This window comes from Bubalus bubalis, chromosome 5, assembly GCF_019923935.1.
Source record: "Bubalus bubalis isolate 160015118507 breed Murrah chromosome 5, NDDB_SH_1, whole genome shotgun sequence".
Taxonomy (NCBI): domain Eukaryota; kingdom Metazoa; phylum Chordata; class Mammalia; order Artiodactyla; family Bovidae; genus Bubalus; species Bubalus bubalis.
The window spans coordinates 98542317-98664212 of NC_059161.1; the positions used below are offsets into that span (position 1 = coordinate 98542317).

Consider the following 121896-nt stretch of genomic DNA (forward strand, 5'->3'; position numbering starts at 1 on the left):
TGTCTTACAGGTTTGTGGTATACGCCTCATGTCAACAACTAAAATATGTACTGTTTCTTCCACGTTAGAATACATGATTCCAGAGCTGAGAGGTAGGAGCGGTTCTTGTCACTTTTACATGTAATAACTCATTTATGAATTCTTATGTTCAGGGGATTTGGAGTACTTAGTCCCCAAAGGAGAAGTAGTTTCACTAAAGGAACAGAATCACTGTTCCATTACATTCAAACATGTAATGACACTGCCCTGGTCATTTTGGGCTCTTCTTGCTGAGCCAACAGGCAGAGAAAGGATTACTATACTAGTCTGAGTGATCGACTCCAATTTTCAAGGGGAAATTGGGTTGACGTTATACAATAGGAGCAAGGAAGACCGTATTTGAAGCCCAAGGGATTCACCTGGATGCCTCATGGTATTTTCATGTACAGTAATGAAGGTCAAAGGAAAATGTCATCAGTTCAATACAGTTTTTCATTTCAAAATGAAAGCAGACTATTCTTGTTTTCTATACCAGTCTGGCCTAGGCTTCTCAGCTTTATTTCCATCATTCCTTTCTGTTTCCTTTATGCAGTTTACTCTCAATATGAACTGAACTCCCTTTGTTTTTCTAAGTGCACCAAACTCCTTCCTGCAGGCTTGTTTCTAATAATAACAATGATAATCCTTTGTATCAATGATGCATAAATGTGCATTTCCTGTCTCTGAAATTGGGACGTATCTTAAGATTGTTGTTGGCCAATTGTTCACGTGTAGACTGGGTCATGAGGGCTCAGTGGTAAAGAATCCATCTGCCAATGGAGGAGATGTGGTTCGATTCCTGGGTCAAGAAGATCCTGTGAGAAAGAAATGTTAAACCACTCCAGTATTCTTGCCTAGGAAATCCCATGGACAGAGAAGGCTGGTGAGCTACAGTCCGTGGGGCTGCAAAGAGTCGGACACAACTAAGCAACTAAACAACAGCAACAACAGCAAGACTGGGTCATAGCAATTCATGTTGTCATCACTTCAACTGAATTGTGTGAGTGTTGTTTTTAATTGTCATTTATGGTATCTTTAAAAACACAGCAGGATGACATAGGATACAAATCTTTGTCTAAAGAAGTTTAAGTCAGCTATTTTCAGTAAGAGTACCTAAATCTAAGCAATATGAAACCACTGTTTTTAATTTCAGCATTTTTTGTTAGTGTTTTACAATTGCTGGCAGCTTCAGTTCAGTTCAGTCCAGTTGCTCAGTCATGTCTGACTCTTTGCGACCCCATGAATCGTAGCACACCAGGCCTCCCTCTCCATCACCAACTCCCAGAGTTCACTCAAACTCATGTCCATCCAGTCGGTGATACCATCCAGTCATCTCATCCTCTGTCATCCCCTTCTCCTCCTGCAGCTTATTTTTGATCAAATATGGTAACAATAACAATAATAGCTGGGACTTCCCTGGTAGTCCAGTGGCTAAGACTCCATGCTTAGGCAAAGTAGGGGACTAGGGTTTGATCCCTGGTCAGGGAACTAGATCCCACATGCCACAACTAAGAGATCCCATGCCATGATCAGTAAAAAGTGAAAGTTACTCAGTCATGTCTGCCTCTTTGCAACCCCATGGACTACACAGTCCATGGAATTCTCCAGGCCAGAACACTGGAGTGGGTAGCCTCTCCCTTCTCTAGGAGATCTTCGCAACCCAGGGATTGGGAAGGCCTCCCACATTGCAGATGGATTCTTTACCAGCTGAGCCACAAGAGAAGCCCAAGAATACTGGAGTGTGTAGCCTATTCCTTCTCCAGGAGATCTTCCCAATCCAGGAAATGAACTGGGGTCTCCTGCATTGCAAGCAGATTCTTTACCAACTGAGGTATCAGGGAAGCCCAATGACCATAGATCCCGCATGCCACACAAAAAATCCCACATGCTGCAACAAAGATGGAAAGTCCTTCATGCTACGACTAAGAACCAGCACAGCCAAATAAATGAATATTTTAAAAAATAATAGCCACTAACATTAATTAAAAGCACTGGTTGCTAAGTGCCTTTCATTTCACTGGACATATTTGTATTTGTGGTAGTCTCTTCAGTCTGAGATGCCTTTATTTCTTTCTGGAAAATTCACTATTTTAAAGCCAGATTAAAAATCATTTCCTCTGTAAAACTTCCCTGAGGCATCCTGAAGTTAGGTCTGTTTGAAGCACTTGGCTCTGTTATCCAGCACATTTTGCCCACTAATGATCAGTTTGGGTGTCTCCCTTTCCAGTTAGATTGCAGAACCTTGAGGGTAAAAACCATCTTTTCAGCCTTTTGGACTCTTCTCTGCCTACCATAGTCTTCTTTTTATAAGCACTCTACATTAATTCATTTCAAAGAATGAAACCATAAACATCTGTCAAGTAAAAACTGGCACTTGCCAAGAGCATTTGCCAGTGACTGAACAGCAACAATGAGGGCATTTGCCATCTGCCTGTGTTGTTGCAGTTGCTGACCTTTGACACTCCCTGAAGGGGGTTTAGGGTGGAGAGTCAGGCCCTCTGTGCTCCAGTGAAACTGGTGGGACAGCTTTTTAGATAGTTGGGTATGTTCAGGAACTGATTTCATGATCACAATTCTTGCGTCTGATGAACTACTTATTGCAAAATTCAGATTTAAATGGAAGAAGGTAGAGAAAACCAATAGACCATTCATGTATGAACTAAATCAAATCCCTTATGATTATATAGTGAAAGTGACAAATAGATGCAAGGGATTATATCTGATATACAGAGTGCCTGAAGAACTATGGATGGAGGTTCATGACATTGTACAGGAGGCAGTGATCAAGACCATCCCCAATAAAAAGAAATTCAAAAGGCAACATGGTTGTCGGAGGAGGCCTTACAAATAGCTGAGAAAAGAAGAGAAGCAAAAGGCAAAGGAGAAAAGGAAAGATATATCCATTTGAACACAGAGTTCCAAAGAATAGCAAGGAGAGATAAGAAAGCCTTCCTCAGGGATCAGTGCAAAGAAATAGAGGATTTGGCTTCACTTGAGCCAAAGAATGCTCAAGTGAAGTCGCTCAGTCGTGTCTGACTCTTTGGGACCCCATGGACTGTAGCCCACCAGGTTCCTCCGTCCGTGGGATTCTCCAGGCAAGAATACTGGAGTGGGTTGCCATTTCCTTCTCCAGGGGATCTTCCCGACCCAGGGACCGAACCCAGGTCTCCCGCATTGCAGGCAGATGCTTTAACCCAAGAATGGTCAAACGACCGCACAATTGCACTCACTTCAGATGCTAGTAAAGTAATGCTCAAAATTCTCCAAGCCAGGCTTCAACAGTACGTGAATTGTGAACTTCCAGACGATCAAGCTGGATTTAGAAAAGGCAGAGGAATCAGAGATCAAATTGCCAACATCCGCTGGATCACATAAAAAGCAAGAGAGTTCCAGAGAAGTGTGTACTTCTGGTTTATTGACTATGCCAAAACTTTTGACTGTGTGGATAACAACAAACTGCGGAAAATTCTTAAAGAGATGGGAATACCAGACCACCTGACCTGCTTCCTGAGAAATCTGTATGCAGGTCAAGAAGCAACAGTTAGAACTGGACATGGAACAACAGACTAGTTCCAAATCGCGAAAGGAGTACGTCAAGGCTGTATATTGTCACCCTGCTTATTTAACTTATATGCAAAGTACATCATGAGAAATGCTGGGCTGGATAAAGCACAAGCTGGAATCAAGATTGCCAGGAGAAATATCAGTAACCTCAGATATGCAGATGACACTGCCCTTATGGCAGAAAGTGAAGAACTAAAGAACCTCTTAATGAAAGAGAAAGAAGAGAGTGAAAAAGTTGGCTTAAAACTCAACATTTAGAAAACTAAGATCATGGCATCTGGTCCCATCACTTCATGGCAAATAGATAGGGAAACTGGAAACAGTGAGAAACTTTATTTCCTTGGGCTCCAAAATCACCACAGATGGTGACTGCCACCATGAAATTAAAAGATGCTTGCTCCTTGGAAGAAAAACTATGACCAACCTATATAGCATATTAAAAAGGTGAGACATTATTTGCCAACAAAAGTCCATCTAGTAAAAGCTGTGGTTTTCCAGTAGTTGTGTATGGATGTGGGAGTTGGACTATAAAGAAAGCTCTGTGCCAAAGAATTGATGCTTTTGAACTGTGGTGTTGGAGAAGACCCTTGAGAGTCCGTTGGACTTCAAGGAGAGCCAACCAGTCCATCCTAAAGGAATCAGTCCTGAATATTTATGTGGAAAGACTGATGCTGAAGCTGAAACTCTAATAATTTGGCCACCTGATGTGAAGAACTGACTCACTGGAAAAGACCCTGATGCTGGGAAAGATTGAAGGTGGGAGGAGAAGGGGATGACAGGGATGAGATGGTTGGATGGTATCACCGACTTGATGGACATGAGTTTAAATAAGCTCCGGAAGTTGGTGATGGACAGGGAAGCCTGGTGTGCTGCAGTTCATGGGGTGCAAAGAGACACGACTGAATGACTGAACTGAATGACTGAATCCTTGCATATCCTCACATCTCAGTTCAGTTCAGTTGCTCAGTCGTGTTCAACTCTCTGCGACCCCATGAATTGCAGCACACCAGGCCTCCCTGTCCATCACCAACTCCCAGAGTTCACCCAAACCCACATCCATTGAGTCCCTCCATGGTGATATCAGCTCCTTGTGACTAGCAGAAAAACTAGTCACTTGATTTGTGACTTTATTGATTGCAGTGAATTCCCCCTTCACTAAAATTTTATATATTGACCTTCCCCCCACTGCCTATTTGGAGTAGTCTCTCAGAGCTATCTGAGATGCTGTCTCTTGTCTTCCCTGGTGGCTCAACTGGTAAAGAATCTGCCTGCCAATGAAGGAGATGCAAGAGACATGGGTTTGATCCCCACATCAGGAAGATTCCCTGGAGAAGGAAATGGCAACCCATTCCAGTATTCTTGCCTGGAAAATTCCATGGATAGAGGAGCCTGGCTGGCTACAGTCCATGTGGTCACAAAGTGTTGGCCACAACTGAACACACATGCCTTTTTCTCTTGGGCTGTAGTCCTCATTTTGCCCCAAATAAAACTTAGCTCACAGCTCTCACATTGTGCATCTTTTTAGTTGACACAGCTAAAGTGTAATGCAGGATGTAAACCTTGACCTTGGATTTATTAACACCAGCATGTGAACTACACTGTATAGTGCGAAGTATTTCTGCATTATTTCATTCCACTGTCACTACATCTTTGTTGGGTTAGGTGTTACTGCCATTGTAGTTGAGGCTACTTGTTCATTAAGTGCCAGCTGTAGTGCAGCAGGAGGGAAGGGCGCAGGGCACAACCTTTAAAAGAATGACAATAGCTAAGAGTTCCCTGGTGGCCCAGAGGTTAGGATTCCAAGCTTTCACTGCTGTGGCCTGGGTTCAATCCCTGGTCAGAGTAATGAGATGCTGCAAGCCACATGTCACAGCCAAAAAACAAACAAACAATTAAAAAGAATGACATAACCATTGAGGATAAGACATAAACTGGTTAGAACCAAGTAGGTCCAAGATGGCAGAAGATTCACCTTCCAGTAGACCTGGAGCTTCATTATATGTTCATTGTAGTACATTAGCATATGCTAGATGACACCCCTACAGGCACCATGACAGTTCTGAGCCCAACCATAAAAGGCCAGAAAGCGGGTGGTGGCCCAGTTCCTGGAAATTCCATCCCTTCCCCGAAATAGTTGGAATAATCCTCCTACTCATTAGTCTATGAGATTACTCAGCCCATAAAAACTAATCACCTCATATTTCAGGGCCTCTCATCTTATGAGTTGACACACACTCTGTCTTTGGAGGCTGTTCCTCCCAGGTTTGCACTTGCCTTTTGAGACAAACCACATTCTGTTTATGGGATGTGTATTTCTCTAAATAAATCCACTGCTTACCTATCACTTTGCTTCTTGCTGAAATCTTTCTGTGCTGAGACATAAAGAACCTGAGCTTCAGTAAGTCCTGACACGAGGTGAGCAATTTTAACTGAAAGACAGTGGGTTCAAGTCCCACCTCATGGGTTCAAGTCCCAGTCAGAGTTTTGGCTGGGTTCAAATCCCATCTGAGTTACGTGATCTGAAGCTTTGTTGCTTGATCCTTGGCCTCAGAATTCTTTCCACTCTCCCCTAGCTATCAGATGATGGCTTGATTCATTAAAGGATAGGTAGCTTTTCAACAACTGGAATGAGAGAGCAGGAAAAAGTACCCTAGGCCAGGAGAGGTTTGGAGGGGTGGCATACAGCTTTGTAAGCAGATAGGGTGGGGGGGTCCCTAGAAAAAGATGTAAGAAAAGCCATTTTTGGCTTAAGCCATTGTTTGATCTAAGCCTGACCACAATGCTTGTCCTTGAACAGGTCTCAGTAATTAATTATCTTGAGAGAAGTGAGGGAATGAAGGAACAAAAGAAATACGTTTTCTTGTTCCTTGCAGTCAAAAACCAGTTTTTCCTTAAAAATATATATGTAACAATCTGATATATGTCTTTGAGTTCTGCAAGAACTAATGTTCTCCACTGACGTGGAAGATGGAATGATGATGTAGACCCTCCTAACTTCAATCAACTAAAGCTTGAGCCCTGTAGACCTCTGCCCCAATCCAATGTTGAATTCTCCTCTGCGCAAGCGCCTTCATGAATGAATATGCATACACCCTTAGGCTTCTGTGGTAGGTCAGAATCTGTCTACAGTGCATGACACCTGAGCTTGATCCCCTGGAGAAGGGGACAGCAATTCACTTCGGTATTCTTGCCTGGAGAATCCCATGGATGGAGTGGCCTGGTGGGCTAAGATCAATGCGGTCTCAAAGAGCTGGACACCATCGAGCGACTAATACTTAGCTTAAAGCGTCCCCAGTTTTGCTGTTTGGAGACACTGCTTTGGGGAAGATTGCTTGTGCTCTCCTTACTTGCTGCAAGTAATATGTCCTTACTTCTTTGGAACTTTGGTTAGTTGGATCTTCAGGCTTGACACCAACCAGAAGGCAAACTCAGTTTTTGAGCAACACCTCGATCAAAAGGCGAGCACAGGATACAGACAGATAGCAAATACTGAGAACAGCAATGGATGATGGAGCTGTCAGTTTGACCTCTTTATGTTATCTTCTGAGTCAGAATCCTCACACAGCTCCAGGTTTTATCTCTAACTCTGGATAGCTCCACCTCTGCCCTTTACACTGTAGCACTTCCCCCGACCCTCCGTTTCCCTCCGTCACTCAAACCCAACAGAAAGCTCCCCAAAGCTCCCATTGGCTCCTCCAGCCTTTCCGACCCGCCTTCTCCTGCCAGAAGCCCCGCCCCCTGTGCTACGCTCCGGCTCCGGTTTCCGTTCCTCCCGCTCAGCAGGCGTAGGTCGCTAAATCCGGACGCACAGCGACAAGGCAGTCGAGCAGCCGGAAGCGGCTTCTCTTTCCCGGAACCCACTGCCTTGTGGGACAGCGGCTGGTTCCTCCTTCCTGGGCAAGTTTTTTCGTATTCCTCTGCTTCCCTCAGCTCTGTCGGGTACGGAAGCTGAGAAGGTGTACGGGTAACCATGGCGGCCCATCTGAAGAAGCGGGTTTATGAGGAGTTCACTAAGGTGGTTCAGGTAAGCTCTGGAAGGAAAGGTCTCAGGACTGGTCTGGGAAAGGGGAAGGTTATCCACGCCCAGACACTTTGCCAGAACTGGCGCCACAAAGCTGGGTAGGGTGCCGGTGCTGCCAGTGCTTTGGTAGGCTGCCTCTCTGACTACACTTTAGTGGGCGTGTTCATTGGCCGCTGCTGTTGTCAGTATTAACATGTGCAGTCTGACAGTAAAAAAACTATTAGAAGAAGCAAACAGCACCTTACAATTTACGAAAGTATCTTATCTGTTATCTCATTTTATTCATGTTACATTCAGTTCAGCAGCTCAGTCGTGTCCGACTCTTTGCGACCCCATGGACTGCAGCACCCCAGGCCTCCCTGTCCATCACCAACTCCCGGAGTTTACTCAAACTCATGTCCATCGAATGGGTGATGCCATCCAACCATCTCATCCTCTGTCGTCCCCTTCTCCTCCCGCCTTTAATCTTTCCCAGCATCAGGGTTTTTTCCCGATGAGTCAGTTCTTCGCATCAGGTGGCCAAAGTATTGGAGTTTCAGCTTCAGCATCAGTCCTTCCAATGAATATTCGGGACTGATTTCCTTTAGGTTTGACTGGTTTAATCTCCTTGCTGTCCAAGGGACTTCCAAGAGGCTTCCCCAAACACCACAGTTCATTAGCATCCTCGTTTTACAAATGAGGAGTTTGAGACTTCTGGTGGGGTATTGACAAATTTCCTCCCAACTCCCATTACCAAAAAAGTGCCCAAAGCCAAGTTGGCTGTATGTAGAGCTCTAAGGGTTTGGAAGAGGAATCTATAGGAATCCTCAAGACCCAGTCACAGCAGGCGAGGGTCACAGGCTTCATAGGGGTTGAAGCTTTCGTTCGTAGAACAGCTCACTTATAAAGGAGGGCAGTACCATGCTTCCTCCTTTGCAGTTGTTTCAGGACTGAGGGGCCCAAACCGTGTCAACAGTCGGTGATTCTCTATGTATTTCCTCAGAGAGATCGCTAAAGTAGAGGTTGATCCCAAGTCATACGTTGTGTCCTGCTTCTCTGACTTTGTGTATCCAAATCTCCTGGGCTTGTTAAAATGTAGATTCTACTTAGTAAGTGAATTTTCTGGGGGAGGCAGGGCAATAATCTGCATTTCTGAAAAGCCCCTGGTTAATGCCAGCCAATAGCAGGTTTCCATCCATAGACTTGTGGCCTAGCAAGATTTAGACCATGCAGCAGGAGGCTGATCCTTAAGTATGTCATTTATTCCTTCAACAAGAGTTTATTGAATAAAGTAGTGGTTATTATGCATCAATATTGGGTATGGTGAAAGGTGCTGAGCTATAAAATCCAATACACATTAGGGTTCCTGTCCTTTCGGAACTCACAGGTGAGCGGGAGATGTGGAGCACCATATCTGAGATTATAGTATGGAGAGGTAATTGCATCGACAAACCAAGTCTTCTTTACTCTTTTACAACTACTTCTTTTTCTGAAAACTAGCCAAACTCTCTTGCCCTTTGTGATTTAACAGTATTCCTTCACTGCCTTTTTCATTTTTTTGTGTGTGTGGCATATTTCTGTTGTGTGTAGGGAAGTTAGTTGGCTTCTATTCTTGTTTTTTTTTCTGAAAATAACTTTGATACCTTGTCAGTCTTGTTGCTCCTTTTTATGTGAAATTTGTTTTCTTGAACTTTTAGAATGAGTCAAGATTCAGGAAAGCTTTACAGAGCTCCCTCTTCCGTGGCTGGCTTTTTGGCATTTCCTAGCTCTGGATTCCTTTGCCCCCATTTAAAAAACAAATTGTGCCAAAATAAACATAACAGGATTTATCATTTTAACCATTTTTTAAGTGTGGAGTTCAGTGACATTAAGTCCATTCACTTTGTTGGGCAGTATCACTTCCTTTCTTTATTCTGCTGTTTCCTCTTATCAAGACTACTCACCGCTCCTCCAGCATGCCGTGTGTTTGGACCTTTCCAAACTTTTGTATCTGCTGTCTCTTTTACGTAGAATGGATGTCATTCTTCCCTTTCTTTTTGTTCTCCACCCAGTGGACTTAAATTTTTGCTTTAGTCTCTCCTCCCCAACTTCTGTAACACTCATCTATTTGTACTTATCACTCGGTGCTACTGTTCAGGTCAGTTCAGTCGCTCAGTCGTGTCCAACTCCTTGTGACCCCATGAATCGCAGCACGCCAGGCCTCCCTGTCCATCACCAACTCCCAGAATCCACTCAGACTCACGTCCATGGAGTTGGTGATGCCATCCAGCCACCTCATCCTCTGTCGTCCCCTTCTCCTCCTGCCCCCAATCCCTCCCAGCATCAGAGTCTTTTCCAATGAGTCAACTCTTTGCATGAGGTGGTCAAAGTACTGGAGCTTCAGCTTTAGCATCATTCCTTCCAAAGAAATCCCAGGGCTGATCTTCAGAATGGACTGGTTGGATCTCCTTGCAATCCAAGGGACTCTCAAGAGTCTTCTCCAACACCACAGTTCAAAAGCATCAATTCTTCGGCGCTCAGCCCTCTTCACAGTCCAACTCTCACATCCATACATGATCACTGGAAAAACCATAGCCTTGACTAGACGGACCTTTTTTGGCAAAGTAATGTCTTTGCTTTTGAATATGCTATCTAGGTTGGTCATAACTTTCCTTCCAAGGAGTAAGCGTCTTTTAATTTCATGGCTGCAGTCACCATCTGCAGTGATTTTGGAGCTACTGTAATTACTAGTATTTGTTTCTGCCTACCAGTTTCGGCTCCTTGAGGGCAGAGGTAACGCTTGGTTCATCTGTGTTCCCTGGATAGACCATAGGGCCTGGCACACTAAAATATTGATGGTTGAATGATAGCAGATATTGGTTTGTCCTTCTCCTTATGTGCTCCTTAGGGAAAAAAAAATCGTCCCAGTTTTTTTACCTAACTGCTGATAACACTGAAGAATGAATTTGTGTGGGATAGGATGGAAATGGGTAAAGATTTTAAGAGCTCATTTCTTTGCTTCATTGTTCGTAAATGGTTACCACACAGTAATCACCTGAGATCTTAGTGCTTCTGTTATTTTTCCTCTGCCATGAAGATGAGAGAGAGAGAATGGATATGTGGTGCATATGATGTGTTTGTACGATAAAGACATTGTAGTTTTTACTTCTCAGGTATCCCTGTGATGTAAGTATTGTATTCCTTTTTATAGAAGGAGGAGACCTGTAGCTACCAAGTGATAATTTAACTCAAATTCCTTTGATTTCAAAGCCCTTAGTCTTATTATCATGCCATGCCATGTTCCCGTCTAGACTAATCCGACTCTCTAGTCTGCAGAGGTGTAATTTTATAAAGAGATGATTCTTCAAGGTATCATTATGATGCATCAAGTGTTAAGGAAAATTATTGATTACAGCTTTATTCTTATGTTGTGATCCTCTCTATATCTACCCCAGGGCCTTACTTAAGCCCTGGAGTGAAGGTTCCCTTTTACATGAACTTTTTGACACTCCTTATATGTAACAGATGTGTCTGAAACAGTTCTAGTTATGTACTATCCTTGAGAGAATCGAGAAGACAGTTGCTCAGCTAATTTTGTGTGTTCTGTGGTTCAGATGAGGATTCCTGATTGAGAAAGACTAGCAGTAGGTCATCATTCCTATTTTATAGATGGTGAAACTGAGAATTATGACATCCTTAGAAGAGAGCAGCAGAGTTGGATCTCAGAGAGAACTCCTAATTCCACATCAGTTGTTTAGTAAACATTTATTAAGTAGCTGAAGTTTGCTAGGTGTGTGGCAATGCATTTTTCCCCTACACTGTCTATTCTTCTAATAAAGGTAGAATGATTTGGGTGAAAATAGTCATCTGTTGTGAGAGGAAGATTTTTTTCCTCAGTGTAAGCTGTAGACTGTTCCTGTTGGTTCTGGGTTTCTCAGGAGGGAAGGTGAGCCTAGTAAGTGCTTTAGCACAGCCTGAATGTATTTGCTGAATTGAGATTTCTGTTCTAATAAAGAGTGGAACAGATCCTTTGTGTGTCCTCTTAACCCCGAAGCTACAGCAATCCTAAGAGATAGGCAGAACAAAATATTATGGACCTACTCTACAGAGAAAGAAACTGAGATTTGAAGAAATGAAATGACTTGCCCAAAGCCATTGGAGCTAGTGAAAAGCAAAATTGGGACTCATAACTTTGTCTCCAGTTGGGTCTTTTCCCAGTTCATAATGCTGCTTTTTTGTTTAGGCTAGGTCTGTTACCCAAATACATTATTTGGTGTAAGAAAAGTTAATTTTCATCAAATGAGGCAAAGTTAGCTTTGCAGACTCTTTGTTTTCAGCCAGGTTTTCATGTTTTATCTTCCTTACCCTCTTGCAGCAACAACAGGAAGAAGTTGCTACTAAGAAACTCCGAATGACAAAACCAAGTAAATCTGCAGCACTCCACATAGATCTGTGTAAGGCTACCTCCCCAGCAGATGCTTTGCAGTACCTACTTCAGTTTGCCAGGAAGCCTGTTGAGGCAGAAAGTGTGGAGGGAGTCGTCAGGATTCTCTTGGAACATTATTACAAGGTAAGAAGGTCTTGGGACCTGATGGCAGTAGGTATGAGAGTTGTATTATGTCTGCAGAATGGGTTAAAATGGCAAAATAAATAAGGTGTTCATTCAGCAGTCTTTCCTGAGTATCTTCTATATGCTAGGCGCTGTGGATACCGAGATGAAAAAGGTCCAAAAGATCCAAAAAGATCCTCTCCTTAGAAGCTTGGAGTAGCTAGATGGAGACAGATGTGAATGATAAAATGCATCAAATTGCTGAGGGTACTCGAGTGCAGTGGAGCACAGAGGAGGAGTTAACTTCAACCAGGACCAACTGTAACCAGATTTGCATCTGGTGTATAGTCTTTTCTCTGCTGTTACTGCTTTACTTCAGGGCCCCAGTATCTTAACTGCAGTAGCCCCTCTTTTTTTATAAGTTATGTAGCATTTTATTTCTCTGTTTTCATAGGCTAGAAAAAAGCGTCGTCATGCGTGATTAAATACAGAAAACAGTTTAAAGAGAGAAAATGAAATTCACAAAATACATTTCTTTTTCAGTTTTTGTTTGTGAGATCTGAGGTAAAGAAGAAATGATTTGTAAATATTTGAATCACAGATTACTTAGAATTTGAAACTTTAGTATGAAAATTATTAAGCTTATAGTAAAGTAGAGACAGTACTATAATGAAGTCCCAAATAACCCATCTTTGGGGTTAAATAGTTAATGTTTTGTCAAATTTGCTTTATTTGCTTTCCTGAAGTTTTTGTTAAAGTATCATAATATTTTCCCCTAAATAGTTGATTAAATATCTCTTAAAAGGGTACATTGAAAAAAGATATAACCATCTAACCACCTCAGTATAATTCAGTTATTCCTTAATGTCATCTAACAAATAGTTTGTATTCAAATTTCTCTGGTGGGGATGGTTTAGTTGCTAAGTTATGTGGAACTCTTGTGACCCTGTGGGCTGTAACCCTCCTGGCTCCTCTGTCCATGGAATTTCCCTTTGACAGAGGATAGGGGAGTGGGTTGTCCTTTCCTTCACCAGGGGATCTTCCCAGGGATAATCCCGTGTCTCCTGCATTGGCAGGCAAATTCTATACTACTGAGCCATGAAGGAAGCCCCAAATTTCTCTAGTTGTTCCCGGAATATCTTGTTATAGTTGATATGTTCAAATCAGAATGCAAACTGTGTCCACGCATGGCATTTGCTTTTTGTAAAATCTGGAACAATTTTTATTATTTTGGTAATATGACCTGTTAAAGAAATTTGGTCAGTTGTTTTACAAACTGTCTTGTTTTCTGAATTTGTTTACTTCCTTGGTTAACTTGTTCCTCTATCTCCTATATTTACTATGAACTGGAAGTTAGATCAATAGACTTTGTTAGATCCCAGATAAGCATATTTTTGAAAAATTTAAGAATACCTTATAAATGATTTCTACTTCATATTTACATCAATCAGGATGTTTATGTATTGAAGTCCCTCCTTGCTTCTTATCTTTTTCCCTTTAGTCTCTTTTATTTTTATAAACTATCTGTATTTAAATATTTTATGTATGATCTAAAAAGTCCTTTTCTTCATATATAATGTTGTAGCTTAATCAGAATGGTTGCAGTTTTCCAAAGACCTTGTGTGTTTTCAGAAGTCAGTGTCTTTTCCCATGTTGTTACCTCAGCCTAGAACCCCTCTCCTTGACACGAACCTGGTCTGCTCTGTCATTTTCTCTGTCAAGTATATTGCTTTCTCAGTCTTTCCACTTATCTTTCCTTCTGCTTGAAACACTTCCCTCAGGTGTTCATATGTCTGTTTCCCACACTGCATTAAAGCCTTTGCTTAAATGTTACTTTTTCATTAAGGTCTTCTTTCATCCCTCTATTTGAAATTGAAACTGCCTATCCCACTTCCAGCACTTTTTAGCCCCTTCCTTTATTTTGTTTTCTCCAGAGCACTTAACATCTTCTAATATTGTATATAATTTTCTCATTTATTTTGTTCCTTGTCCATTTCCTTGTACAAGGATGTAAGATTCTCTTGAGCAATATGGGACCTTTTTTTTCTTCCAGTTTTATTGAGATATAATGACATACAGCACTATTTACATTTAAGGATACAGCATAATGATTTGGCTTGCGTAAGTCATAAAGAAATACAGTTCAGTTCAGTTCAGTCGCTCAGTTGTGTCCGACTCTTTGCGACCCTATGAACTGCAGCACGCCAGGCCTCCCTGTCCATCACAACTCCTGGAGTATACCCAAACTCATGTCCATCAAGTTGGCAGTGCCATCCAACCATCTCATCCTCTGTTGTGCCCTTTTCCTCCTGCCCTCAATCTTTCCCAGCATCAGGGTCTTTTCAAATGAGTCAGCTCTTATTTTCAGGTGGCCAAAATATTGGAGTTTCAGCTTCAACATCAGTCCTTCCAATGAACACCCAGGACTGATTTCCTTTAGGATGGACTGGTTGGATCTCCTTGCAGTCCAAGGGACTCCCAAGAGTCTTCTCCAACACCACAGTTCAAAAGCATCAATTCTTCGGCGCTCAGCTTTCTTTATATATAGTCCAACTCTCACATCCTTATATGACTGCTGGAAAAACCATAACCTTGACTAGATGGACCTTTGTTGACAAAAGTAATGTCTCTGCTTTTGAATATGCTGTCTAGGTTGGTCATAACTTTCCTTCCAAGGAGTAAGCATCTTTTAATTTCATGGCTGCAGTCACCATCTGCAGTGATTTTGGAGCCCCCAAAAATAAAGTCAGCCACTGTTTCCACTGTTTCTCCATCTATTTCCCATGAAGTGATGGGACCGGATGCCATGATTTTAGTTTTCTGAATGTTGAGCTTTAAGCCAACTATTTCATTCTCCTCTTTCACTTTCATCAAGAGGCTCTTTAATTCTTCTTCACTTTCTGCCATAAGGGTGGTGTCATCTGCATATCTGAGGTTATTGACATTTCTCCCGGCAATCTGGATTCCAGCTTATGCTTCTTCCAGCCCAGTGTTTCTCATGATGTACTCTGCATATAAGTTAAATAAGCAGGGTGACAATATACAGCCTTGATGTCCTTCTTTTCCTGTTTGGAACCAGTCTGTTCCAGACTGGTTCCGTGTCCAGTTCTAAGTGTTGCTTCCTCACCTGCATACAGGTTTCTCAAGAGGTAGGTCAGGTGGTCTGGTATTCCCATCTCCTTAGAATTTTCCACAGTTTATTGTGATCCACACAGTCAAAGGCTTTGGCATAGTCAATAAAGCAGAAATAGATGTTTTTCTGGAACTCTCTTGCTTTTTCCATGATCCAGCGGATGTTGGCAATTTGATCTCTGGTTCCTCTGCCTTTTCTAAAACCAGCTTGAACATCTGGAAGTTCACGGTTCACGTACTGCTGAAGCCTGGCCTGGAGAATTTTGAGCATTACTTTACTAGCGTGTGAGATGAGTGCAATTGTGCAGTAGTTTGAGCATTCTTTGGCATTGCCTTTGTTTGGGATTGGAATGAAAACTGACCTTTTCCAGTCCTGTGGCCACTGCTGAGTTTTCCAAATTTGCTGGCATATTGAGTGCAACACTTTCACAGCATCATCTTTCAGGATTTGAAATAGCTCAACTGGAATTCCATCACCTCTACTAGCTTTGTAGGGATGCTTCCTAAGGCCCACTTCACTTCACATTCCAGGATGTGTGACTCTAGTTGATTGATCACACCATCGTGATTATCTGGGTTGTGAAGATCTTTTTGTATAGTTCTTCTGTTTATTCTTGCCACCTCTTCTTAATATCTTCTGCTTCTGTTAGGTCCATACCATTTCTGTCCTTTATTGTGCCCATCTTTGCATGAAATGTTCCCTTGGTATCTCTAATTTTCTTGAAGAGATCTCTAGTCTTTCCCATTCTGTTGTTTTCCTCTATTTCTTTGCATTGATCACTGAAGAAGGCTTTCTTATCTCTCCTTGCTATTCTTTGGAACTGTGCATTCAAATGGGTATATCTTTCCTTTTCTCCTTTGCCTTTCATTTCTCTTCTTTTGATAGCTATTTGTAAGACCTCCTCAGACAACCATTTTGCATTTCTTTTTCTTGGGGATGGTCGTGATCCCTGTCTCCTGTACATTGTCATGAACCTCCGTCCATAGTTCTTCAGGCACTCTGTCTATCAGATCTAGTCTCTTAAATCTGTTTCTCACTTCCACTGTATAATCATGAGGTATTTGACTTAGGTCATATCTGAATGGTCTAGTGGTTTTCCCCACTTTCTTCAATTTAAGTCTGAATTTGGCAATAAGGAGTTCATGATCTGAGACACAGTCAGCTCCTGGTCTTGTTTTTGCTGACTGTATAGAGCTTCTCCATCTTTGGCTGCAAAGAATATAATCAGTCTGATTTTGGTGTTGACCATCTGGTGATGTCCATGTGTAGAGTCTTCTCTTGTGTTGTTGGAAGAGGGTGTTTGCTGTGACTAGAGCGTTCTGTTTGCAAAACTTTGTTAGCCTTTGCCCTGCATCTTTGTGTAATCCAAGGCCAAATTTGCCTGTTACTCCAGGTATCTCTTGACTTCCTACTTTTGTGTTCCAGTCCCCTGTAATGAAAAGGACATCTTTTTGGGTGTTAGTTCTAGAAAGTCTTTTAGGTCTTCATAGAACCGTTCAACTTCAGCTTCTTCTGCATTACTGGTCGGGGCATAGACTTGGATTACCATGATGTTGAATGGTTTGCCTTGGAAACGAACAGAGATCATTCTGTTGCTTTTGAGATTGCATCCAAGTACTGCATTTCAGACTCTTTTGTTGACCATGATGGCTACTCCATTTCTTCTAAGGGATTCCTGCCCATAGTAGTAGATATAATGGTCATCTGAGTTAAATCCATCCATTTCCAGTCCATCTTAGTTCACTGATTTCTAGAATGTTGACATTCACTCTTGCCATCTCCTGTTTGACCACTTCCAATTTGCCTTAATTTGTGGACTTAACATTCCAGGTTCCTATGCAATATTGCTCTTTACAGCATCGGAGCCTACTTCTATCACCAGTCACATCCACACCTGGGTACTGTTTTTGCTTTGGTTCCATCCATTCATTCTTTCTGGAGTTATTTCTCCACTGATCTCCAGTAGCCTATTGGGCACCTACTGACCTGGGGAGTTGCTCTTTCAGTATCCTATCATTTTGCCTTTTCATACTGTTCATGGGGTTCTCAAGGCAAGAATACTGAAGTGATTTGCCATTCCCTTCTCCAGTGGACCACATTCTGTCAGACCTCTCCACCATGACCTGTCTGTCTTGGGTGGCCCCACGGGCATGGCTTAGTTTTATTGAGTTAGACAAGCTTTGGTCTGTGTGATCAGATTGGCTGGTTGTCTGTGATTGTGGTTTCAGTCTGTCTGCCCTCTGATGCCCTCTCTCAGCTCCTACTGTCTTACTTGGGTTTCTCTTACTTTGTACGTGGGGTATCTGTTCACAGCTCCCCTAGAAAGCACAGCTGCTGCTCCTTACCTTGAACGTGGGGTAGCTCCTCTCAGCTGCCGCTGCTGACCTTGGATGTGGGGTATCTCCTCATGGCCTCTGCTCCTAACCTTGGACGTGGGGTAGCTCCTCAACGGCCGCCACTCCTGACCTTGGATGTGGGGTAGTTCCTCACCGGCTGCCGCTCCTGCACCACCAGAATACATTTAGTGAACATCTGTGATCTCTCATAGATACAAAATTAAAGAAATAGACACAAGTTTTTTTTCTTGTATTGAGAACACTTGGGATTTACTCTCCTATAACAACTTTCGTATGTAACATACAGCAGTGTTAATTGTATTTATCATGTTATTCATTACAACCCTAATACTTAACCTCACAACTAAAAGTTTGTACCTTTTGACTGCCTTCATCCAGTTCCCTTCTGCCCACCTCTGCCTCTGGTAACCACAAATCTGATCCCCTTTTCCATGGATTCATTTGTTTTTAAAGTATAATTAAGGGCTTTCTTGGTAGCTCAGCTGGTAAAAAATCTACCTGCAATGCAGGAGACCCCAGTTCAACTCCTGGGTCAGGAAGATCCCCAGGAGAAGGGATAGGCTACCCTCTCCAGTATTCTTGGGCTTCCCTGGTGGCTCAGCTGGTAAAGAATCCGCCTGCAATGAGGGAGACCTGGGTTTGCTCCCTGGGTTGTTCCCTTCCCCCCACCTCTGCTTCTGGTAACCACAAATCTGATCCCCTTTTCTATGGATTTGTTTGTTTTTAAAGTAGAACTGACCTATAGGTTGTGCTACACAGTGTAGTGATGCAGTATTTCTATGCATTTCAAAATGACCACAATAAATCGAGTTATGATCTGTCACCATACAAAGATATTAGTTATTGACTGTGTTCCCGATGCTGTACATTTCATGCTCATGATGCATTTATTTCACACCTGGAAGTATGTATCTCTTAATCTTCCTCACCTATTTCTCCCTCCTCCCGCTCTGGCAAACACCTATGTATCTCTGTATCTATGACTTTATTTCCATTTGGTTATGTTTATTCATTTGTTTTGTTTTTCAGATTCTACATATAAGTGAAATCATACAGTATGAATTTCTCTGACTTATTTTACTTAGCATAATACCCCCTAGATCTATCCATGTTGCTGCAAATTGCAAGATTTCATTTTTTTTTTATGGCTAAGATTCCATGGTGTATATATATATATCACGTCTTTTTTACCCATTCATCTATCAATGGGCACTTAGGTTGCTTCCGTATCTTGGCTATTGTTATAATGCCACAACATACAGGGGTGCTGATATCTTTTGGAATTAGTATTTTTGTTTTCTTCTGATAAATACCCATGGATAGAATCTCTCGATTGTATGGAATATTTTTTCAACTTTTTATTATGGAACAAATCTATATACAGTTAGAATAGTTTAATTAATTCACATGTAGTTATTATCCAGCTTCAACAATTATCATTTCATGTCCAGATTTGTTTTATTCTCACCCCCCGAGCCCAACTCCTTCTGTCTACCTCCATTTCCTCCACTTTCACCCTCTGCACCAGATTCTTGTGAAAACAAATTCCTAGCATCGTATCATTTTACTCTTAAATTTCAGTTTATATCTCTAACAGTAAAGACTCTTTTTAGGGACTTCCCTGGTGGTCCAGTGGTTAAGATTGTGCTTCTACTGCAGGGGACATGGGTTTGGGCCCTGGTTGGGGAACAGAGATCCTGCATGCCTTGTGGTATGGCCAAAAATTAATAATAAAAAGCTTCTTTTTAAAAACATAATACTGATACCATCTCTAGAAGAAGTGTTATGTCAGACCCTAAGCTGTTTAAACGAGGCCATGCTGCTTGCCTTAGTCTAGCAGATTCTAGCCCCAAAGGTAATGAGCAATAATAAGTTGGTCCAGATGTAGATTGATGACCATAGTGTTTTATTTATCCTTTCTTCTATTTTATCCAGAAATGTGGTATCTTGTATTTTAGTGGGTAATTACTTTGGCTTCTGCTTTTCTACTACAAATTTTTCTGTGGCCAGGTAGCAGTATCTGAACTTATTTCATATGAGGGATTCTTCATTTATTCTACTGTATTAGTTACTGTGGAGGATGTTAAAGAACTGTGAGACATGTTCTTTGTCCTTTAAGGACTAGCAGTATAGTTGCTAGACCAAATAATATATGTGATATATAGATAGTTAAGGGCTTGAGTTATTAATTTACTCATTTTGTTCATTCATTCAAAATGTTCTGGATACTAATTCTGCCAGCCCTTTGCTTCATGTTAGTGATACAGAGATTAATATATGATCCCTGATCTGAGTCTGATTGGGTAGATTAGACAATAAATGGATAATTGCACACTGATTTCCCAGGCAAGAATGCTGGTGTGGATTGCCATTTCCTTCTCCAGGGGATCTTCCCGACCCAGGGATCAAACCCATGTCGCCTGCCTTGGCAGGCGGATTCTTTACCACTCAGCCACCATGGTAACCCAGTACAGTGTTACAGGTATTATGAAATGTGGGACAGGTTATAACGTAACTTTTAAAGAAGAAGGTAATCAGTTTTACGTGGAAGCATAGGTCTAGAAGGGCATCGTAGAGTAGTGATGCTTGGTGGTGGTTTAGTCACTAAGTTGTGTCCGACTCTTGAGACCCCATGGACTATAGCCCGTGAGGCTCCTCTGTCCATGGGGTTCTCCAGGCAAGAATACTGAAGTGGGTTGCCATTTCCTTCTCCTGGGGATCTTCCTGACCCAAGGATTGAACCCGAGTCTCCTGCATTGCAGGCAGATTCTTTACCAACTGAGCTAGGGTGATGCTTGAGGTGAATCTTACAAAGCAGATTTTGACTAGTTGGAAAACAAGAGGAAAGGCGTTTTAGAAAGAAGGAAGAATTGTGAGCAAAGACTTGGAGATGTGAAATAATCTGTCACATTAGAAGAAATACAGGTAGTTGGGCTGGTGTACATTTTAAATTGAGAGCTCTTTAAGAGATAAGACTAGAAATCTTATCTAATAGAAGGTTTTTGAATTCTGCCTTGTGAATTTTTGTTTTAGCTGTCACTCTGTGGGGTGGTATGGCAGATGGAGGAATTGAATGAGGGCCAGGTAAGACAGGACTTAGGGTGACCAGCTAGGAAATTGGAAAGTCTATAGCAAGATGAGAAAAGCCTGAACAAAGAGAATTTTAATGGTGAGAAGAGCAGTTATTAGAGAGGCTTTTGACAGAGGCAGTTGTAAGCTTAGTCATGAAGGGTACCAGGGGATAATTTCAGAAAGTAGAAAAACTTGAGTAAAGTATCCAGATGAAGAAAGAATGTTACTGGATCAGATACTCTCATTATTCTTTGTTCCGTCCTTGCCTTCCTCTTATTTGCTAGACTTAGTATTTCTGCTTTCTTGGCTGTTTCTGTGTGTTTGGAGGTCTGTGACTCCATTCCAGACTGTAGAAAGGCTATGTAGCTTTTCTGTCCTTTCTTACTACAAAATTAGGGTATTTGACGAGTGCATTGTCTCTGAAAGACAATTACTTGATTTGATGATGTTCTTTCAGTCCATAAAGAATTGACGTCTCTTTGTATTCAGAACTGAACTTGGTATCTCCATTCATTCTCCAGTCTGCCTTATAGCAGGAAATGTACCACCATCGATGGAGCCTTACAATATAGAGCCTTACATCAGAAAACCAAGAAAGATAGTTTATACCACCCTCACCCTTTCCTCTCCCCATATTCCCTTCTTCACCAACTCATGTTGATTTTACTTTCTAAGTATCCCTTGAGTCCACCTACCTCCCTGTTTCCACTATTACCCCAGTAATCTAAGTAACTATCGTATTTTTAGAACTTTATTATGAACAGTAACACAAAGAATATGTAGAAAAAACTCATATAGTCTATTGATCAACATGAACACAGGGTGTGACTGCCATCCAGGTTAAGAAATGGACTATAATGAAAGTCCCATAGGCCCCCTCAAAATTCTTTGTAATTATTTCTCCTTACTTTTTCAAAGATAACCATCACTCTCTTGACTTTACAGGTAAAAGCTTCCTTTAAAAAGATTTTTTTTTAATCATTCAAACCTGTACTAAATGCAACCCATGCTTCCTTCCTTCCTCCTTTCCTCCTTTACTTTCTGTGTGTATCTTTTTATGTGTAACTCTCGCTCAAAATTCTATCTTGAGATTTACCTCTGTTGTTAACTTTAGCTATAGTTCATTTATTTTTATCGCAGTATAACATTTCATTGTATGAATATGCCATAATTTATTTATTCATTCTATTATTGATAGACATTTAGATTGTCTCCAGTTTTTAGCTATTATTTATTCTTGTCTTTTAATTTCTTTATAAATTTTTAAATCAACTTGTGAAAATCTGCCTGAAAAGAAAATTTCTTGTTAGAATTTTGATTAGGGTTGCATTAATTCTGTAATTAAGATGCAGTTTGCTGATTGGCATTTTATAACATTGAGTCTTCCATTCAATGGACATGGTATGTCCATTATTTTAATGCTGTTTTCTGCATAGAAGTTTTGTACATCTTTTTGTTAGTTATTCCTATATAGTTAATATTTTGTTACTGTAAATGATATATTTAAAAATTCTATTTTTAGGTAGTACATAGAGGATATTCAGAAATGCAGTTGGTTTTTGTTTATTAAACCCTATATCTAACAACTTTGTTAAGCTCATTTAATAATTTTAATAAATTATGTGTATGTTCTTTTAGATTCTTTACGAGTAATCATGTCACCATATAATGGCTTTGTCTAGTACTAATATAATGATACCAGCTATCTCTTGCATGATATACCTATTTCTACCTTTTATTTTCAACTCTTTTTTTTAATCACTTTTTATTTTGTGATCCAACAGCATATAGTTAGTTTTTTAAGAAATTTTACCTGACAGTGTTTAGTTTTAATTGGAGCATTTAGTTCTTTATATTTAATGTGTTTATTGAAATATATGGGTTTAAATCTACCCTCTTATGAAATACATTCTATTTATCTTACTTGCTAGTGTTCTTTTTTTCCTCTCAGTTGTTACCATCTTGTGCATTGGCTCTTTTTTAAAAAATTCTCTCCTCCACTGCTTTTTTATTAGCTTGGGAATTATACATTTTACTGGTTAACCTAGATATTACGTCAATTCTTTTTAAGAATTAATTAATTTTATTTTTGACTGCTCTAGGTCTTCATTTCTGTGCATGAACTTTCTCTAGTTGTGGTGGGTAGTGGCTACTCCCAAGTTGCAATACGGGGGCTTCTTAGAGTGGTGGTTTCTCTTGTTGCAGAGCACAGGTTCTAGGGCACTTGGGCTTCCATAGTTGTGGCACATGGACTCAGTAGTTGCTCGCAGGCTCTAGAGCACAAGCTCAGCAGGTGGGATTGCATGGGCTTAGTTGCTCCGCACCATGTGGGGTCTTCTGGACAAGGGACTGAACCTGTGTCCCCTGCATTGGCAAGTGGATTCTTAACCACTGAACCACCATTCACTCAGTTACGTCTGACTCTGCGACCCCACAGACTGTAGCCCTCCAGGCTCTTCTGTCCATGGAGTTGTCTAGGCAAGAATCCTGGAGTAGGTTGCCATTTCCTTCTTTTAGGGGATCTTCCTGACCCAGGGATCTAACCTGGGTCTCTTGCATTGCAGGTGGATTCTTTACCATCTGAGCCAACAGGGAAGCCCAATAAATCATTTCTTAGTCTCTTTTGCCTTGGGGCCCGGGTCCAGGCACCGGACCTCCACCCAGACAATTAGATTCACCTGCTCTGAACTTCTGATCAGGACATGGTGACCCAAAAAAACCGAGCGAAAATTTTCTGGCGATAGCAGCAGTAGCTGCAGCACCCAATTTCTGGGGGCTCCAAAAACAGTCGCGCAGATAGCAGTGTTGGGGTGCCTGGTGTTTATGGTACAAGTTGCTGCAGCTCATGTCAAATGTGACTGCGCAGTGGAAGAAAGGTACTTTTAATTCCAGAAGCATACATCTGGTGAGAAATTAATGACATCAGGAAGGTGTGAAAATATTCTCATTCACTTTGCTTTATTTGGATGTAACACACAGACTGAGAAAAACTTTCTCCCCCAAAGCATATACAGCTAATTTTTCAGAAATAAAGCTTGGGAATACTCGGATCATTGAGTCTTTTTTGAGATACTTCCCATGTTTCCTGTTGTTGGTTAGCTGAGAGTAGAGCATTAAGGTAACAATAGCTTCTTTTGTTGCAGGAGAATGATCCGTCTGTGAGACTGAAAATTGCATCATTGTTGGGTTTACTGTCAAAGACTGCAGGCTTTTCACCAGACTGCATTATGGACGATGCTATTAATATCCTGCAGAATGAAAGTAAGTTGAAGTTTAAAAGCTGTAGAGGGAATTCCCAGGTGGTCCAGTGATTAGGACTCTGCACTTCCACTGAAGGGGCAGGAGTTCCATCCCTGGTTGGAAAACTAAGATCCTCTGTGCCTCGCTGTGCAACCAAATAAATAAATAAAAGTTGTATAACTAGAGCAGAAATCTTTAGTTCCTTTTGTATAAAGTGTAGAGCAAAGTTTTGTTGTGTTGGTGGTTATTGAAAAGAAATTTGAGGATGACAGCAGCAGCAGTAAAACCATGTACATATATTTACCTTAGAGTTAAAATACAGGTTTGTCTCTTAATAGCTGTCATTTATTGACCTCTACTAAGACTGCTGCACAATTGCACTCATCTCTCATACTTTGAGCTAGTAAAGTAATGCTCAAAATTCTCCAAGCCAGGCTTCAGCACTACATGAACTGTGAACTTGCAGATGTTCAAGCTGGTTTTAGAAAAGGCAGAGGAACCAGAGATCAAATTGCCAGCATCCGCTGGATCATCGAAAAAACAAGAGAGTTCCAGAAAAACATCTATTTCTGCTTTATTGACTATGCCAAAGTCTTTGGCTGTATGGATCACAATAAACTGTGGAAAATTCTGAAAGAGATGGGAATACCAGACCACCTGACCTGCCTCTTGAGAAATCTGTATGCAGGTCAGGAAGCAACAGTTAGAACTGACATGGAACAACAGACTGGTTCCAAAAGGTCAAGGCTGTATATGGTCACCCTGCTTATTTAACTTATATGCAGAATACATCATGAGAAACACTGGGCTGGAAGAAGCACAAGCTGGAATCAAGATTGCTGGGAGAAATCTCAATAACCTCAGATATGCAGATGACACCACCCTTATGGCAGAAAGTGAAGAAGAATTAAAGAGCCTCTTGATGAAAGTGAAAGAAGAGAGTGAAAAAGTTCACTTAAAGCTCAACATTCAGAAAACGAAGATCATGGCATCCGGTCCCATCACTTCATGGCAAATAGATGGGGAAACAGTGGAAACGGTGACTGACTTTATTTTTTTGGGCTCTAAAATCACTGCAGATGGTGATTGCAGCCATAAAATTAAAAGATGCTTACTCCTTGGAAGGAAAGTTATGACCAACCTAGACAGCATATTAAAAAGCAGAGACATTACTTTGTCAACAAAGTTCCATCTAGTCAAGGCTATGGTTTTTACAGTAGTCACGTATGGATGTGAGAGTTGGACTATAGAGAAAGCTGAGCGCCGAAGAATTGATGCTTTTGAACTGTGGTGTTGGAGAAGACTCTTGAGAGTCCCTTGAACTGCAAGGAGATCCAACCAGTCCATCCTAAAATCAGTCCTGGGTGTTCATTGGAAGGACTGATGCTGAAGCTGAAACTCCAATATTTTGGTCATCTGATGCGAATTTGAAAATTTGACTCATTTGAAAAGACCCTGATGTTGGGAAAGACTGAAGGCAGGAGGAGAAGGGGATGACAGAGGATGAGATGGTTAGATGTCATGTCCATCACCGACTCAATGGATATGAGTTTGAGTAAACACCGGGAGTTGGTGATGGACAGGGAGGCCTGCCTTGCTGTGATTCATGGGGTTGCAAAGAGTTGGACACGACTGAGCGACTGAATTGAACTGAGCTGAAGAGCCATATACCTAAGATAGTTTACATATGACATAAGATAGATAATATTGTCCTTATTTTATAGGTGGGGAAACTGAAGCTCAGAGAAGTTAACTGACCTGCTCAAGGTTACAAGTCTGTAACAGAGTTGATGTTTTATTGACTGTGTCTACCAACCCAGCAGGGGCTTCCCGGGTGACTCAGTGGTAAAGGACCTGCCTTTACCAGCGGAGATGCAGGAGGCATAGATTTGATCTCTGGGTCGGGAAGATCCGCTGGAGAAGGGAATGGCTGCCCGCTTCAGTACTCTTGCCTGGAGAATCCCATGCATGAAGGAGTCTGGTGGACAGTTCATGGGGTTGCAAAGAGTCAGACATGACTGAACAACTAAGTACACACACCCACACCCTCACACACCCCCCTGGTCATGGGGTCCTCCACCATTTAGTTCCTATAAAAGCAGAAACTAAAGCAGACACTAGTTCCCAAGTCTCATATGTTGTTACCTTTTCTATTTGTTCCTTGTTGATGTGTACTAAACGTCTCAGTGTTTAGGTGAAAAGGAAAACTGTTTCACCATAAGAATTTTTTAAAATTATATTTGTCTTGTTTTATTTATGTACAAGATTTTCTAATAGAGTTAGTGCCTTATCACCTTGTTACTTATTCTGAAATTTAAAAAAAAGAAATCTTTTGCTGCTGTTTCTGAAAATATTTTAGTTTTGTTTGAATTGGTAGTAATTTCAAAAAATAGTTTTATTTCACTTTAGGGTATCCATATTTAAACAAATATGATTATTTAAATATTGGACAACAGTTTATTCTATAAACTTAAGAGGTTATAAGAATAATAAAGGGCTAGTGAACTTAAGAGATAATCTAAATTCATTTATTGTACAACTAATGATACAAATATAAGTGGCCCATTGGTTGATATTGAAAATATTTTTTGTAGAAACAACTTTATATTTAAATTTTAGTTGTATTGAATTTTGACCCAAGACTTACATTTCATAGAAAACAATCAAAATACCTTAAAAACTTTTTTTGACATTTATTGAAAGCTAATGTAATGATATTAAGGGAAAAATTAAAAAATATTCCTACTGCTACCATACAACTATTTGTTTTACATATTACCTTTTACTTACATAAGTTTTATATGGTTGTACTTACAGTGAATGTATTATTTTATCTTTTAGTATATTTACTTAACATTATATATAATTTTCCCATTTTTATACATTCAGTTCAGTTCAGTCTCTCAGTCATGTCCAATTCTTTGCGACCCCATGAATTGCAGCACGCCAGGCCTCCCTGTCCATCACCAACTCCCGAAGTTCACCCAAACTCATGTCCATCGAGTCGGTGATGCCATCCAGCCGTCTCATCCTCTGTCGTCCCCTTCTCTTCCTGCCCCCAATCCCTCTCATCATCAGGGTCTTTTCCAATGAGTCAGCTCTTCGCATGAGGTGGCCAGAGTACTGGAGTTTCAGCTTTAGCATCAGTCCTTCCAATGCACACCCGGGACTGATCTCCTTTCGAATGGACTGGTTGGATCTCCTTGCAGTCCAAGGGACTGTCAAGAGTCTTCTCCAACATCACAGTTCAAAAGCATCAATTCTTTGGTGCTCAGCTTTCTTCACAGTCCAACTCTCACGTCCGTACATGACCACAGGAAAAACCATAGCCTTGTCTAGACAGACCTTTGTTGGCAAAGTAATGTCTCTGCTTTTTAATACGGTATGTAGGTTGGTCATAACTTTCCTTCCAAGGAGTAAGTGTCTTTTAATTTCATGGCTGCAGTCACCATCTGCAGTGATTTTGGAGCCCAAGAAAACAAAGTCAGTCACCGTTTCCACTGTTTCCCCATCTATTTCCCATGAAGTGATGGGACCGGATGCTATGATCTTAGTTTTCTGAAAGCTTTAAGCCAATTTTTTCACTATCCTCTTTCACTTTTATCAAGAGTTCCTCTTCGCTTTCTGCTATAAGGGTGGTGTCATCTGCATAACTGAGGTTATTGATATTTCTCCCGGCAATCTTGATTTTATACATTACCTTGATAAAAATTAGGGTGTTGATAATATATTAAATATTTCTTTGCTCTTATAGTTAGTGGCAAAAAAATATTTCTTTTAAAAGCACCAATGCAATTGTATTGCCTCAATATCCCTTTTTTCCCTGGAAAGTTCTTATATGAGCTATATTTGGAAGAATTTCTTACTTATTGATTGGGGATTTCATAGAGTCATAGACTGTTTGAGATATAAATGGCCTTATAGTGATCATCTTGTCTAATTGCTTCATTTTGCAGATGACAAGACTGTTAAGAACCAGAGAGATGAAATGAGTTGAAGTGAGTTGGTCTAGCTAAAAGTAGTAGCAGAATTGCAAACTTAGTGTGGTGCTCTTTCTTATGGGCTACAATTTAACTAAAAACACTTTATCTCTGAAACAGAAACATTAGAAGAGAGACTTAATTTTAAATCATTCTAGCCAAATTATGCAATATTCATGAAAATAGCTGTTTTACTTTTTTTAAGTAGTCTAATGTTTCTTATTTAATTGTTAGAGATCTGGTCTAGGACTCCTGGTTTCCTGTTCCTGGCCCACCTAGATTCATAGAAGATAGAATTGGAAGGGACCATAAGTTTCATCTAGTTCAAACCCTTAGTTTCAAGGCTGAGGAAGATGAACTCCAGGGAATTAAAGTGACTGCTGAAGTCACTTTATATTTGCATCTTAAAATTAAGAGTTTTCCGATTATGAGTCTAAATATTATCAAATCCAAGACTGTGGTCTGCACCTTGGACCAGAAGTCTTTAAGTTCATCAAATGCATGAATTTTATAACTGTTTGGCAAGCATTGCTTCTCTAGTACATGCTACACCACTAATGATAATGTCAAGCTTGTTTTAGAGGAGGTATAATTAGCGTACTGTGGGAGCAGAGGAGAGAATGGGATCAGTGCTGACTGGTGGGCTCTAGAAAGGCTTAGTGAAAAGGTAGGTTTGGAAAGTCCAAATCCTCCAAATTTGGGGAAGGGTGATACCAAGAAGGAACATGATGATAGAAGATAGAAGACTGGCAAAGTATAAGAGATGCTTGAAGAACTGAGTTGTTTGAGAGATCGATAGGAAGGAAGTAAGGGGCTTTTGGAAGAAAAACATTGGTAAAATGTTCTGAAGCCAAAGGGTAGTAGTCTTGAGTGCTGAGGATTTTAAATGTTATTTTGTAGGCAGTGGATACCTAGTTCTCCTTGAACAAGGTATGAAGTGATCAAGTCTAGTTTTATAAGGATAATTTAGTGGTTGTGTGGAATTTGCTCTGATGAACTGGGTGGTTTAGAGAAGAAATGTGCAGGATTCATTTATTCTTGTGGCTATGCTATGCTATGCTAAGTCACTTCAGTTGTGTCCGACTCTGTGTGACCCCATAGACGGCAGCCCACCAGGCTCCCCCGTCCCTGGGATTCTCCAGGCAAGAACACTGGAGTGGGTTGCCATTTCCTTCTCCAATGCATGAAAGTGAAAAGTGAAAAGTGAAAGTGAAGTTACTCAGTCGTGTCTGACTCTTAGCGACTCCATGGACTGCAGCCTACCAGGCTCCTCCATCCATGGGATTTTCCAGGCAAGAGTACTGGAGTGGGGTGCCATTGCCTTCTCCGATTCTTGTGGCGATGTCCATCTAACCCGAACTTACAGTGTAGGCCTGGAACTCAGCGGAGAGACCGGGATTTAAGATTTAGATTAGATTTATGATTTATTAGAGGCAAGAGTTAAGTTCAAAAAGGTCTAGCTGTCTTTTTACGGTTGTCATGCAGAATCATCTTTTTTAAGAAATAAATTTTAGAGCAGTATGGTGGTATTGATTTCTTCACCTCTCTTTTATTACCTTCTTTTCTCTTTGTGACCTCTTTCATATTGGAGACTTACCTTTCCTTTTTTAATCTATTCAACTTAAAAAAAATTATTATATTCTTATTGAAATATAAGATTTACAGTGTTACTTTGCGACCCCATGGACTGCAGCACATCAGGCCTCCCTCTCCATCATCAACTCCCAGAGCTCACACAAACTCATGTCCATTAAGTCAGCGATACCATCCAACCATTTCATCCTCTGTTGTCCCCTTCTCCTTCTGCCTTCAATCTTTCCCAGCATGAGGGTCTTTTCAAATGAGTCAGTTCTTCACATCAGGTGGCAAAGTATTGGAGTTTTAGCTTTAGCATCAGTCCTTCCAATGAATACTCAGGACTGATTTCCTTTAGGATGGACTGGTTGGATCTCCTTGCAGTACAGAGGACTCTCAAGAGTCTTCTCCAATACCACAGTTCAAAAGCATCAATTCTTCCGCACTCAGCTTTCTTTATAATCTCTCATGTCCATACATGACTACTGGAAAAACCATAGCTTTGACCAGACAGACCTTTGTTGGCAAAGTAATGTCTCAGCTTTTGAATATGCTGTCTAGGTTGGTCATAGCTTTTCTTCCAAGGAGCAAGAGTCTTTTAATTTCCTGGCTGCAGTCACCACCTGCAGTAATTTTGGAGCCCAAAAAAATAAAGACTCTCACTGTTTCCATTATTTCCCCATCTATTTCCCATGAAGTAATGGGACCAGATGCCATGATCTTAGTTCTCTGAATGTTAAGTTTTAAGCCAGCTTTTTCACTCTCCTCTTTCACTTTCATCAAGAGGCTCTTTAGTTCTTCTTTACTTTCTGCTATAGCGTGGTATCATCTGCATATCCGAGATGACATTATTGATATTTCTTCCAGGCATCTTGATTCCAGCTTGTGCTTCATCTAGCCTGGCATTTCTCATGATGTACTCTGCATAGAAGTTAAATAAGCAGGGTGACAATATACAACCTTGAGGTACTCCTTTCCTGATTTGGAACCAGTCTGTTGTTCCACATCCAGTTCTAACTGTTGCTTCTTGACCTGCATACAGATTTCTCAGGAGGCAGGTCAGGTGGTCTGATATTCCCATCTCTTTAGAATTTTCCACACAGTTCAAAGGCTTTGGCATAGTCAGTAAAACAGAAGTAGATGTTTTTCTGGAACTCTCTTGCTTTTTACATGATCCAGCGGATGTTGGCAATTTGGTCTCTGGTTCCTCTGCCTTTTCTAAATCCAGCTTGAACATCTGAAGTTCATGGTTCACGTACTGTTGAAGCCTGGCTTGGAGAATTTTGAGTATTACTTTGCTAGTGTATGAGATGAGTGCAGTTGTGTGATAGTTTGAGCATTCTTTGCCATCGTGTTTCTTAGGGATTGGAATGAAAACTGACCTTTTCCAGTCCTGTGGTCACTGTTGGGTTTTCCAAATTTGCTGGCATATTGAGTGCAACACTTTCACAGCATCATCTTTTAGGATTTGAAATAGTTCAACTGGAATTCCATCACCTCCACTAGCTTTGTTTGTAGGGAAGCTTCCTAAGGCCCACTTGACTTCACATTCCAGGATGTCTGCTCTAGATGAGTGATCACACCATCGTGATTATCTGGGTTGTGAAGATCTTTTTGTATAGTTCTTCTGTTTATTCTTGCCACCTCTTCTAATATCTTCTGCTTCTGTTAGGTCCATACCATTTCTGTCCTTTATTGTGCCCATCTTTGCATGAAATGTTCCCTTGGTATCTCTAATTTTCTTGAAGAGATCTCTAGTCTTTCCCATTCTATTGTTTATCTCTATTTCTTTGCACTGATCACTGAAGAAGGCTTTCTTATCTCTCCTTGCTATTCTTTGGAACTGTGCATTCAAATGGGTATATCTTTCCTTTTTTCCTTTGCCTTTCACTTCTCTTCTTTTGATAGCTATTTGTAAGACCTCCTCAGACAACCATTTTGCATTTCTTTTTCTTGGGGATGGTCGTGATCCCTGTCTCCTTTACAATGTCACAAACCTCCATCCATAGTTCTTCTGGCACTCTGTCTATCAGATCTAATCCCTTGAATCTATTTCTCTATTTCCTTACCTGTATAATCGTAAGGAATTAGATTTAGGTCACACCTGAATGGTCTAGTGGCTTTCCTTACTTTCTTCAATTTAAGTCTGAATTTGGCAATAAGGAGCTCATGATCTGAGCCACAGTCAGCTCCTGGTCTTGTTTTTGCTGACTGTATAGAGCTTCTTCATCTTTGGTTGCAAAGAATATAATCAGTCTGACTTTGGTATTGACCATCTGGTGATGTCCATGTGTAGAGTCTTCTCTTGTGTTGTTGGAAGAGAGTGTTTGCTGTGATCAGTGTGTTCTCTTGGCAAAACTCTGTTAGCCTTTGCCCTGCTTCATTCTGGAATCTAAGGCCAAATTTGCCTGTTACTCTGGGTATTTCTTGACTTCCTACTTTTGCATTCTAGTCTCCTATAATGAAAAGGACATCTTTTTGGGGTGTTAGTTTAATAAAGTCTTTTAGGTCTTCATAGAAGTCTTCAACTTCAGCTTTTTCAGCATTACTGGTAGGGGCATAGACTTGGATTACTGTGATATTGAATGATTTGCCTTGGAAATGAACAGAGATCATTCTATCATTTTTGAGATTGCATCCAAGTACTGCATTTCAGACTCTTTTGTTGACTATAATGGGCTACTCCGTTTCTTCTAAGTGATTCTGTCCACAGTAGTAGATAAAATGGTCATCGGAGTTAAATTCACCCGTTCTAGGCCATTTTAGTTCACTGACTCCTAAAAGACCTGTGTTCATTCTTGCCATCTCCTGTTTGACCACTTCCAATTTGCCTTGATTCATGCACCTAACATTCCAGGTTCCTATGCAGTATTGCTGTTTATAGCATCGGATTTTACTTCCATCACCAGTCACATGCACAACTGGGTGTTGTTTTTGCTTTGGCTCCATCTCTTCATTCTCTGGAGTTATTTCTCCACTGATCTCTGGTAGCATATTGGGTACCTACCCACCTGGGGAGTTCATCTTTCAGTTTCCTATCTTTTTGCCTGTTCATGGGGTTCTCGAGGCAAGAATACTAAAGTCCCTTCTCCAGTGGGCCACGTTTTGTCAGAACTCTCCACCATGACCCGTCCATCTTGGGTAGTCCTACATGGCGTGGCTCATAGTTTCATTGAGTTAGATAAGGCTGTGGTCCATGTCGTCAGATTGGCTATATTTATAATTATTATTATTATATATTATCTTTATTATATTTCCTTCCTTTCCTCACGTAGCATCTGCCAGATTTGATCTTTTCTGTCATAATTTTTAGAGGAAAAAAACTCTACTTCAGTGGTTGATTAGCCAGTTGTATAGCATAGGGAAGGACGTAGAGGTCCAGCTACTTCTTATAGAAACTTTAAACAAATCCATTCCTCACTCCATTTTGGGGTGTTTTATGGTTGGTTTTTTTCTTTTCTTTTAAATCTATGATTCCTGATTCTTGCTTGGCATATGGCTGGAATTTATTTGCTCTGTTGTGACTCCCTCCTCAGTAGGCATTTAGATTTGACTTCTCAGTTTGCCATAGACTTTTTCATTTGCTTGCCATCTCTGAAAAATTTGTTGACTTTTCTCATCTGCTTACTATTCTTCTATTTTCTTAGTCCTTGTACGTTTATACTTTTAAAGTTTCTTTATATGTTAATGAGGTTTTAAGAAAGAATTAGTGATAAACAGAGGTGTTCAATCTAGTGTGTCTTACTGGAAGTGTTTTTAAGAGGTGATTGTTCCCAGTGTTTTATAAGCTTTTTATTTTTTAAGATTTAGTTGTTTATATTTCATTATCATTTTTGAAATTTGTTTTGCATCTATATTATGAATTTCTTAATGTTTTTCTTAAGTGGACAGTTATTTTTTTTAGTTAAAATTAATTTAAAGAGACTATATTAGTAATAGTAAAAGGAAATTAATGTCATCAACATAGTAACTATATTTTTTATTTTGTTCTTTAAAATATAGTCATGCATACCTCTGAGATATTGCAGATTCTGTTCCAGATGATCACAGTAAATTAAATATTGCAGTAAAGCGAGTCATCCGTTTTTGATTTCCCAGTGCAGATAAAAGTAATGTCTATAGTATACTATAGTTTATTGTGTGCAATAGCATTATGTCTAAAAAGAATGTGCTACCTTAATACTGTACTGATAAAAAATGTTAACCATAATCTGAGCCTTTAGCAAGTTGTAATCTTTTTGCAATAGTAACATCAAAAATCATTGACCACAAATCACCATAACAAATATAACAATGAAAGTTTGACATACTGCAAGAATTACCAAAAGGTGACAGAAACATGAAGTGAGAATGCTGTTGAAAAATGGTGTAGAAGACTTGCTTAATGAGCAGGATTGAGGCAAACCTTCAATTTATAAGAAATATAGTATAGTATTTACAAGTGAAGTTGCTCAGTCATGTCCGACTCTTTGCGACCCCATGGATGGTAGCCTACCAGGCTCCAGGTCCATGGGATTTTCCAGGCAAGAATACTGCAGTGGGCTGCCGTTTCCTTCTCCAGGGGATCTTCCCAACCCAGAGATCGAACCTGGGTCTCCTGCATTGCAGACAGACGCTCTACCGTCTGAGCCACTAGGGAAGCCTGTATCTACAAAGTGCAGTAAAATGAAGCTCAATAAAACAAAGTATGTCTGTAGAAGGTTATTAACATAAAAATGATTTTCTGCATGCCTCTTGTATACCACTAGCATAGAACCATAGAACCATATTTTGAAACAAAGAAGAGAATCTGGTTAAGGTGATTGACAGTGATTTACTTGGAATTGTCTGTTTGCTCATTTATTAAGCATCCGTTAAGCACGTAATGAGGCATGCTAGATTCTGAGAATACAAAGGTGAATAAAGCATAGTCCTTGCCCTTAAGGATCTTTCAGTTTCCTGGTTTTGTCTGATATGCAAATAAGTATTATAAAGTTACAGTTTATGTCAAGAGTTCAGTGGAAGCATGAACGAAGAAATGGTCAGTATTTCTAGGGAAAGAGCGAAAAGCACCATACAGGAGGTGACATTTCAAGATTAGGAGGTGCTCTCTGGGGAGTAGGGTTGAGAATGGAGCAGAATGTAGATGAAAGCATTCTAGGTAGGGAAGTGGGCTGAGCAAAGATAGGGGGACATGGATCATAAGTAATTGGGAAAAAGGAGGCTAGGGAAACCTGAAAGAGATGAGGCTAATAGATAAAGTAGGGAGGACTAGGCATCGTGGAGGGACTAGTATGTATGTATGTCCTGCTAAGGAATTTAGACTTTATTTTGAAGGCAGTGAAAAGCCTTTGAATTAGTCAAGCATTGAACATTTTTGGAGCACTGTGTTGCATCCTGTGGAGGACTCAAATTTTTAGACATGATCCCTTTAGGAACTTAGCTTTTAGTTGAGGAAATCAAGAATCAAACAGCAGAACTCAGTTGACAAAAATCTTCATTCTTTATACCCAAGTAAATTTAGTTTCTATAGTAATCTCCTTTTGAAATTCTAAAACCTAACTTTCCATCTTCCTTTCTAGAGTCTCATCAAGTCCTTGCTCAACTGTTGGACACTTTGCTTGCAATTGGCACTAAACTGCCAGAGAATCAAGCTATCCAGATGCGATTAGTTGATGTAGCCTGCAAGGTAAGAATATAATGGTTAGACACAGGGTTGCTTCTTTATTGAACAGTTTTGCATTATCTGGAGAAATGAAACAAGCTGTCAGATCTGCTTACCTCCATCCTAAGGCTATAATTGAGAATTGCCAAAGACTCTTAAATGGCTTTAAGAACTGCTTCATTTTTTGTTTGTTTCTTGATGTTGGATTAGGAACAAAGTTGAGTAACTTGTTATAAAATGAACTTCCTCACTGTCCCAAAAGAAATGAAAATAATTATAGGAACTACCATGTATTCCATGCCTAACATATGCTCTCTGCTTATTATGGTACTATTTTTTACCTTTTTGAAAGAAAAGTAATTTTATTCCTATGGTGTATACTCATTGTTAAAAACAAAATTAACTAATACGGAAATAAAATAAGTGACAGCCATTCCATCTTTCCCTCCTAAGCCCTCTTCTCAGGCATAACACCTCCCAACAGTTTGGAATTATGATTCTTTCATTTGTTCCTCATAGTCCTTTAGGGAAGTGCTGTTATATCTCTTTTACTAAGATGGGAATTGAGGTTGAAGGAGTTTAGTTTGTCCAAGTTTTCATACTTAGGAAGTTGCAGAACCAGGGCATAAACTCTTTTCTGATTCCAAAGCCAAATTCTTTTTAATTTTGAACTTTTAATTAGCTTTCTTTTGTGCAAACCTTGTAGAATTGGCTTTACTTTTCATCTTTTTGATAAAATTTGTTTTGAGAATATAAGGAGACAAATACGTTTGAATTGTGGAAGGGTTACATTCATGGAATTAGAAAACTATTTCTTAACCCCAGGAAAGAGTATTTCATTTATCTTAATAAACAATGACAACAACAACAAAAAACCCCAGAACACTTTGAGAAGTACAGTATTAAAAGCTTAAGTGGGAGAAAACTAGGGATTACATGATTGAGAGAGTAAGTACGTCTTCCATGTGAGAGAATATATGTATCTAGGAGGTTGTGCTTATAAGAGAGGTGTTTTACTTGGTGGATTATTCTGCTTGAAGCAATAGTTTCTTAAATTTGTTCTCAAGAAATCTTTTATTATAAAAATTTATACTCATGGAAATTTGGAAAGAAGTATAAAGAAAGAACTACATTCATAATTCACTATGTAAAGGCATCCATTATTATTAGCCTTTTGATGTGTCTGTCCTGATTTTTTTTTCTGTATACAGATTGTTTGCTTTTCTTTTTCCACATATAGCTATAATCATATTCTGTATTCAGTTTTGCTTTTTGACTAACATAACAAGTATTTTCTTTATATTGTAAATGTTTTATAAATATTTTTAATGGATGCATGATATTTTGTCCAGTAATCAAGCCATAGTTTGTCCTAACCATTCTCTTATTAGTGGACATTTATATTGTAGCCATTTTAAAAAATAGTAAATAATACCACACAATGAATGTGATTAGTCTAAAGTATTTCCTGTATCTAAGGTTATTTCCTAAACATACATTGTCACAGTAGAATCACTGGATGAAAGCATTTAGAATTTTTGTTTTTTTCCTAAGGCTTTTGGTACTTTTGGCAAATCGTTTTCTACAATATTCTAGTTTAAGCCTATCCACAGTATATGAGAGTGCATAATTTCACATATTATTCTAGCATTTGGATATTAATGTTTAAAAGCAAGATGTAAACCTGTTAATTTGGTAAGAAGGAAATGGTATTTCATTTTAAAATTTTTCCTATTTTTTCTTCATTTGTATGTCCTGTCTTCAGTTCAGTTCACTTCAGTCACTCAGTCGTGTCTGACTCTTTGCAGTCCCATGGCCTGAAGCACGCCAGGCCTTCCTGTCCATCACCAACTCCTGGGGTTTACTCAGATTCATGTCCATTGAGTCGGTGATATCATCCAACCATCCTCTGTCGTCCCCTTCTCCTCTCGCCTTCAATCTTTCCCAACATCAGGGTCTTTTCAAATGAGTCAGTTCTTCTCATCAGGTGGCCAAAGTATTGGAGTTTCAGCTTTAGTATCAGTCCTTCCACATGAATATTCAGAACTAATTAACTTTAGGATTGACTGGTTGGATCTCCTTGCAGTTCAAGGGACTCTCAAGAGTCTTCTCTGATACCACAGTTCAAAAGCATCAATTCTTCCACACTCAGCTTTCTTTATAAACTCTCATGTCCATACATGACTACTGGAAAAACCATAGCCTTGACTAGATGGACCTTTGTTGGCAAAGTAATGTCTCTGCTTTTTAATATGCTGTCTAGGTTGGTCATAGCTTTTCTTCCAAGGAGCAAGCGTCTTTTAATTTCATGGCTGCAATCACCATCTGCAGTGATTTTGGAGCCCCCAAAAATAAAGACTCTCACTGTTTCCATTACTTCCCTATCTATTTGCCATGAAGTGATGGGACCAGATGCCATGATCCTAGTTTTCTGAATGTTGAGTTTTAAGCCAACTTTTTCACTCTCTTCTTTCACTTTGATCAAGAGGCTCTTTAGTTGTTCTTCACTTCTTGCCATAAGGGGGGTATCATCTGCATATCTGAGGTTATTGATATTTCTCCTGGCACCCTTGATTCCAGCTTGTGCTTCATCTAGCCTGGCATTTCTCATGATGTACTCTGCATAGAAGTTAAATAAGCAGGGTGACAATATACAGTCTTGACGTACTCCTTTTTCTATTTGGAACCAATCTGTTGTTCCATGTCCAGTTCTAACTGTTGCTTCTTGACCTGAATACAGATTTCTCAGGAAACTGGTCAGATGGTTTGGTATTCCCATCTCTTTAAGAATTTTCCACAGTTTGTTGTTATCGACACAGTCAAAGGCTTTGGCATAGTCAATAAAGTGGATGTTTTTTCTGGAACTCTCTTGCTTTTTTGATGATCCAATGAATGTTGGCAATTTGATCTCTGGTTCTGTCTTGGGAATGAACTTTTCATGTTCTTTTCTAGTTTTTCATATGGATTTTTTGTGCGTTTCTTCACCATTTGTAGAGGATCATAACTGGGTAGAAATTTGAACTATTTGGAAATGGCATATCTGCCACAAGCTTTTGCAAATTCAAGTAAATAAAGACTGTCTATGATTCATAGCTATAGTTACTGTTTCTCTTGCCTAATGCTATTTTGTCTGTGATTTTTGTCATACAGTGATCTTTGAGATATGATTCACCTTAAAATAACATTCCCCCTTTTAATAGAAATAATGCAGAGTATGTTTCCAACTAAAACCACAAATATGTGGAAATTAAACAACATGCTCCTATTTAACCAATGAGTCAGAGAGGAAATCAGCAGGTAAATTAGAAAATACTTTGAGGTGAATGAATGAAGACCCTGTGTACCAAAATTGGGCTGCAGCTACTGCATGCTTAGAGGTACATTTATAGCAATTAGTATCCATAGTAAAAAAGAAGAAAGATCTCATTCCAGTACCTTATTCTTTTATCTAAGATGCTGGATAAAGAAGAACATATTAAATATAAAAGCATGCAGAAGGAAGGAAATAAGAAAGACTAGAGTGGAAATTAATGAAATCAAGAGTAGAAAAACTGTAGAGAAAAATCAAAGAATCAAAAGCTTGTTCTTTGTAAAGATCAACAAAATTGAGAAACCTTTATTTTTGAAAGGAAAAAAAGAAGGTTCAAAGTACTAGAATTATAAATGAAAAGAGGCTATTTCTGCTGACCTGACAGAAATGAAAAGGATTATAAAAAAATACTATGAACAATTTTATGCCAATAAATTAGATAACTTATGTAAAATGCACAAATTCCTACTAATCCTACAAAGATACAAACTGTGAAAACTATCTCAGGGAGTAGACAATCCAAATATGCTTATAACAAGTAATTAAATTAGTAATGAAAAAAAACAAAAACTTACCTACAAAGAGAAGCTCAGGCCCACATGGCTTTGAATCAAACATTTTAAATAAGAATTTCATACCAATTCTTCACAGATTTTCCTAAGAAGTAGAAGAGAAGCAGCATTTCTCCACTGATTCTATCAGAGACATTTTAAGAAAAGCCAGATATGTTCTAGAGAACTTATTGGATAAGAAGCCAGTTAGGATGTTATTGCACTGGGCTTCCCTTATGGCTCAGATAGTAAAGGATGTTATTGTAGTAACCTACATGAAAGGTTATAGTAGTTTGAATTAAAGTGATGGAAAGATGGAAAGATATGGATAGATTTGAGAAATATTTAGGAAGTAAGATTGGCAGGACTTGATAACTGGTTGAGCATGGAGTGACGGTGAAGGAATTGCTGAGGATATTTCCCGTTTCCAGCTTATGTGCCAGATTAGATGGTGGTGCCTTTCACTCAGAGAATTCTGGGAAAGCATTAGGTTGGATATGGGACAAAGTCCAAATAACCCAACAATTTCAAACTTACTAAAAAAAATTAAGAAAATAGTACAAGAGATTTCCATATACCCTTCTTTTTGATTCATCAATCATTAGCATTCTCCCGCATTTGCTTTATCATTCTCTCTCTATGTTGGGGGCTTACCTGATAGCTCAGTTGGTAAAGAATCTGCCTGCAATGAGGGAGACCTGGGTTCGATCCCTGAGTTGGGAAGATCCCCTGGAGAAGGGAAAGGCTACCCACTCCAGTGTTCTGGCCTGGAGAATTCCAAGGACTGTATAGTCCATGGGGTCGCAAAGAGTTGGACAGGACTGAGCAACTTTCACTTTCACTCTCTATATATTTTACCGAACCATTTAAGAGCAAATTGCAGACATTACACTTCTTTTCCACTAAATACTTAACTTTTTATTTCTTAAGAAGGAGGAAATCATTTTTATAAACCTAGTTTTCAAAATCAGGAAATTTAACTCTGGATTTTGTCTGTTTGTTTTTTTGACTGTGCGATCTGTGAGATCTTAGTTCCCCAACCAGGGATTGAACTCATGTGCCCTGCAGTGGAAACATGGAATCCTATACTGGACTGCCAGGAAATTCCCAGGAAATTTAACTTTGATATAATGCTAATCTGTAGTAGTATTAGACTTTATTCAAATTCTACCTATTGTCTTTTATATTATATTTTATATAAATTTTTCTTTTCTGGTCCAGAATCACATGTTGCATTTAGTTTTCATGTCCCTGTTTTCTTTAATCTGGAACAGTCTCTCAGGCTATCTTTGTCTTTCATGGCCTTAACTTGAAGAGTATAGGCTGTTTACTTTATAGAATGTCTTTTTTTTTTTTTTTTAAGTTTTGGCTGCACTGGGTCTTCGTTGCTGCCTGTGGGCTTTCTCCAGTTGCAGCTTTCAGGCTCTAGAGGGCAAAGTCAGTAGTTGTGACACACAGGCTTAGCTGCTGCAGAGCATGTAAGATCTTGCCAGACCAGGAATCAAACTGGTCTCCCTTGCATTGCAAGGTGGATTCTTAACCGCTGGACCACCAGTAAATCCCTAGAATGTCTTTCAGCCTGGGTTTATCTGGTATATCCTCTGTTTAGATTCAAATTACACGTTTTGGTGGGAATAATACATAAATAATACTGTGTCCTTCTCGGTGCATCATATCATAAGGCACACGTGAGGTCTGACTCATTATTGGTGTTAACTTTGATACGTGGTTAAGGTAGTGTCTGCCAGGTTTTTCATTATAGAGTTGTTATTTCCTCCTGTGATTAATGAGTAATTTGTGGGGAGATACTTTGAGATAATGTAAATGTCCTCTTCCCCATCAAACTTTTATTCTCTATTTTAGCAACTATTAATAAATCTTGCTGAGTCATTTATAACTCTGATTATTGCAAAATGGTGATATTCTGATGCTGTTATTCCATCTCTATTTTTTACTTGGCATGCTATTGTAAGAAAGTTTTCTTTCCCTCTCTTTCCCTCCCTCCCTTCTTATCAATCTCCTAATTTATTCAAAATATAATCTGTTCTATCCTTATTATTTTTTGAAGTTCATATTGTTCATTTGTATATTTTTAAAATACAAAATATCAATCTGTCATATTTTTTGTTTCATAGTAGGAAGAAAGTCATGATTTTGGGTATTCTTAACATCTCAAAATTCATCTCTGTCAGTAATTATTATTCTGTCAGTAATCCTTTGAGGTACTGTGTGCTGTGTTATGCTTAGTTGCTCAGTTGTATTCAACTCTTTGCAACCCCATGGAGTGTAGCCCACCAGGCTCCTCTGTCCATGGGATCCTCCAGGCAAGAATACTGGAGTGGGTTGCTGTGCCCTCCTCCACGGATCTTCCTAACCCAAGGATCGAACCCAGGTCTCCCACATTGCAGGCAGATTCTTTACTGTCTGAGCCACTAAGGAAGCCTAAGAATTCTGGAGTGGGTAGCCTATCCTTTCTCCAGGGAATCTTCCTGACCCAGGAGTCGAACGAGGGTCTCCTGCATTGCAGGCAGATTGTTCACCAGCTGAGCTATTGTACAGCTAATCCTCATTTGATAGATGATGAGATTTAAATTTGGCCAGGAAATTACTAAGTCTTTTCTTCTGTAGAATCTGCATAACTGAAATTGGAGGTCTTCTACTTTGTTTCTTATTCATGAAGATTTTTCTAGGGAATAAATATCTGGTCATTTTTGTATATATGGCTTCCTTAAAGCCTAGTTTAATTCTTTGTTTCTCTTTTTCTATCTCATCTCTTCTGGTCTCTGTATTTCTTTTTTGTTCCTTTAATTCTGTGGCAAAAGTACATTAAGCTCTCCAGGCAACAGAAACATGGCAGCATTTTAACATTTATCAAATACTACCTGAGCAAATATTATATGTTCTTTTGTTAGGAGAGGTTGTCTCTTAGAATAATTTCCATTGTTTGGTATGTTAAATTTTTATCTGTGCTTAAAAATAATCCATGTTAATGGGAATTCCTTGATGGTCCAGTGGTTAGAACTCATTGCTTTCACTGTTGTGGCCCAGCTTCAATCCCTGGTTGGCTACTAAGATATCACAAGCTGTGCGGTGCTCAGCAACGCCCCTCCCAAAAAAAAAGAAAGAAAAAAAATCCATATTGAAACTGAATGAGTCAGTAAGTTATTTTTGTCTTATGTAACCTCATTCTTGGATTTTCTTGACATACTTAATCATTGATTTTTTATTCTTTTAACAGTAGTTTTAAACTGATTGGTTTAGCTTATTTTTGACGTGGATTAGTCTTATTGGGGATGTGGTTTGCTTACTCCATGAATATAGAAATGATGGTATTTTAATGGCCTAGGTAAAGCACCAAAATAGCATCATCTGCAGAGCAGGCACTGGGCATCTATTAGTGATGATATCTGTGATGTAAGTAGTGACCTGTGGGGGAAGGATATCATAAAACTAATTGCTGCCCCAAGGGTGTGATTTAGATTTACCGTTTCTTTGAGGCTAACACTCAGTGTGCAGTAACAGGCTAGTTATGCGTCAGTGTTGCCTTGGTTACCTTAATAGGAACTAGAAGACTTTAGTTTGTTGTTTGAAAATCAAATAAAGTATTTGTAATAATGGTAGCAACCTTCTAGGGGATGGTGATTCAGTTGACAGTTCAGTTAGGACAAATGATGCTTCCATACTAAATAAAAATAGTTTATTTAAAAAAACAGCATTGCTGTCTTAACTGTGACAGTGTCACTGTCAGCTTCATATCTGGAAATGTCTCTTAGCTTTTCAGTTTCAGTGTGTCATTTTGTTGGATAAGTTTGAGCATTATGAACACTTAAGAGTGTTTATGTTTCACACTTCTTTAACTAAATAACTTGGAGACATGAATTAACTCTGATCTCAAATGTTCTACTGAGTCGTTTTTATAAGGAGACAGTCCCTCTGTGAGAGCCCCACCCCTCTGCACCTGCACTTGCTTACTAGATCTCCTTTGTTCTCTCCTCTGAGTAAGCCTACCTGCCCAGCCCGCCGTCTCATAGAACATAGCTTCTGTGAGAATGTCTAGGTCCCATTTAGTTCAGGAGTCTTCTGCTAGAGCATCTGATGTGAACCATTAACAGATGCTCAGTACCTTTCCAGACAGATTGCCCCCTTGTTAGACAGCTATTACTGGAAAATTCGTGCTTGTGTATTCCAAATCAGCAGGCCTGTTTCATCCAGGTGGCCCACTTTTACCTCTATTTTCTTTTTTTTTGCCACGTTTCCCACACCTGCTTCCCTTTTCTTAAGCAGGCTGGGTTTTTTTAATTTAATTTTGGCTGCACTGGGTTTTCATTGTTGTGTTCAGGCGTTCTCTAGTTGTGGCGCGCGACTCCTTACTTTTGGTTGTGGTGTGTGGGTTTCTCATTGTGGTGGCTTCTCTTGTTGCAGAGCGTGGACTCTGGGAGGCTCCATAGTTGCAACATGCAGGCTCTAGAGTGTGTAGGCTTCAGTAGTTAGGGCACATGGGCTCGGTAGTTGTGGTGTGTGGGCCCTGGAGTGTAGACTCAGTGGTTGTAGTGCATGGGCTTAGTTGCCTTGCGGCATGTGGAATCTTCCTGGACCAGGTATCAAACCCATGTCCCCTGCATTGACAGATGGATTCTTTTTTTTTTTTTTAATTGTTTATATGGTTATGTTGGGTCTTAGTTGAGGCAGGTGGGATATTTTTGTTGCTGCATGTGGAACCTATCCTTATGGCGTCTAGTCTTGGTAGTTGTGGTACACGGGCTTAACTCCCCCTTGGTGTGTGGGATCTTGGTTCCCCGACCAGGGATCGAACCCACGTCCTTTGCATTGCAAGGTAGATTCTTAACCACTGGACCACCAGGGAATACTATTATCCCTTCTTTATAAATGAGGAAACTTAGACTCGTGAGAGGTCTAGTGACTTGATCAGTGGTACACATATGGAGTCAGAACTGAAATTTGAAGCTAGGTCTTTTTTTTTCAATTTATATATATTTTATAATATGGAAAATTTCAAATTATTCTTTGCAGTTTTTGGTATAAATTTGACAATTATATTTATCTTGCAGTCTTTTTCATCTGTTTTTCTCTCACTTTCTGTTGTAATCTGCTGTAATATTTTAAAGTAAATCCCTGATATGTTATTTAAATCATACATAGTTCAGTATGTATCTCTAACTAATAATAACTGATATTTTTTAATATAGCCTGTTCCACATCATCTCATACCAATTCATATTAAAATTTTCTTAACTGCATTAAATATCTTTTTATAGTTTTTTTTTTTTTGATTTAGCATATATTTGGAGAGTCTCTTAAATTTCTTTTAATCAATATCAGTGCCCCATTTTTTTTTTCTTTAAATACCACAGTTTTATTGACGAAACCAGATTGTTGGTCTTGTCGAATAGCCTACATTCTGGATTTGTTTGATTGTTTACTTTTGATATAAATGTTGACAGTGGGAACTCCTACAGATTGATTTCTTTGTCTTTTTTATCTGACTCAATTAGTCCTTGATATTTTCTTGCTTTTTGGCACATGTCCCAACTTCTTCTTACATTATTTCTTGCCTAGTTTTGAGACTAGTCATTTCACTAAAGTCTTTTCAGTTCCTGTTACTGCATTATGTAAATAGTTTATTTCAGTAGCAGTGGAATGATGAGAAGTGCTAAAAAAAAGATTGACAGTACTAAGTGTTGACAGAGGTGTATCATATCTGGAACATTTACATATGACTGGTGAAAGTGTAAATTAGTTAAATTAGTACAACCACTTTGGAATAGTATTTGGCAGTATCTTCTTAAGCTGAACATATACGTTTTCTGTGACCCAGCAATTTCACTTCCAACTATGTATTCAACAGATGTGTGAAAAAGTATATAAAAAACCACATTCAAGAATAATTATAGTAACATTATATTTAGAATAATGCAAAACTGGAAATAGCCCAAATATCTATCAACAGTAGAAAGGATACATGGATTATGGTGTATACACAAATGGAATACTTTATAGTAATGAGAGTGAATCAACCATTGCTATATGCCATACTGTGGATGATTCTCACCAACATAATAGTAAGAAAAGGAAGCGTAGCACTATTTGATTTTACAAATTATAAAACTAGGCAAAATTTTGTGTTAGAAGTCAAGATAATGGTTACTTTAGTTGTTTTTTAATATTGCATTAGTTTATCTCAGTATTATAATTGATTTACAGTATTATATTAGTTTCAGGTATACAACACAGTGATTCAGTATTTTTATAGTTGGTTGTTGCTGTTTAGTCACTAAGTCGTGTCTGACTATTTGTGACCCCATGTGAACTGCTGCACGCCAGGCTTCCTTGTCCTTCACCATCTTCTAGAGTTTGATCAAACTCATGTCCATTGAGTCAGTGATGCCATCCAACCATCTCTTCCTATGTCATACCCTTCTCCTGCCCTCAGTCTTTCCCAGCATCAGGGTCTTTCCCAATGAGTCAGCTCTTTGCATCAGGTGGCCAAAGTATTGGAGCTTCAGCTTCAGCATCAGTCCTTCCAGTGAATATTCAGGAGTGATTTCCTTTAGGATGGACTGGTTGGATCTCCTTGCAGTCCAAAGGACTCTCAAGAGTCTTCTCTAGCACCAGAGTTCAAAAGCATCAATTCTTTGGCACTCAGCTTTCTTTATAGTCCAACTCTCACATCCATACATGACTACTGGAAAAACCATAGCTTTGACTATAGGGACCTTTGTTGGCAAAGTAATGTCTCTGCTTCTTAATATCCTGTCTAGGTTTGTCATTGGAGAAGGCAATGGCACCCCACTCCAGTACTCTTGCCTGGAAAATCCCATGGATGGAGGAGCCTGGAAGGCTGCAGTCCATGGGTCGCTGAGGGTTGGACACGACTGAGCGACTTCACTTTCACCTTTCACTTTTCACTTTAATGCATTGGAGAAGGATATGGCAACCCACTCTGGTGTTCTTGCCTGGAGAATCCCAGGGACGGGGCATCCTGGTGGGCTGCCGTCTGTGGGGTTGCACAGAGTCAGACACGACTGAAGTGACTAAGCAGCAGCAGCAGCAGGTTTGTCATAGCTTTTCTTCCAGGGAGCAAGCATCTTCTAATTTCATGGCTGCAGTTACTGTCAACAGTGGTTTTGGAGCCCAAGAAAATAAAATCTGTTACCTTTTTCACTTTCCCCCCTTCTGTTTGCCATAAAGTGATGGATGCCATGATCTTAGTTTTTTGAAAGGTGAGTTTTAAGCAAGCTTTTTCACTCTCCTTTTTCACCCTCATCAAGAGGCTCTTTAGTTCCTCTTCACTTTCTGCCATTAGAGTGGTATCATCTGCATATCTGAGTTTGTTAATATTTCTCCTGGCTATCTTGATTCCAGCTTGTGAGTCATCTAGCTTGGCATTTTGCATGATGTACTCTGCATATAAGTTCAATAAGCAAGGGATAGTATACAGCCTTGATGTATTTCTTTCCCAATTTTAAACCAATCCATTGTTCCATGTCCAGTCGTAACTTGCTTCTTGTCCTGCATACAGGTTTCTCAGGAGACAAGTAAGGTGATCTGGTATTCCTATCTCTTTAAGAATTTTCCATAGTTTGTTGTGATCCACACAAAGGCTTTAGTGTAGTCAATGAACCAGAAGTAGATTTTTTTTTTTTAATTCCCTTGCTTTTTCTGTCATCCAACTGATATTGGCAACTTGGTCTCTAATTTTTGTGCCTTTCCTAAATCCACCTTGAACATCTGGAGGTTCTTGGTTCACATACTTTTGAAGCCTAGCTTGAAGGATTTTGAACATTACCTTGCCTAGCGTGTGAAATGAGTGCAGTTGTATGATAGTTTGAGCATTCTTTGGCATTGCCTTTCTTTGGGATTGCAGATTGACATTTTCCAGTCCTGTGGCCACTGCTGAGTTTTCCAAATTTGCTGGCATATTGAGTGCAACACTTTTACAGCATCATCTTTTAGAATTTGAAATAACTCAGCTGAAATTCCATCACCTCCACTAGCTTTGTTTGTAGTGATGCTTCCAAAGGCCCACTTGACTTCACACTCCAGGGTGTCTGGCTCTAGATGTGTGACCGCACAATAGTGGTTATGGAGGTCATTAAGACCTTTTTTGTGAAGTTCTTCTGTGTATTTTTGCCACCTCTTCTTAATCTCTTCTGCTTCTATTGTGTATGTTTGTGCTAAGTTGCTTCAGTTGGGTCCAACTGTTTGCAACCCCATGGATTGTAACCCACCAGGCTCCTCTGTCCATGGGATTTCCTAGGCAAGAATACTGAAGTGGGTTGCCATGCCCTCCTCCAAGGGATCTTCCCCACCCAGGGATTGAACCAGCATCTCTTATGTCTCCTGCATTGACAGGCAGGTTCTTTACCAGTAGCCCCACCTGGGAAGTCCCCCTTCTTTTGTTAGTTATCCTTATATTAGCTATGGTTTCCCTAGTATCTCACCTGGTAATGAATTCACCTGCAATGCAAGAGACCCGGTTTGATTCCTGGGTCAGGAAGATCCACTGGAGAAGAGAATGGCTACCCACTGCAGTATCCTGGCCTGGAGAATTCCATGGACTGTATAGTACATGGGGTCGCAAAAAGTTAGACACGACTGAGCAACTTTCACTTTCACTTTCACTTTATCTTTGTAGCTTATTCATTTTTTACATAGCAGTTCATACTTCTTAATCCCATACTCCTATTTTGCTTCTCCTTTTCTTCCCATTGGTTCCCACTAATTTGCTCTCTGTATCTGGAAGTCTGTTTCTATTTTGTTATATTCATTTTTTTTTTTTTTAAGATTTTATTATAAGCAATAATATCCAGTATTTGTCTTTCTCTGTGTGACTTATTTCACTAAGCATAATACCCTCGAAGATCATCCATGTTGTTGTTGCAAATGGCAAAATTTTGTTCTTTCTTACAGTTGAGTAATATCCCATTGTGTGTATATGTGTTTGTGTGTATTCATTGTGTGTGTATATATGTGTGCACACAAACACATGCACTGGGTCTTCTTTTTCCATTTTTCTGTTGATGGACACTTGGAATTGCTTCCGTATCTTGGCTCTTGTAACTAATGCTGCTGTGAACATTGGATGCATGTGTCTTTTCCAAGATGTGTTTTTGTTTTCTTCAGCTATTTACCCAGGAATGGAATCACTGGATCATATGGTAGTTCTATTTTTAATTTTTTGAAAAAATACTGTTTTCCATAGTGAATGTGCCAATTTTCATTCCCACCAACAGTGTACAAGGGTTCCTGTTAATCCACATCCTCGCTAACATTTGTTATTTGTATTCTTTTTGATGATCGCCATTCTGAGAAATGTGAGGTGATATTTCATGATGGTTTTGATTTGCTTGTCTCTGATAGTTAGCTATGTTGAGCATCTTTTCATGTGCCTACTGGCCATTTGTAGGTCTTTGGAAAAATGTCTATTCAGGTCTTCTGCTCAGTTTGTATCAGGCTGTTTGGGTTTTTTGTTTGTTTGTTTTTTAGATTGAGGTATATAAACTGTTTACTATTCACAAATGTTTTCTCCCATTTACTTGTTTTTTTTTTTTTTGTTTTGTCAGTGGTTTCCTTTGCTGTGCAAAGGCTCTTAGGTTTAGTTGGGTCCTATTTGTTTATTGTTGCTTTTGTTTCCTTTGCCTTGGGAGAGAGAGATCCAACAACAACAACAAAAGCTGTGATTTATGTCAAAGAGTGTTCCGCCTGTATTTTTTTCTGGGAGTTTTATGGTTTCTGGTCTTATGTTTACGTCTTTAATCCATTTTGAGTTTACTTTTGTATATGGTATGAGAAAATGTTCTGATTTCATCCTTTTACATGTGTGCTGCAGTTCATGGGGTTGCAAAGAGTCGGACATGACTGAGTGACTGAACTTAACTGAACTGAACTGTACAGTTTCCCCAGCACCACTTATTGAAGAGACTGTTCTTTCTCCATTTTATATTCTTTCTTCCTTTGTTGTAGATTAATTGAGCATAAGTTTATGTGTTTATTTCTTGCCTCTCCCTTCTGTTCCCTTGATCTCTGTGACTGTTTTTGTGCCATTAATATACTGTTTTGATTATGGGAGCTTTGTAGTGTAGTCTAAAGGCAGGGAGCATGATTCCTCCAACTTGGGTTTTTTTTCTCAAGATTGCTTTGGTGATGGTGGCTATTTTTGATGGTGGTAGAGTAGTTACTGGGATGGGACATGAGCGTTTTTCATGTTAACTTCTTTATCTAGATGCTTATTTATGTGTGTTTTGTGAAAATTTATTGAACTATACATTTAATATTTTTGCATATTTCTGTATGAATATTAAAATTTAAAATTTTTTGTTCTGTTTTTAGATTTGATAATAAATAAAATGCAGTTTAAGGGGTCACATTTAAAGTAACCTATTCTTTCCAAGGCCAGGTGCTTGCTGTTGGGAGTATGATGTTGAATAACTGGGAGTCTTCAGGACTCATGATTCTTTTTGGAAGACATATGCTCAAAAAACATGAAGGGAATTCACTGGCAGTCCAGTGGTTAGGATTTGCCACTTTCACTGCTGGAGCCTGGGTTCAATCTTTGGTTGAGGAACTAAGATCCCACAGACTACACAGCATGACCAAAACAAACAACCTGCCCCCCCACGCCCCAGAGATAAAAAAAGAAAACATGAGACCTGACTAGTGAGAATGTAGTATTTGAAGTCATTCCTAAAGTTGATGCAGTGCTTTTGTTTCTGCTTTTTGTGTATATTTAAGATATTTTAATCATGTCCTTTTGTTCTCTTTTCATAGCACCTGACAGATACCTCTCATGGTGTAAGAAATAAGTGTCTGCAGTTACTTGGCAATCTTGGTTCTTTGGAGAAAAATGTCACAAAAGATGCAGAAGGCCTAGCTGTCAGAGATGTTCAGAAGATTATAGGGGATTACTTTAATGATCAGGACCCACGTGTCAGAACAGCAGCTATAAAAGCCATGGTAAACATGATGATGGAAACTAAATGGAGTCCGTTTTTTCATTTGTACTTTTCTTTTTTCATTTTTTTTTTAAGTTAATGGCTAATGCCACCTTGGATAGATACATTCTGAATCCTCTCAGGATACATGTTATCCACACTTTCGGGAAGGTGTTGGTGGCATTACAGAACTCAAAGACACACATTCCTTTATAACAGTTGCTTATCTTGTAGGCTTCTCTGGTAGCTTTTACCTGCATTTCTGAAACCTGGAAGGTAGAGCTTGTATCCCAGGTCCATGGGAGGGATGTTACTTGGTACTGTGGTACAATAAGTACATGTTGTACCCTTGTATTTCAGGAGTATAGGTGAAAGTTATGGGGAGGAGTGCTCCTTAGGGAGAGATGGTGTCAACCATATCTTCCTCAGCCTCCTTACCATTATTTCATATTTTTCCTGGTATCCTCTTGGGACAGCCCATGGGTTAGATTTAGTAAGCATTTGAGTGTTTCTATAGAAAAGCCCAGGTTTCAGATTTCGTATTTATATAGCACTGACTTTGGCCAAAGGGAACCATGTAAGTGGGATGTGATGGGGAAAAATATGTGAGATTGAGGGGAGACTTTGGAAATATTGACTCCTCACCTCCCTAATACTTAAACTGTATCTTTATTGTCTAGTTGCAGCTGCATGAAAGAGGACTGAAGTTACACCAAACAATTTACAATCAGGTACCTTAAATGCTTGCTGTCTGAAAGGAGGGAGGTGAAGGTATGGTGAAATTGAGAGTGGTTACAGTGGTTGTCAGAATTTGAAAACATAGAGCTTCATCTGGCTAACAGTGGCAGTATTAATTGTCATGGTGTATCCACAACATACATTCTAAGAAGAGAATGGGGGATGTGTAATGAATAGCACTAGTATGTGTGAGGAGGACATTTAGGAGAACTTTGGTAGCTGAGTATGAATCCCAGAGTATACAAAACAGAGTTCAGAGTAAGAACAATGGTAGTCTTGCTGATGTCTGTTAACCTGAAGTCAATTCTGGGCACCACGCTTGAGAAACTGGAGTATTTCTGGAGGAGGATGACCAAGACCATGGGATCAGATGAAAAGATATCACATGATTATTGTAGCATTGCTAAGGAAAAGCACAATCAAGTTATAGTATCATTAGGACAAGCTGATTGAGTGCCTAACTAAAAGGCCTTACGGTTACTCTTGTAGAATAATTGGATGTATCCAGAGAAAAGAAGTCTAAATCCAGGCTCAGAGTCCAGTTTTTGTTAGCCTATCGAGTGGTTTTAAGCCTTTAGTGGTAGCTGATAATAAACCCAGCCACTATGACTGCTGTGTAAACCAAGTATGTTCTTTTACAAATGAAGTAGAATGAGTTCAGAATGGTTATGATGGTGTGACCTATAGGAAAACTGTGTGGGAAGCCAAATAATTAAAGGAAACTTGTAAAGATACAGAGGAAAAGAGTTAGTCAGATGATTCAGGTGTTTAGTGACCTAAGACTGTGTTGGTTAATTAGGCAAGCGATGCTGTGGGCCTCGAGAGAGTGAGGGTGGAATGCTGGGGGAGGTTCTGAGATGTGAGGCAGCAATAGTTACCATACTGAGTTCCCTTTTGATTATGTTGAGTTTGAGAGGTTGATGGGATACTCATGAGGAGGATTTCAGGTCTGGAAAGATCAGAGCTGGAGGTGGATATTTGGAGTCATCAGTATCCAGGGAGAGGAAGAAAATCAGAAGAAATGAAGGATGGAGCCAGAGGAAAGGCCAGACATTTAAGGAAGGAGCCCTAGAATGGAACTGAGGAACAGCTTGATGGGGGAGGAGGAAAAGCATATTCCGGAAGAGGCAGGAGGGCATTCTTGTAGTCAGCAGTGTTAAAATGCTGGTGAAAGGGTATTTAGGATAGGGCTGAAATCTGGTCATTGGGCTAAGCAACAAAGTGGCCATTAGTGAGTTTTTAAAGAGAGCAGTTGTAGTAGAGTGGTGGGATTGGGGAGCGCCAGATCAGGGTCTGTTGAGGTGAGCCAGTTTAAGGTGATTATTGACTATGAGTGAAGAAACTTGACTGATGGGAAAGTGGGGTGGAAGTTGGCAGAAGGGAGCATAGGATTAAGGGTTTTTTTGTTGTTGTTGTATTTTAAAGATAGTTGCTAAGTATATTTATATGTTGGAGAGAGAGCTAGGGTTTTGGGAGAGCTAGTATTATGGTGGTCTTTCCTGGTGACTCAGTGGTAAAGAATCTGCCTGCCAATGTAGGAAACTTGGGTTTGATCCCTGGGTCGGGAAGATCCCCTGGAGAAGGAAATGGTAACCCACTCCAGTATTCTTGCCTAGGAAACCCAATGGACAGAGGAGCCTGGCGGGCTATAGGCCATGGGGTCACAAAAGAGTCAGATGCGACTTAGCAACTAAACAGCAAGGACAGCAAGTGTTATGGTGAAAGAGGCAAAGGGGAGTAAATGATAGAGTAAATTCCTTGAGGCAGAAAATCAGATTCATGAGCTGATTCATCAACAGATGTTATTGAGAACCTAATGCTGGCTGTGTAATGCCAAGCATGATAGATGGGACCTGTGCCCTTCCCATTCTCTTAGATAAGACGGCAATTAATAAATAAGCAAGCACAGTTATAGCATATGAGTATTGCTGTGAGGTAAAGCAATAGGATGCTAACTTAGAGAATCACAAGGAAGATCTTTCTGGAGGATGGTAAGGGATGGTCATATGAGGAAGTGATGGGATTCATAGCAAAAATAGGATTAGGAACTAGAAAGGACCCTTTTCCCTCAGCTATTGAGAAAACAAGATGTGGCAGAATACAGGAATAAATGAGCTTGTAACTGGTACGGAGTAGCTGAGTGGGTTTGTGCATGATAACCTTGATTTTTCTCAGATACACAGGTCGCCTGATGGCTGGTAGTGGGATAGAAGTCCTGAGGGGAAGGTTAAGAAAAGCTGCCTTGGAAATGGAAGTTGAAAGCCAGACTGTAAGGGATTTCAGAGTACAGCTAATAAGGTTTGATATCATGAGTTACCCATCCCCTGGAGAGTGTGGTCTTGGCCAGTGTTCTTCTGCCCTTAGGAGTCTTAGGTTCGTGGAGCAGCTGTAGCACAAGTCTTGAGGGGATCCTGTGTGACGATGCAGGCAGTGCTGTCAGGAGACCGAAGTAGGAAAGAGTACAGAGCAAGGAGAAGGCGGTTTATTTGGAGAGAAAAGATGGAATTAAAGCAGTGGTTTTCAACCAAGGTAATTTTGCCCCCCAGGGAATATTTGGTGATGTGTGGAGGTATTTTTTATTCTAATAATTTTATTTATTTATTTTTGGCTGTGCTGGGCCTTCATTTCTGTGTGGAATTTTCTCTAGTTGCAGTGAGCAGGTGCTACTCGCTACTTGCGGTGCACGGACTTCTAATTGCAGTGGCTTCTCTTGTTGCAGAGCACGGACTTTAGGGCCTGTGGGCTTCAGTATTTGCGGCTCCTGGACTCCAGAGCACAGGCTCAATAGTGGTGGTGCACTGGACTTCATGGCTCCGTGGCACGTAGGATCTTACTGGATCAGGGATCAAACCCATATCTCCTGCACTGATTCTTCAGTGTAGAAGTTTTTTTTTTTTTTTTTTTGAGGTATTTTTGAGTATTGCAGTTGCTGGGGAGAGGAAGAGGGTGCAGTACTATGACTGTCTAATGGCTAGAGGCCCAGGGATGCTGCTAAACGTATCGCACAGGTCAGCCCCTCACAACAAAGAATTATCCAATCCAAAATGTTGATAGTAGCAAGGTTGAGAGACCTTGCTTAAACAGATAGTTAGCTCAAGTGGGATGAAGAGCAGGTATGATAGGTAAGTTATGACCTTGGAAGAACCGATAGAGTAGCATGTTATAGTCAGAGCATGGAATATAAGATTTTAAAATTTCAAAAGCTGTAGTTCTGGCTGTTGTTGCAGTCTAAGGTGTTCTATGACTGTGGGTGGAGTAGGGATATTCCATTTCAGACCAAAGTAAAACAGGAAAATTTGGCCTCTTTTTGACAGTTTAGCCAAAAGCTGCCAAATTATACATTTAATTTGGCATTAAAATTGTACATTTATTTAGAGTGCTTGAGTTTTCAGATGGACTGTCAGTCAGAAATTTGTGCTCTGAATTTACAGATAGGGGAAAAACTCATCTTTGGTGTTTGAGCCTGTAAGGGTAGCACTGTGGGGTTGGACCAAGCTTTGCTAGGATTGATGCTATTCTAGTTGGCTTTTGGGCTGTCAGTCTGTGGTTCTCCTTTCAGACATGGGGTGGGAGGGTACACAAAACAATTTTTTACTGTGCAAAGGTTGAAGAAGTTAAAACCATATGTACAACAAACAAACAAACAAACAAAAAACAACCATATGTACATATTTTGATTGGCATCCTGGTCCAGCCACTTTATCTTCATTTTGAAAGTAGTTTGAACATCACCTGGGAGGACATAGAACTAACAGACTTCTGGAATCCTTGTTTGCAGGCTTGTAAACTACTCTCTGATGACTATGAACAAGTGCGCAGTGCTGCAGTCCAGCTCATCTGGGTTGTCAGTCAACTCTATCCTGAAAGGTCAGTGTGGGTGTCAGCCAGCTTTTGTTCATTGCTAAGCCATTTTCTTTCCTCCCACTATGTTAAAAGCCTACCTCCAGAAAAGGAATGTTGGAAGGCAGTGTGGAATAGGAAAAAGCATGGACCCTGAAAATGAGGATGCCTGGGCCTTGCCTTTCAGCTCTGCCTTGAACTTTCTGTACACGTTAGGAAAGATACTTCACCTCTCTGGGTCCCAGCTTCCTCAACTATAGATGAAGAGATGGATGGCTGTTCTCAAATGCTATCTCCTCCACCTCTGCCCACCCCTTAAAAAAGTCTTTAAAATGCTTTGGAGCCCATTTTAGTTAATACAAAAGTCAGCTAAAGATACCAGGTAAGTTTGAGAATAATGATCCCTTATGTACTGTTGCCCTGGTTAAAAATATTTTCATAGGGAATTCCCTGGTTGTCCAGTGGTTAGGACTTGGCACTTTCACTGCTGGGACCTGGGTTCAATCTCTGATCGAGGGAATTAGAATCCCATAAGCTGTGCAGTTTGGTTAAAAAAAAATTTTTTTTCACAATAATTAAATAATTTATTTTCTAGTGATTCTTTGAGGTGGAGAAATAGGTATTATTTATTCTGTTTTATAGAAGAACTCCTTTTATAGGAAAAAGCAGTGTTTTTTTCTTCCTCATTAAACACATTGAAATTGGAAAAGCAGAATGAGTTACTAAAGCTATAGACCTCTCACTCCCCAAAAAAAAACTACTATTTGGAAATTGTCTTTTCATTTAGGACCAGATATGTAAGTATGTTTTATATTGGTTTAAACTTAAAGATATAAAATACTTTGTGGTAGCTGTTTTTGGTATCTCATAAATCTTTGAATTTTTGCTGTGAAATACTTTTTATCTAAGACACAAATTTGCAGTGCAAATAAAAATAAAGAAATCCTAGAGAGATTTGTTTACTCTGAAATGTATTTCGTCATTCTAGGATTTGAATTATTCAGTTATTTCTATTTGCGTGTCAGTTGTCACTGGTCATTCTCAGTTTTTTGAACCTATAATTTTAGGTTCATGTTTTGTCACTTTTGGTTTCTTTTAATATAGCATTGTCCCAATCCCTTCTTCTAATGAAGAAATTCGCTTAGTTGATGATGCGTTTGGAAAAATTTGTCACATGGTCAGTGATGGCTCCTGGATGGTTCGAGTTCAAGCTGCAAAGCTATTGGTAAGTTGCGTCTTCTTTAATGAACATATTACCTGTTACACTTGTACAGACATTTTGAGAAGCTAGATAGGGACAAGTGGAATACACTTTTATAAAGCTTCATGTTTCTTAAAATAGAAAAGGCTCATTTTCCCATAGTCTTTTAGAACTAGAAAGAATTTTAAAGATAATCCTATTTAATCTCGTTAGCATATTAGACAGCCAAAGCCTAGAGAAAAAGGAACATAATAGTAAAAATAACTGCTACTGTTTCTAAGCACCTGGTATGGCCTACATGCTTTGCTATAAGGCCATTAGATTATCTCATTTATTCTTACTATTCTTATCTCATTATTCTCTGAGAGCCTAAGTAAATATTTAACTTAGACAGATAGGAAGTTCTAGGAGATTTAGATGCTAATCTGACTTTTAGCCTTGCTCTTTCCTACTGTTTTGCCTTTGGGGATCCTGGTACATTTATAAAAAATTTTTTTTAACTTTTCAGAGATAGAACTGTTTTACAGAAGGAGTGTTGGTGTAATACTGAGCTTTATTTTATACCTGTGTTGTCTTGGACATGTCACTTAGTCTTAGCCTCAGTCTCTTCATCTGTATCTGTCAAGTGGCTTATAGTATTTCTCAGGTTTACCTCACAGGGCTGTCATGATACTCAAATGAGATCCTTTCTGTGAAAATGTGTATAAATTGTAAAATACTGCCCTATGCAAGGTAGTGGGGTGGTTATAATATATAAACATATATATAACCATCTATAAAAATTTATATTAGTGTCACAGCAAGAAAGCCTGAAATTCTTTTTGATCACTTTTGAGGGCCTCCAACTCTGCCAGTCTTAGTAAGATTGTTGGCTAAAAAGTTTGGACCTGACTGTACTGGACACAAATATAGTGATAGCCCTTGTCCTTTGATCAGTATTTTGGGGGTAACTGCTAAGACGTTTGTGAAGCATTTTTGTGGAAAAATAAAGAATTTGGATGATTTCATTTTTTCCTGCTTATATATTATATTGCCTGTCCATAATAAACAAGCCAGCTTTTAGTGATTTTATTTTTGAATTCATATTTTAAAGCATTGTTTTGATTTGTGGATATTTTAACATTCAGAACAATTCAGTCATTCATCAGATTCTTTCAGTCAACATGTACTGAGCATCTGCAGTGTGTTATAGTGTGTGTGAGAGGATGTTTAAGAGGAATAATTCAATGATATATTGTCATCTGAGTAGGCAGGTTAGAAAAGTAATCCTTAAAACAGAGTCATTCAAATTTTTGGTGTTGTGTATATAAAGCTATATGAATAATGAATTGCAGTGGTGAGCAGAAAAGGTTTTCACTTAGACTCTAGTTTGAGTCAAGTGCTTTATGTTATTTCAGTAATTTCAAATCCAAACAACTCTAAATTATGCAATTATGTTTATACTTCAAAAGTAATTTTTAGTCTAATTTTGCTAATAATAATAATTGTTACTGTTTATTGAGTTCCTAGCCTACTAAGCTTTTAGTCACAAAAGCATATTCATATACACATGCATATACACCTGCTTCCTTATACACAAGCACACGTGAATAGATGCCTACATACTTACACTCATATATATTCACTTTTTGCAAATAATTTTTAGTTCTTTTAGACTCTTTGAGGTAGATATATTATTCATTTTATAAATAATAAATCTAAAGGGTTTAGGAAAGTATAATTTTTCCAAGGCCACATAGGTAGTAATAATACTTGATGCTCTAAAGCCCATGTAGAATTCCTTCCTAGTGGGGGTCCAGTTATATATTGGGAGCTGTGGTTGTACGGCTAAGGTCCTGCTGGTTTACTAGTTCCTCTGTGCAAGCTAAGAGGTAAACTCCGCTGCTCCAACTCTTGAGTAGACAAACCCATAATCAGTAAACTGTATTTAGTCTTCAGACTATATGTTCATTAATTCAACAAACTGAGCATAATGTGTGTCTTCAAAAGAGTGGATGGTCAGGTCGATTGACATAGGCAGTCAATCAGTTATAATATTGGTACTTCTAGGAAAGAGCATCTAACGCATGCGCAGAAAGCTTGGAGGAGGTAATTTCTTAGCTGACTTTGAAAGGTGAGTATGGGTTAGCTAGGTAAAGAAGTAGGGAAGGAGAAAATGTGAGCAGAAATATGAGTACACTATCATGCATACTAACATCATACTCAACTATAATATCATACTAAACTACAATATCATGTTAAACCACAAGCAGTTTGATACGTTTTGGTAAGAGGGAGTGTTCAACTTGGGTGATGTGTGACAAGAGTAAGCTCTAGAGGAAAGCAGAAGCCAGGCTTTCAAGAACATAAATGAAATGATAAGGCTTTAGACTTAAGTCCATGTTGTACAAAAAGTGAATAGAGTCCATTCTGCTTGACTTACAGCGGGATGAAAACTTTCAGATATTTTATAAAATTTCATACCATAATGCAGTTATCTCTTGTCAGTTTTCCTCACTAGTATGTGAAATTGTTGAGTGCAGAATTGATGTCTTTTTGTATTTGTATTCTTCTTCCTGGTAACTCTAGGCATATAAAGAAATGGTTGCTAAATATGTATTTGTTTAAGGAATGAATGGACAAATGAATGAATAGAATGCAATGAAAAGCAAAGTAGTAGTTAAGGCAAAGGATTCTGGAGCCTGGGTTTATAGCCCAGCTCTATAATTTACGCTCTTTGTCACCTTGAATGAATTGCTTTATCTTTTTGTGCCTTCTTTCTTCGTTATGTACGTTGTGACTAATAATAGTTGTAGTGAGTATTACATGAGTTAATATGTGTATAAAGCAATTAGAGCAATGCATGACACCTAGTAGCTCTATATAGGTGCTGCTGCTGCTGCTGCTAATGGTTTTATTATTTTCCTGATGATTCAAAACCCATAGGGATGTTTACTATCAAGAATAATGTTATCTTTATGCTCTTAAGTTGGCAGCAAACTAAATTTTAAGATAATATTTAGGTCTTAATAGTTGTTTACTTTGCTCTGGATTCTTCTTTTTTATAGGGCTCTATGGAGCAAGTCAGTTCTCATTTCTTGGAACAGACGCTTGACAAGAAGCTGATGTCAGATCTGAGGGTAACTTGAATTCTTTGTTGTTTAAACTGGGTTTCTGAAACCAAAATCAGTGGAACTGTATGTCAGGTTGTGTTGATTCAATTTTATAGCCCATGAATTTGTTAATGTAGGGTGACTAGATTACATTTTAATTTAAAATCTTAGTGCTGGGTGCCAAGTTGCTTCAGTCGTGACCGACTCTGTGCAATCCTGTAAACTGTAGCCTGCCAGGCTCCTCTGTTGTTGGGATTCTCCAGGCAAGAACACTGGAGTGGGTTGCTCTGCCCTCCTGCAAATTCTTAGTAACTTGACCCAAATCACAAATTACTTCATTACATTTTAAATTATCTTAATGAGATACTTTTCACGGGTTGTGTTTTATAAAGAAGACGCAAGATTAACTTTCTCTTTTAGAAACTACAAAGGTCTGGTCTTATTTTATTAGATTGTATGACATCTTAGAACTCCTTTCAATAGCAATTCTCTTGGAAGAGTTTACATGAGAATTCAGTAGCAGCATCCTGTTACTCTGAACAGTAACAGAATGCCCTTAAACTAACTGATGGTTCTCTGATATAGTTGTCAGGAACAGATATGAGCCTGAAAATATGATAGGATCATTTATTGTCAGTATCTTAAGTTTTAAATTATAAAAGTGTTAATAAGGAATCAGAATCTTGACAAGTAGAAGGAAAAGGGAAACAGTTTACCCGTATTCCCACTACTCTTAACACATCATTTTGAGGTATTTGTCTTCAGCTGTTTCTTATGAATGTTTTAAACATGGAATCATTATATACAGATAATTTTGTAGTCTACTTTTTACCTTTACCGCTACATGCTTTTTTCATTTTGTTAGCTTATAGTTTTTACTGATAGTGTAATATCCCATTAAGTAGATGTATCATCATTTTGTAGCCCTTTGTTATACATTTATAGTTTCTCCTAAATTTTTCCACCGTTATAAATCATATAGAGAGTGTTATCTCCATGGATTTTTTAGATCTTTTCTTCTTTTGATTTATTACATAAGATAAATTCTTAGGAATGGTTGAAGAGTTGATATCTTTGCTTCATGAAACATTGCCATATGGCTTTCTTGAAGGGCATTCCCTTCATTTGAGGTCAGTGATTGCTTCAGTGTTCTTTGTGTATACTGGAGTGGAAGTGCAAAGAAGGACATGCTCATGGTGAATGATGAGGGATGGGTAATTCAAGGGTTCCTAAGATACATTGCAAGCCACAAATGGGTCCAAACCACATCCCTGTAGGCTCAGGTGCTATATTTCATCAGTGCCTTTGAGATCATCAGCTGGGAGGGTGTGGTCTCACTCCAGCAAGATTCATAGAACCTGATATCTAAAGCAGATTGCCACTGACTTCCCTGGTGGTCCAGTGGATAAGAGTCCGAGCTCTCAATGAAGGGGGCCAGGGTTCAAGCCCTGTCAGGGAACTGGATTCTACATGCCGCAACAAAGATCGAGCATGGCACAAACAAGACCCAATGCAGGCAAATAAATAAAAATATATATAAAAGACCTGGTGAACCCAAATAAATTAAAAAAATAAAGCACGATGCCAGTTTATTCATTTATGAAGGTAACTGTAACTGTCAAGTAGACTCAATATTTACTTTAGCCAACTAGTATATCTCGCCTTAAGCAACCTGTGTAGGAAGTAAATTTGAGGCTTGCTTGGTGAGCATAATGTTGCTCAAATAAAGCATAGTCCTATGGTTTGAAAAAAATTCTTTTCTAGAGCTAGTGTATTGTCTACCCAGGATGATGCTTAGAGGGATACTGCCATTATTTTAACCTCTCTAGTTCTCTCTTTCCTGTGTTGCCATAGCAAACATAACCACCTCTCTGATGAATAGTCTTGTGTTCTCTTTAATAAAGCTGTGAGTGTGTTTCTTCAGTCACTCAGTCATGTTGGACTTCTTTGTGACCCCATGGACTGTAAAACTTACAGGCTTCTTCTGTCCATGGGATTATCCCAGCAAAAATACAGGAGTGGGTAGCCATTTCCCCCTCCAAGGAATATTCCCAGCCCTAGTATCGAACCCAAGTCTCCTATGCTCCTGTATTCGCAGGCAGATTCTTTACCAAGTGAGCCACTTGGGAAGTTACTATCTTTGATCAGATTACTATCAGCTTTGATAGACCTGAGAGTCTTTGTCTTTGCTTCAAGTTGAATTTGCATATCTCTGCTCTGATAACTATTGAATGTTTTTTTTTTAAATTAACTTTCAGAAAGCAGTCTTTTTTTTTTTTTTTTTTTAAGATTTATTTATTTACTTTAAAATTTTTATTTTTTCATTGTGCTGGGTCTTCATTGCCACACAGGCTTTCTCTAGTTGTGGAGCGCAGGGCTTCTCTTGTTGTGGCACGTGTGCTCTAGGTGTGTGGGCTGCAGTAGCTGCGGCTTATGGGCTCTACAGTGTGGGCTTAGTAGGTGCACAGGCTTAGTTGCTCCATGACATGTGGGATCTTCCCAGACCAGGGACTGGACCCATGTCCTCTGCATTGACAGGCAGATTCTTAACCACTAGATGACCAGGGAAGCCCCCGAGAGCAGTCTTTATTTCTCACTTTCTCATGTTCTTGGTGTGCAACTTCACTGTTCTCTCATGAATCTCCAGCAAGTGGTAATTGTTGTCTTCTACAGAGGAAACGCACTGCACATGAACGTGCCAAGGAACTTTACAGTTCGGGAGAGTTCTCCAGCGGCAGGAAGTGGGGAGATGATGCTCCCAAGGAAGAGATAGATACGGGGGCTGTGAACTTGATTGAGTCAGGAGCTTGTGGAGCCTTTGTTCATGGATTGGAAGATGAGATGTACGGTAAGAATGACTTCATAATAATAGCAGTGCCCACTTACTGAATGACTGCTATGTCACTGGCATTGTATTGAGCGATACAGATTGTCTCACTTGATCTTCATAGTCACTCAGTGAAGACTTTATTTCACCTTCATTTTTTAAAAATAATTCTTTTATTATTTATTTGCATATTTTTGCTTGTGCTAGCTCTTCATTGTTGCACTTGGGCTTTCTGTAGTTGCGGTGAGCAGGGGCTACTCTTCGTTGCAGTGTCCTGGCTTCTCATTGCAGTGGCTTCTCTTGTCATGGAATACAGGCTCTAGGCACATAGCCTTCAGCCGTTGCAGCACATGGGCTCAGTAGTTGTGGCTCAAGGGCTCTGGAGAGCAGCCTTAGTAATTGTGATGCACAGGCCTAGTTGTTCCTTGGCATGTGGAATCTTCCCAGACCAGGGATGGAACCTGTGTCCCCTGCATTGGCAGGAGGATTCTTATCCACTGTACCACAAATGAAATGGAAAGTCCCATTTCATTTTTGTTTTGTTTTTAATATAAATTTATTTATTTTAATTGGAGGCTAATTACTTTACAATATTGTATTGGTTTTGCCATACATCAACATGAATCCGCCACGGGTATATACGTGCTCCCCATCCTGAACCCCCCTCCCACCTCTCTCCCCATACCATCCCTCTAGGTCGTCTCAGTGCACCAGCCCCAAGCATCCAGTGTCATGCATTGAACCTGGACTGGCGATTCGTTTCATATATGATATTATACATGTTTCAATGCCATTCTCCCAAATCTTCCCACCCTCTCCCTCTCCCACAGAGTCCAAAAGACTGTTCTATACATCTGTGTCTCTTTTGCTCTCTCACATACAGGGTTATTATTACCATCTTTCTAAATTCCATATATATGCGTTAGTATACTGTATTGGTGTTTTTCTTTCTGGCTTACTTCACTCTGTATAATAGGCTCCAGTTTCATCCACCTCATTAGAACTGATTCAAATGTATTCTTTTTTATGGCTGAGTAATACTCCATTGTGTATATGTACCATTGCTTTCTTATCCATTCATCTGCTGATGGACATCTAGGTTGCTTCCATGTCTTGGCTATTATAAACAGTGCTGCAATTAACATTGGGGTACACGTGTCTCTTTCAATTCTGGTTTCCTTGGTGTGTATGCCCAGCAGTGGGATTGCTGGATCATAAGGCAGTTCTATTTCCAGTTTTTTAAGGAATCTCCACACTGTTCTCCATAGTGGCTGTACTAGTTTGCATTCCCACCAACAGTGGAAGAGGGTTCCCTTTTCTCCACACCCTCTCCAGCATTTATTGCTTGTAGACTTTTGGATCGCAGCCATTCAGACTGGCGTAAAATGGTACCTCATTGTGGTTTTGATTTGCATTTCTCTGATAATGAGTGATGTTGAGCATCTTTTCATGTGTTTGTTAGCCATCTGTATGTCTTCTTTGGAGAAATGTCTATTTAGTTCTTTAGCCCATTTTTGATTGGGTCGTTTATTTTTTGGAATTGAACTGCAGGAGTTGCTGGTATATTTTTGAGATTAGTTGTTTGTCAGTTGCTTCATTTGCTATTATTTTCTCCCATTCTGAAGGCTGTCTTTACACCTTGCTTATAGTTTCCTTTGTTGTGCAGAAGCTTTTAATTTTAATTAGGTCCCATTTATTTATTTTTGCTTTTATTTCTAACATTCTGGGAGGTGGGTCATAGAGGATCCTGCTGAGATTTATGTCGGAGAGTGTTTTGCCTATGTTCTCCTCTAGGAGTTTTATAGTTTCTGGTCTTATGTATAGATCTTTAATCCATTTTGAGTTTATTTTTGTGTATGGTGTTAGAAAGTGTTCTAGTTTCATTCCATTTCATTTTTGAAAGATATTTCCCTGGGAATCCAATTCTAGGCTTTTCTCTAGCTGTGGTGAGCAGGGTCTACTCTCTAGTTGTGTTGCACAGGCTCCTGTTACAGTGGCTTCTCTTGTTTTGAAGCATGGACTCTAGGCACGTGGGCTCATTAATTGCAGCTTGAGGGCTTAGGTGTTCCAGAGCATGTAGGTTTTTCCTGGACCAGGGATCGAACCACTGTTCCCTGCATTGCAAGGTGCATTCTTAACCACTTGACTACCGGGGAAGCCCTGCTGTAATTTAAAATTTCTGTTTTTCTGTATGTAATGTATCTTTTTTTACTGTCTGCTCTTCAGGCTTTCTCTTTATTACTGGTTTTAAATGATTTAATTATCATATGGCTTGGTATAATTTTCTTCATATTTCATATACTTGGAGTTTGTTGAGCTTCTTGGATCTATGGGTTTGTTCCGCTCAGTTCAGTTCAGTCGCTCAGCCATGTCCGACTCTTTGCAACCCTATGAATCGCAGCACGCCAGGCCTCCCTGTCCATCACCAACTCCCGGAGTTCACTCAGACTCACGTCCATCGAGTCAGTGATGCCAGCCAGCCATCTCATCCTCTGTCGTCCCCTTCTCCTCCTGCCCCCAATCCTTCCCAGCATCAGAGTCTTTTCCAATGAGTCAACTCTTCGCATGAGGTGGCCAAAGTACTGGAGTTTCAGCTTTAGCATCATTCCTTCCAAAGAAATCCCAGGGCTATCTCCTTCAGAATGGACTGGTTGGATCTCCTTGCAGTCCAAGGGACTCTCAAGAGTCTTCTCCAACACCACAGTTCAAAAGCATCAATTCTTCGGCACTCAGCTTTCTTCACAGTCCAACTCTCACATCCATGCATGACCACTGGAAAAACCATAGCCTTGACTAGACGAACCTTTGTTGGCAAAGTAATGTCTCTGCTTTTGAATATGCTATCTAGGTTAGTCATAACTTTCTTTCCAAGGAGTAAGTGTCTTTTAATTTCATGGCTTTGGTCACCATCTGCAGTGATTTTGGAGTCCCCAAAAAGTAAACTCTGACACTGTTTTCACTGTTGCCCATACAAACTATGGGTTTGTAGTTTTTATCAAATTTGAAAAATCTTTGTTTGTTATTTCTTTAAATATTTTTCTGAACCCATGTTCCTTTGGGGTCTCCCAGTTACATATATATTCGGCTACTGAGTTTGTCCTGCAACTCACAGGTGCTCTATTCTTTTTTTTCACTTTTTAGTCTTTTTTCTCTTTGTTTCATTTTGAATAATGTGTGTTTTGTCTTATCTAATCTTTTCTTCCATAATGTCTAATCTGATGTTGATTCCATCTAGTTTATTTTTCACCTCAGACATTTTAATTGTCATCCCTAGAAGTTTGATTAGAATTTAAGTTTCTTTTCTTTAGTGTCTTCTATGTCACTACTTAATATGTTTAATCTTTCTTGTAGCTTTGTCAACAGAGAATGTATTTACAGTAACTGTTCTAATGTCATTGTCTTCTAGCTCTATTACTTTTGTGATTGCTGGTTTTGATTGGTTGAGTTTTCTCTTCATTATGGATTGTATTTTCCTGCTTCTATCCATGCCTGGTAATTTGTGATTGGATGCCAGACACCATGAATTTTACTTTATTGAGTGCTGAACATTGTTATATTCCTGTAAGTATTCTTGAGCTTTGTTCTAGAATGCATTTAGCTCAGGTTTTATTTTTTAGCTTTTTTAGGTGGACTGGAGTAGCACTAAGTCTCAGGGTTATTTTTCTCCACTAGTAAAACAACCCTTCTGAAAAAACTTGTTGACCATCTGTGAATTTAGGAGATTGTTTCCTCAAATCCTGGAGTGGTTCTTTCTCAGGCCTTGGGTGGTTTCTTCACAGATCAGAAATTGACTGAAGACTTAGGAGGGCCGTCTGCAGGTCTCCCAGCTTTCTCTGTCTGTGCACTTCTTTCCTTTCTATACTTTGCCCTCTAACTCTAATCATAGCTCTGTCTTCTGAACTCAGGGAGACCTACAACCTGGAGACTCTCCAGACAGTAAACTGATAAGAGTCATAGAGCTCGCCTCATTTATTTCCTGTCTCTCAGAGATCACTCCCTTTTACTGCCTGATATATGGTGTGTTGAATACTTTTGTTTCATGTATTTTGTCTCTGTTTTTAGTTGGTTAGTTGTTTCAGAAAGAAGGATTAATCTGGCTTTGTTACTCCATTTTAACCAGTAATAGAAGCCCTTGCAAAGCTCTTAGCATTTCCACAGTACGATGCTGTCCATCTCACATATATCACAGATAGTGCTTTGAGTTGAGTGACTCCAACATCCTATTTTCAGTTAGGTTAGCATACCTAAGGAGATAATGTTGATTGTCCAAGTTTTACAGTAAAATTATGTCAGAGGATTAGAACTAAGGTCTTTAAAATGCCTACAAAAATGATAACCTTAGAACAGAATTTCTTAGAAGGACAAGAAAATTACTTTGGAAAGACAGTTCTTCTGTTAGTAGATAGAAGAATTGGGTTACCCTATTCAGTTTGCTATATATAAGGCTTTCTATATACATGAAAATTAAAGCTGCCTCTGCTTTTTTTCCCCCTGAACTTGATATATGAATGAAAAATTTAAATAGTGGAATTCCAGTTGTTAAAACCCAGTTTATCCTAAGACAGGTAACTAGAATCTATTTTGTTTCTACTAGCAGTTTTGCTTTGTTTAGTTTCTACAAATGAATTTAATCACAGTTAATGTTTATGTGGTTTATTTCTATAGTTTTTAGTTTGTCACTAAGGTCTAATTAAAGGAACTTAACTTTGGAAAGTGAGTAGATCATAACCAGCATCAGGTACGGGAGCTCTCTAATCATATTTACAGAATTCTGGGTCAGTCAGGGTCTTAGGGATACATTTGCTGGGTGAAATGGAGCCTGTTTTGTTGGCTGTAGCCGCTCTGTATCCATAGTATCACACAGTTCCAGTCCTCTTGTTGCATGTTCTCCCTCATTCCTGGGCCTTTACATGTGCTTCCTCTGTGTAGAAAGGCCCTTTTTCTTTCTTCTGGCCCAGCCACTCCATCTGGTGTTATTTTAGGGGTCACTTTGCAGAATGCTGCCTGTGATCCTGCTCAGTAGGCTGTGTGCCTCTTCTGCATTTTCTTAATAGGACCTGTGCTTTTCCGTTGTACCGTTCATCACTGTGTGATGCAGTAGACTATTCTAGTCTATAGTGGCTAGGAGATGGTATATCTTTAGTATGAAGCACAAAGCTGGTAAGTAACAAAACTAGAACCTCATTACACATGTTAAGATACCAGAGGATCAATCTTTTTTTTTCTCTCTCGAGCAGTCTAGTTCCTTTTCTCTGCCCTGGATCCTTAAGGAGACTGTTATGTATTTTCGACATTCCAAAAAGTCCAGTAGGAAATGTTACTTTAGCTACCTGTAGCTGAGCTGTGCATGGCAAAGTAGAAAGCCAAGTGTCTTTGCTTCTGCTTGGAATTGTGTCAGGTCAGGTCATACTGATTACCTCATGTTGATCAGAAGCTTCTCTGTGATTCCCTTGATACACTTGCAGGACTTACATATGAGTCAGTGCTACATAACCGATAAAGCCCTTGGAAGCAGGGTCAGCATTTAAAATATTTGGGTCCATCTCTGTCTTGTTTTATAATTATTAGCAATTTCATGTTTAAATTATATTATTGTGATGCAGAGCAGATCCTTCCCTTCTGAAAAGGAGGAATTAATAAGTACCAAGAAAAATCTGAGTCATCATCTCCCTTTAATGTAGTAATTCTGTTTTTAAGTGTCTGTAAAACCTTTCTTATACAAAAAAACCAGACTATATTTGAGAGTTTAACCACAGTTGAAGGCTTTTTTGAAACTGTACATTTTACTGTAGAACTCAGTGGGAACCATTGGAATGAAACAGGCATCTGTGGAAGTCTTGTGAGCATGGACTGTAACTTACTCATCTCTCATCTCTATATCCCAACACTCAGCACAGGGCCTGGCATATAGTGCGTGTTCAGGATGCATTGTCAGTGAATGAATGCAGGGCTTCCTGGACTCAGTGGCCTCACTGTTACATGTTCTGAGCATATAAAGAGATAGGGGACATGCCTCGGTTTTCAAGGTGCTTACAAGGTCTGTACCTATATCATAGTTAATACTTATTGAGCCTTTAACACATGTCAGACAGTGTGCTACGTGCTTTCCCCACACTATGTCCTTTACTCCTCCTAACTGCTCTGTAAGAAATGAGTATTCTCTTGAAGTGCTATGAAGTGAAGTTACTTATTCAAGATCACCGTCCAAGTTAGTGGATGGATTACTTTTTGCAGTTCACTGTGAGACCTCTGTCATTCCAGAGCCAGTACCCTTAACCACTACCTGACACTAGTCTGTAATTAGCAGACCAGAGTACTAGTCTTATCTCTGCTCTCACTTTGAGGCAAGTTTATCCACTTTGTTGAGTCTTATCTCTATAGATTGAGAATAATGATACTTGACCCTATTTTAATCTTAATAATGCTGTTTGAAAAGTGCTTTTTAAAAAAGTACTGTGGTTGGAATACTGAGATAATAAGACAACTGAGTTTTCAAGAAATTTAAGTTAATGGAGATAGACATGTGACTTGATCACATGTCTGTGGATTTAAGATCTGAACCTCAGTTCTTGTGGTACCAGCATCCTTGTTTGTAGGTCCATGTGAAGGCAGTAGCAGAATCTACAGGGTTGGAGGAGATCTCCCAGAGAGAGTTTGCAGAGTGAGAGGAGTAAAGGGGGAAACACAAGCCTGAATGAGGAGTCCTTGCATTTTATCCATGGGCCTTAACTTGATGTGCAGTTTTGTTTGTTCCCTTCTCTCTAGAAGTCCGCATTGCTGCTGTGGAGGCGCTCTGCATGCTGGCCCAGTCTTCACCCTCTTTTGCTGAGAAGTGCCTTGATTTCCTGGTTGACATGTTTAATGATGAAATTGAGGAAGTACGTCTACAGTCCATACATACCATGAGAAAAATCTCTAACAATATCACCCTTCGAGAGGATCAGCTTGACACTGTCCTGGCTGTGTTAGAGGTGAGTGATCACAGTTTGTTATGCATTTCTTCATCACTACCTACTGAGTGCTGCTTTTCTTTTCTTTTTCTTCTGCCAGACATTGGTGATAAAATAGTGAAGAGGTAGCACAATTCTGCTTTCTGATCACAGCTCCTTCATGATGGAGGAGACTGACTGTTAAACAGGATTATTTGAATAAAGCTTAGTATTGCTATGATCAGGAAAGGATGGGATGCCCTGGGAATACAGAGTATCTAATCTGAGTTAGCCAAGGTAAAGTTGGGGAGATAGGGAAGAAAGAAGGAATGCTGTAGTGGATACTTGAAGGAGTAGGACTTAATGAGGCATTTTCTTTCTTTCTTTTTTTTTTTAATGAAAGTATAGTTGACTTGCTATATTAGAAAAATTAGAAAGAGAAATTATATTAGATTCACGTATATAAAGAATTTTCTTGGGAAGGAGTGGCGCTGATGGTAGTGGGGTGGAAGGGTACCAGGCAGAGGGAGCAGTGTCTTAAGGATCCAGAGGTAAAAGTGGATATGATATATTCAAGGAATTGGAAAGAGCCAAATAAATACATAAAATTAAAAAAAAAAATCAGTTAGGACCCATCCAGTCATTCTGGTTAAAATGAATAAATAAAATTAAAAAGGAGTAGTTGCTGATATATGTAACAACATGGATACATTATGCTAAATGAAAGTAGCCAGGCACGAGAAGCAGCATGCTCTATGATTTCATGTATATGACATTTGGAAAGACAAAAGTGTAGCAGAAAATGCATCATTGATTGCTAGAAACTGGGGTGAGGGGTAGGCTCCAAAGGGACACGAGGAAAGTGAGTGATGCAGGTGTTGTGTATCGTGATTGTGATGGTGGTTACATAACTATATGGATTTGTTAAACTCATGGAAGTGTGCACTAAACAGGATGAATTTTATAGAATATAACACATGTCAATAAACCTGACTTTAAAAAAAATGCTTTGGAGATCCTATTTCCTGCTAAAAGTAACCAAAATGCAGAAGAGAAATGGCTGATTCCAGGCATTTCTGAAAGCAGATATTAGCTTTCAAACACCCCTAGGCTCATATCAAAAGACCCAGGAGATGACTTAAATAGTCTCTCACTGGCCAAAGGTGAAACATCTCATTAAGATTACAATGGCAAATATGATGAAACCCATGATTTTATAATAATTAAGTAAAACACTTCATTAGTCACATTGGAAGATGCTTAGTAATCAACTCATTATTTTGAAAACTGGTAAACTAAGGAATCAAGCATTTATCCTTCCTTTTCCTATACAAATGGAACTTCAAGACAACCAGCTAGGTGATAAAGGGAAGTTTCTCTTATAGAAGTATTCCAGTTAATAAATCAAGAATGATAGAATTTACATATCATGGTTTTACAACTTTAATGAATTACTAGATCTAGGCAGTGATCGTCAGTGGTTAGTAATATCACAAAGGAGAAATATATAGTTGCTTAGAGAAGTATACGGTACCACCTGTGAAGTGGTCTTATAAAAAAAATTGAACCTGGTTCTGATCAAGCCTGTTAATCAAACTACCATCTCGAGATATACAGGGGAGAAATTGCAAGGGGTAAAAAAAGTGAGATGTAAAGAGATTTTACGTATTAAAAGATACTTAAGGGGCATATTACCCAACTGCAATGGGTGGACATTCTTGGAGCCTGATTAGAACGAGTAAAACCTTTTTGAGTAGGGGAAATTTGATTATGGGGTGGATATTTGATATTAAAGAATTATTAAAATTTTAGGCATTGTATTGGTTTTATGGTTTGTTTTTTTTTAATAAAGACTCATTTTTAAAAAGAAGTATTATGAAAATATTTACCAACAGAATGCTATGATTTCTCTGACTGGATTCAAAATAATTTGGGAGGGGAGGGTTAAGGTATAGATGAAACATGATTGGCTGTGAGTTAATTGTTGAGACTGGGGGGTTTCTTGTGTCTACTTATTTATACATGCTTCAAATTGTCTATGTTAGAAAGTTTTAAAGAACTGGCAAAAAATGCTATGAAGATATCAATAAGAGTAAAACTGATATGTGTCCATTTACGTTAGCATTAAGAAGTTGTTGGTGAACTCTTCTAATCATTTTAGTGAGGTTGAGCAGAAGGTATTGGGGAGGGAAGAGGCCACTTTCTGACATCACCTGGTGTACCTCTTTTTTTGTTTATCTGCCCTAGCCACGTTGCTATTTTTTCAACATGCTTTTGCCTTTCAAACATAGGCTTAATGTTTGCTGTTCCCTTTGATCATGCCACATAAAATAACCCTCCAGTCCTAGCACTCTTAACCTTCTTTATAGTTTCTCATATCTTATTTATTTAGGGTGTGCTAGGTCTTTGTTGCTGTGCATGGGCTTTCTCTAGTTGCAGTGAGCAGGGGCTGCTCTCTAGCTGTGGTGCTTGGGCTACCCGTTGCCGTGGCTTCTCTTGTTGCAGAGCACTGACTCCAGGACATGCAGGCTTCAGGAGTTGTAATGCACGGGCTTAGTTACCCTGAGGTATGTGGAATCTTCCCAGACTAGAGATGGAACCCGTGTCCCTTAACCACTGGATCAGTCCTTTAGCTGTTTATTTTTGTCTTTTCACTGGAAGGAAGCTCCTGAGAACAGGGATTCGATTTTAATTATGGCTGTATCCCTAACACTTGGTACATAGTAGGTACTGATAAATGTTGACTGCTTAATAAGTATTCTGTAAATATAGAGTGTACAAATGAATGAATGAACAAATGAATGGATTCTTCAAATATCATTTCAAATTTTACCTCCTCTGTGAAGTCTTTTCAACTACTAGCCCCTCCCCTTTGAGAGGGGCTCTTGGCCTAATCCTCCCACTTTAACTTGTACAGTCCTCCATAATAGCTAATCCATAGTGATTGCTTTTTATTATTACTTTTTTTTTTTTTAAGGATTCATCTAGAGATATTAGAGAGGCTCTTCATGAACTCCTATGCTGTACTAATGTTTCAACCAAAGAAGGGATTCATCTTGCACTGGTGGAGCTGCTAAAAAATTTAACCAAGTACCCTACTGATAGGGACTCCATATGGAAGTAAGCATTTTTTTTTTCTCATTTGCTTTCTGAGTTTGATAATGTGTTAAATGTATAGTGTTGACATTATTCGATGGATTATCATGGATTGAGATATGGCCTTCAATTTTGCCTTCACTGTAGAAACCTGATTCAACTTAGCCATACCCTCAAGAATCTGGTTCCTAAACTAAATATCATGTCTTAGGTTATTCATTTGTCCATCCATCCACCTAGCAAATATAATGTGCCCGCCATGTGCTTACTATGTGCCAAGCCCTATGGTAACTTTTGGAGGTACAGAGATGAGTCTGGAGATTCCGTTTTCCTCGTATATGATGTTAGTCACTCCTTTGTCTGTTTCCATCACTGTGAAGATTAGAGGGAGGGTAAGTACTTGATCTTCAGATGGAAAATCATGATTCCCCTGATTACCTCTTAACACTGTTCATTTGAAGAGCTACTTGCATACATTTACTATAAACTGTGCTTTGTTGTACTCCACATATTTCAGCAAACTTATGTGATGAGATCACTCCAAATATATGATTTATATAATTTAATATAGTTTAACAATTAAAAAAAATTATTACCAAAACTAGAAAAACTGTGGGTCAAATCAGGTACAAATCAGGTCAAATGAAGATATACTAAAAGTTTAAAATACCAGGAAATCTTGCTCTAGGTAACATTACTATTATCTGGTTTTCTGTTTTGCCATTTCTTCATGTTTTTTCAGCTCAATTCATTGTGCGTTTCTTGATTGCCTTCAGGGAGCATTCAGTCATTTGGGATGTGGGGCTACAATGTCCCCTGAGGCATAGTGAGTAAAAGGGCTGAGAGAGGTCAGAAAACTAGTGAATTAAGTTCTTTCTACACAGAAGGAAATCAAGACTGGGGAAAAGTGTACTTTCCCAACAGTATCAAGTGTTTTGAATGCAATGCCTTTCATACCCCATACTCCTATCAGTTTGTTCATGGGGTTTGTTTTCTCTCTTTTGCCGATCTTACTTTCTACTCCTTGGTGAAGTCTCATCTCCTTTGTGAAATTTTCTCTGGTCATGGTGATCTCTTCTACCTTTGACAAGTAGAAAGCAAATGATATCAAACTATCGTTTAATAGTTCATTACCTTGTAGTGTTAGTCATCTTTGCCTCAGTTAGATTATAAACTCAATGAAAGCATTAAATTAGGTTCTGTTTCTTTTTAATTGGGCACACCTTCTACGCTAGAAATTTATTAAAAATTAGAAAAAAATGCCTAAATACCAGTACATATATAGGTTTTTTTCTTTGCCTTTTAAAGGGCATTCATGTAGTCATAGTAGTTAACTAATAGCCAATTAATAATAGCTAAACTAATAGTTAATTGAGTTCTTCTTATATAATGGCTGGAGAAGGCAATGGCGCCCCACTCCAGTACTCTTGCCTGGAAAATCGCATGGATGGAGGAGCCTGGAGGGCTGCAGTCCATGGGGTCGCGAAGAGTCGGACACGACTAAGCGACTTCACTTTTACTTTTCACTTTCATGCATTGGAGAAGGAAATGGCAACCCACTCCAGTGTTCTTGCCTGGAGAATCCCAGGGACGGGGGAGCCTGGTGGGCTGCTGTCTATGGGGTCGCACAGAGTCGGACATGACTAAAGTAACTTAGCAGTATATAATGGCAGACCCCTTGCTAAGTACTTTTCATTCATTATTTTGTTTAATCCTAAGAAATATATCTATTCAAGGCCACATAGTTATTAAGTTTCCTGTTTCAGATCAGGTCTCTTCCGATTTTAGAACTTCACTCAGGAAATCAGTTAGAATGCTTTTGTCTACAAGTAACAGAAAATCTGATTTAAAAAGGCCTTAATCACTGTCTAGTGTTTTTGCTTAACAAAAAAGTCAGAGAGTTGATTTCAGGATAGGTCATTCAACAGTTAAACATGATAAATACTCTGGTTGCTTTTTTTGGAATTCATTTGACTTTCTTCTCATAGTTGCAAGATGGCTGTCTCATAAGACAGGATGTTAAGACAGAAAGAGAAGGACATTCCCTCTATGCATTTTTTTTTCTCTATCTTCTTAAAAAAATTTATTGAAGTATAGTTGCTTTACCACCCCACTCCAGTACTCTTGCCTGGAAAATCCCATGGACGGAGGAGCCTGGTAGGCTGCAGTTCATGGCGTCGCTGAGAGTCAGAAATGACTGAGCGACTTCACTTTCACTTTTCACTTTCATGCATTGGAGAAGGAAATGGCAACCCACTCCAGTGTTCTTGCCTGGAGAATCCCAGGGACAGGGGAGCCTGGTGGGCTGCCGTCTATGGGGTCGCACAGAGTCGGACACGACTGAAGCAACTTAGTTGCAGCAGCAGCAGTTGCTTTACAATGTTGTGTTTGGTTCAGTTGCTCAGTCGTGTCTGACTCTTTGCGACCCCATGAATCGCAGCACGCCAGGCCTCCTGTCCATCACCAACTCCCGGAGTTCACTCAGACTCACGTCCATCGAGTCGGTGATGCCATCCAGCCATCTCATCCTCTGTCGTCCCCTTCTCCTGCCCCCAATCCCTCCCAGCATCAGAGTCTTTTCCAATGAGTCAACTCTTCGCATGAGGTGGCCAAAGTACTGGAGTTTCAGCTTTAGCATCATTCCTTCCAAAGAAATCCCAGGGCTCATCTCCTTCAGAATGGACTGGTTGAATCTCCTTGCAGTCCAAGGGACTCTCAAGAGTCTTCTCCAACACCACAGTTCAAAAGCATCAATTCTTCGGCACTCAGCCTTCTTCACAGTCCAACTCTCACATCCATACATGACCACAGGAAAAACCATAGCCTTGACTAGACGAACCTTTGTTGGCAAAGTAATATCTCTGCTTTTGAATATGCTATCTAGGTTGGTCATAACTTTCCTTCCAAGGAGTAAGCGTCTTTTAATTTCATGGCTACAGTCACCATCTGTAGTGATTTTGGAGCCCAGAAAAATAAAGCCTGACACGGTTTCCACTGTTTCCCCATCTATTTCCCATGAAGTGATGAGACCGGATGCCATGATCTTCGTTTTCTGAATGTTGAGCTTTAAGCCAACTTTTTCACTCTCCAGTTTCACTTTCATCAAGAAGCTTTTAGAGAAGCAAAAAGCAAAGGAGAAAAGGAAAGATATAAACATCTGAATGCAGAGTTCCAAAGAATAGCAAGAAGAGATAAGAAAGCCTTCTTCAGCAATCAGTACAAAGAAATAGAGGAAAACAACAGAATGGGAAAGACTAGGGATTTCTTCAGGAAAATTAGAGATAACAAAGGAACATTCATGCAAAGATGAGCTCGATAAAGGACAGAAATGGTATGGACCTAACAGAAGCAGAAGATATAAAGAAGAGATGGCAAGAATACACAGAAGAACTGTACAAAAAAGATCTTCATGACCCAGATAATCACGATGGTGTGATCACTCATCTAGATCTGGAAATCCCGGAATGTGAAGTCAAGTGGGCCTTAGAAAGCATCACTACGAACAAAGCTAGTGGAGGTGATGGAATTCTAGTTGAGCTATTCCAAATCCAAGGAGCAAGCGTCTTTTAATTTCATGGCTGCAGTCACCATCTGCAGTGATTTTGGAGCCCAAAAAAATAAAGTCTGACAGTGTTTCCACTGTTTCCCCATCTATTTCCCATGAAGTGATGGGACCGGATGCCATGATCTTGGTTTTCTGAATGTTGAGCTTTAAGCCAACTTTTTCACTTTCCACTTTCACTTTCATCAAGAGGCTTTTTAGTTCCTCTTTACTTTCTGCCATAAGGGTGGTGTCATCTGCATATCTGAGGTTATTGATATTTCTCCCGGCAATCTTGATTCCAGCTTGTGTTTCTTCCAGTCCAGCATTTCTCATGATGTACTCTGCATACAAGTTAAATAAGCAGGGTGACAATATACAGCCTTGACGTACTCCTTTTCCTATTTGGAACCAGTCTGTTGTTCCATGTTCAGTTGCTTCCTGACCTGCATACAGATTTCTCAAGAGGCAGATCAGGTGGTCTGCTATTCCTATCTCTTTCAGAATTTTCCACAGTTTATTGTGATCCACACAGTCAAAGGCTTTGGCAGAGTCAATAAAGCAGAAATAGATGTTTTTCTGGAACTCTCTTGCTTTTTTGATGATCCACCAGATGTTGGCAATTTGATCTCTGGTTCCTCTGCCTTTTCTAAAACCAGCTGAACATTAGAAAGTTCACGGTTCATGTATTGCTGAAGCTTGGCTTGGAGAATTTTGAGCATTACTTTACTAGCATGTGAAATAAGTGCAATTATGTGGTAGTTTGAGCATTCTTTGGCATTGCCTTTCTTTGAGATTGGAATGAAAACTGACCTTTTCCAGTCCTGTGGCCACTGCTGAGTTTTCCAAATTTGCTGGCATATTGAGTGCAGCACTTTCACAGCATCATCTTTCAGGATTTGAAATAGCTCAACTGGAATTCCGTCACCTCCACTAGCTTTGTTCGTAGTGATGCTTTCTAAGGCCCACTTGACTTCACATTCCAGGATTTCCAGATCTAGATGAGTGATCACACCATCGTGATTATCTGGGTCGTGAAGATCTTTTTTGTACAGTTCTTCTGTGTATTCCTGCCACCTCTTCTTAATATCTTCTGCTTCTGTTAGGTCCATACCATTTCTGTCCTTTATCAAGCCCATCTTTGCATGAAATGTTCCCTTGGTATCTCTAATTTTCTTGACGAGATCTCTAGTCTTTTCCATTCTGTTTTTTCCCTTTATTTCTTTGCATTGATTGCTGAGGAAGGCTTTCTTATCGCTTCTTGCTATTCTTTGGAACTCTGCATTCAGATGCTTATATCTTTCCTTTTTTCCTTTGCTTTTTGCTTCTCTTCTTTTCACAGCTATTTGTAAGGCCTCCCCAGACAGCCATTTTGCTTTTTTTTTGCATTTCTTTTCCATGGGGATGGTATTGAACCCTGTCTCCTGTACAATGTCACGAACCTCATAATGTTGTGTTAGTTTCTAGTATATAGCAAAGTATATTTGTGTGTTATTTTTCATACTCTTTTCTATTATGGTTTACCAAGGGATATTGAATATAATTGCTTGTGTTATACAGTTGGAACCTTTTTTATCCATCCTATATATAGTAGTTTCCATTTGCTAATGAAAGTGAAAGAGGAGAGTGAAAAAGTTGGCTTAAAGCTCAACATTCAGAAAACAAAGATCATGGCATCTGGTCCCATCACTTCATGGGAAATAGATGGGGAAACAGTGTCAGACTTTATTTTTTTGGGCTCCAAAATCACTACAGATGGTGACTGTAGCCATGAAATTAAAAGACGCTTACTCCTTGGAAGGAAAGTTATGACCAACCTAGATAGCATATTAAAAAACAGAAACATTACTTTGCCAACAAAGGTCCGTCTAGTCAAGGCTATGGTTTTTCCTGTGGTCATGTATGGATGTGAGAGTTGAACTGTGAAGAAAGCTGAGTGCTGAAGAATTGATGCTTTTGAACTGTAGTGTTGGAGAAGACTCTTGAGAGTCCCTTGGACTGCAAGGAGATCCAACCAGTCCATTCTGAAGGAGATGAGCCCTGGGATTTCTTTGGAAGGAATGATGCTAAAGCTGAAACTCCAGTACTTTGGCCACCTCATGCGAAGAGTTGACTCATTGGAAAAGACTCTGATGCTGGGAGGGATTGGGGGCAGGAGGAGAAGGGGATGGCAGAGGATGAGATGGCTGGATGGCATCACCGACTCGATGGACGTGAGTCTGAGTGAACCTGGGAGTTGATGATGGACAGGGAGGCCTGGTGTGCTGCAATTCACATGGTCGCAAAGAGTAGGACACAACTGAGCGACTGAACTGAACTGAATCTCAAACTTCCAATCCTTTCCTCCCCCACCCATTTCCCTGTTTGGCAACTACAAATCTGTTCTCTATATCTGCAGTCTGTTTCTGTTTCATAGATATATTCATATGCATGCAATTTTTTTTTTCCATTTAGTTAGGAAAACATTCCTGAGAAATTCCCAGCAGACTTGATCTCCTGTTCCATTGACCAGAACTAGGTTACTTGACTACTTGCAAACTAGTCACTGTAAAACGGGATTGGGATTGCCATGATGTTGTTGTTGTTCAGACCCTATTAGGGTCCGACTGTTTGCGACCTCATGAACTACAGCATAACAGGCTTCCCTGTCCTTCACTATCTCCCAGAGTTTACTCAAATTCATGTTCGTTTGAGTTGGTGGTACTATCTAACCATCTCATCCTCTGCCTCCCCCTTCTCTTTTTACCTCCAGTCTTTCCCAGCATCAGGGTCTTTTCCAGTGAGTCAGCTCTTCCCATCAGGTGGCCAAAGTATTGGAGCTTCAACATCAGTCCTTCTAGTGAATATTCAGTGTTGATTTCCTTTAGTATTGACTAGTTTGATCTCCTTGAAGTCCAAGGAACTCTCAAGAGTCTTCTCCAGCACCACAATTCAGATGCGTCAATTCTTTGTCTCTCAGCCTTCTTTATGGTCCAACTCTCACATCTGTACATGACAGCCAGAAAAACCATAGCTTTGACTATATGGGCCATTGTCGGCAAAGTGTTGTCTAGATTTGTTATGCCTTTCCTTCCAAGGAGCAAGCATCTTTTTATTTCGTAGCTATAATCATCATCCTCAGTCATTTTTCCCTGATGAGTTTAGACCAGTTACGGTTGAGCCCTAGGACTGAGCCTACCTTCATTGAGTATTTTACTACCTTCCTGATGCCTGAGTAAAATCAGGGTCTCTTGGCCGTGAAGTTGGGGGAAATGGTTATTAGTTAAATAACTTTGAGAAATATCTGCTATATCAGCTCTTTTACCTCCATAATAACCAAGTTTTTAGATGAATTAATTGAGTTCCAGAATAATTGAATGACTTATCAGAAGTCACAGAAGTCACCAAAGTAGATGGTTGAGAATTTGTAATTCTTACTCATGTTTTCTAATTCCAATTCCTGGTGCTTTTTAAAGCATTTATTAACTTACTAAAATGGGCTCTCATTCTGTTTGTTTCAGATGCTTAAAGTTTCTGGGAAGTCGGCATCCAACCCTGGTGCTTCCCTTGGTGCCTGAGCTGCTGAGCACCCACCCTTTTTTTGACACAGCTGAACCAGACATGGATGATCCAGCTTGTATCCTCTGCTGACTTAGCAGGAAATTTTGGCCTCTTTTTCGGCAGTGTAGCTTTGGTGGTCTGAGGGTTTTGGATTTTGTTTTCTCTTTCTCATTTCTTTTAGTTAAAAGTATATGTTGAGGAAACCTAGTGATAATTATTTTCCTCAGCTTTTGTTTCAGTATTCACAGTAATTCACCTTTGCCATTTAATTCTACTACTAATTTTTTAGCCATTTATTGAATACCTAGTATATTCCACTTACTGTTTAAATACTTCATATATTTTTTCACTGATCTTCCAAACAACCCTGGAAGGAGGTATTATTCCCTGGTTTCAGATGAGGAAACTGAGATCCACAGAGGTTAAATAACGCTTAAGCAGCAAATCTGGGATGCAGAGCCAGGCATATTTGGTTTTAAAGGCTGTGGACTTTTCCCTTTCTTATTCCATGTTTCATTTGATCTGCAGCCTGAAGGAGAGGATGGGCTGAGCTAGGGTACACGAATTCTCTGGCTCTAATACAAGCTCAGGGGTGTTGTGATAGCTTTGGGCAGCATGGCATGTAGTCTGATTGTTTTCCACTAATGGGAATATATTTACATCAATGCATCCATATTCTTCCACGCTTCTTTTCGCTCTGTAGCACACCTTTGGTGGGGTTTAAGGAGGTATTTATTGAGAGACGTGAATCAGCCAAATAAGTGGCTGTTGGGGATGACCATTGTTTTCTCTTAATTCTTTTTTTAAATTTTCATAGGGCATTTGGACAATTTTTTAAAAGATCTGTGTAATTTATGTGCTAACAAATGCCTGACTGTGTGTTTACCTCTAAGAAAGGTATATCCCTGACCTGACCTCTACAGGTGCAATACTATGGCTATTTGAAATTCAGCTCATCTGAGATAGACTTGTGGGCTAGGTGTTACTACAAATTATGCAGGACATATTAAAATGCCTGGAAATCTGAAGCCCCCTTCACATTAAAAAAAAAAAAGCTAAACATTTTTGAAAGTATAATGTTAGTATGTTTGTCTTCGCATAATAGATTGCCTCAAATGTAGCTTAAATATTAATTACAGGTTTGTTTATTTTTTTTTCTCTCAATGTAAAAGAAGTCAGGAGGTAAGCAGTCTGCTGCTGATATAGTAGCTCCACATTTCTTCTTCTCCTTTTTTTTTTTTAATTTTTGGCCACTCTAAGAGGCATGTGGGATCTTAGTTCCCGAACTAGGGATTAAACCCATGCCCCCTACATTGGGAGTTCAGAGTCTTAACCCACTGGACCACCGGGGAAGTCCCATCTTGTATTTTTAATTTCTGATTTTCCCTCTGTTGCAAAATTAATACACATAGAAAAAATTATAAAGTGGAAAAAAAATTTCATGTTTAACAGCCGGAGTCTTACTAACTAAAGTAATTGTTAATATTTTGGTGTGTTTCCTTCTCCCTTTTTATTTATTTATTTATTTTTGGCAATGGTATGACTATATTTATTGTGCCTGGGAAGCAAGGTGAGGAAGCAACCTCAACATGCAGAAGGTGGGGAAAATATGGAGTCTCCTGTAAAAGTCAGGAGGTCTCTGCTGGACCCATCACAGAATGAGGGGAAGCTCTCAATAGATCATTCCCTTCATTTCTTCCCTGGGATTTTGGGCTTTCAAAATTCTTCAGGATGATGATGTATAACACAGTATAAGCATTGCGGATCTCCATGACCATCAGCCAGACGTGGCTGATGGTACTCTGCCTCCTCCAGCTCCTGCACCAGTTGTCGATAAGACCCACGTGGGGCTGCTTAGCTGCTTTGGTCACGGCATCACCGTGTTCAGTGAAGTACTTGGGAGATTTTCGTGTGAAAGCCTTCCAGTTTGGTGTGAAGGGCTGTTACCAGTTCAAATACCTTCTGGACAGCCACTCCAAAATTGTTCCCATCCTGAATCTGAAGTATCTGCAGCTGCAACCAGGTGGTGACCAGGTTGAGCTTCTCAGTGACATCCTTGATCTCAGGCTGCACATGCTGCAGGAGGACCCCAGTCTTCTCATTGCAGCTCACTGGGCTACATCATGGAGGGCCTTTGTCTTCATCTTCCCCTTCTTTTCATCCTTGTCTTCCTTCTCTTGCTGATTTTTTCCCCTCCTCCTTCTCTTTCTCTTTGATTGGATCAAGACTGGGATGCCTACCAGGGCGTTCAGATTGGCTTCATTGAGAGCTAGCTCCTTTAAAAATGCATCCCTCCCAAAAAAAATCCAACTCAGAAATCTTCTCGGGGAAATAGCTCCAGAGCAGGTTCTCTGTCTTAGTACACAGGTCTTCATGGAACACATCCACCTTGGCTTGGGCTTCAGGCAGGACCCCGCAGGACCCTGAGAGTGGCCATGGCTGGGGTGGGGGCCTAGCGCTGCATAGGGATGGAGGAGTGCGTATGGGAAAGTGAAAGCAGCGGTTACTCCCCACGTGGCCTTCCTGGGTAGTGGGAGTGGAGAGCATAGAGGAGGCCGGGACAGACCAGAGAGACGCGGGGAGGCAGCCCCTCTGCAACCAGGTGGTGACCAGGTTGAGCTTAGACCCCTAGAGCCCAAGAGGCACCTTCCTGCTTCCCCACCTCCCCTTCTCCCTTTTTAAGAGCCTGGGTTTTGGATTTTGCTGTTATTTTTTTTTTTTAACATTTTATTTCATCAAACAACATTTGATGATAGATAGCTGCTATCGTATCCCCTATACATTTTGGAGCCTAATTTTTTCAGTTATAATAAAATGCTTCTGATACAATATTAAACTAATAAATATAATTTTTAATGATTGTGTAATACTTCATCAAGTAGATTAAACAGAAGTTGTATAATTGTTCTTCTGGTTTGGGACATTTAGGTTGTTTCTGACTATTTGCTATTATTTAAATGATTCTCTATTTGATTTTGAGATGAGGAATTACTCAGCATTCATAAGATTCTTAGGGTGGTGGTTTAGTTGCTAATTTGTGTCCAACTCTTGCAACCCCATGGACTGTAGCCCACCAGGCTCCTCTGTCCATGGGATTTCCCAGGCAAGAATACTGGAATGAGTTGCCATTTCTTTCTACAGGGGATCTTCCTGACCCGGGGCTCGAACTCGAGTCTCTTGCACTCAGGTGGATCTCCTGCATTGCAGGCAGATTTTTTACCGACTGAGCCACCAAGGAAGCCTATAATCTTGTATCAAGTTATTATTCAAAGAGATTGTGCCAGTATATACTTTAGTAGGCATTGTACCAAGTTTCTATTTGTTAGTATTCTCATCAACAGACATAATTAAAACAACCTTTCTTGGAGAAGGAAATGGCAACCCACTCCAGTATTCTTGCCTGGAAAAGTCCATGGACAGAGGAGCCTGGCGGGCTGCAGTCCATGGGGTTACATGACTGAGCATGGGTGCTTGAGGGTGGAGGGAGATGGGTTGGTAGCAATAAACTGGTAGAACTAAAAATAAATAAATAGAACAACCTTTCTTTGGTAATTGGAGGGGTAATTGGGGAAATTTGGTGTGAGGTTTATATAGCTCTTTGAATCTGCATTTGTTTGTTAAAAAAATTGTAGTCATTTAGCAGGAATCGGAGGGCTTAGAAGTAGAGGCACAAAATTCTGGCCAGGCTCAACCTTTAATACCTCCAAGTTTCCTTAACGCACCTGTTTATCAGACATTGCAGTTTTGGTTCTTATTTTCAATGCTGCTAAAACGTGTCCAACGATGCCTGCATTGTTCTCAGATCACACCTTCAGGCACTATGCCTACCTTCGAGACAGTCTTTCTCATCTTGTTCCTGCCTTGAGAGTATGTTGAAAACATCTTTTGTCCGTGTTTTTGCTTGTTTGATTTTTAGTCATTTGTGGTAAATAGCAGAAAGCAGACTGTATATTTTCTGAAAATGCATTCATTAATTCTCTGTAACTCTTATTTTGTACTCCTGCTTCTGAATCCTTTACCTTTTAAGAACATTCATTTTTTGAATGTACCTGGGTTATTGACCATGTTATATTAGGCAAGAAGAAGCCTGGAATATTTCTTATTTTATTTATTTACTTTTAAATTTTTTGGCCACGTCATACAGTATGTGGGATCTTAGACCCCTGACCAGAGATGGAACCCACACCTGCTGCTTGGGAAGCATGGAATCTTAACCACAGAACTGCCAGGGAAGTTTCTGAAACAGCATATTTTAAATCAAGGATTAGATCCTGTTACATTTTAATAATTACATATAGATATGGTTCTCAATAAGTTTATTTTTTAATAATAAAATGTTATTTTAAAAACTTAAGAGATATAGAAAGAAAAAATTTTTGATGAATCATACTGATAATATACTGATCACCATACTGATAATAATAGCAAACACTGAGTGCTTTGTGCGGGCACTTTGTTAAGCTCTTTATTTGAATTTACTCATCCCTACTTAAATAACTCTAAATGGCTTAATTTAGAATAATATATGTACATGGTTAGAAAATTTAAACTAAAAACTATAAACTTCTCCTCCCTTTCTTGAAAGGTAACCACTTTTAGCAGTAAGAACAAGAATTATAATTATTAATTATCATAATATAAAACATTTTCATAGCATGCTATAAAATTTTTTTAATACAAAAATTTACTTGGGAATAAATCATCAGTCTTTTATGAAGTGAATAATCAATAAAGGTTAAAAATAAATGTGGCATTAATTTTTAGTCTCATTTCTGTGGTTAGCCCATTTATTTCAGTTAATGATAGAAAATAACATTATACCATTCTCTTTTCTTTTTCTCCTTGCAGCTTGTGGCATGGCTGCATGTTCCTTTTTTCTCTCTTTCCCTTTCTCCCACTTAAGCTGAGGAAGGAGAAAAAGATTATTTACAGAGTTACCTAGCTCTTTTTTTTCCTTTTCTTTGTTTGACTCACATTTTTTCCCCTGGTTTCTTTGTTATACCAAAAGTTGAGCCACAGAGTTTGATGGTGTTGTAACCCCACTGTGTTTGCTTAGTTACCAGGTAGAAAGCTAGTGTCATCAGGTCTTTCTCCCAATATCACACCTCATGAGGATCCTTCCCATCAGTTCCTGCAGCAGAGCCTTGAAAGGGTATACAGTCTTCAGCACCTTGACCCTCAGGGAACCCAGGAGCTGCTAGAGTTCACCATCAGGTGAGGTGACTGATCATCCTTTTCCTTTGACAGAGTTAATGTCGTTATGCTTGGCTTGACCCTTATGATTTCTAGTGTTGGTTATAGGTTGATTTTTCTGACTCTGTTGACATGATTTTATGATGTTTTTATTTTGAATTAGATTGTGGTTTAAGCATATTACAAAGAAAAGGTTTGTGTTCATGACTAGATTGATGATTAGTACTAAACTAGAAAGGGTTAGCAAAGAAGCTGTTTTCAGCTTTTCTTTTATATATATATATTAGTTTGGGTAACAGAAAATGCAACTAATAGTGGTTTAAACAAGAGGAAAAGTTAATTCTTTCTCACAGGCAGACAGCTGAGGTGGCTGATAACCTAGACTCATTCTTTCTTGTTTCTCCATCTTCGGCATCAAGCGGCCTTTGCCTGAAGATCCAAACTTTAACTGTCTCCTTTATAATCCAACCTTGAGAAAACAGGAAAGAGTAGAAGGGCATCATTTCTACAAGCACCCCCTTTAAAGATACTTCCCGCAAAGTTGCATGTTCTAATGTTCCTTGTGTCTCATTGAGTGGAACTTAAGTCACATAGCTATATCTAGCTGCAAGGGGCTAGGAAAGGTAGTTTTTGTTTCAAGTGACCAGTGCTTAGTTAGCGCATGGTGACTCTGTTACTGAGGAAGAAGGGAAGGATATTGATAACAGTCAGCAGACTATCAGGCTCTGTTGGAATGTCCTGAATGATCTGAAAAGAAATGAATCCCGTTTGCCTTTAGCAAAGGCAGTATCTGTCTGCCTCTGTAAATAGGGTTCGGTTGAGACACAGCATTTAGCAGCTGCTTTCCTGCTGCAGTGGTCCAGCTGAGTAGTTACCATGGAGACACTATGGATGGCAAAGCCTAAAGTATTTACTATCTGTTCCTTCATGGAAAAAGTTTGCTGACCCTGAAGTGCTGCCTCAATCACATTTTCTTTCTCATCTGCTCCCTCGCTAAGGTGATTAAATTTAGAGGCTGCTACTGAAGTTGTTGGCGCTGAGCCTAGGAAAATAAGCTCTACTTCCGATTCAGCCACACCTAAATAAACATTTAAGTTTTATCCTTGACACTTTACTAACCAGTTGGCATTAAGAAAGTACAGAATGCACGAAAGTTAACTAGTTTGGTCATTAGCTGCAATGCTGGCTTTTTTTTTTTTTTTTTTTCTTTTAAGCTAATGAAACTTTATTAAACAATATTTGGAAAAAACCAAAGGGGAAAAAAAGATAAATCTCCAAATCACCCATATACAACAGAAATACAAAAATGCTATACACTATTCCTTTCAGATCCACCCTGGCCCTCCACTAGGTAGACCACTGGCGTTTGACTTCAGTAAACACCTTGGTTGAGTCACCTTCATGATCTCGGTTTTACGAAGTGATAGTGCTGCTGAGCTTTGGGCTGGTCAGATGACCGTTCTACTGCTGTGGTCCGTCCTGGGCCCTGTGTTTCTCATTAAGTGCATTCTTGAGAAAGGTGGCCAGGATGGTGAAAAATTTGGAAAGGAAAGCAGATGGTACAGTAGTTAACTAATTACCTACTATGTTTTACAAACATTATTGCAGTTAGATGTTGTGCAGCATTTCACAAAGAAGTAGAAATTTAGGGAAATGAAGCAGTTTGTTAGGAAGTAGAACTGAGATTTAAATCCAGCTTTGTTTGACTCTAAAACTGATGCTGTCTGATATGCAGCAGTGAAGGGATTCTTATATCTGTGAAGAATAGATCAAATGACCCCTGGGGTTCTTCAGAATTTACATTTTCTATAGTTGTTGAAAAGTGAACTTAGTCCAAATTTCATACAGAAGTTTCTCTGCTTAGGACTGTGGCCATTTACTTGTTAATACTAGTATCAAACAAACAAAATTCACCATCATACACATTTTCCTTCATTGTAATCTAAGCACGTCACCCAACTAAGATTTCACCTCACTGCTATAGTTCAGTGATGGTCCTGGGGGATGAATTTTTGGTTTGTTTTTAGAACTTGACATAACTACTTCGTGTTCATCACTGTATTTTGGGTGCTTTATAGGAGCTGAGTAAGTATTTGTTGAAAACTTTAGTTATGGTGGCTTAACGAGGAAGGAAAACTTCTAAGATTTTTATAGATGGCATTTTCTTCTGCTTATACCTCATCTTCAGTCTCATGGATTTGATCCTTTGTAAGGCTCTGCTGTCCTTGATCATAACAAGAACTGTTTTCTATTAAGTGCCCACTATGTATGCACCCTTCTAAGTGTATTATGTACATTGTTTCATTGAATTTGAAAACAATCATGAGAATTATCCAACTTTTACAATGAGTGAGGGAGCCTGGGTTCATTAATTTGTTATATGGTTTTTCAGCACCCATCGTATGTCAAGCATTGTGCTGGGAAAAAGGGACACAGTCATAACAAGACATAGTCCCTGTTACAGGGGATCTTACAGCCTGGTTGGGTAAATAAGGCAAGCAGTATTGTGCTTCCCACACGATACAGTAAGTACAGGGTTTTCTAGAAGATGGAAGAGGGGGCTTAACCCTTCCATTCATGGCTTAAGCAGTGACCAGAAGAGTGAATATAAATTTGTCAAGTGAGGAAGGGAGGAAACTGTCAAAGGCAAGGAACAGCAAAGGCCTAGACTAGAGCCTAGGTTGTTAGAGTCCTTCTGTCAACACAGTGCTCTGTTTCTGGATAAACAGTGTATGATATGAAAGATCTAGTACAGTGAGGTTTAAAATCTAAAGACTTGTTTCAAATCAAACAGGAAATGTAAAAAATGCCTGGAGTAAAATGAAAATGAAAACCTGAAAATCTAGAACCTATGGATGTAGCAAAAGCAGTCCTTAGAGGGAAGTTTACAGTGATACAGTCTTAACTCAAGAACCAAAAAAAATCTCAGACGACCCAAGTTTACACCTAAAGCAACGATAGAAAGAAGGTCAAACAAAATCCAAAGTTAGTAGGAGAGAAATCATAAAATCACAGCAGAAATAAATAAGAGACTAAAAGAACAATAGAAAAGGCTGATGGAATTAAAAGCTGGTTCTTTTTTTTATTATTTTATTTTCGGTTGCATTGGGTCTGCATTGCTAAGCAGACTTTGCCTACTTGCAGAGAGCAAGGGCTTCTTTCTAGTTGCAGTGCCTAGGATTCTCATTGCAATGGCTTTTCTGGTTGTGGAGCCTGGGCTCTGGGTACAGGGGTTTCAGTGGTTGTGGCCCTGGGCTGAGTTGTTCGGCAGCATGTGGAATCTTCCTGGACCAGGGATTGAACCCATCTGGGTCCCCTGCATTGACAGGCAGACTCTTACCAACTGTACCACCAGTGAAATTCCTAAAAGCTGACCCTTTGAAAAAGTAAACAAAATCAATAAATCTTTAGCCAGATTCATCAAGAAAAATGGGCTGGGGGAGGGGGGGCGAAACTCCACAGCAACTTGTGTCAAGCAAGTCTGTCAGTGTCATTTTTCTAGCATTATTTGCTCATTTTGTATCTCTTCACGTTCTGGTAATTCTCACAATATTTAAGACTTTTTCATTATTATCATATTTGTTATGGGCATTTGTAATCAGTGATCTTTAATGTAACTATTGCAAAAAGATTATAGCTTGCTGAAGTCTCTGATGATGATTAGCGTTTTTTAACAAAAATTGTTTTTAAATTAAGGTACTTCTACTGTTTTCTTAGACACAGTGCTGTTGCTCACTTAGTAACCTCCGGTGTAGTATAAACATAACTTTTATGTGTATGGGGAAAGAGTTTGCATGCCTAACTTGATTGTGATGTTTGCTTTATTTGTGGTGGTTTGGAACTGAACCCAGGATTTTCTGAAGTATGCCTGTAATTGCAGTTCACGTTGTAAGGATTAAACGCGCTCAAGTAAGGAAACACCCCTCACACCTAGTGCAGTGCACATAGACGGTGCTTTTTGTACCTTTTTCATTAACGAGTCCATAATCTCCTAATGAATGTCTGAACTGAGGCTTCCTAAGGATTGTAGGCATAAAAAGATATAGGGAGGAAACACTGGGACACAGAATGTTTTGAGCAGGGCTAGAAATTTTCTATTTTTGTTTGTATAGTAGTTCAGATTTCCTGTAGCTAGTTGGGTTGCATCTTATTCTGTGCAACTCAGAATAATCGTTACAGTTCAAGGATGGTAGAATGACTTAACACTTGGGAATGGTCAGCTAATGTATAGTCAGCTGGTCAGTGTTCTCTGTAGTGTAAGAGAAGGCAGAATCTGTCTGTAGATAATATGGTTCCAAAGTAGAATGATTCAGAGCCATCTTTTGCAAGATAGATGTTAGTGGTGCAAAAAGGGAGAGACCAGCTGGCCACCAAAATAGCATTTTACAGGTGTGGTTTGCTAGTACAGGGTCTTGCCATTCATTTTGATATATTTCTACACATGAACAGGCTCTCCAGGATCAGCTCAAACCACCAAAACTCAGAGACAATAGTGTAAGCCACAAACCCCAATTTATTCAGTCACTTTGGAAATAATTCTCTCTTCACCCCTTTCCGGGGCATCTCCTTTTTGGTATCAAGGAGGCAGCACTAGCTATCAGAAAGTTGCCCAAGATAAGAGGGAGAGACTTAGTCCAGTGGACAGTTTTGTATAGGCTGCTCTGAAACCTGATATATTATAGCAGCTCTGAAAGAGTTAACTTCTCTCATTAGCCAAATCTTTAGGTTTCCCACAGTTATGATTACTATATGAAATCTTGATATGGACCTTAAAAAAACAGGCAGCTTTCTATGAATTTTCTTGAGATGGATTGTTAGTTCTAAGTATGGTATGGTTAAGTAGTTCATTTGTATCATTAAGGACCCAGTTTCTCTCTGCCTCTTTGGATTTTTCTTGTTCCTCAACATTTGCTTTATCCCAAGGCTTTTTTTTTTTCGGAGAAGGCAATGGCACCTCACTCCAGTACTCCTGCCTGGAAAATCCCATGGACGGAGGAGCCTGGTAGGCTGCAGTCCATGGGGTCGCTGAGGGTCGGACACGACTGAGCGACTTCACTTTCACTTTTCACTTTCATGCATTGGAGAAGGAAATGGCAACCCACTCCAGTGTTCTTGCCTGGAGAATCCCAGGGACTGGGGATCCTGGTGGGCTGCCGTCTATGGGGTTGCACAGAGTCGGACACGACTGAAGTGACTTAGCAGCAGCAGCAAGGCTTTTTTCTTTTAGAGTTGCAGTATGGCTGCCATTGGTAATCAGGACTATAAAACATTCTTGTTCAGTATAGTGAGAGAAAGAGGGAGCATGAGTGATTTGGAGACCACCATCAAATGTGCTTCACGTTTCAAATAAGAGTCCTTCCAGGGAGTTTCCTGGGGGATCCCAGTGGTTAGGGCTCCATTCTTCCACTGCAGGAGGCACAGGTTTGATCCCTGGTCAGGAACTAAGATTGCTGCATGCCACACATCACAGCCAGAAAAAAAATAATAAATCCTTTCCTTCCAAGTAGGACTGATAAGGTCACATAACCAGGGAGATGACATGTACCAATTGGTTTAATCCAGTTGTACTCTACCTAGAACTAGGTTTGGGGACATCTCTTAAACAAAATCAGGGTTCACTTAGTAGGAAGTAGGAAGGGTTCACATTATTAGGAAGAAGTAGAGCATAAATTCGGAAAAGGCAATAGCAACCCACTCCAGTACTCTTCCCTGGAAAATCCCATGGACTGAGAAGCCTGGTAGGCTGCCGTCCATGGGGTTGCTAAGAGTTGGACACAACTGAGCGACTTCACTTTCACTTTTCACTTTCATGCATTGGAGAAGGAAATGGCAACCCACTCCAGTGTTCTTGCTTGGAAAATCCCAGGGATGGGGGAGCCTCTTGGGCTGCTGTCTATGGGGTCGAACAGAGTCGGACACGACTGAAGCGACTTAGCAGCAGCAGCAGAGCATAAATTAGGTAGGCAGCCAATAGAGCCTGCTACAATACTTAAAAAATTTTTTTCTGATGATATAAAACATACTTGTGCATTGTATAAAACATTTGGAAAATAAAGCATAGTTGGGAGAAGGCAATAAAAACACCCTAATTCCTCTATCCAGAAAACAGTTTGCTGTCTTTTTCTTGTGTGTGTGTGTGTGTGTGTGTATAGTTTTTATATAATTGAGATCATATACCTTATTACCATATTATATTTTAACGCTTGTAGAATATTCCATTGACTGGATGTACAGAAATTTATTTAATAATTCCTCTACCATTAACTATTTAAATAATTACTGTGTTTTACTGTAATAGTCCATACAACAGTGAATATTGTGGGGCATAAAACATTTCATTTGTTTTGAATATTTCCCTGCTATCTCTCAGGATAATATTTCCCTGCTATCGCTCAGGATAAAACTACTTATCAAATTATTTGATTATATGTGTGCCTTTTGGTTTTACTTTCCAGAAAAATTATATCAACTTAAACTGCTATCAAAATGTAAGTGAACCAGTTTCATTTATAACCACTTCAGCACTGGGTTCTGTCATTTAAATTTTTTTTTTTTAAATCAATTTACTAGGTATAAAATGGTAAATGCTTTTGACATGATCTTTAATTGTTGTCATTATCCTTATTCTCTGTTTGACTTGGGGTTTTATTTATGGCAGGGATCTGCAAAGGCTTGGAGAACTTCAGTCTGAATTGGCGGGAGTAGCTGACTTCTCTGCTACCTATCTTAGGTGTCAACTTCTTCTCATTAAGGTTAGTTTGAATCCATTTTGTTCTTGAATATGATGCTAAGAATGTGCTTTAATGGATTCAGCAGTGTTTGAGGCCTTAAGTGGAAAAATATATGGTCTTATGCAACTGCTTAGCAATGGGGAAATTATGTACTCTGAAGTATAATTACATTTGTCTCTAATTAAAGAATTGTTAACTCATATAGGAATTTTAATTTTTTAATTTGGGAGAATTCTTTTATTATATAATTGGAGCAGATTGGATAATCAGTTGCATTAGAATCCCAAGGATTTTAACTGTTTTTAAATAATTTGATTAGCAAAGATCTTATATAAACATATATATATTTTTGTAATGCTAATTTCATTTTGTCAAAGTCAAATTAGTCAAAGCTTGATTTCATTGCTCTTAAAAGGGCCAACTTGCTGGCATTTCATAGTAGGTAGTTAGATTACATGTATATATATGTGTGTGTGTGTGTGTGTAGCAAGTTAGTACCAAAAGCCTGTTTCAGTTTACTGAGTTGAAAACCAATTAAACTAGCTCAATAGCTGTCAGCTTCTGCAGCAGAATTCTGCTGTTAATTCAGACTTCTGATTTTGGAGAGCCCTCTCACTTGATAAAACTTTACCTTGGCTTTAGTTCTAAGTGTTGTTAGTCTTCAAAGCTGTTAGTGATATTTGACCAAAGTCAGAATAAATGGAGGAGTCAGAAATTATTAGCCACTGTAAGATATGTGATTTTAGGGTGATTAGGTGTATGTATACATGTGAAAATGGATGTGTACACTGAAGTAGGTTGGGATTTAAACAGTCCTAAATTGGCTAGATAGATTCATTCAAATATATGTACCTTTGTAAGCACTAGCACAGTTAAGATGTAGAACATTTCTGTTATCCCCCAAAGTTCCTTTATGTCCCTTTGCACAGTTATTTGGCTTTTCCAAGTTTCTATAGAAAGTGAAAGTGAAGTCGCTCAGTTGTGTCCAACTCCTAGTGACCCCATGGACTGCAGCCTACCAGGCTCCTCCGTCCATGGGATTTTCCAGGCAAGAGTGCTGGAGTGGATGGCCATTGCCTTCTCCAGGGGATCTTCCCGACCCAGGAATCAAACCCAGGTCTCCTGCACTGCAGGCAGACATTTTACCATCGGAGCCACCAGGGAAGCATAAGTTTCTATAAAACAAGGCTAATAATTACTCTACCCAAGTAAGAATTGGTAGCAAGCAGCATGTGAAAACCCTTGGTCTATTGTCTGGTACATAGTGAGTGCCATGTCAACATTGGTCTTCTTCCTTCTTCCTTGGCTTGCTATCTTCTGCATTGGAATACCAAAAGGCCTTTGAAAAGAATCTACTTTTCTTTAGTAGTAAAAGAGAAGAGATTACTTCAAAATGTGATATAATGTTATATACCCAAATGCTTCCCAGGTGGCGCTAGTGGTAAAGAACCCATCTGCCAATGCGGGAGTCCTAAGAGGCACAGGTTTGATCCCTAGGTCAGGAAGATCACCTGGAGGAGGAAATGGCAACCCACTTCAGTATGCTTGCCTGGAAAATTCCATGGACAGAGAAGCCTGGTGGGCTACAGTCCATAGAATTTCAAAGAGTCAGACATGACTGAAGTGACTTAGCGCACACACACCCCAAAAAGCATACAAAATTACTCTGATTTCTACAACTACAACTATATAAAAAACATGTATATGAGAAATTATTGGAAGCAAATATTCGAAAACAGTAACTCTGTTAGTGGTAGTATGATTTAGTAGTATAATTTAAAAATTTCTATGTTAATACTCCAGACTTGCCGCTGTCTGATAGTCACCAGGTACGTGTAACTGTTGAGCACTTTAAATGTTCATATTGAGATGTGCTGTTAGTGTAAATACAGCCTGGATTTCTTAGACTTAGTATGAAAAAATGTGAACTATCTCGTTAATAATTTTTAAACTATTGGTTGCATAGTGTATATACTGGGTTAAATAAACTGTATTGATAAATTAATTTCACCTGTCTCTTTTTACATTTTTTGGTTATTGTTATTTTTCTGTCTTTTTTTTTTAATTTCAAAGATGTAACTACTAGAAAATATAAAATCACATCCATGGCTTACGTTATTATATTTCTATTGGACAGTGTAAGTCTAGGTTTTCTGAACTGTCAGTATGTCTATAATTAAGAAGGACTGAAAATAAGAGACTATAGCAGAGGTTTAGATGAGATGCCATATGGATGGATAGGAGAGGAGAGAGATGAAAGGTAAAATTCGTGGCTATAAGTGATAGTTTTGAATATAGAGAGTTAGCGAGGAATCTAGGAAAGCTTCTTGATTTTTTATTTGAGTATGTTGGTCAGGTGATAGGGGTATTCACAGATAGTGAGCATAGAGCAAAGAAAAAGGAATCAAGTCAAGGAAGAAGGGTCTGGGCTGTCAGGGTAGTCAATGGGCTTTGAGATCAGGAGGTCCCAGACCTCAGAAGCCTAGCTTGCCTGGACATTGTGATAAGGCCTTCATGTCTCCTGCACTTTGCTTGCAAAGCTATGGTCTGGGGCATGGGGTCTTTGGGCCACGAATTGAATGGGGGAGGATTGCATTGGGCCCAAATCATTGGTCTCTACTTTGGCTTAAAAGAGTAAGACTGAGAGGGGGTCTTGATCACAGTAAATTTTCTTTTTTTGTTGTTGTTGTTTTTTTTTATTTTTTTGTTTTGTTTATTTTTAAACTTTACAATATTGTATTAGTTTTGCCAAATATCGAAATGAATCCGCCACAGGTATACCTGTGTTACCCATCCTGAACCCTCCTCCCTCCTCCCTCCCCATACCCTCCCTCTGGGTTGTCCCGGTGCACCAGCCCCAAGCATCCAGTATCGTGCATCGAACCTGGACTGGCGACTCGTTTCATACATGATATTATACATGTTTCAATGCCATTCTCCCAAATCTCCCCACCCTCTTCCTCTCCCACAGAGTCCATAAGACTGATCTATACATCAGTGTCTCTTTTGCTGTCTCGTACACAGTAAATTTTCAAAGTAAAACAAACTCTAAAGTCTCAAATGATATGCAGTCTTTATGACCTCTGGTTCTATCCTCTGCTGACTTGTTAGGCCCTGCAGGAAAAGCTGTGGAATGTGGCCGCCCCTTTATATTTGAAGCAGAGTGATTTGGCCTCAGCAGCAGCAAAACAGGTAAGCTTATTGAGACCTTCTCCTCAGATAGGTATTTGTCCAGAAATTGTGTTCTCTAAGTTAGTTAGAGTCAGAGGACTTCACAAGGCTCTGCTGTGGCTCCCCACTTCCAGCCTGTGACAGAAGATAGTGATACGAGGAGCAGCATAATTAGGGGACACAGCACCGGCTTTTGAGTCAGGGGGCTTTGGTTCTGTTCCCATGTCTGCCTCTAATTTGCTAAGTGATTAAGAGCAAGTTACTTAATCTCTCTGATTTCTAAGATTTCTTTTGTGTTCTAAAATATTATTAATTTGTATTTCCAGAAATGGGGACTTCTCTGTTGGCTCGGTGGTAAAGAATCTGTCTGCCAATGAAGGCGATGCGGGTTTGATCCCTGGGTAGGGAAGATCCCCTGGAGAAGGAAATGGCAACCTACTCCAGTATTCTTTCGTGGGCAATCCCATGGACAGAGGAGCTTGGTGGGCTATAGGAGCCTGGTAATCCATGCGGTTACAAAAGAGTTGGACACAATTTGGTGACTAAACAACAACAAATTTCAGATATGCTAAAATTGAATAATAATATCATGAGTCTTTCATCTGAAAATGTAGCTGAACTCATTTCGAGGTTATCTATATTTTCAGCCTGTACCATCTCTCTCATTTCTTTAACCATCTCTTGAATATTTAAAGGTCCCTACGTTTCTCCTCAGTTTATTAAGTAGAATTTAATTTTACTTGCCTTAAGTGTCTTTCTTCCTAGTTTTGAGCAATTTCCCTTCATTTTTGGGTAATGGCATTTGCTCTTCTGGGTCATGCCTTCCTAACAGTAAGTTTGTATATGACTAACTATGACCCAATTGGAAGATAATGATGGTGACTATGACTGCTACATTATAGTTCACTAAATGATTTCAAGTCTATTTTACTTAATCCTCATAATAATCCCATTCGGTGGAACTTCCCTGGCAGTCCAATGGTTAGGACTCTGTGCTTTCACTAAAGGGGGCACAGGTTCAGTCCCTGGTCAGAGAACTAAGATCCTGAAAGCTGCATGGTGTGCGTGTGCGCACACACACACACACACACACACCCCCCATTAGGTAGGAATAAGTATTGAGTCCACACACACACACACACACACCCCGTTAGGTAGGAGTAAGTAAGAATTGAGTCCATTTTACAGATGAAACAGCACTCAGCAAGGTTATAGTCAGAGAGCTATAGGTAGTAAATCAGAGACTTGACCTCAGATCCTCTGATACCCAAAGTCTGTTTTCTTTCCACTATTCTGCTTGATCTCTAATCTAGTCCCCCTCTCAGACCTACCATGTGGCTTGTAGGGGAGTAGAACTTAATGACTGCAGACTGGAGATGGGCCATGTTGGGAGGGATGGGACCAGGAAGCAGTAATCTGGAAGAGAGAAAAGAATTACCATTTCCATGCGACATTTGGGCTCCCTGGTGGCTCAGATGTAGAGTCTGCCTGCAAAATGGGAAACCTAGGTTCGGTTCTTGGATCAAGAAGATCCCCTGGAGAAGGAAATGGCAACCCACTCCAGTATTCTTACCTGGAAAATCCCATGGACGGAGGAGCCTGGCGGGCTACAGTTCATGGGTCACAGAGAGTCAGACACGACTGAATGACTAATACTGCACTTTCATGTGACAGTTACTGTGTTAAGCACCTTCCATGCCCCATTTAATCCTTTAAATTTTATTATGTTGGTGCTGTTTCTTCTGCATTTACAGTTAGGGAAACTGAGGCACTGTGTTATTTGGAAATATACCTTACTGTCAGTTGTAGGAGAACCTGGAGTCATTTTTCCGACTCAATGCCTTCAAAAACCACAGAAGGGAAAGAGAAACATCATTAGAGGGAGTCGCTGCCTTGGATAGAATAGAACAAGAGCTTAAGATGCACTGGGCTTGAGCTGAGGTCACAGATACTGTTTTCTGCACTGATTCCCTCCGTAAAATCCCTCTGACAGACCCAGCTCATGGAGCAGACTGGATGACTAACAGCTGGGTAATGGTTCCTGATACTAAACTCTTGAGGGCCTTTCTTGAAGATTACGGTTCTATATATATCCATTTGCTGCCATGCGAAGTGAATTTCCTTTAGAGTTACAAGCAGTGCTTTACAGTTTTATCTAAGTGTGTAAACTTTCATATCTTTATGTCATCAACTGAATAATATTACCAGATGACTTTGTTATTTTAATTGACAAAGTAATTCTCTTTTCACAAGACTTAAAAATTTCTGTTAACGTGAATATTAATTTCTCTGAAATTATATCAATTTCTATAAACATAGGCACTTAAAAATCTCAGATCAGAATTAAAGCTTAGGCCTTAAAAAAAAAAAAACAACTCTGGTCAGATCTGGTTTCACTCAGAATTCTGTGCTGCTGTTTTCCTTATAGATCATGGAAGAAACCTACAAAATGGAGTTCATGTATAGTGGCGTGGAGAACAAGCAGGTGGTGATTATCCATCACATGAGGCTACAGGCCAAAGCCCTGCAACTTATAGTAACAGCACGGACTGCTCGAGGGTAAGATGTGTGGTTGGCAAAAAAAGGGTCGCCCAGTCCTTTTAAAGACACCTAAAAATACATTCAGAAATCTCACCAAGGTTAATGATGCATGAAATTATATTTAGGAAGGATTACCTATGGGATGGGCTTCCCTGGTGGCTCAGACAGTAAAGATTCCATCTGCAATGCAGGAGACCTGGGTTCTATCCCTGGGTTGGGTTCGACCCAGAGATAGAAGATCTCCAGAAGATCCCCTGGAGAAGAAAATGGCAACCCACTCCAGTATTCCTGCCTGGGAAATCTCATGGACAGAGGAATCTGGTAGACTACAGTCCATAGGGTCACAGAGAGTCAGGCACGACTGGGGACTAACACTTGCAGTGTTACTTTTCACCTAAGGGATATTGCAAGCTCTTTATTCCTTGAGATATTCCAAATTCCATTCTTATATCATATTAGATCCCTGGCAAAACCCTTCAGTGGCTCTCCATTTCCTATAGCAGAACATAGGATTTCATCTGGCAACAAAGTGTACTATATGATCCCTGATAGATTTCTTTAAGAATTTCGTGCCTGAACCATTTTGTTTTCTCTTCTGAAGGGACTAGTGCTTTGTCTTAGGCAGTAAAGACAAATTTTGAGACGGTCTGGTGCTGTGAGACTACTTTGTTCAAATCTTGACCTTTCTACTTACTCCTTGTTTGATTATAGACAGGGTTTTTTTTTTTTTTTTTTTTTTAGCCTCTCTGAGCCTTGTTTCCCTACCTGTAAAATGAGAATGATGACAGCATCTGTCTCATAAGGTTTCCATGAAGAATCAGTCAGTTCAGTTGCTCAATCGTGTCCAACTCTTTGCAACCCCATGGACTGCAGCATGCCAGGCCTCCCTGTCCATCACCAACTCCTGGAGTTTATGCAAACTCAAGTCCGTTGGTGATACCATCTAACCATCTCATCCTCTGTTGTCCCTTTCTCCTCCCGCCTTCAATCTTTCCCAGCATCAGGGTCTTGTCAAATGAGTCAGTTCTTCACATCAGGTGGCCAAAGTATTGGAGTTTCAGCTTCAACATCAGACCTTCCAATGAATATTCAGGACTGATTTCCTTTAGGATGGACTGGTTGGATTTCCTTGCAGTCCAAAGGATTCTCAATTGTCTTCTCCAACACCACAGTTCAATTCTTCGGCACTCAGCTTTCTTTATAGGCCAACACTCACATCCATACATGACTACTAGAAAAACAGCCTTGACTAGCCAGACCTTTTTTGGCAAAGTAACGTCTCTGCTTTTGAATATGCTGTCTAGGTTGGTCATAACTTTTCTTCCAATGAGCAAGCGTCTTTTCATTTCATGGCTGCAGTCACCATCTGCAGTGATTTTGGAGCCCCCAAAAATAAAGTATTTCACTGTTTCTGCTGTTTCCCCATCTATTTCCCATGAAGTGATGGGACCAGATGCCATGATCTTAGTTTTCTGAATGTTGAGCTTTAAGCCAACTTTTTCACTCTCCTCTTTAACTTTCATCAAGAGGCTTTTTAGTTCTTTTTTGCTTTCTGCCATAAGGGTGGTGTCATCTGCATCATCCAGGCCAGTGTTTTTCATGATGTACTCTGCATAGAAGTTAAATAAGCAGGGTGACAATAGCCTTGACCTTTTGGAACCAGTCTGTTTTTCCATGTCCAGTTCTAACTGTTGCTTCCTGACCTGCATATCGGTTTCTCAAGAGGCAGGTCAGGTGGTCTGGTATTCCCATCTCTTTCAGAATTTTCCACAGTTTATTGTGATCCAAACAGTCAAAGGCTTTGGCATAGTCAGTAAAGCAGAAATAGATGTTTTTCTGGAACTCTCTTGCTTTTCGATGATCCAACAAATGTTGGCAATTTGATCTCTGGTTCCTTTGCCTTTTCTAAATCCAGCTTGAACATCTGGAAGTTTACAGTTCATGTACTTCTGAAGCCTGGCTTGGAGAATTTTGAGCATTGCTTTACTAGCGTGAGATGAGTGCAATTGTGCGGTAGTTTGAACATTCTTTGGCATTGCCTTTCTGGGATTGGAATGAAAACTGACCTTTTCTAGTCCTGTGGCCACTGCTGAGTTTTCCAAATTTGCTGGCATATTGAATGCAGCACTTTCACAGCATCATCTTTCAGGATTTGAAATAGCTCAACTGGAATTCCATCACCTCCACTAGCCTTGTTCGTAGTGATGCTTTCTAAGGCCCACTTGACTTCACATTCCAGGATGTCTGGCTCTATGTCAGTGATCACACCATCGTGATTATGTGGGTCATGAAGATCATTTTTGTATAGTTGTTCTATGTATTCTTGCCACCTCTTCATAATGTCTTCTGCCATGAATAATGAATGGGGTAAAATGTGTAAAAGCACTAACATGGTACTTGGTACATAGTAAGAGTTCATTATAATGATAGCTGTTAGACTTTCTGAGAATGAGAATTGCTATGTTGCTATATTTCATTGATTCTGAAGTGTTCATTTAAAAATTTTAACTTCTCTGAAATCAGATATTTTGATGATGTGCTATAGTTTGATTCAAAGTGTTTTTTGTTTCTTGGTGTTTGATAAAAGTGCATCTTTGGCACCATAGGTTTCATAGAATATGTACTTAGGGAACTTGTTATCAGACAGAAGACACATTTGATGCTCAGTCCACTAGTTGTGTTAGCCTAAAAATCATGTAGAGAAACAAATATATGAGTGTTTAAGTAAGCACCTAAAAACACATTATGAAGAACATTCTGAGTGTTGTTTTATTTCTTTGCTTCTCTTGATGGTGACCTGATACGGTCAGGTGGTGCCTCAGTCTTAGAGATAGCCATACATTCATTTAGCAAATGTTAAATCCCTGCTATGTGCCAACTGTAGCTGAGAAAAGATAAGTGCTTGTGATAGCATCTACACTTTTTTATTTAAAGAAAATGGATCTCCTTTTCAGTTTATATACAATTATTGTAAACATTTAAATATTGCAGATTAAATGAACATTCTGTTCTCTATAATCTACCCATTGTAAAACACCTAACCGTCCATTTAGATTATAAGTATGTGTGTTTAATATAGATTGAATCATAACATACTTGTCTGTCGTGCCTTATTTTTACTTCATCCAGCAATATATTTCATGTTTCCATGTCATTAATAAGGTTCCAATATATTTGGTCTTTACTCATTTTTTTTGGGCTGTGCTGCTGCTCTGTGTGGCATATAAAATCTTAGTTTCCTGACCAGGAATCAAACCCGCGCCACCTGCTTTGGACCGCCAGAGAAGTCCCTCATAATATATTATTTTATATTTTCCATTTGTATGTGTTCCTGCTACTTTTTCTTTTTCCTTGACTTTTGCTGGATTGATTGTTTTGTTTCTCTCTTCTTCCAGGGGTTTGAAGGTTTTATACTATTCAGGTTTTAAGCTATTCAAATTAGAAGCAGTAGAACATACTACTGGTTCAGAGGGCTAGGGTGCCTCATAGCTTAGATTCAGATCTTAACTCCACAATTTGCAAACTTAGTAACCATGGGCAAGGTGCTTAAGAATGTCTCTCCATTTGTTTTCTGTAAGTTAAACCGGGGCAATGATAGTACCTGGATCTCTGTCATGAAGTTATTGTAAGGATATGTAAAGCCCTTAAAATGCTGCCTGACACATTAAGAATAAACCCTTAATATATGTTAGCTCTTTTTAGTTGTATAAATAGTATTTTTACTCATTTTTAATAAATTGATTGACCTTATATTCAGAGAAGGCAATGGCACCCCATTCCAGTACTCCTGCCTGGAAAATTCCATGGACGAAGGGGCCTGGTAGGCTGCAGTCCATGGGATCACTGAGAGTCGGACATGACTGAGAGACTTCACTTTCACTTTTCACTTTCACGCATTGGAGAAGGAAATGGCAACCCACTCCAGTGTTCTTGCTGGAGAATCCCAGGGACGGGGGAGCCTGGTGGGCTTGTATAGAGTCAGACATCTATGGGGTCGTCGTATAGCGTCAGACACGACTGGAGTAACTTAGCAGCAGACCTTATATTTATTAGCATTAAAAATAGAATTCATGATCACCTTTATCAAGACCACATTTAATCAAAATACAAGTTTATTTGCTAGTTTCACATTGTTAAATAATTTAGAATTTAGTTTCAGATTATCCTTTTTTTAAATTGCAGCTGATTTACAGTATTAGTTTCAGGTATTCACTATTTTTATAGATCATACTTCATGAAAAGTTATTACAAGATAATGGCTATAGTTCCTTGTGCTATACAATATATTGAATTACAGTTTTTCATGTATGTCTTATTTTATGAATTCTTTATTAAAATCTGCATCAGTCTTTATAAGTACATTGTCAAAATTATTTAGCTCCAACTTGCCCACCACTCCTGTTTTTGTACTACAATTATGTTTTTAAAAAAAATTATTTATTTGGTTGTTTGGTTTTAGTTGCTGCATGCAGGATCTTTAAATTCTAGCACGTGAGATCTAGTTCTCTCACCAGGGATGGAACCCAGGCCGCCTACATTGGGAGTTCAGAATCTTAGCCACTGGCCCACCAGGGAAGTCCCCACAGTTGCCTTTTAAAATTCCCTGTTCTAATTCACTGTGTATCTGACTGGAACACATTCACTAGTAATTGTTTTTCGGAATAAGTACATAAGTAGTGTACTCATGGGGAAGAAATGGCAACCCACTCCAGTGTTCTTGCCTGGAGAGTCCCAGTGATGGCGGAGCCTGGTGGGCTGCCATCTATGGGGTCGCACGGAGTCGGACACGACTGAAGTGACTTAGCAGCAGCAGCAGTGTACTCATGGCGGAGAAGGCAATGGCACCCCACTCCAGTACTCTTGCCTGGAAAATCCCATGGACGGAGGAGCCTGGTGAGCTGCAGTCCATGGGGTCGCTAAGAGTCAGACACGACTGAGCGACTGCACTTTCACTTTTCACTTTCATGCATTGGACAAGGAAATGGCAACTCGCTCCAGTGTTCTTGCCTGGAGAATCCCAGGGACGGGGGAGCCTGGTGGGCTGCCGTCTATGGGGTCGCACAGAGTCGGACACGACTGAAGCGACTTAGCCTAGCAGTGTACTCATGGAGACTTTGCATATCTAAAACTTTCTTTTGCTCTCATACATGAATGGAGTTCTTTCAGAACTTAATATTGCTATGTCTGTTTCATTCTCTTTCCTTTGTAGTTAATTTATTTTTCTCAAAGCTGTAAACTTTTCTTTTTAGAATTCAGAAATTTCTGAATATGTCTAGGTATGTGTTTACTTTCCTTGTTCTTACTGACCTTTAGTGGGACTTTGAAGTCTTCAGTTCAGTTCAGTTCAGTCACTCAGTCGTGTCCGACTCTTTGCGACCCCATGAATCAGCATGCCAGGCCTCCCTGTCCCCATCACCAACTCCCGGAATTCACTGAGACTCACCTCCATCGAGTCAGTGATGCCATCCAGCCATCTCATCCTCTGGCGTCCCCTTCTCCTCCTGCCCCCAATCCCTCCCAGCATCAGAGTCTTTTCCAATGAGTCACTCTTCACATGAGGTGGCCAAAGTACTGGAATTTCAGCTTTAGCATCATTCCTTCCAAAGAAATCCCAGGGCTCATCTCCTTCAGAATGGACTGGTTGAATCTCCTTGCAGTCCAAGGGACTCTCAAGAGTCTTCTCCAACACCACAGTTCAAAAGCATCAATTCTTCGGCGCTCAGCCTTCTTCACAGTCCAACTCTCACATCCATACATGACCACAGGAAAAACCATAGCCTTAACTAGACGGACCTTTGTTGGCAAAGTAATGTCTCTGCTTTTGAATACGCTATCTAGGTTGGTCATAACTTTCCTTCCAAGGAGTAAGCGTCTTTTAATTTCATGGCTGCAGTCACCATCTGCAGTGATTTTGGAGCCCAAAAAAGTAAAGTCTGACACTGTTTCCACTGTTTCCCCATCTATTTGCCATGAAGTGATGGGACCAGATGCCATGATCTTCGTTTTCTGAATGTTGAGCTTTAAGCCAACTTTTTCACTCTCCATTTTCACTTTCATCAAGAGGCTTTTTAGTTCCTCTTCACTTTCTGCCATAAGGATGGTGTCATCTGCATATCTGAGGTTACTGATATTTCTCCCGGCAGTCTTGATTCCAGCTTGTGTTTCTTCCAGTCCAGCGTTTCTCATGATGTACTCTGCATATAAGTTAAATAAGCAAGGTGACAATATACAGCCTTGATATACTCCTTAGCTCTGTTTTATCTTGAAATTTTTCTCCCTCTATCATTTCTTTATTTACTTCTTCTTCCATCCGCTTCAATCTGTCATACTGGATATTGTATCATCTGGCTCTATTTTTCCTACATTGTATCTTTTCTCTTACAATTTCAGTTTCTTTTTCTATTTTGTATTCTGAGTAAATTCCTCAGCATACTCTTTTAATTTACCATTTCAGTTTTCCTCATTTTTCCTTCTAGTGTTCAACTGTTGAATTGATTTCAGTATTATTGTTTATTTCTGTACCTTTTTTTAGCAGTTTTTCTTGCTTTATGATTGCAATATTGTTTCAAATCTTCTCTTGAGTCTTACTGAGGTTGTTTATTAGAATTTTTAAAAAAGGTTTCTGTGCTTTCTTGCCCTGATATTATCTCATTGAGGTCTTCTTGGTTTTCTTGATAGCTCCTGATGATCCTTATAACATCTGGTAATTTTTCATTGTGTTTTTATACTTATAAGTGAAAGTTTAGACCAGTTTAAATTGGTAATTGGTATAGGCTTGCCTAACAGTTATAGGTCAGTGTTTGGTTTTCCCTAGTGGGCCTTGCTCTTACACTGAAAGTGGGGGGTTCTTAGTGGTAGAGGCCTACTTCATGTATCATGTAGGTGAGGCTAACTACTCTGTTTGGGAGTTTGGGAAGAGTTCTCAAATCTTTTCATATTTTACTGCTTGGAAATTCTCCAAACTGGTTGTATGTAAGCAGGCCAAAAAAGGTACTACTTGGCTAACTTGCTTTCAGTTCAGTCTCTACTTAACTGGAGTTCTCCTCTCTAGCTGTCTCATCCTTGGTGATCTTTGGTTGGTTAACCTCACTAGCAAATTTCAGTTCTACTTCTGGTAGTTTTTCAGAGTTAAGGGAGACTCAAGTGCTACAGACTTTTTAGGAAAATAATTCAGATTAATGTTGCTTTTAGAATACATTTCCATTTGCCATTTATCATTTATTTATCCATTCAACAAATTGTTATTGAAGAGCTGCTTGTTTCAGGAAATACATGATGAATAATATGAAGCCCCTACTCTCATGGAGCTTATGGTTTAGTAGAAAGACTCAACTGGATTATTAAGAACCTTGAGCCCATACTCTTACCCTTTTTTTAGCTTGTACTGGTCCTTTGTTGCCACGCGAGGGCTTACTCTAGTTGCGGTGAGTGGGCTTTCTCATTGTGGTGGCTTCTCGTGTTGTGGAGCATAGGCTCTAGACGTCCGGGCTTCGGTAGTTGCGGCACAGCATGTGGGCTTCAGTAGCTGTGGCTTGAGATCTCTAGAGCACAGGCTCAGTAGTTGTGCATGTCCCCTGCATTGGCAGGTGGGTTCTTATTCAGTATACCACCAGGGAAGTCCCTCTTACATGTTTTTATATAAGGAAAGAGTGTTTTTTATTCACTGGAGCTGTATTCCTTCAAATAATAATGTATTAATGAAAATAAATGGAACATTCCATGTAAAAATTACAAGAAAAAAAGTGCACAAAGATCAAAGGAAAAATCTATTCTTTGATTAGTAAGTTACATTGACCTGGCATATTGCCTGGGCTTAATTAGGTATACATTTAAGTTTAAAGTACTGTGAGGCCAAAGAAATCAAGATAGAGAGGAAAGAATATAGTCTATGTCTGTGTGCAAAGTAGTAACAAAATCTTTTTCCATTTTGCATGAGAATGTGACCTTTGGTTTCCAAGTCTGTTTCCCGGAAACCTGATCACATCAACTCTATTACTAGATGACACTGCTGTGGTAAAAATGATCTCTAGGAAAATTACATATAGACTAGAAGGAACTATTGGACTTCCCAGATGGCTCTGTGGTAAAGAATCCGCCTGCCAATGTAGGAAACTCAGGTTTGATCCCTGGGTCAGGAAGATCCTCTAGAGAAGGAAATGGCAACCCATTCCAGTATGCTTGCCTGGAGAATTCCATGGACAGAGGAGTCTGGTGGCTATAGTACATGGGTTTGCAAAGGAGTCAGACATAATGTAGTGACTAAACAGCAACAACAAGAAGGAACTATCAGTGAACTCTAATTACCTGACGCAGATGCCAAGGCTTTGGCCTTCATTGAGTGCAGTGATTCTTGCAACTGAGCATATCCTTTTAGGTACCCTGGAAGGTATAACTGTAGGTTACTTCAAGAGATATTAGCACCTATGAGGCATGAAGTTTCTCCATAAAAATGGCCTCCACATTGGCCTGATGTAGCTCTCATCTCCTTGAACCTGAGCTGTCAAAACTCCCAGAGAGCTCTGTGGATTGCTTCATGGGCTGCTGCATGGACTGCTGCAGCGGAAGAATGTGACATTGCACTGCCCATAAGCTGTGCTCCTGTCCTATATCCAAACCGAATCTGGTGCCCAGTGTGCCTGTGATAGTCTTTGATTTTGATTATTCATTGAGTCAATGAGCACTGCACTGTTTTAATTGGGTTTGGGATTCTGGCGAATATTTCCCTGTAGGTCCTTTAGGAGTCCTTTAAGAGAAATAGAATTTTTACAGTGTAACATGCTCACTGTCTTTCCATGTAGGTTCAGTTTCTGGGACTTTGGTCTTTACTACTCAGTTCTCAGATTTCAAATAACATGGGTTTTTATTTGTTTTGTTGTTTTTTTCTCTTCTACAGAGTTGACCCCTTATTTGGAATGTGTGAAAAATTTTTACAGGAAGTGGACTTTTTTCAGAGGTAAGTATTTGATCACTTTCTAGCTTATTAAATCTTGGTTATATACAGAATTGCATTTATAGGGAAACAGGAGTGATCACAACCAGAATCTTTGGTTTAGCCCATGTAGCCCGTGTGCCCTAATTTGTATGCAGTTGACCTTCAGTATCAGTGGCTTATGCATTCATGGATATGGAGGGCCTGGCTGTACTATTCCATTTTATGTGAAGGACTTGAGCATCCATGGATTTTGGTATGTGCTAGGGGTCCTAGAACCAATCTGCCACAAATACTGAGAGATAATTGTATTTTCTTTACTGGTGTGTAAACTTCCTAAGTTAGCTAAACATACAGCATAATAATAAAAACATCAGGAATTATTGAGTGTTTTGATTAAACACTCAGCTGGGCCAGAAAAAGACAAATATTATGTGGAAAAACTCAAAGTCACAACTTGTCTATTTTTTTCACCATGGTTCTGAAAGTGGTGTATTTCCCTCTTATCTACAAAATATTGTTCCATAATTCTGTAGGTAACTTTTATTTTGTAGCCTAGATATATTTTCTGAGGATTTTCTATGAAGTTAATTGGCTAAAACTGATGCAGTCGATGAGTGGAAGGCTTGGTGAAACAGTAGCAGTCAAAGTAATGACCAGACCTGTGGTATGCTGCCTGTACTATACTAGGAAGGATTTATAAGAATTTCAGATGTAATACTTTTGAAATCTAACGTTTCATTCTTCCACTCCTTGTTCCTACCCCCCTGAACTTTACCAAAACTGACTCTACAGGTTTGAAGGACTCTTTGCTTTTCAGGCTTTTTTCATTTGGATGATGATAGCTTCCTGTATGGAGAAGGCAATGGCACCCCACTCCAGTACTCTTGCCTGGAAAATCCCATGGACCAAGGAGCCTTGTAGGCTGCAGTCCATGGGGTCGCTCAGAGTTGGACACGAGTGAGCGACTTCACTTTCACTTTTCACTTTCATGCATTGGAGAAGGAAATGGCAACCCACTCCAGTGTTCTTGCCTGGAGAATCCCAGGGACAGGGGAGCCTGGTGGGCTGCCGTCTATGGGGTCACACAGAGTCTGACACGACTGAAGCGACTTAGCAGCAGCAGCTTCCTATAGGGCTAGGTTGCAGTACTACCCTCACCAGTAGGGGCTATGCTGTGCTGTGCTTAGTCGCTCAGTTGTGTCTGACTCTTTGTAACCCCCATGGACTGTAGCCTGCCGGGCTCCTCTGTCCATGGGAATTCTCCAAGCAAGAATACTGGAGTGGGTTGCCATGCCCTCCTCCAGGGAATCTTCTCAACCCAGGGATTGAACCCAGGTCTCCCGGGTTGCAGGCAGACTCTTCACCAGCTGAGCTATCAGGGAAGCCCTACTCTCTAGTAAATAATACAGTCTAGCTTGACTCTTTAGAACCTGACTTCAAATCTCTATGAAGTCCCTGCCTTACTTTTGGTTTTAGATTTTTATTTTTAATTGAAGTATAATTGGTTTACAATGTTGTATAAATTTCTGGTGTACAGCAAACTGATTTAGTTAAACATAGTTTTAGATTCTTTAAGGTGGAGAGTCTGTTTTTGCATAGTTGGATTGAGGAGATTTTTGGAAAGATGACAGCCCTGATTTGCCACAGAGGAGAATGTGTTGTTAAGAGCTGTACATTCTTCCTTAATTCAGCCTCCGAGTCCCAGAATTGATGTCACCCTCTCAGTGAAATATTTTTTAACTATCTCCTTTTACAAAGCAAAGTACCATGGAATCATTCAGAGCTGGGAGTAAGTTACTTAACTTTTTTAAGCCTCAGTACAACATTATCCTCTCTGAGTCTCAGCATTCTTATCAGTGGTTATAAGCTCCATTAAAACAGGCTTTTTAAAAAAATAAAACATTTTAAAAAAGATCAAATTAGAAAGCTGTATTGACTAGTAAAAATGATTTTTTGCATATTGAGAATATACTATTAAATTACTCAACTTATAAAAAAAAAAACCACAGGCTTTTTCTTCTCTTTGGCTCACTGTTTATGTCCCCAGTGTCCAGAATAGTACCTACTACCTGGTAAGGCCTAAACATATTTTTTATATTAATTAATGAATCAATGATACAAAAATAATATTTCTAACAATGCACAGGATTGCTAGATTAAATAAGATAGTATAAAACACTCAAGAGGTTGCCTGGCACATTTTAATAAACAAGGCTATTATGATGATTTTATCACTGCAGCTTAATTATATAGGTGTATGACTTTCCTCAGGAACCGTGAACTCCTCCAGTTCATCACTTTTCCTACCTCAGGGCCTGGCAGAAGTTCAGGGATCAGCCTGTGGTGAATGAATTCCGAGCTGCTTCTGTTTGTTCCTTCAGGTGTTTCATCGCTGATTTGCCCCACCTGCAGGACAGCTTTGTGGACAGACTTCTTGACCTCATGCCCCGACTCATGACATCCAAACCCGCAGAAGTGGTCAAAATTCTGCAGGCCATGCTGCGGCAGAGCACCTTCCTACACCTCCCCCTTCCAGAGCAGGTCAGTGTCTGTGTCAGTATCTTGACCCCTTCAGGGCAAGTCTATCCAAAGAATCAAAACTGCTCATCTTGGTGATCTTCTTTGACTTAGTGGAGCAGCTGAGTTCAGGCCTTTCTTCTGCTTGACTAACATATGTCCATCCATTAGTTAAGGAGGTCATGTTTTGTTGCGCAGGGATGACCTGGCTTTAGAATCGTATTTTCTTCTTGTTTACAGATCCACAAAGCCTCCGCCACCATTATTGAGCCAGCAGGCGAGTCAGACAACCCTTTGAGGTTTACGTCGGGGTTGGTGGTGGCCCTGGATGTCGATGCAACCCTGGAACACGTGCAGGACCCTCAGAGCACTGTGAAGGTCCAGGTCTGTCCGGTTTGGGTTCCCATGGAGTTTCTAAACTGACTTTGTGTTGGAACTTTTCACTTTAGCACCCCCTATAATCTCTGCCTGAGGGACAGAAACTGGGGAGAGGGAAGAGACGTTTTTATGGACGAGAGCCTGGGCTCAGTTCCCAGCTCTACTGCTGAATATGGTTTGGGGCAGGTTACATTAAACTCTGCATCTCAGGTTCTACAACTAACAAGTAGGAATGGTAACATTGAAATGATGCATTAATATGAAAAATCCTTGGTCCCCACTATGGGTTCATTAAATGGCAGGGCCCCTTCTGTTCTTACAGTGTGAAGTTAAGACTTGGTATTTTTAGGACTATAAGCAAACTGTAATAAGCAAATTCATGCAGGTTGTGGTTAGGTCAGCTTGGTGAATAAAATTTATGGGTGGGGGAAAAAGCAGTCCTAGGGAGTATTTTTCCCAAGTTAGATAGATGCACTAGAGATGGGAGAGATTCAGTATAGACAGTAATCAGTTTGTAACATTCTGTAGTTGAGCCCCAAAGGAGTCCTACCCATTTACTGTTTCCCTCCCTTCTTCCTTCCGTCCTTTCTCCTTCCCCTCCTTCTTTCCATCCATGCAATAATGTTTACTCTGTTGCACCTGCTAAGTGCTAGGCAAGTGAATTAGAATTCCTGCCCTCAGGATGCTTAGTTTCAGTGGGAGACAGACAAGTGGACAGGCTGTTGTAAAACAGAAGTTCAGCCATCAGTTCAGACAGGTACAGGATGAATTAAGAATATTATGGTTTCTTATTAAATACCAGCCTGTTCCGACAACATAGATCTAGTTTTGGGAGCCACTTGCAACACAACCTCCTGAAATGAGACACAACTTTTAAAATGATCTGTTCTCAAGACTAAGACTGGTTCAATAAGATAATGGACTGACTTAACAGACTCAGTTTCTAGATTGTGAAGCTTCTTAGAAGTTTCAAAGGTGGGGATGAAGGTGTACAGAACATACACCCAAAATAAGTCTTTTGGGCCCAAAGATTCTTTGGAGTGATTATTTTTGAGAGTCTGTAGACACAGGTGAATCTCTGGAAACAGAGTAGAGTTGCCCTTTTTGAGAGAAAAATTTACGTTTATAAGGGAAATCTCCATTTGTAAGATGTCTCCCTCTTAGTACCTGGAAGACTAATCTCTAGAAGCTCATATCAGTGGAGAGTATGCCAACTTAAATTTGCCTGACAACTTACCCTTGTTAATTGTGTTTTACTTGATGGCCTCCTGTGACAGGCTCTCTTTCTCTTCAGCATCTTTTTTTGGTCTAGCTGAAGATGGTATTTAAGGTGATGGCTTGGGCAGTTTTAAGGGGTGACTCAGTTGTCCTAGGTCTCTCCTAGGAGAGATGTATTTATATATAGAGATGTATTTATATATAGAGATGTATTTATATATATACATTTATATATATGTATGTATTTGTTATTAAACTTCTGTTTTTCTCCTGTTAATCTGCCTTTATTATAGAAGAGTCTCAGACAAGAACCTAGAAGGGTAGAGGGGAAATTAGTTTTCCTTTCCTCCAGGGTTATTTCCAATTTTTGGCTTCTATAAAAAATTCAGCAGTATGCTTAAAAAATATATATGTTACCGAGTCCAAGCTCGCTTCTAGGGCTCAAAACTGGGCTTTTGTCTAGCACTCAGAAATGAATTGTCTGAGGAGACACATGTGCTGACAAAGCAAGAGATTTTATTGGGAAAGGGTGCCCGGGTGGAGAGCAGTAGGGTCAGGGAACCCAGGAGAACAGCTCTCCCTTGTGGCTCGCAGTCTTGGGTTTTTTGGTGATGGGATTAGTTTCTGGGTTGTCTTTAGCAGTCATTCTGATTCAGAATCCTTCATGGTGGTGCCCACCTTGTTCAGCCACGATGGATACCATTGAGGATTCTGGGAGATGGTTGGACATGTGGTGTCTCCTTTTGATCTTTCCCCAACTCTTGCAGGTGGTGGTGGCCTATTAGTTCCGTGTTCCTTACCAGGACCTCCTGTCCTAAACAACTCATGCAAATGTTTACTGTGGTGCCTGGCCAGGGTGGGCGGTTTCAGTCAACGTGCTTCCCCTAACGGCTCTGCTCACTGCACAACAGGCCAATGAATCCGAGAGACGAGGTGTTGAGGCAAGGAAGAGACTTTAATCGGGGAGCTGAGAACCAAGAAGATAGCAGGCTAGTGCCTCAAGATAACCATCTTATTGGGGACTGGATGCCAGGTTCTTTTAAACATTAGAAAGAAGCAATGAGGAACTAAAGTCAAAAGGCAGAATAGAGAAGGAGATGCAGTGGGGAGGTAAAGTGAAAGGGCCTTCAGTCTTGCAAAACATCTCCAAGGGAATGGCCAGCCTTCAGAAGGGTGTGTTATTCTCTCCTATTCAAAGGTGGGCCAGGACAAAGTATCTCTCGTGAGCTGAACAAAAGCACTTTACAGTCAAGCAGGAGGCCAGGGTCCTCCAGGCAAGCCACTGAGTATGATATTAATATAATGAATACAATGGGAGAAACCCTTAATTTGTGGCTGAAGAAAAGAAAGACCTTGTTGAGATACTGTGACATGGATGAGGTCTGAAAGGATGATTAAGAGCAAAGGATAGAGGTATTCCAGGCAGAGGGAATATGAATAAACACTGGCAGTAAGTACAGAAAAGTAGCTTGGAGCAGGCAGGGTCAGCTTCCTGGAAGAGAATAAGGATGAATCAGGCCCTGGAGATGGTAATATTTGCCTATGGTGACAGTAGAGGAAAAATATCTTCTGGCTTTCCATCCGGAATTATTATAAATTATGAGACCTACAGAGAACTAATTCTGAGCTGCTGTGAAGTTGTGCTGCAGCTTTTTTTGTTTTGCCCTGTCGACTGAAAAAATAATGCACAACCTAGAATTGGAGAGTTTGGTTACTTTTTTGAGCGGATGTTCTTAGGGCTTCAGGCCTGGGAGATACCATCTCAGATTAATGCTGAGAAAACTGTTCTGAAGAGGAAGTGGGGGAAACTAGGTTATACAGGAATTTTTGCAACAACACCAGGTAGTCACAATGAAAGATTACTGTTCGTAAAAGAAAACTAAATATCTCAAGGAGTTTAGCGCTTTTCTGTAACTGGGAAGATGCAAGAATCTGGACTTGCTGAAATCATTCCTTTGATATGCACCTCAGCTGTCTGGGGCCAACATGCTGTGTTTTCTCATCCTGAGTTTCCTCAGGCTGTACCATGGGTGTGACTGCAGTCTGATGACTGCTAGATGGTGGGCATTCCTTGTTTCCGCCCTGTGTTCTCTCAGGGCTCACGGTTGGAGGGTGGCTGCTGTCCCTGATGGCTCAAAATCCTTTGCTTATTGAAATGGCAGGCAGTATTTTATTTCTCACTCCCAACATTAGCTTCACCCTAGGTCCACATTCGAATTACTCAGAATGTGTTAAAAAAAAGTACTGATGCACAGGCTTCAACCTACACCAGTTTAAGTCAGAATCTTGAGTAGAACTCATGAGTACCGGTATTTTTTATTTAAGAGTTCGTAGGTTCCAATTAAAAAGAAAAAATAAAGAGCCCATAGGTGATTCTAATGTGCAGCCAGGGTTGAGAACCAGTTTCACATTGTTCCTGGAAAAAGTTCACTGACCAATTGCGCATAAATGTGATCGCAGGTAGATTGTTTAAGGTTCATCTGCTAGACTCTACTGAAAAATCACCTTCAGAGTAGCTTTACTACATGCATGGCCAAACGGTTTGAATGCCATCATAGGTTGGAAGATGGGGAACTCACTGCTCAGTCGTTGGACAGCTCTGACAGTAAGAAAGCACTGTCCAGCTCAGCTGCCATGCCCCAACACTTCTGGACCGATGAGACTATGGGGCAGGTGGGCTGAGACATGCCTCCCCAGAGTTTCGTAGTTGAAAGACTTGTGCGGTCCCAACTTCACCCCATCAGTATATTCCCAAAGCCCAGGTCCTGTGTGCTTCTAGGATGTGCTTCATCTGTTCCTTTAGCTCACTTGTACACTGTGCAGTGACAGGCCCTCTAGCAGATAGCTGAGAAGCTCCCCTCGGTGTTGAGAGCTCTTCAGCAGCTTGTGAGACTTGAGGATCTGGCCCATGATTTGAGCAGACCCCTCATGAAGCACTATCTCTGTAGAACGAGAGAAACAGCTTCCTGGCTGCTTATGATCTAGTGAAAAGTTACAGAATTGTTCTTTTTAAATACGTATGTATGTATGTACTTAACTTTGGCTATGCTGGGTCTTTGTTGCTGTGGGCAGGCTTTCTCTAGTTGCAGCACGCAGGGGCTACTTTCTGGTTGTGGTGCGCAGGCTTTTCGTTGTGATGGCTTCTCTTGTTGCAGAGCACGGGCTTCACTAGTTGTGGTATACAGGTTTAGTTTGCCCCACAACCTGTGGGATCTTCCTGGACCAAGGATTGCACCCATGTCCCCTGCACAGGCAGGTGGATTCTTAACCGCTGGACTACCAGCAAGGTTCCAGAATTATTCTTAATACTTGATAGTTGATGATGGATGGTGGGCCATGCTATGACTCAGAGCCAGAAGAAGCAGGGAGTGCCTGCAAAGGCTCTTCACGTCAGGATTAATATTTTAACTTATCCATGTACTTAATAGAGGCACCTTATTTCTCTCACTCACTCACCATAAATTCAGGAAAGATTTATCACACACTGGCTTGTACTGGGGGGAGGGTAGAGAGATTTTGATAGTATTGTCCTCCCCACAAGGAGCAGTTTCTTATGAAGGATGGTGTTATCAATTTTCCTCCCGTTTTGGGGTTCACAGCATATGTCACCAGTAATTTTGTTAAAAGCTCACGGCTCTTCTGGCTCTTTTTCTCATGTCTGTCACCTCGTAGGTCTTATATCCAGATGGCCAGGCTCAGATGATCCACCCTAAGCCGGCAGACTTTCGGAATCCTGGCCCAGGGCGCCACCGGCTCATCACTCAGGTGTTCCTCTCCCACACTGCCTGGACAGGTAAGGAGTCAGTGCGGGCAAGGCATTTGTTTTTTATAGTTTGAAAAATACGTGATTGAACCAGGCCTGCTGAGGGTTGAACTTGATTTCCTAAGGCGCTTATAAGCTCAGACTGGGTACATTCAGACATTATTGCTTCATTGCTTTGATTACATACAGCACAAACTTTTTTTAAAAGATTATGATAGAATGGAGTCTCATGGAAAGAACTGTGGGCTGGACACTTGGAGACTATTTTCTTATCGTAACCTTGTCATTGACCTGCTGCAAAACCTTGGACAGGCTACTCTCCCTTCTGAATCTTGTCTCCTCACCTTCTAAATTAAGATGACAATTCTTAATCTACTACTTAATTCTGAGGACTAGTCTTTTTGGAAATTAAACAGTTTTATATTTTTTTACCAGTAATCTAAAATCACTCTTTTTGTTATATGAACAGTTCATTTCATTCCCCCAGAAGAGGTACAATGACAACTGTTCCTGCCTTCCCTTCCCACATGGGCTGGTTTGTGGGTAGTGCAAAGATGATCTATTCCTACTTCTCCCTACAGCATCTGAGTAGAAACTTGATAATTTGAGAAAAGCACATAGAAGCTACATAAGTATTTTTCTTTAATTCATACAGGATAAAATGAGAGAATACAAATGCAATGACATTCCATTTCCACAGTCTGTAAAGCGCTTTGGAAACTTTAGAAAGAGACTCAGTCTGCAGAACCTAAAATGTGGGAGAGAATTGGTCTCGGTGGTGTTGCCTCTATTGTTGAAGATGATTTAGAAGTATGGTTGTTACTGGAGATGGTGTTCAATACCAGCAAATTTGGTTTATTTTAGAAATAGAGATGCCTTCTTAGAAAAAGAAATGCCTTCTGGAATTTTCTTTCACTGTATTTTTGAATACATGCATAATTATTTATTGCCATTATTAGTGGTTTTCCCCAATGAAGGGTGTTAGGTGGGAAAGTTTTCACAAAGAGGAAATGGTGCTGTTGAATGTCGGAGCAGCCCTTTGAGAGGTCCAGTGCTGCTGCTAAGTCGCTTCAGTCGTGTCTGACTCTGTGCGACCCCATAGACGGCAGCCCACCAGGCTCCCCTGTCCCTGGGATTCTCCAGGCAAGAACACTGGAGTGGGTTGCCATTTCCTTCTCCAATGCATGAAAGTGAAAAGTGAAAGTGAAGTCACTCAGTCGTGTCCGAGCCTTAGCGACCCCATGGACTACAGCCTTCCAGGCCCCTCCGTCCATAGGATTTTCTAGGCAAGAGTACTGGAGTGGGGTGCCATTGCCTTCTCCGAGAGGTCCAATGGGCCTGTCACAATTGAGGGCGCTTCCAGCCAGGAAGCTTTTCCCAGGATCTGCCTCCCTGAACGTCCCTCACTCCTTATCCTTGCTGTTGGAATGTTCTGCACTGTTTGCCGCACTGCAAGTCTACAGGAAGGTAGAGTTCCTTATTCTGATCTCTTTTGGTGAAAGGACCCTAGGTATGGGGAAATAAATGCTGTGGGACAGCATTGTTCTGCAGGGACCAAGGATGAAGGAGGCAGAACAGCGTATTACAGCTCAGAAGAGCTTGAAAGGTTTCAAGGGGTGTATTGACTTGTCCCTGGTCATACAGCAGCTCACTGCATGAACCAGGCATACAATTTGGGCTGTCCTGAGCCTGAAAAATTATAATTCACTCAGGTTTACCTCCTTTGAGAGGCTGCTACCTAGTCATAATTTAAAATCTCCGTTTTAATTCTCTGCTCAGGAGTTACTCATGTCAGATGTTTCCTCATTCATTTATTGACTTTATCTGCAATTAGAATGTGGGCTGCTTGAGGACAGGAAACTTGCTCATCACCTTTACCTCTGTGTTCCCAGTACCTCTATATCTCATGTCCCTAGTGCCTGACATGTAGTAGATGCTCAGCAAATAATGAAAACGGAATGTAGGGTTTCAAGTTTGCAATAAAAATTCACTCAATTCTTAGATAACTCTGTGGTGGGAGTTAGTATTATGCTCTTCATTTTATAGATGCATAAGTGGAGGCCCACGTAGCCGATTAATGGTGGCTTGGAGGCCGGCATGCAGATTTCCTAAGTGCCTTGTTTTTTCACTATACCATCCTCCCATCTGGCCTGGGATACTAAAGTGAAATGTGTTCTCATTCTGAATGCACCAGCACTTTCTTCCTCCTAACCCAGGAGACGAGGCCTGGTGTTGGGTAGGGGCTCCTCCCTCTAGTCCCTCAGCTCCCTACCTAGGGCCTGTCTGTTGGGAGACAGGATGCTGCCAGGCCTGGAGTCATATAGACAAGTTTCCAAATTCTGCCTTACTTGCTGTGATCCTGAGAAAGTTATTTAACCTGTCTCATTTTCCTTTAAGACTGTGGAGTGGTAATATATACCTCATAAAGCCATACTCTGCTAAGCATGATAAACAGGTTGCATGATTGGCCCCAGACGATCTTTTGTTTCTTTTCCCCACTGTCTTCTCCCTCTTGTTTTTTTCTCTCTGCTCCCTTCCTCTAATGGCAGTGGCTTGAATTGCCACTCTTCACATGTACTGGTGAGCGAAGGCTTAATGACCAGGTAGGGTTCAGTTGTCTGACCTTACCAGGGTTTGGCTCCTGAAAGTGCTGTGAGAGCCAGGGCTGGGTTGTGGTTCAAGGTTGGCAGTAGCCATCTAGGACAAAAGAGGAGGGCCTGTTGGGAGAGCTGATACTGGAGCCTCGGACCGGAGAGCAGTGCTGGTTTCATTGCAGACACTGAAGGCTGGTGAAGGGGCCCATGGTAAATGGTCCCGCTGAAGCTGCTGTCTGGCCTCGGCTGGGTTACTCTGGCTGGCTGCCAGCCCTCCCTTCCTGGAAGACAGTGATCTCGTCTCTATTTTGATCCCTAGGAAGAAGTCTGAAAATAACAAGGAACATGTCTGGGGAGGCATTGAGAAGTCCTGGGACATCTGCCCTTGTTCATTTTCTGTTCTATCAGCCCTCATTGCTGCCCTTTAAACCCCTTAGCCTTGGGCTCATCTTTAAAACTTGCATCTTTCATGAAGTAAGCAGGTTACCCAGTCACACAAGATCGAGGAGGACACCCAAGCTCACGGTGTTCTTGTCCTCTGCACCTGTTGTTAGGTCTTTCTGAAATCCTCTCCTTCTTCTTTAGTGAAACCACATGGTTAATAGAAAGATTAGTGTTTCAGTTTATGAACTGAACTCAAATTCTGTCACTAGTGTGGGTTTGGGCAGTCACTTAGAAACTCTCAGAACCTTGGGACTTTTTGGGGATCATGATGATCTTTCTTTTGTGGTGCAACAGGGTAAGAACTCTTGGAGTTATGTATTTGGCACCAAGCAGGTGTTCCATTCCAAAGCCTTCCTGGGCGCCTTCGTCAGTGCTTTTTACAGACTCAAGTGTATACTGTGCTCTATGCAACTGTCTCTGTGTCCTCAGCCAAACAGCAGCTTAAGGGAGGTCTTATTTATTTTTCTGGGCCTGCCAGGTGCAGACACCAGATCAGTACTGTAATGTCATGTCGTGAAAGAATGGAAGGTTCAGTGACATGATTTTAGGTCCCTGAAATGTGTTCCTGTTCAGTAATGAGTGTTTTCTGTCCGAACTGTTTCCAGATGAACAGCTTCTTCTCTGCTAATGCAGCAGAGTCCACTCTGCACGTAGACCTCAGGTCTGAGATCGGCTGCCCAGAAAGAGCATGGTTACCTGGGCACAAGAACTGGCCACATGCACATACCTTGTGACCCTCTGTCTTTGAGGCTGGAAGGCTTCTGTGCAAGAGAGTTTTATCGCTTGCTCTCTGAGCATCTCAGCAGCCATGGCTCTGAGCTGCAGGGAGCCCAACAGACCCGAGGAGGAGGTGGCAGTGGCAGAGATGTAGCAGCACGTCTGTAGCTTAGGAAGAGCCTCATGGTATTCAGGCTGGAAAATTGTTTTTGTTTTGCAGATGGGGGAAGGGAGGGATGCAGACAGGTGAAAAATGTTCTTGAAACCCTGCTGCCTGTATCTTTGATCTTGCGTTTACTTGACATTTCATCCCAATTCCTGAGTGTTGCCCTGTCATTGATGATTTTTGTCTTGTTTTCTAGAACCCTGCCAGGTGGAAGTGAGGCTGCTGCTGGCCTACAACTCCAGTTCACGCATTCCAAAATCCCCCTGGATTGAAGGTGGTGAGATTTCACCCCAGGTGGAAACCGGCATCGAGGGCACCATCCCCTTCAGCAAGTCCGTAAAAGTTTACATAATGCCCAAACCCGCAAGGCGCTGAGTCACAAGCAGCCTTTACAGCCGTGGCCTAGAAGGCTCTTCCTGGGATCAGAGTGAGCCAGAAGCTGGAGCATTTCACCTGGAAATGGTATATAGGCATAAGGAGGAACATGTGACCCTTGCAGTCTCATCTGTATGAAGCAGTGGATAAATTATTTCTCATTAATTAAGAAAACAGAAACCTTCAAGGCTATCCTGCCCCCTACCCCCAACCTCGATAGCCCTGCCCCCAATAAAATTGAGACACCAAGCTGCTCTAGTCCCTGGTCCTTCAGGGAATCTGTGTGGCTGTAGGTTCAACATTTATACTACATGTCTACATTCTTCAGGTGTGAAACAAAAAGATCCAATTTTCTAGCCACTTCTAAAGAGCCAGTTACTGGAGCCATAATCTTATTTCTTAAAGCAACAGTCTGTCAGAGCCAACCGCAAAGCAGCTTTCACAGCTTTGTTTTTTCACCATCGACAGTTCCCAAATGGCCCCAGACTTCATTATCTTGCTGAGAGTCTCCTTTCTTAACTCAGGCAATGGCTGGCCAAGAACTGAATGGACAGCTGAAGAATGAATCATTTTCATTCTTCAGGATAATTTTTGATCTTGCCTGCCATTATCCTTAGGACCAAAATATGAGAGATGGGTCATATTTTAGAAAAGAAACCAGCATTATGGGAACGAGAGATCTAGTGTAAGAAACACAGTCATTTTCCAGTCCTTCTCTGATGACTCCAGTGTTGGAGCTGCATATGAGTTAAAGATGCAGCTGCGGTGTAAGAACAGTAAAGGCTGTGAACCATGTGAGGGCCTGTGCTGTGTTCTTTCCCTGCCATTTAATCCTTGTAACAGCCAAGTGAGTCTGACAGGTTAGGTCATTGGTAGGAATACTGTAATAACACCTGTATTCATTCAAATCCAAAATGAGTCCAAAGGTCTGAGCTATACCACATCAGGAGAAGTATATGGAAAAGAACCTACAAATCTCTCTTGTGCCTTAATTTTCTTGTCTGTAAAATAGAGATAATTATACTTTATGGGTTGTTGAATGGGTTTAATTAAATAATGCTTGGCAGAATCTTAATCTCTGGCCAGTCTTGATCATATTTGGTGCTTGGAAAGCTAATAAAAATAACAAGAGGATACAGTTCCTGAGAGGCAGAGCTGGAATTTGAATTCAAGCACGTTTGACTTCTGGTTTAACACGCCTAATGTGTGCCCAGCAGTGTTGCAAACCCTTTAATGAATTAACTCATTTAATCCTCAAAACTATAGTGTGAAGTAGGTGCTATTATAATGAACCTAATAGTAGGTTTTTATTAAAGCAGTTGAAGTTCAGAGAATTTAAAGAAGCCAGGATTATGGGAAAGAGGGATCCACTATAAGAAATAGCACTTTCAACTCCATCTCTGATGCCTACAGTGTTGGAGCTGCCTCCTTGGCCTAGGTCTCACAGCTGGTAAACGCGAGCTGGAATTAGAACCTGGGTGGTCTGGCTCCTGGAGGTCATAACTGCTATGGAGAGACTAAAAGAAGATCACCTCTACGGCGTTTACTTTTCTTGTGTGCTCACTTAGTACATCTCAGTGATGTGCCTTCAGTGTCAGCAGGAGGCCCTAAAGAAAATTGCCTGCCTTGGAGATAAAGTGAAGCTTAAAGCCAGGCTGAGTCATACCATGGCCCCGACACAAGCACCTAATGATGATTACTGAGTTGACGCACAGATGAAAACATCAAGAACCGTTGCTGCTAACTGAGCCTTCCAAGGGAAAAATATGCTGAATTCTTTTTAGATACACTACTCCTTTTATAAAAATCTTTCTCAGTTATTCCCCATTTTATAGGTGGGAAAACTGAGAGTTTGAGGTCATGTCTTTCTTCTAAGGGGCAAGGGCAGAATTTGATCCTAGGTCTTAAGACCTGAGATAGTACTTTCCCCATCAAAGGTGAAGATACACAAAGGGCCAAATTTTGCCTTAGTATCAGGATGAGTTTTTGAAACTGTAAGAATTGAATGGGTTGTCTTAGAAGATCAGGAATTTTCCATGCTGAATGTGTTCGATCTGAGGTTGAACAGGCTCCTGACAAGTGTGTTCTAAAGGAATTCAAGTTACCATATGAGGGGTTGAGCTCAACCTTTTAAATTCTTCTTTCTCCGAATTCTCTGTGAATTATGAGAATCTTGATTTTTCTGACAAAGACCTGGAAAGGGGCATAAAGATGGCTCTAGCGTGGCACCCTCATTTATAAGTGACCGTGCAGCCAGAGAGACTGAGTTAGTAGAAGCAAGTCTGGAAATCAGGCCTCTCCAGCGGTCTCTTCTGCATTTTCAGCGACCAACCGTGTACCTGGTCAAAGCTGGAAACTGTGTCACACTGGACACTATCCTTAGACTTCATATAAAACTAGCCATCAAGTCCTTTAGATTCTGCTTCTTTAAATGTTTCAGTCCTCTTTACTCAATGTGTCTGTCTTGATGTAGTCTACATCATCACTCTAGAAGTGTGAGATTAGTTTCCTAATGAACTGCTTGTCTCAAATCTTTTCCCCTTCAGCCCATTCTTCACACAGGTGCCAGAGTAATCTTTCCAAAACCCAGATCTGATCACATTCATTCCCCTGCTTAAACCTCCTTAAGTGGGTCACTTCTTGGCTCCAGGATAAAGTCTAAACTGTCCTTGAAGACTCTTCATCCCCTGCTGTCCTCTCTAGCCTCATACTCTGAGTCCCCAACATTCTCTGTACTTCTTCCGCTGTAGAGGATTATCTGTAGTTATCCCTAATTCTCACCATTATGTCTGTTGCCTCACACGTGAACCTTGGAATGTGCTCTTCAGATTGTCTCCTATGGTCCCTTTCTTTTCATTCTTCAGGAGTGAGCCTCATTCTGGAACCTGTCTGTGTTTTTGAAACTGTAAGAATTGAATGGTTCAAGAACCTGTCTCCTGTGGGCTTGATGCATTGCCTTTATGTTTCCACAGCCTTCTATACATTCTTCAACCATTTTATTTATTGCAGGTTCACAAATGCCAACCCCTGAAGCAGGTAGGCAGGGGGGAAAAGAAAAAGTAAGGGGCTTTTAAAGCTAATAAATGCATCCTCTTTTTCAAAGAAATGCATCCTCTTTTTCAAAGTTATGAAATAATCCTCATACAGTTTTAAAAAAGAAGTGGTTCAGTGGCCATAGGAAAATGATAGAGACCTAAGAATCAGCAGATTCTCTGTCCGAAGAAGGCTGTTCAGCTCCACTCAGCTGTTCAGCTGTTCATAGGTATGGACCTGATCATACTTTCTAATTCTTCCAGAAAAGCCAGTAACCTGCATTTTCATGTTAAAAAAACATATAAAAAACAAACAAACAAACATATATATCCATGTTAAAAATTTTGGTAATTCAAGTAAATGTTCAAATTACTCTGAGACCAGCAAAACCTGTCTCCAGGTAGATTTGTGACAGTTTGCAACTTCTGCATCATCACTCTGTTTATATGTCTGTTTCTCCCAACCAGTCTGTGAATAGCTGGGCAGTAAGTCTGTCTGTGTTGTATCCCCAGCGTAGCGCCTGGCACATACCAAGCAAGGAAAGAATGAATGAGTCCATGAGTCCAGAGCAAGGTTGACAGTACCGTGACATGCCTGCAAAAGCCAGCTGAGAGTCCGGCGTCTGAAAGAACTGTAAATTTGTCTTTGACATAATTGACCTCACCAAACAGAATTGAGGAGCAGGTACACACCGAGCACATGACAAGACTTCTTGTCTTAGGAACCGCTCAAGCTAGAAGAAATTGAGTGTGGGCAGAGTGAGGGCTGTGCACGCAACTTACAAATTGAACCAAAGGGTGTGTGACTAAGACAGGGGACTCAGTATCGTGTCATGGAAAAAGAGCTTCTCTCCCAGTTCTTGGAATTTCCAGCATTGACCATGCAGAAGAGATTCAGAAGTAGGGGCTATTACAGCCTTGATACAAAGTTTAATAACTTCACTGCCAGGTACTTCTGTCTCTTAAGAAGTTTGTACTAAGTTAAGTTTAATGTAGAGACAACTCACTTAGGAACACCTAATTACACCCACACCTAATTCAACACCCACTGGAACTGTCTTATCTTACATTTAACAACAACAACAAAAATTCTTTTATCTCATCACCCAGAAAAATAGTCTGAATTTTTATCAGACATCCCTGCTTGTTATATGAATCTGGCTTTCTGAGCTTAGGGAACTGAGGTCTAGAAAGACCTCGTCATCTGACAAACGGTTGGTTGTGGAAAGGGCACTGAGCTTGACCTTCTCAGGCCTCTCGGCTGGGGGTTAGGTCTGTGAGAATCTATCTCCTGCGGGTCTCCTAAGGTGGCAGAAAGAGATCATGACATAGCATTGGGTTCTAATCCTGCCTTTGCCACTTTCTTGCTGGGTAAACTTGGAAAGATCACTTTCCA

The 121896-nt window shown here is 40.1% G+C and overlaps 1 protein-coding gene and 1 pseudogene across 1 annotated transcript; one reads left to right on the forward strand and one right to left on the reverse strand.

The window, feature by feature from the left end:
• The first annotated feature begins 7340 nt into the window (after positions 1–7340).
• INTS4 (integrator complex subunit 4) lies at positions 7341–118604 on the forward strand. Its single transcript, XM_006077388.3, has 23 exons — positions 7341–7606; positions 11937–12131; positions 23816–23933; positions 35029–35135; positions 49761–49946; positions 50605–50655; positions 54441–54529; positions 55607–55727; positions 58751–58822; positions 61469–61643; positions 68388–68593; positions 71529–71671; positions 78689–78804; positions 82462–82595; positions 83785–83942; positions 90580–90673; positions 93764–93844; positions 96252–96382; positions 105258–105317; positions 107678–107837; positions 108054–108197; positions 113082–113202; positions 117290–118604. The coding sequence occupies exons 1-23, from the start codon at positions 7553–7555 to the stop codon at positions 117466–117468; spliced, it is 2895 nt and encodes a 964-aa protein (XP_006077450.1). The 5' UTR covers positions 7341–7552; the 3' UTR covers positions 117469–118604.
• LOC102406694 lies at positions 80401–81275 on the reverse strand (annotated as a pseudogene).
• Positions 118605–121896: the final 3292 nt, after the last annotated feature.

Excerpts from the sequence above, each read along its gene's own strand:
- INTS4 (XM_006077388.3), top strand. The coding sequence starts at position 7,553 with ATGGCGGCCCATCTGAAGAAGCGGGTTTATGAGGAGTTCACTAAGGTG. Across the intron at positions 55,728-58,750 it reads TTCAAGCTGCAAAGCTATTG|GGCTCTATGGAGCAAGTCAG; the intron begins GTAAGTTGCGTC and ends TCTTTTTTATAG. Across the intron at positions 82,596-83,784 it reads ATCTTGTTCCTGCCTTGAGA|TTACCAGGTAGAAAGCTAGT; the intron begins GTATGTTGAAAA and ends GTGTTTGCTTAG.